The following is a 144,179-nucleotide window of genomic DNA, read 5'->3' as shown; positions in this document are numbered from 1 at the left end:
ACGAAACTAAACTATTGTTATTCTACCAGGTGAGGCCCACTGAGATGTGTAGTTATTTTATCAGAAGCGACCTGGCCACAAGTGATAGCTCAACGAAGTAGATGATCGTCATCATCATCATCATCACCACGTGGAAATATCTAGCAGCCAAAAACTCTAAGCGCGTGATGTTGATTATACATGTGGAGGGAAAAACCGGAGGACCCAGAGTAAAACCCACGAGACCACGGGGAAAACACACAAACTCCAAATATACAACAGGCATCATGGTTGGGATCGAAACCAAGACCTCCTGTATACCAGGCGAGGTAGTTAACATCTCCTCACCACCGTGGTGCCCCTAATGCGACCGTCATCAGCGTAACGTTCTTACCCCGTGGCCCTACTGGATCATCTGTGAAATTTTGCGTCATAACTCATCGGATTCCTCCAGTATCAATACATACATATCTGATTCTGAGATTCTGATTTATCCGCAGGAACGGTGGTCGCTGACAGTGCGGGGGTTGAGAATGGCTCGGAGTCCGGAGCTCGGCGCCAAAAAAGAACACGACGTGGTGAGTTCAATAGCAGGTCGTGGTCAACCCGAATTCATCGCCACCACCATCGCCATCATGACCATAACCACCATCATCACAACCATCACCACCATCACCACCAACATCATCATCATCATCACCACCATTTTTATCATTGTCACCACCACTATCATCACCACCACCACCATCACCACCACGACCATCATCACCACTATCATCACCACCACCACCATCATGACCATCATAACCACCATCGTCATCATCACTTTCATGACCACCATCATCATTACCACCGTCATGATCACCACCATCATCACCACAATCATCATTACCACCATCATCATCACCACCACCACCATCATCTTACTCTTCGGTTCTTTCGGTAAAGTCACGTAGGTAGAAAAATAAAATAATGTATCACGACGTTTCGATCGCAACACAAGCGATCGTCCTCAGTCAAAAATAAATCCAGCAGTAGAACTGCTGAACCAGGAAGAACACAGCGAGAGAGCTGCTACCACAAGGGGGTTATATTTGTTTGAGGGGGGTGTAGCCCAAGGGCAAGCAAACGGGGTCCGAGCTGGAACGGATTCCCATCCCCGCACGCAAGCACAAATGTAGTGCCGTGAATGGGCCACACTTATCGGCAGCGGTGGACAGGGCCCATCTGCAGGTACCTCGGACCCCCAGGGGAGGGGCCTCTGTGCCAGCCCAAGAAGGGGGGTGGGGCTGCTGGGGGCTCTAGGATCCTAGACAGCTAAGCCCTCGGCGCCAGGCCTCAGGATCACAGACAAGCCAGACAGCTGAGCCCCTTGGTGCCACCAATGGGGTGCTGCGGGGGATCTAGGATCCCACGCAACGCCACCCCTCGATGGGCAAGAGGGATAAAAGGGCAGCTCCCTGGCCGATTGAGTCGAGTCGCAGCTCAAGACCCAAGACCAGCCAGCTTAGGACCCTGGACCCCCTCGTCCCGCTTGTCCTTGTAAGGGCCGGGACGCTGTGCGGGCCAGTGGTGGGACTCTGGAACTCCCGGCTCTACACCCTTGTAAGGGCGAGTTCCGAGGAAGCCAGAGTCGAGACCCGCACCTTGGCTGGGTCGGGTCAGGTAGCCTCCCCTAGGATAATTGTAGCCGGAGGACCCCAGAGCGTAGCCAGTGTCAGGCACGCTAGGAGTAGGCTATGTCCCTAGGCTGTAACTTTGTATAAGGACTGTTGGAGTGTTGTATTGTAATAAAGAAGTTACCTCTACAAGTGTCTCCGGAACCCATTACATTTGGTGTCAGAAGTGGCTATTGGCTATGGAGACACGAAGCAAGCCACGTACCTGCAGTCCTGACGGCGACCTCGGCGAGCAAGCACCATGATGGTGGTGCCCACCTCCCTGCGGGGGCGGCTTGTGTGGGATACCCACAGTCGCCTCTTGCACTTGGGTGTTCAGAAAACACGAGCTAAAATCCAATTGGAATTTTTCTGGGCTGGGCATGGCAAACGATGTGGCTGACCTTGTGCAAGGTTGCACAGAATGTGCACGGCGGAAACCACCTGCTAGGCCGTCCTGCCCGCCGCTCCAATCCATGAAGGTTTCCCGGGTCAATGAGATCGTCGCATTGGATATTTTGGGTCCGTTTCCCGCTACTCCTCGGGGTAAGAAGTACCTTTTGGTTGGGGTGGAATATTTTACCCGATGGGCCATGGCCTGGCCACTCCCCAACCAGTCTGCAGCAGCCATTACAGAGGCCTTTTTCCAGGGCTACGTCCTGGATAAGGGTGCTTCCGAACGCCTGCTGACCGACCAAGAGAAAAATTCCTCTTCCACCCTGTTGCGGGATGTGTGCAACCTGCTAGGGACACACAAAATTCGCACCTCGCCATATCACCCCCAGACTGACAGTATGGTTGAGCGATTACATAGGACACTTACCTCCATGCTAAGCCACCAGGTGTCTGAGTCACAGACTGATTGGGATCTCCACATACCTGGTGTCTTGGCCGCCTATAGAATTACGCCCCATGCTGCCACGGGGTACTCGCCATTCTATCTTATGTATGATAGGGAGGTTTGCCCCCCAATCGACATGCAGTTGCGCATTAAACAGCTCGCACCTAAGGCTAAGATTGCCGACCACATCCGTGCTAATGTGCGTCGTCTGGTGCATGCCCGGAAGCTCGTCAGCTTGTTTGAAGTTCAACATACATACAACATGCTCGCCGTCAGTCACTGCATCGCGCGCTTTCAGATGCACTTCTGCGGCCGTCTGGAACGCTCTTCCTTCCGATATTAGGAAGCTACTGAGCTGTGCACTTTTAAATCATCTCAATTGACAGACTCATTTCTTTATAACTGCTTTCTTGTGTTTAGTTTGTTGTCGTTTCCTCGCACCTCCGATTAGCATGGTTGGCTACGTATGGTGTGAAAGAAGTTCAACACAAACACACACACACACATGGACCAGAGGTCACTTCATGAGATGTCAGAGGTAGTTGTGTGATATCTACTTCTGTGGGCAATACTCTTAACACGAAAGGTTACGCTGCACTTTGAGGGATCCAATGGAATCTGCATCTCATGACATGTTGCCACTATAAAGATACAAATATCTGGGTTTAACTCCTGGCTGTAGGCCAATCAGTTTAAAAGACAATGCATATAACACGATAATTACATTATTATTAAATGGCAATGCCATTTAATATTATCAGAGCCACGTCTGTTTGTATGTTCACTACAATAACTGTGTGTGGTCAATGCAACACTTAATTTGTTGAAAAAGGTTTCTATTTGATGTTTGAACATCTAAACACACCAGAAAGGGTTAAACCTATTCTCATTTTCCATACGAGATGTACTAAAGTGGGCGCTGTTTGTTGTTGTTTCCTTAGAATTTATGGTCGTCACCCCAGAGAGATTGAACGCCGTAGCAGGCAGCAAGATTTTCCTGCCCTGCTCCTACACCTGTACAATCAGCGGCGTTACCCACACGCTGGTGGAGTGGTTCAGGGTCAGAGATGGACTTGAAGAAAAGGTGAGTTACAAATCTCTTTCATAGTGTAGATAGGCGCACACACTTCTTGGGAGGCAACACTGTTTATTAACAACAACCTCGTTACACTAACATAGGGTGGTAACCACCGTCCTGCTCTGACTAACACACACACCGTCGCTCTCTATCTCAGACTCTCGGATACACTAGCTTGACCCAGCCAGGTGGGCTACTGGCGGGTCCGCTAACTGGAGCCTTGCCTCTTCTTCTTAGGAGGCGTCTTCACGATCCCTCTTCCTTCTTCACACGGGCAGCCTCGAGCCCCGTGAGGAGGCTGCTTATATCAGCGTCGGCGTGTCCGGGCCCCACCCCGGTCACGCCCCTCTTCTAGAACCCTCTCAAAGCTCGCCGGCTGTCCACCTGGCCACCCCAGGTCCCCCCGGGGCCCCCGGCCTCCACCTTGATAGGTCACGTGTCCAGCCGGGTTCACTCAGAGTGCCACGACCTCACCCAACCGCCAAATCCCTGAACCGGCCTTGACGTCATTCCTGCCTCCAGCCGGGATGACGTCCTCCCCAGCCATTGACCTCACCGCACGTCACTGCGAGCCAACCGTGCTAACTCTACATCTGACCATCTCCTGTAGAGTGATTCCCGTAAAAGGCGTCCAACACATGATAAAGACATTCTTATTCATTCTAGGCGCGAACTCCGGTTATCCTCGCAGTGGCTTTTGGGCTGGCCATCGAACAAAGATGGTCACCACATCGCGCAGTGTCACATGCGCTGCTGCGGCCATCTTGAATGCTCTGCCTTCCGATATTAGGAAGCCACTGGAGCTACGCACTTCTAAATCATCATCTAGATTGAAAACTCGTTTCTTAAAACTGATGTTTGTGTTTAGTTTGCTGTCTTTCCCCCGTACCGCCGATTAGCACGGTTGGCTATGTACTGTGCCAAAGAAGTTCAACATACATACAACATACATACATCTTTGATCTGTGCATGCTCTCGCTTTTGTTGACCACAGCTTAATCAATTCCCCAATGGAGATAGACAATGGCCTTTACACGCCACCTGGATGGGTGATGTGTCCAAGTGCGACGCCTCCATCACCGTCAGTGACATCAAGACCCACGACTCTGGGCAATATCGCTGTGAGGTCACGGTGTTTCCACAAAACATGCAAGACATTGGGTATCTACAGCTGAATGTCAAGAGTCCATCAGGTTTGTGTTATTATCTTCAAACGTCGTCTATATTACCACCCACAACTCTATCATCTATCCTATAGACCTGATATAGAACTCAACATGTAAGCTTTAGAGGCATGGGCCCAGTGCCATGGTGAACTGGGTTCAACCCCTAGCTACGATCGCATCACCACCAATGAACATCAGAACCTTTGACTGCTCCTCACCGACATTTACGCAGTCTTAAAACAACGTTGCATAGGTCACTCGGAGGTCAGAGTTCTGAGCTAGCGCCACTCAGAAGTATGGGTTCAAGTCCAGACATTTGCCTACGAGTTAACCGAGTCCTCAAGTCGAGTGAGTTGATGGACTAAGCCCCTCCTTCTGCAATTCTGCACTTAATTGACGAAATTTTAACTCTGATAATTCCAACGTATCTGGTTGATTGTCACGCGATAAGCGCTGTTCTATGTGGAAGAGCAATTTGGGAAAGTCCTGCTCCTAACTGCGTGGATCAGCAGAGGTCGCTTGAAGGAATCTCAAGAGTCAGCTCTGAGATATCCGCTCTGTGATATCCGCTCTGCGGACTGTTCTCTAGCAAGACATGTTGCACTACTCTGTGAGCAATTCCAATTAATGTGTATATTAGTGGCGGGATTTAACATGTGGTAACGAAAAATTATAGAGAGGAGACCGTTGCCCAACACAGATTCATCTAAGGTGTGTTATGGATCTAGACGGTTGTGGCTGATGGGGTTTGTTTTCCACAACACGGGTGATATTTCAGTGATACGCAGTTTGACGCTGCTAACATTTTCGTATCTGCATAAAAAAGGTAGTGCCATGAGAGTGCTGCGTCCGTTGGAATGTGTGAATCGACTGTGAGAACGATGTATTTACCGTGTATTTCTGTGTACGTGTGGGTATGTAATGAACTGAAAACGCACAGCAGCAGCACAAAGTAAAATATTCACACATTACCGCATGCATCTAGTTATTGAGAATCTTATTCATACGGACGTCTAGATGTTGTTAGTGGTGAGCATAGGGTGTGAGTGCCGTGGTGCGGGAAGAAAGGAGATGGGGTTTGTGTGTTTCGTTGAAATGGACAAAGAGTGTACACACACACACACAGGACGTGAGAACGACTCAACATCCGTTAGTACAATAACGAGGGCGAGCATCTTGTAGTATTAGTTAAACAAAGAGGGAGCGGGTGATCATTTGGAAGGCTACCCGAGTTTTCCCAAGAGGTCTGTTTTGTGTCTAACAAAGTTGTGCCCAACATGGCATTTTCCAGGAACGTAACCCCCCCGCGTTTGACGAGGTCTGTCTGTTCTGTACTTTTAAAACGCATTGTTACTGACAAATGTTTAGCGTTCATACATTTACATTAGATAAGAAAATATACATTAATGTGGGCGTTGTGTGTGGTTTCCCTAGAACTCGTTGTTGTGACCCCAGATAAAATGAACGCCATGGCAGGCACTACATTTCTGCCCTGCTCATACACCTGCACAATCAGCGGCGTTACCTACACGCTGGTGGAGTGGTTCAGGATCATCGACGGGCGTGAAGAGAGGGTGAGTTACTTCTTTGTCCGTTCTGTGCGCCATTTGCCGTTAAATTGCAGCAAATACAGGCGTGGAATTGATCAGTCTTGTTAGTAAACCTGGTCACATGACCCTTGAGCATTTACAATATGCAACGCAGATGAACAGGTTTGGTATTTTATATCCAGATGGAGGCCCCTGGTCACGTGACTGGGCGGAGGCATGGGCCAGGCATTTGAAAACAGTCTCCACGTGAAGCTCCTTTGTCAACAGTTAATCCTGCCCAGTAGCAGCCCTGGAGACAGAATCATTGTCAGGTTTTATTTTAACGAATTTTATGCTGAAATAATATAACGTATTTGATCTTTGTGTTGCTTTCACCTTTATTGACCACAGATTTATCAATACCCCGATGGAGAGAACAGACAATGGCCTTTACAGGCCACCTGGGTGGGTGATGTGTCCAAGTGCGACGCCTCCATCACCGTCAGCGACATCCAGACCCACGACTCTGGGCGATATCAGTGTGAGGTCACGGTTTATTCCCAAACTAGGCAATACCACATTGGGTATCTACAGCTGACTGTCCACCCACAAACAGGTTTGTATCACGTCCATCATAGGTCTGTCCTACCACCCACTACTCCCATCATCTGTCATGTAGCCCAGACCTACCACTCAATGTCCAACCGACAAATTCACGTTTTGACTTTCGTGTTTGGTTTGTTGTCCTTTCCCCCGCACCTCCGTGCCTGCTACGTACGGTGTGAAAACAGTTCAACATGAATACGTACATGTGACAGAACCGTGCACATAGATCCATGGTCATCTGGGTTCAATTCCTGTCTGTGACTCTTCGATGTTGGTGTCCAATTGGCATACAATCCTGGCTTGGGCCTCCTTTTCATTGACTCAACCTTAAAACAACTTTGCTCATGAGGTCGCCGGATGGCTCAGAGGTCAGAGTTCTGAACTAACTCTGCTAAGAGAGCTTGGGTTCAAGACAAAGCGACCTGTTTGTAAATCCGATGTCAAATCTCATGAGTTTGTCATTCTTTGCCTGGTTACCTGGGTACACTTGCAAAACAGATGTTCATTCTCAACGGATTATCAGTACTAGGCAAACATCATAACATTATATTTCGTTATCTGACGTTGCACTTAATTTGGCTAATTCCAAGCTCTTGGCAGTTAAACAAACCAGCCAGAGCTCATATAACGCGGGGGTTACGTTCCTGGAAAAGGGCGCGTTGGGCTAAACTGCGTTCGGCAAATAATAGACCAAACGGGAAAACTATGGTTGCATTCCTGGGTCCAAAATTGCACTGCTCTGCTAGAGACCTAGAGATGCTTCGTCTATTGGAAAGTATTTACCGCTTTCTCTGTCCTAATTGTCACCACTGCGTTGTGAGACCAGCAGCACCTCCTCCTCCTCTAGAGGTTCATTCCCACTGCTCATGTGACCATCGTGGGTTTGTTCACAGAGCTGGCCATTGTCACCCCGGAAGCAAAGGACGCCACAGTAGGCAGCACGGCTCTCCTGTCCTGCTCTTACACCTGCACCATCACGGGTATTAATCACACGCTGGTGGAGTGGTTCAGGACCATAGACGGACACGATGAGAAGGTGTGTCACTGTCACACTTGCACACTATTACTTACACCCCCCTGCTCACAATGATGATTAAATGTTCTTTATTAACGCCCATTTCATGCTAATTTATTTCAATAGAGGTCACCCCCTCTCCTTTTCTGGTCCCATTGTCAACTTTCAAGTTTTTCAGACAGCAGTATAGTGTTGTATCTCCAACTATAATAATCTCAAATTCTTTCCGTTCTCTCTACTCTGAAGAAGAGTAATTTCCTAGGTGTATTATATATTTTTTGTTATAATTCAATGTTATTTACATATTATGTCAATTTTCGGAATATGAGCATGTGTATTATGTGGACACACAGTCATGCCCTGGTGTGTTCTCACGTTTGCCATCAAGGTGTATAAGATCATACACAGAAAGAGGAGCCTCAGGCCATTGCAGGTGACTTGGGTGGGAGATAAGTCGACGTGTGACGCCTCCATCACCATCAGCAACATCCAGACCCACGACGCTGGACGATATCGCTGTGAGGTCACGATTTATCGATATGACAAGCCATCCATGCAAGACATCGGTTATCTGCAGCTGAACGTTCACAATGAATCAGGTTTGCATGATGTCATCCCTTGATCTATTTAACACCCACCGCTTTATAATTCTCTCTAAGCGAGAATGCAAATTCTGTCTATTATCCAGATTTACCACTAAAATTAACTCTGTGGCACAGCCATAAATGGTATTTGTTATTCCTCACAGATATCACATCCTGTAGTTTAAGAAACTCAACTCTTTGTTGAGTTGTCTACATGAGCCAATGACAGCTTGACTCCCTGTCTTTGTCTGTGTCCCATGAGATTGTTGTCCACTTGTGGGACGTGGAATGCTTCGATGTCGGAAAAAAAGCTTTTTAGCTCAAGGGGCTCTACTCAGGAAATAAGTTTATGATTCGGATTCACTTCAAGTGCCGATTAGGGAGCTGCAAGGCGATTTACAGCGTCAACTTGGAAACCGGCACAGCGATGACCTCTCCTGCTGCTGTCCATGACTCCGTTGGCGTCATTGCCTGCTGACGAAGTTGGCCAAAAGTCATCAAATTATGTTCTTCCGTTCACCTAATGAACACAATGCTGGAGAACCATGCATTGATGGTGAACACCTCGCCGGTGAACACAGCCGCAGGAGAATCATGAACAATGGCCTCCCTCTAGGCTGGGTTATTATAGCACCGTCACTATTTAACATTCACAGGCAGGCCTCGCCGGATGCTGGGGGTTACGTTCCTAGAAAATGAAGTGTTAGGCAGAACCGCGTTTGATAGATAATTATAATTATAGACATTGTGGGCCCGAAATGATCACCCCTCCCTCTGTGTTACTAATTCTACAATATTTCTGCGCTTGTATTTGTACTAAAGGATGCTAAGTCACTCTCCATGTCTTGCGTGTGTACACTCCTTAACATGAACCCCCGTCTCATCCCCGCATCGCAAAACTCGCGTCCAATGCTTTCCCCTGACAATGATTTCCCAGCCCGACGCTCGCCCCTGACTGTCGCCGATTCGCCATCCAGGCGGCTATTTTAAGTCCTCAAAGACAGGGCGCCGAGATGCTTGCGGCACTGTGAACATTCTCATTGCATTGCTGAGCATGTCAAGTGTGTTACTTTGTCACACACAAGACTCTCAAAAACACACAAACTAAAAGAATAATGATCAATGGCCTCCCTCTAGGCTGGGTTATGACAGCACCATCACTATTTAACATTTACAGGCAGGCCTCGCCGGACGCTGGGGGCTAGAAAATGACGTGTTAGGCAGAACTGCGTTCGACATTGTGGGAAAACTTGAGTTGCCATCCTGGGCCCGAAATGCTCTCCAATGCTCTCCCCTAACAATGATTTCCCAGCCCGATGCTCGCCCCCGACTCTGTCGCCGATTCGACATCTAGGCGGCCATCTAAAGTCCTCAATGACTGGATGGCGAGATGCTTGCGGCACTGTGTGAACATTCCCATTACATCACTATGCATATCGAGTGTGTTACCTTTTCACACGAAAAACACTCTCAAAAACACACGCACACATACTAAAACATGCGTGGTAATTAAATGGTTCTTACAGTGGATTAATTCACACCTTGCAATGGATGCAGCAGTCTGACGGCACTTCTTCGACAAGGAGATGAGAGTCTTAGCAGCGTCCAGCCGATACATCACCTCCCGTGTTCCGGAAAACAGTCCTCAGTAGGTCTTCCCCCGGTTAGAGCCATAACGCACGTTCGATAAAGCGGCGGATTCGAGGGACTGGGGAGTAGACGCGGAGGTGGCCCAAGGCAGCAACGAGCAGAGCAGGAGGAGCTGCAGGGCAGAGACCGCACGAGAGGAGGGGGACATGGCAGGAAGAGGAAGAAGACGTTGACTGCGTGCATCTCTTCGGTGTTCACATGTTTCTGTGTCGTCTGTGTTTCTGTTTAATAGAACCGACAGATGCAAGACCCACTTCAAGTCCAGCCCCAGCTCCATCAACTGTAGCTGGTATCGTCCTTGCTGCTCTTCTGGTCGTTGCTGCTGTAGTTGGTTTTTACTGCTGGAAGAAGAGACAAAGTCGACTAAGAGAAGTAGAAGCCCCGTGAGTATCGACCGCACTTGCACCAGAACCTCACAGTGAGTGATAGAACACGGCTCACTATGGCCACGCCAGAGACCCTGAGCCGGCCCTCTCCAAGGGCCTGAGTTTGACTCCAGCTCCCTGCCTGCCCGTGACTCAGAGCTGTGCTCAGTGGAGCCTGTGGGAGCTCCTGGCAGCTGGGATCACTGAGTTAGACTCCCAGCCGTGGCTGCTGTCAGTGACAGGGGCTCCATATGAGTGGGGTGGTGATGTGAGACTGCGTCAGTCATAGGAGATGGTGAACTCAATGGGCTCTCATGTGGTTAAATAAAACACATAAATCACACGAGACAATAATCTCAATGGACTCTCACCTGGTTTAACAAAGGATGTCTTTCAAATTAGGGTCAGTGATTGCTGTGGTCAGTGGTTCCATGCGGGTGCCAGAGCAGGTGTGAGTCGTGGGTTAGACTCCCAGCCGTGCCAGTGACACAGGCTGCATGTGGGCGAGGGTGGTGATGTGTGAACAACGCGTGTCCACTTCTCTCTCAACAGGGTTGAAGATACGTTAAAAATTAAACCCAAATGGAGAAGATGGAGGAGCAAGATGAGGTGAGAGACGAGAGAGGCATTAAGCAGGAGCCACTCTCGTCAGGGTCATTCTTCCTGTGTGTGTGTTTGTGTGCGCGCACTGCACTAAGAACCAGCGACCTGGGTTCAATTCCCTAACCTCGCTGCGTTGTGTAATCGCCAGCACTGCTGAGACAAAGGCGGCCGGGCGTGGTGCTGGCCACATCACCCTCTCGAGGTGTTACTCGCTAGCAGCACTTGCCTCGACTGACTGGTCAAGGCTACATCATGGGGGACCGTTGTTTGTCACGCATGTTTTTCATGGCACGGGAAGTGACTTTGATTTACGAGCCGTGTGCTTGAGGCTGGAATGAAGCCCCCCCCCCTGTTACGACGCATGCAGGGGCACGTGCAGGACGCTAGGAATCGCGTGGCCAGGATAGGGTAGACAACTTGGAGGCAGTGCTGGATGAGGCTAGTGTGGGGCCTGTAGCATATGATGTGAGAAGGGGCCCTACAATTTTCGTAAAAAAACACGTAAATATTCAAACATACATTTTTTACTTGCACAGTAAAGTAATTGTATTTTTTCAATTGCTATACAGCCAGATAATACGACAAATCGCTAACCTTAAACACCCAGTCGTTAATAAACGTTGAAGGCAGTATAGTACTATAGTAATAGAGCACGTGCAGAATCACTGAACCGGAATTGATAGCTTGAAAGCATTTAGCGTGGGGCCCTTGAAAGTGCGGGGCCCGTAGCATTTGGTACTTTTGCTACTACAATAATAAGACACTGAAAAGTAGCATGTGCTACTTTTGCTACTAGGATAATCTGGCACTGCTTGGAGGTTGGGAATGCTTGAAGGGTGCTCCAGACTGTCTGGGAAGAGGAGAGTGCTCAACAAGTTGCTTAATTTCGGGCTTGCAGTTCGAGTCAATAATACTTTTTTATGTGTTGGTGAATGATCAATGTTTCTGTTATGATGTTTTAAAGCAATACCATTGCAAGCAGTACATAGGCTTGGTTTGGTCTTCATAGAACTTAATTTTTTTTTGAAAAGTACAACTGGGGAAACGCACCACAGAATTAGCGCGGTATTTCAGTGGCACACTGTGCGCGTGTGTGTGCTGAGTGGACTTGCCAATGAACGGAACCAGCGGTGTCAAGATCGGCCTCTGCGCATTAGGTTTGTGAAGGACGTTGCTGAGCAGCTGGAGGCAGTCGCCCTCCAACAACAACGGAGGGCAGAGGAGGCGGCTAAAGCACAGAAAGTTGTCACAGTAGGGGGCACTGGTGGCGCATCTGCCAGCCATCTCAGTTATCCCACGAGACCTGGGTCTGTTCCGTGAACCTCCTGCCAGCGAACCTTTGCCAAATCACGGAACCTCAAAGTGCACAGATCATGGCACAAGCGCGGTTGTGACGTCACTGCCTTGTTGTGAACGGCTGTTATTGTTATACACGTACCTGCATTCGTTATCTATGCAAGTGTTGCACAATCCAACACTGCTCACTTCGCCTCATCAGGCACTCATCGCTTACCTCTCTTTATTAAACAGGTCAAGTTGCACCGGCAGAGCAAGGAGAGGAGCCAAACGATGAAGAAGGAGAATGTGAGACCTCAACTTCGAGAACCCAGAAGTCCAGCCAACCAGTCCCAAGCCACCTTAACTTATACAGCAAGTTGTACTAATCAACTCACCACTGCTAGAAACTAACCCTCATCGAGTCAACGATCAAGACGCCAGCAACGTAGCGATGTGAAGTTGAACCGCAATGCCTCATTAGTTTAATGTAAAGCTACCAAAGTCCTGGTTTGGTCTGGACCGTCTGAAAATGTTGATGTAGAACGCGAGACCTCAACTGTGTGGGCGTGGCTATAGAAATGTGGGCGTTGCTGGTGGTGGGGGGAGGGACAACCAGCTACCACGTGTCACGGTTGAGCCTCCCAAACACGTGGTAGCTTTACGTTCATTTTGCAACGTGCACTGTCGTGCTGCCTCACAAATGACTGGCATAGAGACCCCGGATGTTTACACATAGACCCATAGACACATAGACACATAGAGAACTATAGATTCACATAGAGATAATATATTAACAGAGACCCAAAAGATCACATAAAGACCCACTAATGGACACAGAGACACATAAATTCACACAAAGACCCAACCACTCACACAGAAAGCCAATGGCTAATAGTGACCCATTCATGAAAATATAGACCAGTACACTTTATAGAAACCCGTAGACTTAGATAGACACATGGTTGTGATTAAACTGGGCTCTCAAATGCGGTGAGTTTGATGGTCTCAACCCAGTCACCAATGGACTGCACAAAACAAAACCCATCACGTAAATTTGTCCCATCGTACCTCATTTGTCCGATAATGTAAACGTCTGCTTGGCTGCTTTGCGACGTCTCAAGGTGAGTCGTGTGAGGCATTGCGAGCCCAGCTGTGTGGAGGGTATGAAGGGAACGAAGTATTCTTGTGACAAGTCGGGTCCAGTCCCATTCACAGCCATTTGTTTCACACACCGGGGTCGCACCACTCTGCAACATTTACAAGTGGATTCCTACTGCCGTGATATGACGCTGAAAGGTGAATTATATACTGTAAAAAAAGTGTTATTACATTCGAGTTCAGCAAACTCTTCGCTCTCGCGGGTTTAGCTATCGCGGTTTTGCAGTTTCGTGCCAAGTCTATTGAGGTGCAGAGTTCGCCGATCGCGCCCCTGTGACTGGACCATTCGCGGTTGATCACGAGATTTCTATACGCGTCGTAACTGCACTGCTCGCGATGATGCTGCTACTGCCGCGGAAGAACACACGCAGTGCCATCTTACCTCCATCTTATCTCCATTTTGTCTCCATCTTGTCTCCATCTTGTCTCCCGTCTCTTCTCTCAAGTGGCCCATTGGGGGTCCCGGGTCACGTGGTGTTTCCAGCCTCGAGTGAGGAGGCAGTGAGGCTCAGCCGCCCGCGATTTTTCTTTCTATCGTGCGTTAGGAACCGTGAACCAAACCCCATTTTTCCCATTTACCCACATGCTTTATCTGTACTGTTTTCTTACCAGTTTTACCGCGTTAAACTCAATAAATGACGTTTGGAGTCGGACGTTCATCCTGGCTCTGAGGGTTTATTGGACGCGAGGTTAACTACTCAGCTAGCGGTGCAACGCAGCGCACAGCGAGGCCGAGACAACGACTGACCTCTATTGGCAGGAAATACAGGCACACCACTTATAGCAACTGTTTACCAAGAACGCATCTTGAGCGCTATACGAGGTATGCCTGTGCAGGGGATGTCCGAGCCATCCTCACACCGCACGGACACACAATCTCCGCACTCAACATAGCACACACCAATCACGCGCACGTGAATACACTAGACGGGGGTCAAGGGATTAAAGGGCACTGACATCACACGCACGCGGCGCGCGAGACAGAGATGTGGATTATGAAGGAGGGTGGAGATGGAGGGTTTAAAAGGGGCTGTGAAATGCGTGTTTGTGGTTGCTTTTGAGGAACGAGCGTGGCTCTTGTTTGAAGAATAAAAAGGTGCTTAACCAGTCTCCGACTTCTCTTCATCTGGTGGCAGCGGTGGGATGTCTCGCCTCAGCCGACGCAAGATCCCAAGGGGGGTGACTCAGCCGGAAGACGCTCTAGGATGAAGAGCGGCGAACCTTGGACGAATAGCAGCAGCTCACAAATGGTGATATTTTTAAGAGCAGAATGAAGTTTGGAAGGAGTGCTGGTGAAGTAATGGGACAAAGATAGGGTTTAAAAGGATACAATGGAGTGTAGAAGTGTCTATAAGCTGTTTCATTAGCAGGTGTAGTGGCAAATTGAGCAACAAGTATGGACGCGAAGTAACGAGGGTAGCCATTTGTAGAGTTGAGCAGAGGTCGCAAACGGGTTTTGATTCCTTACCCGTACCCGTACCCGGCCGCACCAGGGTCGCAAATGGGTACCCGTACCTGGCCGGGTAAGGGTACCCGTTCCCTACCCGTACCCTACCCGAAATGAGTGACAAACGGTTACTCACCAGTGACTCAAGGCCTACCCGTACCCGGCCGCACCAGGGTCGCAAACAAGGTAGCCGGGTATCGAGTAGGGTACGGGTATCGGGTACCCGGTTGCGACCTCTGGCTCATATCCTCGAGCTTGGAGGACAGCGAGCGGAGCGTGGTCTGCAGTTCCCTCTTTGTCGGCCTGTGCGCCTGATTTCTCATCGCCCGAGTCATGTTGTAGTGGGTTCTCAGCGAGACAGAGACGACGTAGTCAAGGCACAAGGGGCAGTAACACAACACTTGAAGGGGTAACGGCCCCTTCACCCGTACTCAACAGGAATACACCCCTAGCACTATCCCCGACTGATCTACTCCCAGTCCTCCTCTAAGAGTGCTAGGGGAGGCTATCTGATCCGGCCCTATAACCACAACACAAGCTTTGCAAACATGATGCCTTGTATAAAGGTGTCAGTTTTTGTACCAGTTGAAAGGGTAAAAACCTACGAAGTTTCGATCGCAACACAAGCGATCGAAACTTCGTATTTTTAGTTTATTTTCTTTGAACCTATCTACGTGACTTTACCGAAAGACCCAAACAATATAGTTAACATCTGTGACGTTGTTGGTGCTGTACCCCAAACACCCCTTGGACTAGAGAACCCCAAAGTCATCTCGCTTCCTTCTGTGAGTCACAGCCGTCTAACACGGAGAGGGGGTGGGGGTGGTGAAGCACCCATGGGCTGTCAGAGTGTGACGGGGCAGGTAGCACCACCCACTGTGCATTGATATACACGCAGTGATAGCCACTCACACACGCACACTCTACACACACACACGCGGTGCCACTCAACGCGTGCATCAAATAATCGTTCACCCCACGGAGCTGTGACTGGGCTAACAACGGTGAGGATTTAACTCTGTGTGAGTGTGTAAGTTTGTGTGTGTAAGCGAGTGTGTAAGTGTGTGAGTGTGTAAGTGCGTGAGTGTGTAAGTGTGAGTGTGTGCGTTTGTAATTGTGTGTGTGTAATTTAATGTGCGTGAGTGTGTGTGTAAGTCTGTAAGTGTGTGAGTGTGTGAGTGTGTAAGTGTGTGAGAGTGTAAGTGTGTAATTGTGTGTGTAAGTGCGTGAGTGTGTAAGTGTGCAAGTGTGAGTGTGTGAGTTTGTAATTGTGTGTGTAATTGTGTGTGCGTGAGTGTGTGTGTAAGTGTGTGTAAGTCTGTAAGTGTGTGAGTGTGTAAGTGTGTGAGAGTGTAAGTGTGTAATTGTGTGTGTGAGTGTGCGAGTGTGTAAGTGTGCAAGTGTGCAAGTGTGAGTGTGTGAGTGTGTAAGTGTGCGAGTGTGTGAGTGCACCTAGCCTGGCACTGGCGCCGTGGTGACGTCACAGTCACTTAGTGGCGAATGGCGGGTATTGGTGTGGATGTTGGACTTCTTTCACACCGTACGTAGCCAACCGTGGCTAATCGGAGTTGCGGGTGAAGGACAACAATCTAAGCACAACAACAACAGCACTCAGTTCTAAATAAATAAGTGTTCAATGGAGATTATTTAAAATTGGCTTCTCAATATCGCATGGAAGAGCGTTCCAGACAGCCGCAGAAGCGCATCTGAAAGCGTGCGAGGCAGTGTTTGTGTGTAAGTCGACTCGGCCTCAAATGTTGTAAACATCGCCACTGGGGAGACAAAGGCGGCCGGGCGTGGTGCTGGCCACCCACTTCCTCGTGTGCCACAGTGCAGGTCGGAGTAGACTCCACAGGCCAACAGCACTTGCCCCCACAGTCTGTTAGGAGAAGTTATACTGGGATAGTTATTTTGGTATTTCACGCGCATACCTCTAAGGTGAGTGGGGAACAGCGCCATGTAGGTGAGAGGTATGCGTGCAATGCTGTCGTGGCCTTCAGCAGTTGAGGGACCGGTTGGACCGCGCTCTGCGGTTACCGGTCTAACCGGGATATTTCATCACAATTTAATCAACTCACTCCGAGATTCAGACGCCATTCAAAATCATTGTCCCTTGTGATTGACAACCTTTATTTAACCACCAGCTGAGAGAGAGCTCCTATTGAGATTCATTGTCTCGTGTTGATGAGTCTTGCCGCATGGTGAAGTGGGGAGATGTGACCCTCATGCCAAACGATGAATTAATTAGTAAATTGTTTGTAACTTGTTCATTTTACAGAATTCCTGTCCTCCATTCGTAAAGGAATGGCCCTGACTTCTCCACTCGGAACAATGAAAGCAACAACAATATTCATACTCTTATTAATTGGTAAGTAGCATCACCACCACAACCACTATGTGTAGCCTGTAACAGGCTGTTGGGGCAAGCGTTGAGCGAGGCTGAGGGTGGGGGTACGTGGGGGGCACGTGGGGGGCACAACTGCCCCATCACCAATTGGTGATGGGGTGGGTTGCCCGATGGTACAAAATACCCAGGCAGGTGCTTAGTTTTGGTGGGGCTGATGGTAAGGCCCCACCTCTTAGTGGCACGCTCCAGTCTCAGCAGCAGCGTCTCCAACTCCTCTTCTGAATGAGCAGCTATTACCAAATCATCGGCATACATAACGTGGTTGACCAATAGGGAGCCATCCCTTGATGCACCCGGGCTTTGATCAGCCTCCCATTGTGTCTCTACCAGATGGAAATTCCTCCGGTACAGCCATCAAAGGCTTCACGGACTACGTGGTCGAAAAAGATGTTAAATAATGTGGGAGCCAGAGGACATCCCTGTCACACCCCAAAGTGAACAGGGAATGGCTCCAACACCCGGCCACGAAGTTTTACCCAGGCTTGCTCACCATCATGAAGGTCCTTAATGATCGTGAGCAGAGGGTCAGGGACTCTGAAAGCATGAAGAACAACCCAGAGCCCAGGCCTACTGATGGTAGCATAGCCCTTGACCAGGTCAATAAAGCAGAGATGTAGGTCTTGTTGGAATTCCCTACACCTCTGCTGTAGCAAACGGACAGAAAATATGGCATCTGTGCAGGACCGCCCTTTCCTGAAACCACACTGGGGCTCCAAAAGCCTCTCCTCAGCGTGCCTGGCAAGGCGATGTTGAATAATCCTTGCCAGGACCTTTCCCGGCACACGGAGGAGTGAGATGCCCCTGTAGTTGTTACAGTCTGTACGGCCCCTTCTTAAAGAAGGGGACCACCAGGTCATCCTTCCAGTACTGCGGAACCCGTCCAGTGGTCCAGACTGTTGTTATGTCATGTAGGGCAGCCTGTGCACAAACGCCACCCTCCCTCAGCATTCCGCTTGGGAGATAATCTCTGCCCGGTGCCTTTCCTGGTCTCAGACTCTGGATCGCCTTATGTACTTCCTCAACAGATGGCACCTCAACCAGGGGGTGACTTCTTCTTCCAATATTTGAGGCACTGCAGCCTCAGCAGGGTCATCCCTACTTTGTGCCATGTTATTTTCCTGGCTGAGGGATTTCCCCTCCCCCAGGACCTCACAGAAATGCTCAGAAAATCTGCAATCCTGTTCCTGGGGGTTGGAGCTTAGGATCACCGTCTTTTCTCCTAATGATGGTAATAGGTGTGGCGTTGCAGGTTACTTTTTTGATGGAATTAAATAGGGATTTGTGATCGCGGGCCACTGAGGCAGACAGTCCTAAACCTCGCCCATTTTCCCTCGACATCAGGAGGAGTGGGAGACGATGCCAACCCCAGCCGCAAGCGATGATGAAATTATCGCGAGCAACTTCCATCAGTTAGCTGAGACCAGGCCACCTTAGGTTGGAATGGGGTTCTGGGTGTATACCCACCAACGGAGGGGAAGAATGGCAGGCATATCTTAAAAATGACTAGTCGATGGTCACAGGGCAGATCAGCTCCACGGTAGGTCTTGGTGTCAAGGACATGGGCTCGCATCCGCTGGTCCGTCACTATGTAGTCCAGCAGATGTTCTTGCTTGGACCCGGCATGCATCCAAGATGTTGTGGATGCGCCGATGCCGGAACAGCGTGTTGGTAATTACAAGTTCATGGGCTGCACACAAATCTAGCAGCCTCCTACTGTTGTTATTGAGCTGATCTGGCCCATGCCTTCCAATCACTCCAGACCAGGTGCCAGCATCATGATCATGACCAACTCGGGCATTGAAGATGATTCTATCCCGAGGGGCCACTTTAGCCAGCACCTGTAACAGGAGGCCATGGAAGGCATCTGACTCATCGGCCGTGCCTGCATCCCTCCATGGCTGTTCGTCTTCGGTGGGGGCATAAGTAACCACGACCACCACTCCTTGCCTCCGGTTGATGGGAAGGCAAGCCCAAAGTAGCTTGGGGCTTACAGCTTCCCACACTTCACCGCCATGCTCCCACGTCCCCTTCATTATTTTATTCAGAAGAAGAGCCACACCCTGTTGTTTGGCAGTCTCCTGCCCCGACTAGAGGACTGTCCACCCCTCATGGTGGCAGGAGCCAGAGCCGGTCCACTGGACCTCCTGAATGCCAGAGAGATCCAGGTCCAGCTCCCGACAGAGAAGTGGCAGCCTCTCCTCCACAATGAGCATTTGACCATTCCACGTGGCCACGCGTAGTGGCTTTTTGTTGTTTCTGGAGGAGCCCCGAGGGTAAAGATTCAATCTCCTGGCTCCGCCAGATGGGGTTTGGCCAGGAGACGTCATAGACGCCTGTCCCCCAGGAGCCTCCAGCACAAGCTTATTAATTAGATATTTTTCAAGTGGTTTAGTGGTAATTTATTGAAGGTGGAGGGGTTACCAGCCCCTCGCACCCATCCAGAGCCTCTATGTAGCCGCTGTGATGGTCACAAACGCCCTTAGGGGAAAGGCTAATCAGAATTGGCCCTACCCCCCGACAGCATTGTCTACGACAACATTGCCCGTCCGGCACCACGGGGAGGTAGGGGGTTGTTTATACCTACACACACACACGTACACTATTCAGAGGCGCGTCATTCATAAAGCTTCTGGGGTCAGATCGCTGACGCAGCAACCGCGGAGTTCCTGGAATTCCATTCCAGATGTGAGCCCTGTAAGAGGTTGGGTGTCAGCCTGGAGCCCGTGATTGACACAGACCCATAGACGCACACAGAGACCCATAGACACACACAGACCCATAGACATACATATAGACCCTTAGACACACACACAGAGACCCGTAGACATACATAGACCCATAGACACACACAGAGACCCATAGACACACATGTAGACCCATAGACACACACAGATACCCATAATTAACACACAGAGACCTATAGATAACGCACAGATACCCATAGACACACACGTAGACACATAGACATACACAAAGACCCTTAGACACACACACAGAGACCCATAGACACACAGAGACCGGTGGCACAGGAGGGTGAGGGCTGGTGGTAGGTGGCCGGCGCCACCACCACGCCCGCCCGGCCTCCTTTGTCTCTCTCTTGCACACGCATTGCACTTGCCCTGTTGTTGTTTTGACTCGAGTGAGTTTGGTTTACCACCGTCTAAACGCCACCTCCATTGGTTATCTGTGCAGTGATCGCTAAAGGACCCCTCACTGCACTTGATCTCCACGGTGACCACGTCGGCCTTTGTTTTTATTGCTGCTGCTGAAGTGATCCACCCAGCACTCACGGATCTCCCGTGGACAATAGCCAGGAAACTGGGCTGCACTTTATTGTTTAACTATTACTACTCCTAAATTTTGATTTAAATCTTTCGTGACTGCAGGGAAGCATATTCTTGGTTCTTTCGGTAAAGTCACGTAGAAGGGAAATAATAAAGTAATACAAATATAAAATAATAAAAATTTTCACGACGTTTCGACTGCAACACAAGCAATCATCATCAGGTGTGAAATCCACAGCTAAATTTTTTTTTAAAAGTAGCGTTTTTTCCTAACGTCAGCCCCACAGACAGCGATTTAGCACTTGGCCAGATGGACGAGTCCATCTATGTTCGGAAAAGAGGGGGGAGCAGAAAATGGAATGCGGCCTGAAAGTCACCGTAAGCGTGAACACAATCAATTAAGGTTCGTTCATGAGGCTATTCACATATACAAACACAGAGACAATTTCAACCAAGAAGATGGATTCTGGCTTAGCAATCATTGGAAGGATTTGATAAACCATGTCGGGTCTTAATTGTGTTCACGCTTACGGTGACTTTCAGACCACATTCCATTTTCTGCTCCCCCCTCCTCTTTTCCGAACATAGATGGACTCGTCCATCTGGCCAACTGCCAAATCGCTGTCTGTGGTGCTGAGGTTTGGAAAAACCGCCACTTATTTCAAATTTTCTTTCTGTAGATTTCACACCTGATGATGATTGCTTGTGTTGCAGTCGAAACGTGAGAATTTTTATTGTTTAATATTTGTATTATTTTATTATTTCCCTTCTACGTGGTAACATGGGTCTCGATGAGTATGGGTCTCTATGGGTTTCTGTGGGTGTCTGTGGATCTCTATGGTTCTATGAGTCTCCCTATGCATAGCTCTATGTACGATACCGGAGTAAACATCGATACTGGGGAGACAAAGGCGGCCGGGCGTGCTGATGGCCACCCACCCCCTCGTGTGCCACAGTGCCGGTAGCCTTCATAGGCGCTGTTACTCGCTACTACTAACAGCACTTGCCCCAACAGTCTGTTGAGGCTACACGGGGGATCTTTGTCTCTGTGTAGAAGATCTGTGCGCAATCTGCGAGTCTACCTCTGTGGTTCGGTGCAACACTTCGTCGTGGTAGGAGGAGGAGGCTGTCGCGACCAACATTATCCACAGTGGAGGTTTGTGTTGGCTTAGATCGCGTAAATATCAATGTTGTGTCGTCGGCACACCCGCCACTAACAACCGACACAGCCAACCGGTAAGGCTTGTCACGTCAACACAACGTGCCAATTCGTTACTAGTTCAACTGGCGTGTTGTGTAGTGTGTAGTAGTGTATATTGTATTATACTAGTTCAGCTATCACTGGTTGTTGTGTGTTGGATAGTAAGCCCACTGCAACATTTACACTTACAGTGTAGTGTATAGTAGTGTGTAGTGTAGTAGTGTAGTGTATAGTAGTGTAGTGTGTAGTACTGTAGTGTATAATAGTGTAGTGTGTAGTACTGTAGTGTATAATAGTGTAGTGTAGTGTGTAGTAGTGTAGTGTATAGTAGTGTAGTGTATAGTAGTGTAGTGTATAGTAGTGTAGTTTAGTAGTGTAGTGTATAGTAGTGTAGTGTGTAGTAGTGTATAGTAGTGTAGTGTGTAGTAGTGTAGTGTATAGTAGTGTATAGTAGTGTAGTGTGTAGTAGTGTAGTGTATAGTAGTGTAGTGTATAGTAGTGTAGTGTGTAGTAGTGTAGTGTATAGTAGTGTGTAGTAGTGTGTAGTAGTGTGTAGTAGTGTGTAGTAGTGTGTAGTAGTGTATAGTAGTGTAGTGTGTAGTAGTGTAGTGTATAGTGTATTATACACTACAACATTTACAATCCGAGTACCGTGACGTATCGCCGGTAATTACAACAACGACGAGCATCATCAGGCGACTCTGCGGTTTTCATTCCACACACCCCACATACCCCGCATACCGTCAATACCGGTGGCACAATGCAATGAGGAACTCGTCCGGTCTGTGCAGATTGGCAGGGCTGGTGAGTCTGGGCAGTTCAGCACCGATCACGCTTGACAGGTTGTCACGGGGCATCTGCGGGCCTCTGTGTAGCCAGCAACAAGGTCGTTTGTTGTCGTTCCCCCGCACCTCCGCTTAGCACGGTTAGCTACATACGGTGCAAAAGAAGTTCAACATACATAGTCAGTACGGTTGGCTGCATATGGTGCGAAACAAGTTCAACATGCATACATTATCAGGGTTGGCTACGCACAGTGCGAAAGAAGTTCAACATGCATACTCAGTACGGTTGGCTGCATATGGTGCGAAACAAGTTCAACATACGTACATAGATACGGCATAGAGCAGGGCAATGCAAGGCATTGCTGTGCGCCAGCTATGATGCTTGCCACAAATGATAGCTCAACAAGTGGCTGATCATCATCACGTGGAAATGTCTAGCAGCCAAATACTCTAAGCGCGTGATGTTGATTCTAAATGTGGAGGGAAAAACCGGATGACCCGGAGTCAAATCCACGAGACCACGGGGAAAGCACACAAACTCCAAATATACAACAGGCGTCAGGGTTGGGATCGAAACCACGACCTCCTGTATACCAGGCGAGGTAGTTAACATCTCCTAGCCACCGTGGTGCAAGGGCTGGGATCGGAACCACGACCTCCTGTATACCAGGCGAGGTAGTTAACATCTTCTCGCCACCGTGGCGCCCCTAATGGGACCATCATCAATGTAACGTTCTTACCCCGTGGCCCCACTGGATCATCTGTGAAAAAGAGCTTCATAACTCATCGGTTTCCTCCATTATAAGTAAAATAAATTCTGATTCTGAGATTCTAATTAATCTGCAGGAACGGCGGTCGCTGACAGCGCGGGGGTTGGGAATGGCTCGGAGTGTGGAGCTCAGCGCCAACGAAGAACACCACGAGGTGAGTTCTATAGCAGGTCGTGGTCAACTCGAATTCATCACCATCGCCATCATGACCATAACCACCATCATTGCTACCATCACCACCATCATCATTATCACCACCACCATCTTCATCATTGTCACCACCACTATCATCACCACAACCACCATCATCACAACCATCACCACCATCATCATCACCACCAACATCATCATCACCATCTTCATCATTGTCACCACCACTATCATCACCACAACCATCACCACCATCACCACCACCGCCATCACCGCCACCATCACCACCATCACCACCACCAACAACACCAACAACATCACCACCATCATCATCACCACCATCATCATCACAACTACCATCATCATCACCATCATCACCACCATTACCACCATCATTGTCACCACCAACATTATCACCACCAACATTATCATCACCGTCATCGTCATCACCACCCCCACCTCCACCACCACTAGTTAACTATTAACTGGGCAGTGACAAGAGTTAGAGAGCACCTGGAAACGAATGATGAATAAATAACAATCAATAGAAGCTAATTTAGTGATCTTCTAACACAAGTAATGCTCAAGCAAGAATCGTAGTAGCATTAAATAACCGTTTCATTTTTCATAAAAGTAATCCATTATTTAACTACAAAACGAGACATTTAACGAATGTAACCGACCCGCCCCATCCCTCTCCTCCCGTGATCGTTACGAGGGGGACAAGCTGGTTAATAAGTAATATTAAAAAAAACTTTTTAAACCACGCTTTTATGAAATGCACTAGTAATGGAACAACTCCACGACTCCAGGAAGTGGCCCTGAAGCTTGCCATAACTTAAGGGACTGTAGCCAATTACAGCCAACGTCAGTTGATCGTGGATAATTAGATCCAAGCCGAAACATAACATGGGTACTGCAAGATGGGGCCGTGTCCATCGAGTGCTCGCCGAGCTGCATTGGCTTCTGGTTGCCAAACTCACACATTATAAGGTCGCACTTATTACAGACAAAGTTCTTGCCACAAATAAACCACAGTACCACCTTTCGAGATCGTCAAGGAGCGTAAACCATCATCACGCGATCTCTGGTTATCCTCCCCGCGGCTTTTGGCTCGGCATCGGTCACTGCACCGCGCGCTTTCGGATGCGCTTCTGCGACCGTCTGGAACGCTCTTCTTTCCGATATCAGGAGACTACTGAGCTGTGCACTTTTACATCATCTGAATTGACAAACTAATTTCTTTGTAACTGCTTTCTTGTGTTTAGTTTGTTTGCTCGCACCTCCGATTAGCATGGTTGGCTACGTATGATGCGAAAGAAGTTCAACACACACACATACACATGGACCAGAGGTCACTTCATGGGACGTCAGAGGTAGTTGTGTGACATCTACTTCTGTGGGCAATACTCTTAACACGAAAGGTTGCGCTGCACTTTGAGGGATTCAATGGATTCTGCATCTGATGACATGTTGCCACTATAAGGATTATAAATATCTGGGTTCAACTCTTGACTATAAATCTCATCAACACCGATGTCCAATTGCCATCAGAACGTGATACAGCTGCTCACTCCAAGCTATAAACGCTCTGATACGTGCATTGTCTTTGTACTGTTCGCCTTTAGGCATTCTCTGGTCTGACACAGCTGGTGAGACTAGGCCATAAAGAAGGCTGTCCTCTGCTGTAGGCCAATCAGTTTCAAAGGCAATGTTTATATAATACTATAATTACACTATTATTAATGGCAACGCATACATAAGTAATAATATATTATACTGGTTTACTGACACTGCTAGTGAGACTAGGACATAAAGAAGTATGTGGTGTAAGCCAATCAGTTTCAAAGACAATGCCATGTAACATTATAGTTACATTATTATTAAAGACAATTTATATATTATCAGAGCCATGTCTGTTTGCATGTTCACTACAAGTACTGTGCGTGGTTAATGCAGTACTTCATTTATTGAAAAAGGTTTCTATTCGGCGTTTAAACATCTTAACACACCTAATGTTTTTTTGCCAGAAGGGGTAAAACCTATTCTCATTTTCCATACGAGATGTACTAAAGTGGGCGCTGTGTGTTGTTGTTTCCCTAGAATTTATGGTCGTCACCCCAGAGAAAATTAACGCCGTAGCAGGCAACACGATTTTCCTGCCCTGCTCCTATACCTGTACAATCAGCGGCGTTACCCACACGCTGGTGGAGTGGTACAGGAGGGATGGACGTGAAGAAGAGAGGGTGAGTTACAAATCTCTCTATCTTAGCAAGACATCTGAATGCAGAAAAACCTTGCCTAATGCGGCTTTTTAGAACGCGTCTTTGGCTCTACGTGGTTTGTCGGAACACGGGCGGGTGGGGGGTGATCCATAATACAGGTTGCTTTGGGTTAGATCGTTTGTATGTCCATTTGTCCGTCCACAAAACTATAAAAAAAAGTTTATCTAAATGGTTTCCAAAAATTGTTGACCCTCCCTCCCCAATTTAGTTTTACCCCTTCCACCACCCAATTTTATTAATGTATTTAGTAGGCATATATACTTGCACACCCTACACACAATAGCATGAGTAGTATCAAGTGATGTTAATTATAGGACTTTACATACGTAGCCAGTGGTGAAGGGTTGGTGGATACATCTTCTTGGTTATTTCGGTAAAGTCACGTAGAAGGGAAGTAATAAAATAATACAAATAAAACATAATAAAATAATTCTCACGACGTTTCGGCTACAACGCAAGCAGCCATCTTCAGGTGAAGAATGAGACACTACCAAGCTAGGAGCTTATATATAAGCTGGGTTGGAGGTGGAAGAGCGCCTTAACAAAAAGAATGTGCATATGAAGAGGAATTTAGCATATTCATGGCAAATGCGTAGGAGGTGGGCGGGGGGGTTTCAAAGTCATATTATGCCCATGCATTATGCAGGATCAGCAGCACCAAGGGGGGGGGGGTGCAGGGAGTAGCTTTAACAAAGGAAAGGAATGTTAATGATATGTAGCTGCAGTTACTAAACAACCACGTAGAAAACTAAAGTATAAACTACATAAAAAACTAAAGTATAAACTGCATAACACCATCAGTATACTTACTATACTCTACAATAAGCTGAGTTACTAATAGCAAGTAATACATTACAATTCTACGTCGTAAAAATTATATAATATGCTTCCATCTAAACTTTATTCTCTTACATCACACGAGCATATACCGTACTATATACTGCCATAGATAAACCCAACATTAAATTATATACTGTATTGCTATAAACCACCCTATACCTTATACATTTCAACATAACACGATGTATTATTTTACCCACCCTAATGTGTATCGAAATGGTGTATTACGTCCTTCCAATGATTGCTAAGCCAGAATCCATCTTCTCGGTTAAAATTGTCTCTGTGTTTGTATATGTGGATCGCCTCATGAACGAATCTCTGTCATGATAGCCAGATGGCTTGCAGAGAACCTCCGTCTTGGAGAAGTCAATGTCATGTGAGCCCACTGAGTTGTAACAGTGATCTGCCACGGCTGAGGTGTTTGTCCTACCGTGTTTCAGGTCAGCTTTATGTTCACGGATGCGGTCCGAGACATGTCGTTTGGTTTCCCCAATGTAACTGCTACCACAGAGGCAACTTAGTTTGTTGGTGGATAATCCCAAACCCCGTCTCAAAATACTCTCTCCCAGGGTTATATTGATATACATTTTGGTAGACAATGCAATTATCATGCATGTGCTGCTAGACTGTTTGATATGTACAAAAACTAAACGTCACATGACATTGTGATGTGATAACGTCCGTACATACAGTGAGGGAAAAAAGTATTTTATCCCCTGCTGATTTTGTACGTTTGCCCACTGACAAAGAAATGATCAGTCTATAATTGTAATGGTGTCACATGCGCTGCTGCGGCCATCTTGAATGCTCTGCCTTCCGATATTAAGAAGCCACTGGAGCTACTCACTTTTAAATCATCTAGATTGAAAGACTCGTTTATTTAAAACTGATGTTTGTGTTTAGTTGTTGTCCTTCCCCCGCACCTCCGATTAGCACGGTTGGCTATGCACTGTGCCAAAGAAGTTCAACATACATACAACACACATACAACATAATACAACATACATACATCTTTGATCTGTGCATGCTCTCGCTTTTGTTGAACACAGCTTTATAAATTCCCCAATGGAGATGGACAATGGCCTTTACACGCCACCTGGATGGGTGATGAGTCCAAGTGTGACGCCTCCATTACCGTCAGTGACATCAAGACCCACGACTCTGGGCAATATCGCTGTGAGGTCACGGTGTTTCCACAAAACATCCAAGACATTGGGTATCTACAGCTGAATGTCAACAGTCCATCAGGTTTGTGTTATTTCCTTCAAACGTCGTCTATATTACGACACACAACTCTATCATCTATCCTACAGACCTGATATAGAACTCAACATCTACACTTTAGAGGCGTGGGCCCAGTGCCATGGTCAACTGGGTTCAACCCCTAGCTACGATCTCATCACCACCAATGTACATCAGAACCTTTGACTGCTCATCGACATTTACGCAGTCTTAAAACAACTTCGCATCGGAGGTGACTCAGAGCTCAGAGTGCTGAGCTAGCGCCACTCAGAAGCATGGGTTCAAGTCCAGACATTTGTCTGTGAGCTAACCGAGACCTAATGTCAAGTGAGTTGATGGACTAAGCCCCCCCTTTCTGCAATTCTGTACTTAATTTGACGAAATTAAAACGCATCTGGTTGATTGTCACGCGATAAGCGCTCTTCCATGTGGAAGAGCAATTTGGGAAAGTCCTGCTCCCAACTGCGTGGACCAGCAGAGGTCGCTTGAAGGAATCTCAGAGTCAGCTCTGTGATATCCGCTCTGCGGACTGTTCTCTGTGAGCAATCCCAATTAATGTGTATATTAGTGGCGGGACACAGGGATAACATTTGGTAACGAAAAAATATAGAGAGGAAACCCTTGCCCAACGCAGCTGTTTTCCACAACAACGCAGTTCGACGATGCTAACATTTTCGTATCTGCATAAAAAAGGTAGCGCTGTGAGAGTGCTGCGTCCGTTGGAGTGTGTGAATCGACTGTGAGAACGCTGTATTTACCATGTATGTCTGTGTACGTGTGGGTGTGGTTTTTTTCGTACGATAATGTAATGCACTTAAAACGCACAGCAGCAGCACAACATAAATGTTCACACATTACCGCATGATTCTAGTTATTGAGAACGTTAGTCATACGGACGACTAGATGGTGAATCATTCATGTTCAAGTGACAGTGTTAGTGGCGAGCGTAGGGTGTGAGTGCTGTGGTGAATGAAGAATGGAGACGGGGGTTTTGTGTTGAAATGGACAAAGAAAACGACTCAACATCCGTTAGTACAATGATGAGGGTGGACATCTTGTAGTATTAGTTAAAGAAAGAGGGAGCGGGTGATCATTTGGAAGGCAGGAAGGCAACCCGAGTCTTCCCATGAGGTCTGTTTTTTGTCAAACAAAGTTGTGCCCAACATGGCATTCCAGGAACGTAACCCCCTGCGTTCGACGAGGTCTGCCTGTTCTGTACTTTGAAAACACATTCTTATTGACAAATGTTTAGCGTTTATACATTTATATTACGTAGGAAAATATACATTAATGTGGGCGTTGTGTGTGGTTTCTCTAGAACTCGTGGTTGTGACCCCAGATAAAATGGACGCCATGGCAGGCAGTACATTAATCCTGCCCTGCTCCTACACCTGCACAATCAGCGGCGTTACCACCAAGCTGGTGGAGTGGTTCAGGATCATCGACGGGCGTGAAGAGAGGGTGAGTTACTTCTCTGTCTGTTCTGTGCGCCATTTGCCGATCAATTGCAGCAAGCACAAGCGTGAAATTGATCAGTCTTGTTAGTAAACCTGGTCACATGACCCTTGAGCATTTACAATATCCAACGCAGATGAACAGGTTTGGTATTTTCTATCCAGATCGAGGGCCCCAGGTCACGTGACTGGGTGGAGACATGGGCCAGCCATTTGAAAACAGTCTCCACGTGAAGCTCCTTTGTCAACAGTTAATCCAGCTCAGTCGCAGCCCTGGAGACAGAACAATTCTCGGGTTTTATCTGAACGAATTTTATACTGAAATATAACGCATTTGATCTCTGTGTTGCTTTCACCTTTATTGACCACAGATGTATCTATTCCCCAATGGAAATAGCAGCCGCGGGCCTTTACAGGCCACCTGGGTGGGTGATCTGTCTAAGTGTGACGCCTCCATCACCGTCAGCGACATCCAGACCCACGACTCTGGGCGATATCGATGTGAGGTCTCGGTTTATTCCCCAACTCTGCAATTCCACATTGGGTATCTACAGCTGACTGTCCACCCACGAACAGGTTTGTATCACGTCCTTCATAGGTCTGTCCTACCGCCCACTACTCCCATCATCTGTCATGTAGCCCAGACCTAGCACTCAATACTCACTCGACAAATCCACGCTTTGCTTTTCGTGTTTGGTTTCTTGTCCTTCCCCTGCACCTCTGTGCTTGGCTACGTACGGTGTGAAAACAGTTCAACATGAATACGTACATGTGACAGAACCGTGGTCCTAGATCCATGGTCATCTGGGTTCAACTCCTGCCTGTGACTCTTCACTTTCAGTGTTCAATTAGCAAACAATCCGGATGTCGAGTCTCATGAGTTTGTCATCTTAGCCTGGTCACCTGGGCACCCTTGTAAACAGATGTTCCTTCTCAACGGATTATCCAGGTGAAATTAAATAAATAAAAACAGTACTAACATTATATTTGGTTATCTGACAATGCACTTAATTTGGCTAATTCCAAGCTCTTAACAGTTAGACCAGGCAGAGCTCGTCTAATGTGGGGGTTACGTTCCTGGAAAATGGCGCGTTGGGCTAAACCGCGTTCGGCAAATAATAGACCTAACAAGAAAACTATGGTTGCTTTCCTGGGTCCGAAATCATCACCCCCTCCCTCTTTGTTTTACAAATTCTAAATAATGTTGGTGCTTGTTTTTGTACTGAAGGATGCTGAGTTGCTCTCCATTTCTTGTGTGTGTGCACTCTTTAGTTTTCACTATCGCCTCAACACACTTCTCTTCCCGTACCACGGCACTCACGCTTAACACTCGTACTTAACACTTTCAATTGAACGTTAAATGATTCGCCATCTTGGCATTCGTATGTCATTGTCATCAGTGAATGGATGGCTATATGCATGTGGCAATATGTAAATCTTTGCGTTGTACGTGTTGAGTGTGTTACATTATCACGCAAAAAACACAAACAACATTCGTGGTAAATAAATCGTTCTCACAGTAGATTCATTCACACCTTCCAACGGATGCAGCACCCTTTGACAGGAAGTTGATAATCTTAGCGTTAAACCGCGCAGAGCTGAACCACCACCCCCATGTTCTGGAAACCGACCCAAATCAGGTAACCAGTGTAGAGCCGAAACACGCATTCAACAAAGCTGCATTGGGCAGGTTTATCTGTACATCTGGTTTGAGTGTCATGCATCAAACATTACAAACATTTCTCGATAACTAGTTACGCGGTCTCACCCCCAAAAACCTGTATTATGGATGACATGTTAAACATTACTCGATTTTGCAATGCATTATCGTAAAATAATCCTCCCTGCTGTGTGGATCCAATGTCACTTAAACTAAACTATTTTTTTATTTTACCTCGTAAAGCCCACTGAGCTATGCGGCTTTTTTCAGACGTGACAAATGATAGCTCAGCTCAAGGAAGTGGCTAATCATACGGACATTTATTGCAGCCACATACTCTTACCAGATCTTTCTACATATGGAAGGGAAATCTGGAGGACCCAGAGAAAAATCCACGCGACCACGGGGACAGTAAACACGCAAACTCCAAACATACACCATAAGGTGTCGGGGTCGGGCTCGAACCCACGACCCCTGTATACCAGGCGAGGTAGTTAACATCTCACCACCTCGGCTCCACTTGAAGGGACCTTAGAGGTAGCTCTAAGACATCCGCTTCTGTGGACCGTTCTCTAACATGCAGCATTGCACTGCTCTGCTAGAGACCTAAAGAGATGCTTTGTCTAACGGAAAGTATTTGCCCCCTTTCTCTGTCCTACTTGTCACCACTGCGTTGTGAGACCAGCTCCTCCTCCTCCAGAGGATTTTTCCCACTGCTCATGTGACCATCGTGAGTTTGTCCACAGAGCTGGCCGTTGTCACCCCGGATGCAAATGACGCCACAGTGGGCAGCACGGCTCTCCTGTCCTGCTCTTACACCTGCAACATCACGGACATTAGACACACGCTGGTGGAGTGGTTCAGGACCATAGACGGACACGATGAGAAGGTGCGTCACTGTCACACTTGCACACGATTACTTACACCCCCCTGCTCACAATGATGATTAAATGTTCTATATTAACGCCGTTCATGCTAATTTATTTCAATGGAGGTCACCCCCTCTCCATTTTCTGGTCCCATTGTCAGACAGCAGTGTAGTGTTGTATCTTCAACTAGAATAATCTCAAATTATCTCCGTTCTCTCTACTCTGAAGAAGTCATTTCCTAGGTGTATTATATGTTTATCTATTAAAATTCAATGTTATTTACATCTTATGGCAGTTTTCGGAATATGAGCACGTGTATTATGTGGACACATAGTCATGCTCTGGTGTGTTCTCACGTTTGTCGTCAAGGTTTATAAGATCATATACAGAAAGAGAAGCCTCCGGCCGATGCAGGTGACTTGGGTAGGTGATGAGTCCACGTGTAACGCCTCCATCACCATCAGCAACATCCAGACCCACGACGCTGGACGACATCGCTGTGAGGTCACGATTGATCGATACGACAAGCCAAGCATGAAAGACATCGGGTATCTGCAGCTGAACGTTCACAATGAACCAGGTTTGCATTATGTCCTCCCTGGATCTATTTAACACCCACCGCTTTATCATTCTCGCTAAGCGAGATTGCAAATTATCTTTATTGTCCAGATTTACAACTAAAATTCACTCTGTGGCACAGGTGTTGAGGAGTAGTTGATGACGTCATGTCACCCTGGGGTGTATGAGGGATGACGTCTTGTCACCCTGAGATATAAGCGTGGACCCGTGATATGAAAGAGGTCGTCGTCAGGGGACGGGAACGAGAGCAGTTGGAAGTCGGGACCCAGGGTAGGGGGGAATTAGCACCAGGCTAGGGCAGCTACTTCACCCGGCCGACTGAGTTGGCTGATCTCTCGGTCGGTGCTGAGGGAAGAGCCTGAATAGCCTGGCTGGGTAATAGGGACCTCCCCGTACCCTTCCCTCGGGGAGATATAGGATAGCCCATAATAACTGTTGGGCTTAAGCCCCTATTAACTCCTAGGCGTAAACTTGTTACGTTCCTAGGCGTAAGCCCTGTTAAGTTCCTAGGCGTAAGCCCCTAATAAACATTGGCATCAGCCCTTACAGAGATCGTCGTCACTTACACCCCATCACAGGTATAAAGGGTCTTTGTTATTCCTCACAGATATCACATCCTGTAGTATAAGAAACTCGACTCTTTGTTGAGTTGTCTAAATGAGCCAATGGCAGCTTAAGTTCCTGTCTCTCTCTGTCTGTGTCCCATGAGATTGTTGTCCACTTGTGGGATGTGGAATGTTTTGATGTTGAAAAAGAGCTTCTTAGCTCAAGGGGCTCTACTCAGGAAATAAGTTTCTGATTCGGATTCACTTCAAGTGCTGATGTGGGAGCTGCAAGGCGATTTACGGCGTCAACAGGAAACCGGCACAGCGATGACCTCTCCTGCTGGATGTCCATGACTCCATTTGGCATTATTGCCTGCTGCCGACATTGGCCCAAAAAGTCATCAAAAGCTGTTCTACCGTTCACCTAATGAACACGATGCTGGGCAAACCGTGCCTTGAGGGTGAACACCTCGCTGGTGAACACAGCCGCAGGAGAATCATGAACAATGGCCTCCCTCTAGGCTCGGTTATAATAGCACCGTCACTATTTAACATTCATAGGCAGGCCTCGCCGTACGCGGGGGTAAACGTTCCTAGTAAATGATGTGTTAGGCAGAACCGCGTTCGACAAATAATAGATTCCCATTGCATCGCTGTGCATGTCGAGTGTGTTACTTTTTCATACGAAAGATTCTCAAAAACACGCACACTAAAAGATGCGTAGTAATTAAATGGTTCTTACAGTGGATTAATTCGCACATTCCAATGGATGCAGCACCCTCACGGCACTACTTTTCGACATTGAGATGAGTCTTAGCGTCCAGCCGAAACATCACCTCCCATGTTACGGAAAACAGGCCTCATTAGGTCTTGCACCACGTAGAGCCAGAACGTGCATTCGATAAAGCCAGAGCACGTCTGCTCCTTCTGACAACCAGGAGGAGCAGAGACGCTGTGTAGCACAGAAACGAGGATGGTGCGATGGATCTCAGCGATCACAGGACTGGATCAGTCAGAACTGAAGAGCTGGAGAAGGAGGCGGGAGTGGCGGTGCTCATCTCACTCGAGCGGAGAGACCGAGTCGGCTCACACGGCTGGGACTGCCTTAGTAGAGGAGGGGGCAACCGCGAGGGCGATGAACGTGGAAGCACCAGGGCAGAGACAGAGGGGCAGGCCGAGAGCGAGGGGAGTAGAAGTGGCGAACGCGGCGGATTCGAGGCACTGGGGAGTAGACGCGGAGGTGGCCCAAGGCAGCAACGAGCAGAGCAGGAGGAGCTGCAGGGCAGAGACCGCACGAGAGGAGGGGGACATGGCAGGAAGAGGAAGAAGACGTTGACTGCGTGCATCTCTTAGGTGTTCATGTGTTTCTGTGTCGTCTGTGTTTGTGTTTAATAGAACCGACAGATGCAAGACCCACTTCAAGTCCAGCTTCAACTCTAGCTCCATCAACTGTAGCTGGCATCGCCCTTGGAGTCATTGTTGCTTCTCTGGTTGTTGCTGTTGGAGTTGTTTTGTACTGCTGGAGAATGAGGAGGATGAGACCAAGTCAGCCAATAGAACCAGAAGCTTCGTGAGTATCGACCGCACTTGCACCAGAACCTCACAGTGAGTGATAGAACACGGCTCACAATGGCCACGCCAGAGACCCTGAGCCAGCCCTCTGCAAGGGCCTGAGTTTGACTCCTAGCTCCCTGCCTGCCCGTGACTCAGAGCTGTGCTCAGTGGAGCCTGCGTGAGTTCCTGGCAGCTGGGACCCCTGAGTTAGACTCCCAGCCGTGGCTGCTGTCAGTGACAGGGGCTCCATATAAGTGGGGGTGGTCATGTGAGACTGCGTCAGTTATAGAAGATGGTGAACTCAATGGGCTCTCACGTAGTTAAATAAAGGATGTCTGTCAAATCAGCGTCAGTGTTTGCTGTGGTCAATGGTTCCATGCGGGTGCCAGGCAGGTGTTAGGCGTGGGTTAGACTCCCAACCGTGCCAGGGACACAGGCTGCAGGTGGGCGAGGATGGGGATGTGTGATCGACGCGTGTCCACTTCTCTCTCAACAGGCCTCAAGAAATGCAGCCAATGAACCCAGTTGGAGAAGATGAGGTGAGAGCGAGAGAGGCATGAAGCAGGAGCCACTCTCGTCAGGGTCATTCTTCCTGTGTGTGTTTGTGTGCGTGCACTGCGCTAAGAACCAGCTACCCTCTCGAGGTGTTACTCGCTAGCAGCACTTGCCTCGACTGACTGGTCAAGGCTACATCATGGGGGACCGTTGTGTTCGTCACCGCAAGTTTGTCATGGCACGGGAAGTGACTTTACGTCACGAGTCGGGTGCTTGAGGCTGGAATGAAGCCCCCCCCCCCCCCCCCCCCCCCTGTTACGATGCATGCAGGGGCACGTGCAAGACTCTACGAATCACGTGGCCAGGATAGGGTAAACAACTTGGAGGTAGTGCCGGATGAAGCTTGTGCGGGGCCTATAGCATATGTTATAAAGGGGCCCTACAATTTTTTGTAAAAAAACACGTCAATATTATAACATACATTTTTAACTTGAACATTTAATTAATTGTATTTTTTCATCTGCTATACAGCCAGATAATACAACAAATCGCTAACCTTAAACACCCAGTCGTTCATAAAAGTTGAAGGTGGTATAGTACTATAGTAATAGAGCAAGTGCAGAATCACTGAACCGGAATTGATAGCTTGAAAGCATTTAGTGTGGGGCCCTTGAAAGTGCGGGGCCCGTAGCATATGCTACTTTTGCTACTAGGATAATAAGACACTGAAAAGTAGCATGTGCTACTTTTGTTACGTTACGAGGATAAGAAGACTCTGATAAGTAGCATGTGCTACATTTGCTACTACAATATTAAGACACTGATAATTAGCATGTGCTACTTTTGCCACTAGGATAATCCGGCACTGCTTGGAGGTTGTGAATGCGAGAAGGATGGTCCAGACTGTCTGGGAAGAGAAGGGAGTGCTGAACAAGTTGCTTAAATTCGGGCTCGCAGCTCGAGTCAATAATACTCTTTTATGTTTTGCTGAATGATCGATTCTTCTGTTATGATGTTTTAAAGCAATATAATTACAAGCAGTAATTAGGCTTGGTTTGGTCTTCATAGAACTTACTTTGTTTTAGAAAATGTATAATGACTTGGGGAAGCCCACCCCAGAATTAGCGCGGTATTTCAGTGGCACACTGTGCACGTGTGTGTGTGCTGAGTGGACTTGCCGATGAACGTAACCAGTGGTGTCAAGATCGGCCTCTTTGACGGAGGTTCGTGAAGGATGTTGCTGAGCAGCTGGAGGCAGTCGCCCTTCAACAACAATGGAGGGCAGAGCAGGCGGATATGTGGTGCCACAGCAACGGAGCAACTCTACCAGCGCCGCTATCCCCTCGCACCCCTCCACATGAACGCACGCACACCCCCACTAAACACACAACACGCACCCACGTAGGGTCTCGTGGGGGGGTCACCTGGTACCATGGGTTTTTACCCGAGGGGCCCCTAGCGGGGATGCCCCACGGTTTCCCGGTGCCAGGAGATTGGCCGACCCCTTCCAGGCCAAATTGCATTGTGGCTCCATTGAATTGGCTTAAAATTGTATGGGCGCGAAGAAGCTCACCGGGCTAACCACAATGAGACACTCACAACACGGGGGAGGGGCCAGGGGAGGAAATATTACGCGGGCAGCGCAGACGAGGAGGTGGGAGGGAAATTCCTGGACCTGCTGCAGATTGTGTATTCCGCGGGACGGTCACTCCGACCAAACCGGTTGCGGCCGGGGTGGGGAGGACAGGTGCGTAGGCAATGGGTTAAGGTGCACCGGAGAGTAACGCTCCAGGTAATGGCGGGGCATCGGTTTTAAATCGAAAGGTAGGCACCCGATTGGCCGTGCAGGATAACACCACGTGACCCTGGATCTTAGGATTCCGAGGGTATAAAAGGAGGGAGCGGAAAAACGTTAGGAAGTTCTCCTCCAGCCATTCGCCGCCCGGCCCGACTCCCAGCCGCTCGCAGCGTCCGAGAGATGCTAGCGAGCTCCGATACGACTCGACCCCAGGCAGAGACCTCTCGGATCATCGTGCCTCCGACTCCCACAGCGTCCGTGCGACACCGTGAGTGCATCTGCGAGGTGAAAAGTAGAGTGGGAGTACACCCAGGGATTGAAAAGGGATAGGCTAGGCGCTGCTCGCAGAATATTTACTCCGGGCCGCACAGGGTTTTCTTAAGACGCGCCATTAATAAACTTCAGTTCAGAAGATCGGTGTAGTGTGATTTCTGTGTGTGTGGGTGAACTTCGGCGTGGTGTCTGTGATTTTTGAGTGGAGCGACTGTGCGGGGCGGGGTGTGTGAGAAAGCGAGCGCGGGGCTGCAGGTTGTCGGCGCGGGGTTGGTGTGTGAGGTGCGCATAGATTACCATCTATATGACCGTCATTGTTTACGTAGGTTTTCGTGCGGTGTGTAGAAAATGCACACCTGCTATGCCAAAGACGGCGGCGATGGTGAGACGACAGCACGGCGATGGGAACCGCTTCCAGCAACAGCCCCAAACTCTTGCTGGGGGCCCCCTCTTATCCTCCCGGCGTAGCCTCGCTCCGCCCTAGCCACGCCCCCCTTCTGGAACCTACCAGCAGGTTATCGGGACTTCCAGATGGACACCTTTCTGAGCTTTACCCTTAGTTATCTTTCCCCCCGTGTGTACTGTCACCTGCTGACGTGTGTACCGCCGTACACTGCAGTTACCACTTTCCATCAGCAGCCAGCGCTATTACTCTACACATGTGTAATGACAGTAGAGTCAACCTATGGTGCGAGTGGACTATTGGCCACGGGAGGTAATAACAGGGGAGTCAGCCTGCAGTGTGAATGGACTAGTGTCCACGGGAGGTGATGACAGTGGAGCCTACCTGCAGTGTGAATGGACAAGTGGCCACGGGAGGTGATGACAGTGGAGCCTACCTGCAGTATGAATGGACTAGTGGCCACGGGAGGTGATGACAGGGGAGTCAGCCTGCAGTGTGAATGGACTAGTGGCCACGGGAGGTGATGATAGGGGAGTCAGCCTGCAGTGTGAATGGACGAGTGGCTACATGGGAGGTGATGACAGGGGAGTCAGCCTGCAGTGTGAATGGACTAGTGGCCACATGGGAGGTAATGACAGGGGAGTCAGCCTGCAGTGCGAGTGGACTAGTGGCCACATGGGAGGTGATGACAGGGGAGTCAGCCTGCAGTGCGAGTGGACTAGTGGCCACGGGAGGTGATGACAGGGGAGTCAGCCTGCAGTGTGAATGGACGAGTGGCTAAATGGGAGGTGATGACAGGGGAGCCAGCCTGCAGTGCGAGTGGACAAGTGGCCACGGGATCGATCGAGAATAGGGGTGTGGCCAGGTGACGTAAGAGGACTGGAGTCAGCTTGTCTTGGGCGTGGCCACGGGACAGGGGCGTGGCCACGCGCCGTATATAAGGGGAATGCGTGGGAGACTCACGCTGTTGCAGTGGGGTCTCCACCTGTCCGAGTGAGCACGTGACTGCTTAAATAAAGAAAGCATCTCAAGACAAGTGCATCCGAGTCGTCTTTACACATGCAAACATACCTGCTCTGACAATGTATGTGGAGTGGCGTAAAGTGCACAGGGTTTGCAAACAGCAGTTGCATTCATGTACGGGGTTGCAAACAGTGAGGACGAGCAGGTGCAAGCGTGTGGCCTGGGAGACAGCAGAGAGACGCCAGCAATTAGGGAAAGAGGCAGTGATTGGCTGGCTGCAAATGCAAACATGGAGTAGGCGCCAAGAAGGCGAGAGATCCAGGCAATAAGGGGGGGAGCATGTACAGGAGACGCCGGAAGGACGCCGGCTTAACGAGGACCACCTGAGGACACTGAATGAGGAGGGGGATATAAGGGGAACGTGTGAAGCAACGGGGTTGAGTTGGTTGGAGATGAAGAAGTGAAGAATCAATACAAGAGAAGTTCGGGACTTCGCCCTCTACACCTCGTCCTCCTCAGCGGTGTTGGCTGAACCCCCGCTGGGGGCACGGGCGAGGTTGTAGGTGTGGGTGTAGTAACAGGCTAACGGGGGAGAGGCTAGCGGAACCCTGAGTGAGTGTGTTAGGCAAGCGGAGAATAGGCGAGCAGAGATTCAGTGAGAGGTTAGTGGAGTGAGAAGCTAGCGGAGAATACAGTAAGAAGCTAGTCGATAACAGGCTAGTGGAGCCAGAGAGAGAGAGAGCTCGGAGTAGCAGAATAGCGGAGCAAGCGAAAGAGAGAGCTTGGAGTAGCAGAATAGCGGAGCAAGAGAGGGAGAGAAGAGTGGTGGAATGTGAGGAGCCTCCGTGTGGGATGCTTCGAATAAAGTGACACAGGAGAATAAGTATCACCCGTAAAAACTAAGTTTTTCACTATAAATCCTTTATATGCGTGGCGGCTAGAGTCCTCTCGTCCTCTGGCTTGAGATGGCTGCCACCTATGGGTCAGATGATTGTCTGTCAGTATTAAGCAATTGGTAATTAAATATTTAATTAGTTTTCCCTAAACAGTGTAAAATTTTGGAAAATGTTTTTCACGAACATTAATTGTCTCGCACAACGAGTCTGTGTGCAAATTGTCAGCTCGATTGGATCACGGGAAGTGGGTTAAAAAACGACCGAAAGATTTGCACGGTCGTAAGCAAGCAAGCAAGCACGCAAGTAAGCAAGCGAACTTAATATAAAGGATTTAAAAAGAAGTTGTCCGCGTGAATAAACACCACTACATGTGCACCGTGGTCGCTTCTGAAAAATAAGCTAATAGCTGAGTGGACCCTACCTGGTAAGATAAACAACTATAAAGTTTACTTTTATTTGGATATTTTTCAATTGATTGGTTTACCTTTCCTCTGCTTTGCACTCCGATCTTCAGTTTGTTGTTGACACATTTTGACCCAGTGCCGTGACTGGACATCTGTGCACAAAAGGGCTTCATAGCTCATCGGATTCTTCTGGTCTCAGATAAAGATTCTGAGGCTTCTCGTGATGAGTTTAAGTTTTTACTAAAATACTTAAACTATATATTCTTGGTTCTTTCGGTAAAGTCACGTAGAAGGGAAATAATACAATAATATAAATATAAAAAATACAAATTCTCACGACGTTTCGACTGCAACACAAGCAATCATCATCAGGTGTGAATATTTGTAATGTTTTATATTTATATTATTTTATTATTTCTCTTCTACGTGACTTTACTGAAAGAACCAAGAATATGAATCCCTGCAGTCACGAAAGCTTAACATCAATACTTAAACGATGTTTAGATGACCAGGTAAGACCACACTGAGCTGCTGTGCAGCTTTAATCAGAAGTGATATCAGCTGAGCCAAGAGGCTGATCTCATCATCATCATCACCACGTGGACATTGATAGCAGCAGCCAGATACTCTAGAAAGCACAGAAATACATAGAGGCCCATAGACACCCACACTCAGAGACCCATAGAGACCCACAGAGACCCATACTCATAGAGACCCATAGACACCCAATGAGAGCCATAGACACCCACAACCCATACTCAGAGACCCATAGACACAGACACCCATAGAGACCCATAGACACCCACAGAGACCCATACTCATAGACACCCACAGAGACCCACAGAGACCCATACTCATAGAGACCCATAGACACCCACAGAGACCCATACTCATAGAGACCCATAGACACCCACAGAGACCCATACTCAGAGACCCATAGAGACCCACAGAGACCCATACTCATAGAGACCCACAGAGACCCATAGACACCCATAGACACTCATAGAGACCCATACTCAGAGACCCATAGAGACCCACAAAGACACATACTCATAGAGACCCACAGACCCATAGACACTCATAGAGACCCATACTCAGAGACCCATAGAGACCCACAGAGACCCATACTCAGAGACCCATAGACACCCACAGAGAGCCATAGACACTAACAGAGACCCATACTCAAAGACCCATAGACACAGACACCCATAGAGACCCATAGACACCCACAGAGACCCATACTCATAGACACCCACAGAGACCCACAGAGGCCCATACTCACAGAGACCCACAGACACCCACAGAGACCCACACTACAACTAAACTAAGTTTATGTCACCAGGTGTAAGACCCCGCTGAGCTGCTGTGTAGATATTGTATCAGAAGCGAGCTGGTACATCACTGATGACAGCAGCTCAGCCACGTGGCTGATATCATCATCATCACGCGGACATTTATACGCCAGCCAAATACTCTAAACACATAGAGACCCATAGAAACCCATAGACACCCAGAGACCCATAGACCCACAGAGACCCACACTACAACTAAACTATGTTCATCTTCTTGGTTCTTTCGGTCACGTAGAATGGAAATAATAAAATAATAAAAATTAAACATAATAAAATAATTCTCACGACGTTTCGGCCACAACACAAGCAGCCGTCCTCAGGTGAAGAACAGGTCTGTCGAGAAGACAGAGTCTGAATGACACACCCCAGGCTTGGAGCGTCTATTTAAGCTGGGATGTTACCCCTATCCCCTCCCTTGGATGCTGCTAATCCTGCATAAACCTCCTACGCATTTCACAAGTAGTACTAATCGCATATCTGCATTTCCCATAAATATGCTAAATTCCTCTTGATATGCAAATTATTTTGTCAAGGCGCTCTTCCCCCCTCCATCCCAGCTTAAATAGACGCTCCAAGCCTGGGGTGTGTCATTCAGACTCTATCTTCTCGACAGACCTGTTCTCCACCTGAGGACGGCTGCTTGCGTTGTGGCTGAAACGTCGTGAGAATTATTGTATTATGTTGTATTATTATTTTATTATTTCCATTCTACGTGACTTTACCGAAAGAACCAAGAAGACGAATCCCTGCAGTCACGAAAGCTTTAAATCGAAATTTTAACTATGTGCATTGTTACCAGGTGTTAGACCCCACTGAGCTGTGCAGCTCTTTAATCAGAAGCGAGATGGGCCATCACTAATTAAAGCAGCTCAACCACGTGGCTGATGTCATCACCACCACGTGTACATTGATAGCAGCAGCCAAACTCGTGGCGACGTCGATTCTGAATGTGGAGGGGAATCCCGGAGGACATGGAGACAATCCACGCGACCACGGGGAGAGTAACTCGCAAACTCCAAATATACAGCAGCAGGCGTCAGGGTCGGGATTGAAGCCACGACCTCCTGTACAGCAGGCGAGGTGGTCAACATCTCAGCATCGAACCCACGACCTCCTGTACACCAGGCGAGGTGGTCAACATCTCAGCATCGAACCCACGACCTCCTGTACACCAGGCGAGGTGGTTAACATCTCTTGACTTAAAGCTTTTGTTGACTGCAGGAATTCACATTCTTCGGGTCTTTCGGTAAAGTCGCGTAGATAGGTTCAAGGAAAATAAGAAAAACTACGACGTTTCGATCGCAACACAAGCGATCGAAACCTATTTTTAGTTTCTTGTTATTTTCTTTAAAGCTATCTACGTGACTTTACCGAAAGACCCAAACAATACAGTTAACATCTGTGACGTTGTTTGTGCAGCACCTCACCCACCCCTTGGGCCAGAGAACCCCAAAGTCATCTCACTTCCTTCTGTGAGTCACAGCCGTCTAACACGGAGAGGGGGTGGGGGTGGTGAAGCACCCATGGGCTGTCAGAGTGTGACGGGGCAGGTAGCACCACCCACTGTGCATTGATATACACGCAGTGATAGCCACTCACACACGCACACTCTACACACACACGCGGTGCCACTCAACGCGTGCATCGAATCATCATCGTTCACCCCACGGAGCTGTGACTGGGCTAACAACGGTGAGGATTTAACTCTTTGTGAGTGTGTAAGTGTGTGAGTTTGTAGGTGTGTGAGTGTGAGTAAGTGTGTGTGAGTATGTAAGTGTGTGCAAGTGTGTGAGTTTGCAAGTGTGTGAGTGTGTAAGTGTGTGAGTGTGTAAGTGTGTGAGTGTGAATAAGTGTGTGTGAGTGTTAGTAAGTGTGTGTGAGTATGTAAGTGTGTGCAAGTGTGTGAGTTTGCGAGTGAGTGTGTGAGTGTGTAAGTGTGTGAGTGTGAATAAGTGTGTGTGAGTGTAAGTGTGTGTGAGTGTGAGTAAGTGTGTAAATGTGTAAGTGTGTGAGTGTGTAAGTGTGTGTGTGTGAGTGCACCTAGCCTGGCACGGGCGACGTGGTGACGTCACAGTCACTTAGTGGCGCAAGCAAGAGCGTTCCAGACGGCCGCAGAAGCGCATCCCAAAGCGTGCGAGGCGATATGTGTGTGTAGGTCGACTCAGCCTCAAATGTCGTAAACATCGCCACTAGGGAGACAAAGGCGGCCGGGCGTGGTGCCGGCCACCCACCCACCCCCTCGTGTGCCACAGTGCCGGTAGCCTTCACAGGCGCTGCTACTCGCTAACAGCACTTGCCCCTGCAGTCTGTTAGAGGCTACGTGGGTGATCTTTGTCTTTGTGCAGTCGAGCGAGTCGAGAACTTTGATCTTTGCACTTTGTGTGTGCGGAGCGGCAGTGGCAGCGAGTAGCGGAACGAACCCGGCGACACGAGTTCGATTCCCGCTCGGGGCTGTTATTTTGGTGATTTTTTAAAAGTTTTTCGGTTTGGCCATGTTTGTTTGTTGTAGTACAGAGAGTACAGAGTTAGACTGATGGCCTTAATCTAAGTTGTCTTGTGGTTGTTGTTGTTTGACTTGCATCCCACTGGGATTTTTGCACACAGCGTTGGTGTACGGTGCTTTTTTCTGCAATATTTTGCTGTCTTTTCTTGGATTTTCTGTTTGCACTCAGTCACATAGTCACTTTAAGATGTTTTCCTGTTCGTGTTTTAGTTTTCTGTTTGTTGCGGTTGCACCCGATTCAAGAGCCGAATGGCTCACAGGGATATACCTAATACATGAAACTTGAAACTTGGCTCAACACCCGCGGGTGACGATGATCTGTGCCGGTCCCGGGACTGCCCTAAGGTCGACTCAGCCTCAAATGAGTACCGACAGTCTGTTAGTAGAAGTTAGACTGGGATCGTTTGTTTGGTATTTCACGCGCGTACCTCTAAGGTGAGAGAAGTTCAAGTTCATGTATTAGGTGTAGCCCTGTGAGCCATGCGGCTCTTGAATCGGGTGCAACCACAACAAACAGAAAACTAAAACACGAACAGGAAAATATCTTAAAGTGACTATGTGACTGAGTGCAAGGAGAAAATCCAAGAAAAGACAGCAACATATTGCAGAAAAAGCACCGTACACCAACTCTGTGTGCAAAAATCCCAGTGGGATGCAAGTCAAGAACAACACGGACAGGGAGGTGAGAGGCGTGCAATGCTGTCGTGGCCTTCACCAGCTGGGGAACCGATTGGACTGCGCTGTGATTCAGACCCCATTGAGATGAATTGTCCCTTATGATTGACGTCCTTTATTTAACCACCAGCTGAGAGAGAGCTCCCGTTGAGATTCCCTGTCTCGTGTTGACGAGTCTTGCCGCGCGGTGAAGTGGGGAGATGTGACCCTCATGCCAAACGATGAATTACTTTGTAAATTGTTTGTAACTTGTTCATTTTGCAGAATTCCTGTCCTCCATTCGTAAAGGAATGGACGCGAATTCTAAACCTGGAACAACAACAACAACATCACCAATAGTACCAATAGTACTACTATTTTTCATTGGTAAGTAGCATCACCACCACCACCACCACCACCACGTGTAGCCTGTAACAGGCTGATGGGGCAAGCGCTGAGCGAGGCTGAGGGTGGAGTGTCTGGAGCAGGGGTCACGTGGGGGGCACGTGGGGGTCACGTCGGGGTCACGAGAGGGACGGAGTGGAGTGTTGAGACGGGAGAAGAGGAGTGGGATGGGCGATGGAGAAGAGGGGAGGAGGCTCTCAGAGAGGAATGGAGGCTAAAGAGGGGTACTGCTTCATGTACAGGGGCACTGCTGAGTCTATGGGTAGCAGTACTGAGTCTATGGGTAGCAGTATTGAGTCTATGGGTAGCAGTGTAGAGTCTATGGGTAGCAGTGTTGAGTCTATGGGTAGCAGTGTTGAGTCTATGGGGTAACAGTGCTGAGCCTATGTAGCAGTGTTGAGTCTATTGGTAGCAGTGTTGAGTCTATGGGTAGCAGTGTTGAGTCTATTGGTAGCAGTGTTGAGTCTATGGGGTAACAGTGCTCAGTCTATGGGCAGCAGTGTTGAGTATATGGGGTAACAGTGTTGAGTCTGTGGGTAGCAGTGTTGAGTCTATGGGTAGCAGTGTTGAGTCTATGGGTAGCAGTGTTGAGTCTATGGGGTAACAGTGCTGAGCCTATGTAGCAGTGTTGAGTCTATTGGTAGCAGTGTTGAGTCTATGGGTAGCAGTGTTGAGTCTATGGGTAGCAGTGTTGAGTCTATGGGTAGCAGTGTTGAGTCTATGGGTAGCAGTGTTGAGTCTATAGGTAGCAGTGTTGAGTCTATGGGTGGCAGTGCTGAGTCTATGGGTAGCAGTGTTGAGTCTATGGGGTAACAGTGTTGAGTCTGTGGGTAGCAGTGTTGAGTCTATGGGTAGCAGTGTTGAGTCTATGGGTAGCAGTGCTGAGTCTATGGGTAGCAGTGCTGAGTCTATGGGTAGCAGTATTGAGTCTATGGGTAGCAGTGTAGAGTCTATGGGTAGCAGTGTTGAGTCTGTGGGCAGCAGTGTAGAGTCTATGGGTAGCAGTGTTGAGTCTATGGGTAGCAGTGTTGAGTCTATGGGCAGCAGTGTAGAGTCTATGGGTAGCAGTGCTGAGTCTATGGGTAGCAGTGTTGAGTCTATGGGTAGCAGTGCTGAGTCTATGGGTAGCAGTGTTGAGTCTATGGGTAGCAGTGTTGAGTCTATGGGTAGCAGTGTTGAGTCTATGGGTAGCAGTGTTGAGTCTATGGGTAGCAGTGTTGAGTCTATGGGTAGCAGTGTTGAGTCTATGGCTCGCAGTGCTGAGTCTATGGGTAGCAGTGCTGAGTCTATGGGTAGCAGTGCTGAGTCTATAGGTAGCAGTGTTGAGTCTATGGGTAGCAGTGCTGAGTCTGTGGGCACTGCTGAGTCTCAGGGTGTCGTTAATTACGGCACGAGCACAGTCCACATGCAAGTCGTTACATCGCCCTTCACTCAACTATAAAACAATCCATAAAACTATAAACTCCGATAAACCGTCTGCGTTAGTTGGAGAGGCACCACCCACACACGCGCGCAAGAGATAACACGCAAACAAGACAAAGATCCCCCTTATAGCCTCAACATGATGTTGGGGCAAGTGCTGTTAGCGAGTAGCAGCAGCAGCGCCTATGAAGGCCTGGCGTGGTGCTGGCCACCCACCGACTCACACAGAGACCCACCGACTCACACAGAGACCCACCGACTCACACAGAGACCTACCGACTCACACAGAGATCTACCAACTCACACAGAGACCCACCGACTCACACAGAGACCTACCGACTCACACAGAGACCTACCAACTCACACAGAGACCCACAGACTCACACAGAAACCCACAGACTCGCACAGAAACCACCGACTCACATAGAGGCCCACTGACTCACACAGAGACCACTGGACTCACACAGAGACCCACAGACTCACACAGAAACCCACCGACTCACACAGAGACCCACCGACTCACAGAGACCCACCGACTCACACAGAGACCCACACACAGACTTACACAGAGACCCACTGACTTACACAGAAACCCATGGACTCACACAGAAACTCATGGACTCACACAGAGACCCACTGACTCACACAGAGACCCATAGACTCACACACAGAATGCAACCTTCACCTTGGCACATGGCCACCAACAGCACAGTCTGGAGATGTTTTGTCACTCATGAATATAATTACGAGTTCCAAGTCCTAGGTCAGGGTCTCTCTCTCCCTTTTATAACCGCAGAGAAGTGAGGTTCACGATGGCCGTGTTTGCACAACTCTCAATGCGCCGTGGTGTGTGTGAGTGTGTGTGAGTGTGGTGTGTGAGAGTGTGTGAGTGTGGTGTGTGTATGTGTGTGTGAGTGTGTGAGCGTGAGTGTGGTGTGTGTGAGTGTGAGTGTGGTGTGTGTGAGTGTGGTGTGTGTGAGTGTGTGTGAGTGTGGTGTGTGAGTGTGTGTGAGTGTGGTGTGTGAGAGTGTGCGTGTGTGTGTGTGTGAGTGTGGTGTGTGTGAGTATGTGTGAGTGTGTGAGCGTGAGTGTGGTGTTTGTGAGTGTGTGTGTGTGTATGAGTGTGTGAGGGTGGTGTGTGTGAGTGTGTGAGTGTGGTGTGTGTGAGCGTGTGTGAGTATGGTGTGTGTGAGTGTGTATGAGTGTGTGTGAGCGCGGTGTATGTGAGTGTGGTGTGTATGAGTGTATGAGTGTGTGAGCGTGTGAGTGTGTGTGTGTGGTGAGCGTGAGTGTGGTGTGCGTAGAGCGGTGGTGCAGCGGTTAGCGCTGCGCTCCGAGCCCGGGAGAAACCCGAGTTCGATTCCAGCTCATGGACAACACCACCAACAGCAGTGACGATTGTCTGACCCCGGTCTTGGAGAATCCCCTAGGTCAACTTAGCCTCAAATAGAGACCCAGACACAGAGAGACGTATAGACTCACACAGAGACCTGTAAATGTCGCCGCTGGGGAGACAAATGCGGCCGGGCAGGCGTGATGCTGGCCACCCACCCCCTCGTGTGCCGTGCCGGCCTTAGTAGGTGCTGCCATTCAGTCCAGAGGTGTGGACTCGAGTCATGTGACTTGGACTCGAGTCAGACTCGAGTCATGAATTTGATGACTTGCGACTCGACTTGGACTTGCATAACAATGACTTTGTCCCACCTATGAGATGTGGACTCGAGTCATGTGACTTGGACTCGAGTCAGACTCGAGTCATGAATTTGATGACTTGCGACTCGACTTGGACTTGCATAACAATGACTTTGTCCCACCTCTGCCATTCACTGTGAGGGATGTTTGTATTTGTGTGTGACAAAGAGGAGGTGTGATTGGGCATGTACGGCCCTGTAAGTCGAACAAACAGGAACATCGATTCCTTTGGGGTATTCAAGGAATCTGTTTGCAATTTGCAAACGTTTTTTACAAATCAGCTGATCGTGACATTTCCTATTCTCTGTGCCCGTCAAGGCGCCTGAGAACGTGCGCGTGTTTTGTCATGCCCGCTCCACAGTACGTCACACGGTACGTCACACGGAGTGACTATTCACAAACTCCATAGACTCAGCACTGCCCATAGATTTCGATTTAAAGCTTTCGTGACTGCAGGGATTCATCTTCTTGGTTTTTTCGGTAAAGTCACGTAGAAGGGAAATAATAAAATAAAACATAATAAAATAAAATTCTCACGACGTTTCGGCCACAACGCAAGCAGCCGTCCTCAGGTGAAGAACAGGGCTGTCGTCCTTCGGACGCTGGCTTTCCGACGGCCCTGTTCTTCACCTGAGGACGGCTGCTTGCGTTGTGGCCGAAACGTCGTGAGAATTTATTTTATTGTGTTTTATTTTTATTTTATTACGTCCCTTCTACGTGACTTTACCAAAAGAACCAAGAAGATGACTGCCCATAGACTCAACACTGCCCATAGACTCAACACTGCCCATAGACTCAACACTGCACCATAGACTCAACACTGCCCATAGACTCAACACTGCACCATAGACTCAACACTGCCCATAGACTCAACACTGCACCATAGACTCAACACTGCCCATAGACTGAACACTGCACCATAAACTCAACACTGCACCATAGACTCAACACTGCACCATAGACTCAACACTGCCCATAGACTCAACACTGCCCATAGACTCAACACTGCCCATAGACTCAACACTGCCCATAGACTCAACACTGCACCATAGACTCAACACTGCCCATAGACTCAACACTGCACCATAGACTCAACACTGCCCATAGACTCAACACTGCACCATAGACTCAACACTGCCCATAGACTGAACACTGCACCATAAACTCAACACTGCACCATAGACTCAACACTGCACCATAGACTCAACACTGCCCATAGACTCAACACTGCCCATAGACTCAACACTGCCCATAGACTGAACACTGCACCATAAACTCAACACTGCACCATAGACTCAACACTACCTGTAGACTCAACATTGCCCATAAACTGAACACCATTCCTTGGGTCTTTCGGTAAAGTCACGTAGATAGGTTGAAAGAAAATAGCAAACCTTTCTACGTGACTTTACCAATAGACCCAAAGAATATGAATTCCTGCAGTCACGAAAGCTTTAAGTCAAGATTTAAACTCTACATTGCCCATAGACTCAGCACGGTCCATAGATTTAAAATCAGTTCAAAGACAAAGATCCCGCCTGTATAGCCTCAAAGGACTTTTGGGGCATGTGCAGTTAGCGAGTAGCACCTATGAAGGCCGGCACGCACCTTTGAAAAAAGAAGAAACGCGAAACAATGTTTTGTATTGTACCAGTTAAAGCTCCCTGAGCTACTTAGCTCCTTTTTAGAAGCGAGGCTGGGCCATCACTAATCATAGCAGCCTCATGGAACCTCCTTTGCCAGTAGCAAAATATGATTTAAACATTTTTTTACCCTTTTATCTGGCAACAAAACTGACACTTTTTTTTCTGGTCCAACACCATGTGAGACTAGGCTCTAAGAAAAGCTGTCTCGGGTGTGGGCCAATCAACTTCAAGGACAGTGCATATCATTATCAGAGTTATGTTTTTTGTTTGCATTACGACTGCAGGTATTGTGGTCTATGCAAACATAACTCCTTGTAAAAAAGGTGTCAGTTTTGTTGCCAGATAAAAGGGTTAAAAAACAATTATCATAATCATAGCAGCTCAACCACGTGACTGATATCATCATCATCATCATTACGGGGACATTGATAGCAGCAGATAAAGACTCTGGATGCATAGACACGCATAGAGACCCATACTCAGACCCATACAGACCCACAGAGACCTATACTCATAATAGAGACCCATAGAGACCCATAGAGTCCCATAGAGCCCCACACTACAACTAAACTAAGTTTGTGTCACCAGCTGTAAGACCCACTCAGCTGCTGTGTAGATATTGTATCAGAAGCGAGCTGGTACATCACTGATGACAGCAGCTCAGACACGTGGCTGATATCATCATAATCATCATCACGTGGACATTGATAGCAGCAGACAAAGACACTGAACTCGTGGTGACGTTGATTCTAAATGAAGGGAAAAACCAGAGGACTCGGAGTGATAAAATCCACGCAGCGACCACCACGGGGAGAGAGACGCAGACTCCAAATACACAGCAGCAGCGTCGCCAGGGTCTGTATTGCCTATTTGTGTCTCGTGACTTGCGCAAGCGAGACTCGACATCGCTATATTGGTTTTGGGGTTCCCCCCCCACTTCCTCATATTTACTGACAAATAAACGCGTCACTACTATAGCGTGCTTGGCTACCTGGCTTCATGGCTGTCTGGCTGTGCTGGAATGTAAAATGTCATCTCTGCATCTTAGAACAACAACAAACAACAATCAGACGTCGTGCGTTGACGGTCTTTCCCAGTGGGTGCGGTGTGCGAGACCTTCACAATGGCTATGTCATGAACACGCTGAGTCAACTCAGATCCTCGGTTCACGATCTGCGTCTGAGCGTCTCTCACCTTTGGAGGTTCACAATGGCCTTGAACGAAGTTCATAAAAGACAAAGACCCCCGCGTAGCCTCAACAGACTTAATTCTAGATTTGAAGCTTTCGTGACTGCAAGGATTCATACTCTTAGTTCTTTCGGTAAAGTCACCAAGTAGGTAAAAAATTTTAAATTAAAATAAATTAAAAAAAAAAATTTTTACCTACGTGACTTTACCGAAAGAACTAAGAGTATGAATCCTCAACAGACTGTTGGGGCAAGTGCTGTTAGCGAGCAGCACTGATTAAGGCCGGAACGGCACACGAGGGTTTGAGTGGCCAGCACCACGCCCGGCCGCCTTTCTCTCCCCAGTGGTGATGTTTACACATCGGACCAGGTACTCATTTGAGGCCTGAGTCGACCTAGAGGAGGTCCAGGACCGGTTCAGATAATCGTCACCGGTGTTGGCTGTGAGTGGGAATCGAACCCAGGTCACCAGGTGCGTAGCGCAGCATAGAGCTAATCACTGCACTACTGCTCCCAACATTCCCACACACGTAAACACACACATACACGGTCAATACAACAGGCGTCAGGGTTGGGATCGAAACCACGACCTCCTGTACACCAGGCGAGGTAGTTAACATCTCATCATGGTCGGGATCGAACCCACGACCTCCTGTATACCAGGCGAAGTAGTTAACATCTCATCAGGGTCGGGATCGAACCCACAACCTCCTGTACACCAGGCGAGGTAGTTAACATCTTCTCGCCACCGTGGCGCCCCTAATGGGACCATCATCAATGTAACGTTCTTACCCCGTAGCCCTACTGGATCATCTGTGGAATAGAGCTTCATAACTCATCGGTTTCCTCCATTATAAGTAAAATAAATTCTGATTCTGAGATTCTAATTAATCTGCAGGAACGGCGGTCGCTGGCAGCACGGAGGTTGAGAATGGCTCGGAGTCCGGAGCTCAGCGCCAAGGAAGAACACCACGAGGTGAGTTCAATAGCAGGTCGTGCTCAACCCGAATTCATCACCATCGCCATCTTGACCATAACCACCATCATCACAACCATAACCACCATCATCGTCACCACCAACATCATCATCACCACCATCTTCATCATTGTCACTACCACGATCGTCACCACAACCACCATCATCATCACCACCACCATCACAATCACCGCCATCATCATCACAACCACCATCATCACCATCATCACCACCATCATGGTCACCACCAATATTATCATCACCGTCGTCATCATCACCGTCATCATCATCATCACCATCGTCATCATCACCACCAGCATCACTAGTTAACTATTAACTGGGCAGTGACAAGCGCTAGAGAGCACCTGGAAACGAATGATGAATAAATAACAATCAATAGAAGCTAATTTAGTGATCTTCTAACACAAGTAATGCTCAAGCAAGAATCGTAGTAGCATCCAATAACCGTTTCATTTTTCATAAAGTAATCCATTATTTAACTACGAAACGAGACATTTAACGAATCGTTACGAGGGGACAAGCTTGTTAATAAGTAATATTAAAAACAACTTTTTAAACCACGCTTTTATGAAATGTACTAGTAATGGAAGAACTCCACGACTCCAGGAAGTGGCCCCGAAGCTTGCCACAACGTAAGGGACTGTGGCCAATTACAGCCAACGTCAGTTGATCGTGGACAATTAGATCCAAACCGAAACATAACATGGGTACTGCAAGATAAGGTCGCACTTATTACAGAAAAAGTTCTTGCCACAAATAACCCACAGTACCACCTTTCTGAGATCGTCAAGGAGTATAAACCATCATCACGCGATCTTTGGTTATCCTCCCCGCGGCTTTTGGCTCGGCATCGGTCACTGCACCGCGCGCTTTCGGATGCGCTTCTGCGACCGTCTGGAACGCCCTTCTTTCCGATATCAGGAAGCTACTGAGCTGTGCACTTTTACATCATCTGAATTGACAAACTAATTTCTTTATAAATGCTTTCTTGTGTTTATTTTGTTGTTTGCTCGCACCTCCGATTAGCATGGTTGGCTACGTATGATGCTAAAGAAGTTCAACACACACACATACACATGGACCAGAGGTCACTTCATGGGATGTCAGAGGTAGTTGTGTGACATCTACTTCTGTGGGCCATACTCTTAACACGAAAGGTTGCGCTGCACTTTGAGGGATTCAATGGATTCTGCATCTGATGACATGTTGCCACTATAAGGATACAAATATCTGGCTTCAACTCTTGGCTATAAATCTCATCAACACCGATGTCCAATTGCCATCAGAACGTGATACAGCTGCTCACTCCAAGCTATAAACGCTCTGATACGTGCATTGTCTTTGTACTGTTGCCTTGAGGCGTTCTCTGGTCTGACAAAGCTGGTGAGACTAGGCCATAAAGAAGTCTGTCCTATGGTGTAGAACAATCAGTTTCAAAGACAATTCATATCTTATTAGAGCCACGTCTGTTTGCATGTTCACCACGAGTACTGTGCATGGTCAATGCGACACTTAATGTCTTGAAAAAGGTTTATATTCGGCGTTTCAACATCTTAACACACCTCCTGTTTTATTGGCAGAAGGGGTAAAACCTATTCTCTTTTTTCATACGAGATGTACTAAAGTGGGCGCTGTGTGTTGTTGTTTCCCTAGAATTTATGGTCGTCACCCCAGAGAAAGTGAACGCCGTAGCAGGCAGCAAGATTCTCCTGCCCTGCTACTACACCTGTACAATCAGCGGCGTTACCCTCACGCAGGTGGAGTGGTTCAGGAGGGATGGACGTGAAGAAGAGAGGGTGAGTTACAAATCTCTCTATCTTAGCAAGACATCTGAATGCAGAAAAACCTTGCCTAATGCGGCTTTTTAGAACGCGTCTTTGGCTCTACGTGGTTTGTCGGAACACGGGCGGGTGGGGGGTGATCCATAATACAGGTTGCTTTGGGTTAGATCGTTTGTATGTCCATTTGTCCGTCCACAAAACTATAAAAAAGTTTATCTAAATGGTTTCCAAAAATTGTTGACCCTCCCTCCCCAATTTAGTTTTACCCCTTCCACCACCCAATTTTATTAATGTATTTAGTAGGCATATATACTTGCACACCCTACACACAATAGCATGAGTAGTATCAAGTGATGTTAATTATAGGACTTTACATACGTAGCCAGTGGTGAAGGGTTGGTGGATACATCTTCTTGGTTCTTTCGGTAAAGTCACGTAGAAGGGAAGTAATAAAATAATACAAATAAAACATAATAAAATAATTCTCACGACGTTTCGGCTACAACGCAAGCAGCCATCTTCAGGTGAAGAATGAGACACTACCAAGCTAGGAGCTTATATATAAGCTGGGTTGGAGGTGGAAGAGCGCCTTAACAAAAATAATGTGCATATGAAGAGGAATTTAGCATATTCATGGGAAATGCGTAGGAGGTGGGCGGGGGGGTTTCAAAGTCATATTATGCCCATGCATTATGCAGGATCAGCAGCACCAAGGGGGGGGGGGTGCAGGGAGTAGCATTAACAAAGGAAAGGAATGTTAATGATATGTAGCTGCAGTTACTAAACAACCACGTAGAAAACTAAAGTATAAACTACATAAAAAACTAAAGTATAAACTGCATAACACCATCAGTATACTTACTATACTCTACAATAAGCTGAGTTACTAATAGCAAGTAATACATTACAATTCTACGTCGTAAAAATTATATAATATGCTTCCATCTAAACTTTATTCTCTTACATCACACGAGCATATACCGTACTATATACTGCCATAGATAAATCCAACATTAAATTATATACTGTATTGCTATAAACCACCCTATACCTTATACATTTTAATAAAACACTATGTATTATTTTACCCACCCTAATGTGTATCGAAATGGTTTATTACGTCCTTCCAATGATTGCTAAGCCAGAATCCATCTTCTCGGTTAAAATTGTCTCTGTGTTTGTATATGTGGATCGCCTCATGAACGAATCTCTGTCATGTGAGCCCACTGAGTTGTAACAGTGATCTGCCACGGCTGAGGTGTTTGTCCTACCGTGTTTCAGGTCAGCTTTATGTTCACGGATGCGGTCCGAGACATGTCGTTTGGTTTCCCCAATGTAACTGCTACCACAGAGGCAACTTAGTTTGTTGGTGGATAATCCCAAACCCCGTCTCAAAATACTCTCTCCCAGGGTTATATTGATATACATTTTGGTAGACAATGCAATTATCATGCATGTGCTGCTAGACTGTTTGATATGTACAAAAACTAAACGTCACATGACATTGTGATGTGATAACGTCCGTACATACAGTGAGGGAAAAAAGTATTTTATCCCCTGCTGATTTTGTACGTTTGCCCACTGACAAAGAAATGATCAGTCTATAATTGTAATGGTGTCACATGCGCTGCTGCGGCCATCTTGAATGCTCTGCCTTCCGATATTAAGAAGCCACTGGAGCTACTCACTTTTAAATCATCTAGATTGAAAGACTCGTTTCTTTAAAACTGATGTTTGTGTTTAGTTGTTGTCCTTCCCCCGCACCTCCGATTAGCATGGTTGGCTATGCACTGTGCCAAAGAAGTTCAACATACATACAACACACATACAACATAATACAACATACATACATCTTTGATCAGTGCATGCTCTCGCTTTTGTTGAACACAGCTTTATAAATTCCCCAATGGAGATGGACAATGGCCTTTACACGCCACCTGGATGGGTGATGAGTCCAAGTGTGACGCCTCCATTACCGTCAGTGACATCAAAACCAACGACTCTGGGAAATATCGCTGTGAGGTCACGGTGTTTCCACAAAACATGCAAGACATTGGGTATCTACAGCTGAATGTCAACAGTCCATCAGGTTTGTGTTATTTCCTTCAAACGTCGTCTATATTACGACACACAACTCTATCATCTATCCTACAGACCTGATATAGAACTCAACATCTACACTTTAGTGCCATGGGCCCAGTGGCATGGTCAACTGGGTTCAACCCCTGGCTACAATCTCATCACCACCAATGTACATCAGAACCTTTGACTGCTCATCGACATTTGCGCAGTCTTAAAACAACTTCGCATCGGAGGTGACTCAGAGCTCAGAGTGCTGAGCTAGCGCCACTCAGAAGCATGGGTTCAAGTCCAGACATTTGTCTGTGAGCTAACCGAGACCTAATGTCGAGTGAGTTGATAGACTAAGCCCCCCATTCTGCAATTCTGTATTTAATTGACGAATTTAAAACTCTGAGAATGCAAACGTATCTGGTTGACTGTCATGAGATAAACGCTGTTCCATGTGGAAGAGCAATTTGGGAAAGTCTCGCTCCCAACTGCGTGGACCAGCAGAGGTCACTTGAAGGAATCTCAGACTCAGTTCTGTGATATCCGCTCTGCGGACTGTTCTCTAGCAAGACACGTTGCCCTACTCTGTGAGTAATCCCAATTAATGTGTATATTAGTGACGGGACACGAGGATAACATTTGGCTTCATCTAACGCGTGTGTTTTGGCTCTAGACTGTTGTGGCTGATGAATGTTGTTTTCCACAACAAGGGTGATATTTCGGTGATACGCAGTTTGACGCAGCTAACATTTTGGTATCTAAACAAAAAAGTTAGTGCCGTGAGAGTGCTACGTCTGTTGGAGTGTGTGAATCGACTGTGAGAACGATGTTTTTACCGTGTATGTCTGTGTACGTGTGGGTATGTTTTTTGTGTGATAATGTAATGCACTCAAAACGCGCAGCAGCAGCACAACGCAAATGTTCACACATTACCGCATGAATCTGGTTATTGAGAACGTTAGTCATACGGACGACTAGATGGTGAATCATTCATGTTCAAGTGACATTGTTAGTGGCGAGCGTAGGGTGCGAGTGCCGTGGTGTGGGAAGAATGGAGACGGGGGTTTTGTGTTGCATTGAAATGGACAAAGAGTGCACACACACACACAAGAAATGAGAACGACTCAACATCCGTTAGTACAATAACGAGGGCGGGCATCTTGTAGTATGAATTAAACAAAGAGGGAGGGGCGACTATTTCGAAGGTACGAAGGCAACCCGAGTTTTCCCACGAGGTTTGTTTTGTTGTTTAACAAAGTTGTGCCCAACATGGCATTTCCAAGAACGTAACCCCCTGCGTTCGACGAGGTCTGCCTGTTCTGTACTTTTAAAATTAATTGTTACTGACAAATGTTTCGCGTTTATACATTTACATTAGATAATTAAATATATTAATGTGGGTGGTGTGTGTGGTTTCTCTAGAACTCGTGGTTGTAACCCCGAATAAAATGGACGTCATAGTAGGCACTACATTTCTGCTGCCCTGCGCCTACACCTGCACAATCAGCGGCGTTACCCACACGCTGGTGGAGTGGTTAAGGATCATCGACGGGCGAGAAGAGAGGGTGAGTTACTCCTCTGTCCGTTCTGTGCGCCATTTGCCGCTAAATTGCAGCAAGCGCAATCGTGGAATTGATCCGTCTTCTTAGTAAACCTGGTCACATGACCCTTGATCATTTAAAATAACTAAAGCAGATGAACAGGTTTGCTATTCATATTCTTAGTTTTTTCAGTAGTCACGTAAATAGAATACAAAATATACTCTAAATAATAAAATAAAACAACCACGACGTTTCGATCGCAACACAAGCGTCTTCATCAGGCGGTTGAAGACGGCTTGTGTTGCGATCGAAACGTCCAGAGGCGGAGCCAGGATTTTCAGGTAGGGGGGGCACCCCCTCCAGCAATGAAAAATGATAGATGAGTTGTTAGTAAGTAAGGAGTTGTTAGTAAGGACTTATCCCCGGGCGCTTCTGCAGCCATCGATCGAGGGTCGAATTCGAACCGTGTGTGATCGGCATCGCGCTCGCTGAAGGTGTTTGCCTTCAGGGAAGTCGTGTACCGTATACGCAACTGCGCACAATTCTGTGAGTCACTTATAACCGCTTTGCCGTTACTTATTGCCAATTATGGAATCAGACTATTGTCCTATCATCTCATAGAGTCCCTGGCACGTAATAATATGCTACACAGTGGCAGTGGGGGTCGCAAAATGCCGATTTATTACTAATAACCAGAGGTGGGACAAAGTCATTGTTATGCAAGTCCAAGTCGAGTCGCAAGTCATCAAATTCATGACTCGAGTCTGACTCGAGTCCAAGTCACATGACTCGAGTCCACACCTCTGCTAATAACCCCCAATGATCCGATCGAAATTAAGGATTTCGAAATATTCTCGGGTTTTATCTGAACGAATATTATACTGAAATAATATAACCCATTTAATCTGTGTTGCTTTCACCTTTATTGACCACAGATTTATCAATACCCTGATGGAGAGAGCAGCCACTGGCCTTTACAGGCCACCTTGGTGGGTAATGTGTCTACGTGCGATGCCTCCATCACCGTCAGCGGCATCCAGACACACGACTCTGGGCAATATCGATGTGAGGTCATGGTTTATTCCCCAAATGTGCAATACCACATTGGGTATCTACAGCTGACTGTCCACCCACGAACAGGTTTGTATCACGCCCATCATAGGTCTGTCCTACCACCCACTACTCCCATCATCTGTCATGTAGCCCAGACCTAGCACTCAATACTCACTCGACAAATCCACGCTTTGCTTTTCGTGTTTGGTTTCTTGTCCTTCCCCTGCACCTCTGTGCTTGGCTACGTATGGTGTGAAAACAGTTCAACATGAATACGCACATGTGACAGAACCGTGCATCTAGAAACATGGTCATCTCCTGCCCGTGACTCTTAATTTTCAGTGTTCAATTAGCAAACAATCCGGATGTAGTCTCATGAGTTTGTCATCTTAGCCTGGTCCCATGGGTACCCTTGCAAACAGATGTTCCTTCTCAACGGATTATCCAGGTGAAATTATTCAATCAATAAAAACAATACTACACAAACATCGTAACATTATATTTGGTTATCTGACATTGCACTCAATTTGGCTAATTCCAAGCTCTTAACAGCTAAACCAGGCAGAGCTCGTCTAGCGCAGGGGTTACTTTCCTGGAAAAGGGCACGTTGGGCTAAACCGCGTTCGGCAAATTATAGATCTCACGTGACAACTTTGGTTGCTTTCTTGGGTCCAATATTATCACCCCCTTCGTCTTTGTTTTACAAATTCTAAGTAATTGTTGTGCTTGTTGGTGTCCTAAAGGATGCCGAGTCGCTCTCCATTTCCTGTGTGTGTGTGTGCACTCTTTATGTTTACAATATCGCCTCAACACAAAACCCCCGTTTCCACTCCCCTTCCCTTACCACGGCACTCACACCTAATATTTGCCCTAACACTGTCATTTGAACGTTAAACGATCCGCCATCTAGGCATTCGTATGAAATTGGACGGCTAGATGCATGCGGCAATATGTAAACATTTGCGTTGTACGTGTTGGGCGCGAAAGCCAACGTGTTACACATTACTCGATTTTGCAATGCATTATCGGAAAATAATCTTCCCTGCTCTGTTACTTAAACTAAACTATTTTTTTAATTTTACCTGGTAAGGCCCACTGAGCTCTATGGCTCTTTTTCAGACGCGACAAATGATAGCTCAACGAAGTGGCTAATCATACGGACATTTAACGCAGCCAAATAATCTAAACAGATCTGTCTATTTATGGAAGGGAAATCCGGAGGACCCGGAGAAAAAGTCCACGCGACCACGGGGAGAGTAAACACGCAAACACACAGCATCAGGTGTCAGGGTCGGGCTTGAACCCACGACCCCTGTCTACCAGGCGAGGTAGTTAACATCTCACTACCTCGGCTCCACTTTAAGGGAACTCAGAGGCAGCTCTAAGATATCCCCTTCTGTGGACCATTCTCAAACATGCAGCATTGCACTGCTCTGCTAGAGATCTAAAGAGATGCTTCGTCTATTGGAAAGTATTTGCCCGCTTTCTCTGTCCTAATTGTCACCACTGCGTTGTGAGACCAGCAGCACCTCCTCCTCTAGAGGTTCATTCCCACTGCTCATGTGACCATCGTGGGTTTGTCCACAGACCTGGCTGTTGTCACCTTGGATGCAAAGGACACCACAGTAGGCAGCACGGCTCTCCTGTCCTGCTCTTACACCTGCAACATCACGGGTATTAGACACACGCTGGTGGAGTGGTTCAGGACCATAGGCGGACACGATGAGAAGGTGTGTCACTGTCACACTTGCACACGATTACTTACACCCCCCTGCTCACAATGATGATTAAATATTATTTATTACCGCCCGTTCATGCTAATTTATTTCAATGGAGGTCACCCCCTCTCCATTTCTGGTCCCATTGTCAACTTACAAGTTTTTCAGACAGCAGTATAGTGTTGTATCTCCAACTATAATAATCTCAAATTCTTTCCGTTCTCTCTACTCTGAAGAAGAGTAATTTCCTAGGTGTATTATATATTTATCTGTTATAACTCAATTTTATTTACATATTTTGTCAGTTTTCAGAATATGAGCACGTGTATTATGTGGACACACAGTCATGCTCTGGTGTGTTCTCCCGTTTGCCGTCAAGGTGTATAAGATCATATACAGAAAGAGGAGCCTCAGGCCGTTGCAGGTGACGTGGGTGGGAAATGATTCCACGTGTGACGCCTCCATCACCATCAGCAACATCCAGACCCACGACGCTGGACGATATCGCTGTGAGGTCACGATGTATCGATATGACAAGCCAAGCATGCAAGACATCGGTTATCTGCAGCTGAACGTTCACAATGAATCAGGTTTGCATTATGTCCTCCGTGGATCTATTTAACACCCACCACTGTATAATTTTCGCTAAGCAAGAATGCAAATTCTCTCTATTGTCCAGATTTACCACTAAAATTCACTCTGTGGCACAGCCATAAAGGGTCTTTGTTATTCCTCACAGATATCATATCCTGCATTATAAGAAACTCGACTCTTTGTTGAGTTGTCTACATGAGCCAATGACCGCTTGACTTCCTGTCTCTGTCTGTGTCCCATGAGATTGTTGTCCACTTGTGGGATGTGGAATGCTTTTATGTCAGAAAAAAGAGCTTATTAGCTCAAAGGGCTTTACTCAGGGATTAAGTTTATGATTCGGATTCACTTCAAGTGCCGATGCGGGAGCTGCAAGGCGATTTACGGCGTCAACAGGAAACCGGCACAGCGATGACCTCTCCTGCTGGCTGTCCATGACTCCGTTTGGCGTCATTGCCTGCTGCCGACATTGGCCCAAAAAGTCATCAAAAGCTGTTCTACCGTTCACCTAATGAACATGATGCTGGGCAAACCGTGCGTTGAGGATGAACACCTCGCCGGTGAACACAGCCGCAAGAGAATCATGAATAATGGCCTCCCTCTAGGCTCGGTTATAATAGCACCGTCACTATTTAACATTCACAGGCAGGCCTCGCCGGACGCGGGGGGGTTACGTTCCTAGAAAATGATGTGTTAGGCAGAACCGCGTTCGACAAATAATAGATTCCCACTGCATCGCTGTGCATGTCGAGTGTGTTACTTTTTCATACGAAAGATTTTCAAAAACACGCACACTAAAAGATGCGTGGTAATTAAATGGTTCTTACAGTGGATTAATTCGCACATTCCAATGGATGCAGCACCCTCACGGCACTACTTTTCGACATTGAGATGAGAGTCTTAGCGTCCAGCCGAAACATCACCTCCCATGTTACGGAAAACAGGCCTCATTAGGTCTTGCACCACGTAGAGCCAGAACGTGCATTCGATAAAGCCAGAGCACGTCTGCTCCTCCTGACAACCAGGAGGAGCAGAGACGCTGTGTAGCACAGAAACGAGGATGGCGCGATGGATCTCAGCGATCACAGGACTGGATCGGTCAGAACTGAAGAGCTGGGGAAGGAGGCGGGAGTGGCGGTGCTCATCTCACTCGAGCGGAGAGAGGGAGTCGGCTCACACGGCTGGGGCTGCCTTAGTAGAGGAGGGGGCAACCGCGAGGGTGATGAACGTGGAGGCACCAGGGTGGAGACAGAGGGGCAGGCCGAGAGCGAGGGGAGTAGAAGTGGCGAACGCGGCGGATTCGAGGGACTGGGGAGTAGACGCGGAGGTGGCCCAAGGCAGCAACGAGCAGAGCAGGAGGAGCTGAGGGCAGAGACCGCACGAGAGGAGGGGGACATGGCAGGAAGAGGAAGATGACGTTGACTTTGTGTTCACGTGTTTCTGTGTCGTCCGTGTTTGTGTTTAATAGAACCGACAGACGCAACACCCACACCAACCGCAAACCCAACCCCAGCTCCAGCTTCATCACCTGCAGCTGGCATCGTCCTTGGAGTCATTGCTGCTCTGGTTGGTGTTGCTGGAGTTGTTTTTTACTGCAGGAGGAGGATGAGACTACGTCAGACACGAGAACCAGAAGTCCCGTGAGTATCGACCGCACTTGCACCAGAACCTCACAGTGAGTGATAGAACACGGCTCACAATGGCCACGCCAGAGACCCTGAGCCAGACCTCTCCAAGGGAGTTTGACTCCAGCTCCCTGCCTGCCCGTGACTCAGAGCTGTGCTCAGTGGAGCCTGCGTGAGTTCCTGGCAGCTGGGACCCCTGAGTTAGACTCCCAGCCGTGGCTGCTGTCAGTGACAGGGGCTCCATATGAGTGGGGGTGGTGATGTGAGACTGCGTCAGTCATAGCAGATGGTGAACTCAATGGGCTCCCACGTGGTTAAACAAAGGATGTCTGTCAAATCAGGGTCAGTGATTGCTGTGGTCAGTGGTTCCATGCGGGTGCCAGGCAGGTGTGAGTCGTGGGTTAGACTCCCAGCCGTGCCAGTGACACAGGCTGCAGGTAGGCAAGGATGGGGATGTGTGAACAACGCGTGTCCACTTCTCTCTCAACAGGCCTCGAGAAATGCAGCCAATGAACCCAGTTGGATAAGATGGAGGAGCAAGATCAGGTGAGAGCGATAGAAGCAGGAGGCAGGAGCCACTCCCGTCAGGGTCATTCTTCCTGTGTGCGTGCACTGCGCTAGGAACCAGCGACCTGGCTTTAATTCCCTAACCTCGCTGCGTTGTGTAAACGCCAGCACTGCTGAGACAAAGGCGGCCAGGCGCGGTGCTGGCCACATCACCCTCTCGAGGTGTTACTCGCTAGCAGCGATCACAGGACTGGATCGATCAGAACTGAAGAGCTGGGGACGGAGGCGGGAGTGGCGGTACTCATCTCACTCGAGCGGAGAGAGGGAGTCGGCTCACACGGCTGGGGCTGCCTTAGTAGAGGAGGGGGCAACCGCGAGGGCGATGAACGTGGAGGCACCAGGCAGAGGTCGCAAACGGGTTTTGATTCCTTACCCGTACCCGGCCGCACCAGGGTCGCAAACGGGTATTGGGTACCTGATTGCGACCTCTGGGATGAAGCCATGTTGCAGGCGCGGGTGGGTTGACTCTAGGAACTTGAATTGTGAGAAGAGACAAGACGTTGGGAAATGAGTTACAGTTACTCACCAGTGACTCACGGCCTACCCGTACCCGGCCGCACCAGGGTCGCAAACGGGTACCTGTACCCGGCCGGGTACGGGTAGCCGGGTATCGGGTAGGGTACGGGTATCGGGTACCCGGTTGCGACGTCTGGCACCAGGGCGGAGACAGAGGGGCAGGCCGAGAGCGAGGGAAGTAGAAATGGCGAACGCGGTGGATTCTAGTGACTGGGGAGTAGACGCGGAGGTGGCCCAAGGCGACAACGAGCAGAGCAGGAGGAGCTGCAGGGCAGAGACCGCACGAGAGGAGGGGGACATGGCAGGAAGAGGAAGAAGACGTTGATTGCGTGCATCTCTTGGGTGTTCACGTGTTTCTGTGTCGTCTGTGTTTGTGTTTAATAGAACCGACAGACGCAACGCCCACGCCAAGTCCAGCTCACCTGTAGTTTGGATCGTCCTTGGAGTCATTGCTGCTCTGGGTGCTGTTGCTGGAGTTCTTTTTTTTTACTGCTGGAAGAATATTTTTAAGTTGATTTCTCATACTGTGATTTAACGCCGATAGGCGAATTCTATTCTGTGAAAAAAAGTGTATTTTTATATTCGAGTACAGCAAACTCTTCGCTCTCGCGGGTTTAGCTATCGCGGTTTTGCCGTTTTGTGCCAAGGCTATTGAGGTGCAGAGTTCGCCGATCTTACTGCTGTGGCTGGACCATTCGCGGTTGATCACGAGATTTCTGTACGCGTAGTAACTATACTGCTCGCGATGATGCTGCTGCTGCTGCCGTGGAAGAACACACGCGGTGCCATCTTGTCTCCGTTTTATCTCCATCTTTTCTCTGTATTGTCTCCATCTTTTCTCCGTCTTGTTTCCATCTTGTCTCTGTCATATCTTACTCTTAGTTCTTTCGGTAAAGTCACGTAGGTAAAAAATGAAATTAAAATTAATAAAAATAAAACAATAAAAATCACGACGTTTCGGAGGCAACACAAGCCTCCGTCTTCAGGTGAAACCGTCACAGCAAAATATCTGTACCTTATAATGTGGTTAAGGGGGGAGGAGTTGTGAAGTGGTCAATTACTGCTTTTGTTATACTGCTGGGTGGGTAAATGAATTAGATACGATTAAGCCGCTCACTCTTTCATATCTCCCATCGTTCTGTCTTGTCTCCGCCTTGTTTCCATCTTCTCTCCGTCTTGTCTCCATCTTGTCTCCCGTCTCTTCTCTCAAGCGGCCCATTGGGGGTCCCGGGTCACGTGGTGTTTCCAGCCTCGAGTGAGGAGGCAGTGACGTTCAGCCGCCCGCCATTTTGTCGTCTATCGCCCGCCATTTTGTCTTCTATCGCCCGCCATTTTGTCTTCTATCGCCCGCCATTTTGTCTTCTATCGCCCGCCATTTTGTCTTCTATCGCCCGCCATTTTGTCTTCTATCGCCCGCCATTTTGTCTTCTATCGCCCGCCATTTTGTCTTCTATCGCGCGTTCGGAACCGTGAACCAAACCCCATTATCACCATTTGCCTTCGAGTTTGGGGAAGGCAAATTTTCCGATTGCGGCTTTTTACCAAGAACGTAACCCCGGCGATGGGCAAGAGTTTGCTGTATATACCACATGCTAAATCAATGCACTTGTATTCTATTTTTGTAAGGCATAATGCACTTTATATACATTTTGTATGCACTAATTTAGTATATATTGAATTTGATTCGAAGATTATATGTATTGCTCGCCGAATTTATCTCTTCTATGAATATTGCAATTAGAGGCCATGTACGAGTATATTCAAAATAATAACGATTGAGTGTTACACTGGAAAAAATCTTGATAATCCACATACGTCAGTAGATGTTTTTCCGCAAAACCCAACAACGTAGATTCCAAAGCCAACACAACGATGCTGAGTTGTTTTGGGGTTAATGAAAAGAATGTTCACATAGAGCCCATAAACAAGCACGGGCCATTATGATGGCAACAATTACAACTGACCTCTATTGCCAGGAAATGCAGGCATACCACTTAGAGCAACTTTGTTTACCAAGAACGCATCTTGAGCGCTATACGAGGTATGCCTATATACAGCAGTCCCTCGGTTAACGTTTTGCCTTCCATAGGACTCCATGGTTTCGACTAATGTTAACATTGTGACAAACGGTACGTTTGTGTTACGCTTGCAAGGCGCCAATTTCGACCAATCCGAGCGCTCTTAAGTGGGCAGAGCCATGTCCTCAGCCAATCAGCGACGTGCATTTTTGAGCGTTTAGACCTCGACTGGCTTTGTTTACATTCTCACGTTTGCTGTTGTGGCAGTGGAAACAACTCTTTTGCAGACGAAGTGATTTTAACATTTCAACTGATGAGTGAATTCGATTAACAGTTATTTTAGGAAACAGAAGATTTTGTTGATCGGGACAAAATGTTAACCAAAGGACTACTTTATATATATACCAGCTGTGGGGGGGGGGGGGGGGCATTACACGGACCCAAGGGATGAGGTTGTCCATGCGTGGATATGTAAGCGGTGGGTGTTGTTGACCTGTGTGTAACAGTGTGCAGAAATTATTTCATGAAACGTAATCATTTGAAAACTGGAACGAAATGTATTATCACTACCTAAAGACCTGTCTGTGCACAATATTTTTCATATACACTCCATCCTCTTCTGCACAAAATGGGTATTAACTTTTAACTGCCACGTATGATTGTCCATGAGCGAAAAATTGGTTGTGGGAAATACAATCCCCAAATGATCAACCGACTGTCCTTGTGCTTTGTTGATGATCGTTGCAAGTGCAACTTGAACAGGGTACTAACTAGATTCGTCGGAGTTGAGACGGAGGAGTGGATTCGTTACCTGATCATTGTAATGCGAGGAATTAAAACTCTTTTACCATCATCGCATCGATGCAATTTCTTGTCAATGGGCAGATTTGAAAATCTTGTTCCATTGCAGAGACCTTGTTCTCCATCGATATTTCTAATAAAGATTATTGGCACTCCAACTTTCAAACGTAGCTTGTGAGGGGGCATTAGAGTGAGTGTGAACGTGTTTACAAACTCTTGAGGGTAAAGCCACTGCTGGACAGCATGCACTACACATGCACTAAACTACCAACTTGTATATGTAGACGCGTCTGGGTGATTTGTTTACCTTCCTTGTATTTGCACTGTTGTATATTTTATGCTATACATTTTTATGCTAAATGAATTTTTTTGTATACAGTTATGCAAATTTGTAAAATTATGGTATTCCTTTCAAATATGAAAATGTGGCAAACTTTATAAAATAATTCCACGTGTAATTAATGTGAATTGGTGTTCATTGAGTGTAATGTGATCAATCGTATGTCTGATTAAACGTGCGTAAAATATTAATTGAAAATGTACGTGTATGATGTGTATCATCTATGCGTGTGTGTGAGTATAGGAGTATTATTAATGTATATGTGTTTGTATTATGATCAGTTAGTATTGGCATTTTCGTTGTCTAGGGGATGTATTATATGTGTGTGGGTATTTGTGATTGTGTGTGATGTGGATGCTTAGCTTCGTTGTCTAGGGGTGTATTACCAATCGTGATAATACAATGATTCTCGCTTAAACATTTACTGATTATGATTTTAGTATAATTATGTTCAGTCGCAGAATTCAGATCTCACCGCAGGATACAGTTCTTATGATTCAGATAATTATGCAGGAACGTAGGAAGGAACCACTCAGACTCTTCTGTGTTGAGCAACTTTAATATCTAATTTAATATTACTTAGCATACACGCTGCTGAGCATATACATGGTGTGTGTGCTGGCAGGGCGGAGGAAATGGGGCAAGGGTCACGGAATACCTCATCGGGAAGACCCTGGAACCCGCTAGTGGGTTCGAGAAGGGAGGCAGGGCCAGGGCGGAGTCAGTCCATGCCGAGTAGAATAAAATCAGCGGTGGTTGAGAAATTGGTTCAGTGCTGGCAGGCCATTTGGCCAGATGACAAACGTGTCATCCACATATCTCTTCCACACGGAAGGATGTAGGGTGGATGTCTAAATGAAAACATTCGCTACCACTGGCGATAAGGTAAGGGTAGCACAAAGCACGTAGAGGAACAATGACAGAACCACAGGTAGCAAGGGGCCTGCACTGGACAACGAGAGCCACACAAGGGGCGGCTAATCATTAGCGGAGGTTCATCATCCCTTGCCCCGCTGTCCTTGTAAGGGCTGGGGCTCTGTGGGCCAGTGATGAGACCCTGGCACTCCCGGCCTGATGTCCTTGTAAGGGCTGGGTCCGAGGAAGCCAGTGGTCGGGACCCGTACCTTGGCTGGGTCGGGTCAGATAGACTCCCCTAGGTCACTCGTAGCTAGAGGACCTGAGGGCATAGCCGGTGTTAGGCACGTTAGTCCAGAGGCTGTGTTCCTAGGCTGTATTTGGGGAGGGCTGTTGCCTGAGTGAAGGCAGGAACTGTTGCCTGAGTGAAGGCTGCTGTTGTGCGTTATAAATAAACGGGTTGCCTCTACAAGTGGTCTCCAAGAACTCACTACACTAGCAGAGTCATAACAAACATGACTCCTTGTAAAAAGGTGTCAGTTTTGTTGCCAGATAGAAGGGTAAAAAACCAATTATCATATTTTTACTGGCAAATGAGGTTCCCATAGTGTATTGCTGTGGTGCTTCCATTTTGCACTGCTGTTTGGCTGTTAATTCCGATTCTCTGAGTTGCATTGCCCTCTTAGGTGCCTCTGCATTAACAGGCTGGGGTCTCACTAACAATGCCACCTCTGCCCCCTTAGCCTCGATGTATGTGTAATACGAGAGTTCACCGCCGATCGCCGATCAGTGGGATAGGCTCCGCCGCTTGGACCATCACCCAATCAGAGGGACGAGCCGGAGTTATGGGCAGAGCTTAAAGGCTCTGGGGAAGTAACCATCTAGAAGGTTCGTGAGGCGGTGTGGCGGTAGGCGGGGCTTGATGACGTAGCCCAGGGGATATAAGAGGAAGTGGAAGAAAGCTCGGGAGCCGTGTGCGGAGTCCGAGAGCGGCACCACGTCGCGCGCCTCCGGGAACGCCAGCGGCCACGTGGCGGGCCGGAGGCTTCCTCCCAGCGAGCCGCCTGTCAGCGGCACGCGGGAGAGGCTGTGAGAGAGCCGGCGCGAGCGAACACTGAACCACGCGGGAACGAGAGTGCAGCCGTGCAGCCGTGTTGTGATGGGCTGTGTGTCTCACTGGCGCAACCACCGTTGCAGTGGTTCTCTTGCGTGTACGCGCTTGCCTCTCACAGCGCAGTTGGCAGCGCCGCAGCTTGTGTTACACATAGACATGACATTAACTTACTAATCCCCCTAGTCTCCCTGCCTAATCTCTCCCAACAACATAGTGATAATCTCCCATTAACACTGCTGTTGTGCGCATATGCGGGGATGATACTCTTATGCGGCGACGGAAACTCATTTCATGCTAATCTCTCTCTAATCTCTCTCTCCCTAATCTCCCCCATTAACACAACTGACGTGCTTGCGTCCGGGGACGGAATTCCTTTCCAGCTCAGACCCCGCTTGCTTGAACATCGCGACGAAAATAGCCTCTTGTTGTAACAGTTCTCTCGCTGGTTCAGCAGTTCCACTGCTGGATTGTTTTTTCCGCCTGAGGACGACCGCTTGTGTTGCGATCAAAAAGTCGTGAAATATTATTTTTTGTTTTATTTTATTTTTCTACCTACGTGACTTTACCAAAAGAACCAAAGAGTATGGATTCCTGCAGTCATGAACGCTTCAAATAAAGATCATACACATACATTTTCACTTAATATTTTACGCACGTTTAATCACACATACGATTGATCACATTACACTGACACTCAATGAACATCAATTAACATTAATTACACGTGCCATTACACATTTGCATAATTGAATGAATTATCATAATTTCTCAAATTTGCATTATTGTTTACAAAAAAAAGCATTTCACATTAAAACAAATTCACAGCACAAAATATATAACAGTGCAAATACAAGGAAGGTAAACAAATCACCCAGACATCTACATATACAAGTTAGTAGTTTAGTGCATGATGTGTAGTGCATGATGTCCAGCAGTGGTTTACCCTCACGAGTTTGTGAACACGTTTACACTCACTCTAATGCCCCCTCACAAGCTACGTTTGAAAGTTGGAGTGCCAATCATTTTTATTCGAAATATCGATGGAGAACAAGGTCTCTGCAATGGAACAAGATTTTCAAATCTGCCCATTGACAAGAAATTGCATCGATGCGATGATGATGACCGGCTCTCTTCATGGTAAAAGAGTTTCCTCGCATTACAATGATCAGGTAACGAATCCACTCCTCCGTCCCAACTTCGACGAATCTAGTTACTTCCCTGTTCAAGTTGCACTTGCAACGATCATCAACAAAGCACAAGGACAGTCGGTTGATCATTTGGGGATTGTACTTGCCGCAACCAGTTTTTTCGCTCATGGACAATCATACGTGGCAGTCAAGCATTACGTTAAGATTAAAATGCCACCGTGTTCACTGAAGACCCATTTTGTTCAGAAGAGGACGGAGTGTATATGAAAAATATTGTGTACAGACAGGTCTTTAGGTAGTGATTATACATTTCGTTTCAGTTTTCGAATGATTACGTTCATAATCTAATTTCTGCACACTGTTACACACAGGTCCAGAACACCCACCGCTTACATATCCACGCATGCACAACCTCATCCCTTTGGTTCGTGTGATGGTCCCCCCAGCTGATATATAAAGTAGTCCTTTGGTTAACATTTTGTCACGATCCACAAAAACTATTGTTTACTAAAATAACTGTTAATAAAATTCACGTATGAGTTGAAATATAAGTCAAAATCACTTAGTCTGCAAAATAGCTGTTTCAATTGGCAAAACAGCAAACGTGATCATGTAAACAAAGCCAGTCGAGGTCTAAACGCTCACAAATGCACGTCGCTGATTGGCTGAGGCCATGGCTCTGCCCACTTAAAGAGCACTCAGATTGACCGAAATTGGCGCCTTGCATGTACAACGTAAACGTACCGTTTGTCACAATGTTAACATTAGTCGAAACCATGGGGTCCCATGAGAGGCAAAACGCCAACCGAACAACCGTTTGCCGATGTCATTGTTAACCGAGGGACTGCTGTATACAGGCATACCTCGTATAGCGCTCAAGATGCGTTCTTGGTCAACAGAGTTGCTCTAAGTGGTATGCATTTCCTGCTAATAGAGGTCAGTCGTCACTGTCGCCATCACAATGACCCGTGTTTGTTTATGGGCTCTATGTCAACATTCTTTCCATTAACCCCAAAACAACTCAGCATCGTTGTGTTGGCTTTGGAATCTACGTTGTTGGGCCTTGCAGAAATACATCTACTGAGGTATGTGGATTATCAAGATTTTTTCCAGTGTAACACTCAATCGTTATGATTTTGAATATATACTCGTGCATGGCCTCTAATTGCAATATTAATAGAAGAGATAAATAATTCGGCGAGTAATACATATCTTCGAATCAAATTCAATATATACTGTATAAGTGCATTGTCTTGCAAAAATAGAATACAGGTGCATTGATTTAGCATGTAGTATATACAGCAAACCCTTGTCCATCGCCGGTGTTACGTTCTTGGTATAAAGCTGCAATCGGAAAATTCGCCTTCCCCAAACTCGAAGACAAATGGGGATAATGGGGTTTGGTTCACGGTTCCTAACGCGCGATAGAAGACAAAATGGCGGGCGGCTGAACCTCACTGCCTCCTCACTCGAGTCTGGAAAGATCGCGGGACCCCCAATGGGCCGCTTGAGAGAAGAGACGGGAGGTAGAGGCAAGATGGAGAGAAGATGGAGACAGGACGTAGATAAGATGGAGACAAGCCAGATCAAATATGGAGATAAGACGGAGTTAAGATGGCACCGCGTGTGTTCTTCCCCAGCAGCAGCATCATCGCGAGCAGTCCAGTTACGGCGCGTACATACATCTCGTGATCAACCGCGAATAGTCCCGCCACAACGGCACGATCGGCGAACTCTGTACCTCAATAGACTTGGCACGAAACGGCAACACCGCGATAGCTAAACCCACGAGAGGGAAGAGTTTGCTGTACTCGAATGTAAAAATCAACTTTTTTAACAGGAAAAAATTCAAGGAATCCGCTTGTCAATTTTGCAGAGCAGTGAGACCCCGGTGTGTGAAACAAATGGTTGTGCAAGGGACTGGCCTGTCGTGAGAATCGTTCGCATTCCCTTGAAAGCCTCCGCACATCTGGGCTCGCAACGCCTCGCACGACTCACCTTGAGACGTTGTCGCACGACAGCCAAGCAGACGTTTTAATTATCGGACAAATTAAGTATGATGGGACAAATTAACATGATGAGTACTCTTTGGTTTTTTCGGTAAAGTCACGTAGGTATATAATAAATTAAATCAGGTTTTGTCGTGTTGCACCCGAAACGTCGTGATTTAATTTATTTTATTTTATACCTATGTAACTTTACCGAAAGAACCAAAGAGTATGGATCCCTGCAGTCACGAAAACTTCAAATCATGATTTTACATGATGGGTTTTGTTTTGTGCAGTCATTGGTGACCGGGCTGAGACCATCAAACTCACTGCATTTGAAATCCCAGTTTAATCACAACCATGTGTCTATCTAAGTCTATGGGTTTCTATAAAGTATACTGGTCTATATTTTAATGTATGGGTCACTATATTAGCCATTGGCTTTCTGTGTCAGTGGTTGGGTCTCTGTGTGAATGTGTGTCTCTGTGTCCATTAGTAGATCTTAATGTGAGCCTTTGGGTCTTTTTGGTAATATATCTCTACGTGAATCTATAGTTTCTATGTTAATCTATGGTGTCCATGTGAATATATGGGTCTCTTTGTGAATCTGTGGGTATCTGTGTGACTGCACGTCGCTACGTTGCCGGCGTCTTGATCATTGGCTCTATGAGGGTTAGTTTCTAGCGGTGATGAGTTGATTGGTTGCTGAATTTGTTAAGGTTGCTTGGGACTGGTTGGCTTGACTTCTGACTTCTCTAAGTTGAGGTCCCATTTTCTCCTTCTTCATCGTTTGCCTGATCTCCTTGCTCTGCCAGTGCAACTTGACCTGTTTAATAAAGAGAGGTAAGTGATGAGTGCATGATGAGGCGAAGTGAACAGTGTAGGATTGTGCAACACTTGCATAAATAACGAATGCAGGTACGTGCATAACAATAACAGCCGTTCACAACGTGGCAGTGACGTCACAACCGTGCTTGTGCCATGCTAGGTGCACTTTGAGGTTCCGTGATTTGTCAAAGGTTCGCTGGTAGGAGGTCACGGAACAGACCCAGGTCTCATTGGATGACTGAGATGGCTGGCACTGTCTCCAAGTTGTCTACCCTATCCTGGACACGCGATTCCTAGCGTCCTGCACGTGCCCCTGGATGCATCGTAACGGGAGGGGGGGGGGGCTTCATTCCAGCCTCAAGCACCCGACTCGTGAATCAAAGTCACTTCCCTTGCTATGACAAACATGCGTGACGAACACAACTGTCCCCCATGATGTAGCCTTGACCAGTCAGTCAAGGCAAGTGCTGCTAGCGAGTAACACCTCGAGAGGGTGATGTGGCCAGCACCACGCCCGGTCGCCTTTGTTCCTAGCGCAGTGCGCGCACACAAACACACACACAGGAAGAATGACCCTGACGAGTGGCTCCTGCCTCCAGCCTCTGTCGCTCTCACCTGATCTTCCTTCTGTATCATCTTCAACTCGGTTCATTGGCTGCAATTCTGTAGCCCTGTTGAGAGAGAAGTGGACACGCGTCGATCACACATCCCCACCCTCGCCCACCTGCAGCCTGTGTCACTGGCACGGCTGGGAGTCTAACCCACGCATCACACCTGCCTGGCACCCGCATGGAACCACTGACCATAGCAATCACTGACCCGGATTTGACAGACATAATTTGTTTAACCAGGTGAGAGCCCACTGAGATAATTTCCTCTTGTGATTGATGTGTTTAATTTAACCACATGAGAGTCCATTCAGTTCACCATCTCCTATGACTGACGCCATCTCACATCACCACCCCCCCTCATATGGAGCCCCTGTCACTGACAGCAGCCACGGCTGGGAGTCTAACTCAGGTGTCCCAGCTGCCAGGAGCTCACGCAGGCTCCACTGAGCACAGCTCTGAGTCACGGGCAGGCAGGGAGCTGGAGTCAAACTCAGGCCCTTGGAGAGGGCCGGCTCAGGGTCTCTGGCATGGCCATTGTGAGCCGTGTTCTATCACTCACTGTGAGGTTCTGGTGCAAGTGCGGTCGATACTCACTGGGCTTCTGGTTCTCTTTGCTGACTTTGTCTCTTCTTCCAGCAGTAAAACCCAACTCCAGCAACAGCAACCAGAGCAGCAATGACTCCAAGGGCGATCCAAACTACAGGTAACGGAGCTGGAGCTGAGGTTGGGGTTGGGGTTGGGGTTGGTGTGGGCGTTGTGTCTGTCGGTTCTATTAAACACAAACACAGACGACACAGAAACACGTGAACACCCAAGAGATGCACGCAGTCAACGTCCACCGCGTTCGTCACTTCTACACCCCTCGCTCTCGGCCTGCCCCTCTGTCTCTGCCCTGGTGCCTCCACGTTCATCGCCCTCGCGGTTGCCCCCTCTTCTACTAAGGCAGCCCCAGCCGTGTGAGCCGACTCCCTCTCTCCGCTCGAGTGAGATGAGCACCGCTACTCCCGACTCCTTCTCCAGCTCTTCAGTTCTGACCGATCCAGTCCTGTGATCGCTGAGATCCATCGCACCATCCTTGTTTCTGTGCTGCACAGCGTCTACTCCTCCTGCTTTTCAGGAAGAGCAGATGCGCTGTGGCTTTATTGAATGCGCATTCTGGTTCTACACGATACACCTAATGAGGACTGTTTTCCACAACACGGGGGTGATATTTCGGCTTGACGCTGCTAAGACCCTCATCTCCGTGTCGATAAGTAGTGCCGTGAGGGTGCTGCATCCATTGCAAGGTGTGAATGAATCGATTGTAAGAACGATTTAATTACCACGCATGTTTTACTGTGCGTGTGCGTGTTTTTTTGGAGTGTTTTTCACGTCCGGCGAGGCCTACCTGTAAATGTTAAATAGTGATGGTGCTATAATAACTGATTCTAGATGAAAGCCATTGTTCATGATTCTCCTGCAGCTGTGTTCACCGGTGAGGAGTTCGCCCTCAACGCACGGTTTGCCAAGCATCGTGTTCATTAGGTGAACGGTAGAACAACTTTCGATGACTTTTCAGGCCAATATCGTCAGCAGGCAATGACGCCAAACGGAGCCATGGACAGCCAGCAGGAGAGGTCATCGTTGTGCCGGTTTCCTGTTGACGCCGTAAATCGCCTTGCAGCTCCCACATCGGCACTTGAAGTGAATCCGAATCAGAAACTTATTTCCTGAGTAAAGCCCTTTGAGCTAAAAAGATATTTTTTTCAACATCAAAACATTCCACATCCCACAAGTGGACAACAGTCTCATGGGACACAGACAGAGACAGGAACTTAAGCTGTCATTGGTTCATGTAGACAACTCAACAAAGAGTCGAGTTTCTTAAACTACAGGATGTGATCTGTGATGAATAACAAATACCCTTTATGGCTGTGCCACAGAGTGAATTTTTGTGGTAAATCTGGACAATGAAGAGAATTTGCATTCTCGCTTAGCGAGTGATAAAGCGTTGGGTATTAAATAGATCCAGGGAGGACATAATGCAAACCTGGTTCATTGTGAACGTTCAGCTGCAGATACCCGATGTCTTGCATGCTTGGCTTGTCGTGTCGATAAATCGTGACCTCACAGCGATATGGTCCAGCGTCGTGGGTCTGGATGTCGCTGATGGTGATGGAGGCGTCACACGTGGACTCATCTCCCACCCAAGTCACCTGCATCGGCCTGAGGCTTCTCTTTCTGTATATGATCTTATACACCTTGACGGCAAACGTGAGAATACACCAGGGCATGACTGTGTGTCCACATAATACACGTGCTCATATTCCGAAAACTGACATAATATGTAAATAACATTGATTTATAACAGATAAATATATAATACATCTAGGAAATGACTCTTCTTCAGAGTAGAGAGATCGGAGAGAATTTTAAACTATTCTAGTTGAAGATACAATACTATACTGCTGGCTGAAAAACTTAAAAGTTGACAATGGGACTAGAAAAGAAGAGGGGGTGACCTCCATTGAAATAAATTAGCATGAACGGGCGTTAATAAATAATATTTAATCATTATTGTGAGCAGGGGGGTGTAAGTAATCGTGTGCAAGTGTGACAGTGACGCACCTTCTCATCGTGTCCGTCTATGGTCCTGAACCACTCCACCAGCGTGTGTCTAATACCCGTGATGGTGCAGGTGTAAGAGCAGGACAGGAGAGCCGTGCTGCTTACTGTGGCGTCCTTTGCATCCGGGGTGACAACGGCCAGGTCTGTGGACAAACCCACGATGGTCACATGAGCAGTGGGAATGAACCTCTGGAGGAGGAGGAGGTGCTGCTGGTCTCACAACGCAGTGGTGACAATTAGGACAGAGAAAGCGGGCAAATACTTTCCGTTAGACGAAGCATCTCTTTAGGTCTCTAGCAGAGCAGTGCAATGCTGCATGTTAGAGAACGGTCCACAGAAGGGGATATCTTAGAGCTACCTCTGAGGTCCCTTCAAGTGGAGCCGAGGTGGTGAGATGTTAACTACCTCGCCTGGTAGACAGGGGTCATGGGTTCGAGCCCGACTCTGACACCTGCTGCTGTGTGTTTGTAGTTTGCGTGTTTACTCTCCCCGTGGTCGCGTGAAATTTTCTCCGGGTCCTCCAGATTTCCCTTCCATATATAAAAAGATCTGTTTAGAGTATTTGACTGTGTTAAATGTCCATATGATAAGCCACTTCGTTGAGCTATCATTTGTCGCGTCTGAAAAAAAGCCGCATAGCTCAGTGGGCCTTACCATCCTCGGCCCCCTCTTGTTCTCTCTTCATGTCAATGACTTGGGCACTGACCTGAAACATTCCAGGGTAAATCTATTTGCAGATGACACGATACTGTTTACCGCTGGCCGCTCTCCGGATGACGTGATTGCTAAGCTCCAGGGTGATTTCAACTAACTACAACATCAGCTAGTTGCTCTTAAACTGGCCCTGAATACCTCTAAAACCAAGGTGCTATGCTTCTCACCAGGACTAAAGCAGGAAGTTATTTTCCCACAATTAAATTCCTTAAATAATCATCAAATAGATCTATAAGTATCTTGGGGTCATCTTTGATTCAAAACTGAATTTTCAAGATCACATAACCAAATATAATGTTACGATGTTTGCGTAGTACTGTTTTTATTGATTGAATAATTTCACCTGGATAGTCCGTTGAGAGAGAACATCTGTTTACAAGGGTGCCCAGGGGACCAGGCTAAGATGACAAACTCATGAGACTTGACATCCGGATTGTTTGCTAATTGAACACTGAAAGTGAAGAGTCACAGGCGGGAGATGACCATGGTTCTAGGTGCACGGATCTGTCACATGTACGTATTCGTGTTGAACTGTTTTCACACCGTACGTATCCAAGCACGGAGGTGCGGGGGAAGGACAACAAACCAAACACGAAAAGCAAAACGTGGATTTGTCGGGTGGACATTGAGTGGTAGGTCTGGGCTACATGACAGATGATGGGAGTAGTGGGTGGTAGGACAGACCTATGAAGGATGTGATACAAACCTGTTCGTGGGAGGACAGTCAGCTGTAGATACCCAATGTGGAATTGCAGAGTTGGGGAATAAACCGAGACCTCACATCGATATTGACCAGAGTCGTGGGTCTGGATGTTGCTGACGGTGATGGAGGCGTCGCACTTGGACACATTACCCACCCAGGTGGCCTTTAAAGGCCCGCGGCTGCTATTTCCATTGGGGAATAGATAAATCTGTGGTCAATAAAGGTGAAAGCAACACAGATCAAATGCGTTATATTATTTCAGCATAAAATTCATTCAGATAAAACCCGAGAATGATTGTCTCCAGGGCTGCGACTGAGCTGGATTAACTGTTGACAAAGGATATTCACGTGCAGACTGTTTTCAAATGACGAGCCCATGTCTCCACCCAGTCACATGACCAGGGGCCCTCGATCTGGATAGAAAATACCAAACCTGTTCATCTGCGTTGGATATTGTAAATGCTCAAGGGTCATGTGACCAGGTTTACTAACAAGACTGATCAATTGTACGCTTGTGCTTGCTGCAATTGATCGGCAAATGGCGCACAGAACAGACAAAGAAGTAACTCACCCTCTTTTCACGCCCGTCGATGATCCTTAACCACTCCACCAGCTTGGTGGTAACGCCACTGATTGTGCAGGTGTAGGAGCAGGGCAGCAGAAATGTACTGCCTGCCATGGCGTTCATTTTATCAGGGGTCACAACCACGAGTTCTAGAGAAACCACACACACCGCCCACATTAATGTATATTTTCCTACGTAATATAAATGTATAAACGCTAAACATTTGTCAGTAAGAATGTGTTTTCAAAGTACAGAACAGGCAGACCTCGTCGAACGCAGGGGGTTACATTCCTGGAATGCTATGTTGGGCACAACTTTGTTCGACAAAAAACAGACCTCATGGGAAGACTCGGGTTGCCTTCCTGCCTTCCAAATGATCACCCGCTCCCTCTTTCTTTAACTAATACTACAAGATGTCCGCCCTCATCATTGTACTAACGGATGTTGAGTCGTTCTCTTTGTCCATTTCAACGCAACACAAAACCCCCGTCTCCATTCTTCATTCACCACAGCACTCACACCCTACGCTCGCCACTAACACTGTCACTTGAACATGTAATGATTCGCCATCTAGTCGTCCGTATGACTAACGTTCTCAATAACTAGATGCATGCGGTTATGTGTGAATATTTTACGTTGTGCTGCTGCTGTGTGTTTTCAGTGCATTACATTATCACACAAAAACCATAGCCACACGTTCACACAGAAATACACGGTAAATACATCGTTCTCACAGTCGATTCACACTTTCCAACGGACGCAGCACTCTCATGGCACTACCTTTTTTCTTATGCAGATACGAAAATTTTAGCAGCGTCAAACTGCGTATCACTGAAATACCACCCCTGTGTTGTGGAAAACAAACCCCATCAGCCACAACCGTCTAGAGCCAAAACACACGTTAGATGAAGCTGTGTTGGGCAAGGATTTCCTCTGTATATTTTTTATTACCAAATGTTATCCCTGTGTCCCGCCACTAATATACACATTAATTGGGATATCTCACAGAGAACAGTCCGCAGAGCGGATATCACAGAGCTAACTCTGAGATTCCTTCAAGCGACCTCTGCTGGTCCACGCAGTTGGGAGCAGGACTTTCCCAAATTGCTCTTCCACATGGAACAGCGCTTATCGCGTGACAATCAACCAGATACTTTTAATTCTCAGAGATTTAATTTCGTCAATTAAGTGCAGAATTGCAGAAAGGGAAGCTTAGTCCATCAACTCACTCGACTTGAGGACTCGGGTTAACTCGAAGGCAATGTCTGGGCTTGAACCCAATCTTCTGAGTCGCGCTAGCTCAGCACTTTGACCTGAGTCACCTCCTATGCGACGTTGTTTTAAGACTGCGTCAATGTCGGTGAGGAGCAGTAAAGGTTCTGATGTACATTGGTGGTGATGAGATCGTAGCTAGGGGTTGAACTCAGTTCACCATGGCACTGGGCCCATGGTTTTAAAGTTTACATATTGAGTTCTATATCAGGTCTATAGGATAGATGATAGAGTTATGAGTGGTAATAAAGACATTTGAAGGAAATAACACAAACCTGATGGACTGGTGACATTCAGCTGTAGATACCCAATGTCGTGCTTGTTTTGTGGAAACACTGTGACCTCACAGCGATATCGCCCAGAGTCGTGGGTCTGGATGTCACTGACGGTGATGGAGGCGTCGCACTTGGAAAAATCACCCATCCAGGACGCCTTTAAAGGCCCGTGGCTGCTATTTCCATTGGGGAATAGATAAATCTGTGGTCAACAAAAGCAAGAGCATGCACAGATCAAAGATGTATGTATGTTGTATGTATGTTGTATGTATGTTGTATGTATGTTGAACTTCTTTGGCACAGTACATAGGCAACCATGCTAATGGGAGGTGTGGGAGAAGGACAACAAACTAAACACAAACAGCAGTTTTAAAAAAACGTTTTCAATCTAGATGATGATTTAAAAGTGTGTAGCTCCAGTGGATTCCTAATATCGGAAGGCAGAGCATTCCAGATGGCCGCAGCAGCGCATGTGAGACCGCGCGATGCGGTGACCATCTTTGTTCGATGGCCAGCCAAAAGCCTCTGAGGATAACTGGAGTATGCACCTAGAATGAATAAGAATGTCTTTATCACGTGTTGGACGCCTTTTACCAGAATCGAAATACAGGAGGTTGTAAGATGTAGAGTTAACACGGTTGGCTATGTATCATGCGAAAGAAGTTCAACGTACATACATACGCAAGACCTGGATACGAGCTTTACATTCGTGGTCATATTATGGACGTTATGACATCACAATGCCATGTGACGTCATAGCTTTTGTGCATATCAAACAGTCGAGCAGCACATGCATGCTAATTGCATTGTCTACCAAAATGTATATCAATATAACCCATAAGAGAGAGTATTTTGAGACAGGGTTTTAGATCATCCACCCTTCACCACTGGCTACATATGCATAGAGTCCTAGAATGAACGTGAGCAGATACAGCAGTAGCTGTAGCGCACTATCGGGCAGTCCTCGAATTACGAATATAAATAGTTCCTGTGACACATTCGTAAGTTGAATGTTCGTAAGTCGATGACTGCAAGTACATGGTTCCAGTGATGTAATGTTTTTTTTTTAACTTGTATTGTTTTTGTATATATTCTAATGATCAAGATAAATTACCATTATGTACTATTAAAATGGAAAAACAATTATTAATTTTAATAATAGGTTAAATCTATGGGACCTTTTTGCCAGTATCAAAGTATAGGAGTGATTGTCAATCACCATTCAACAGTCCTGCAGTTCCACTTACTGTCAATAGGGTGCAGAGGCGTTACCTCGCCAGGGCAAATGCCATGGGCCACAGAGAGGCCAACGGTGGATCCTGGTAAACGGATCCTAGGACACATTCCCTGGCCCCCCGGGTGGGGGGGAACCGGGGGAATGATGTCACCTTCCAGAATGGCCCAGAAGGTTCCAGAAGGAAGGCGTGGCCAGAGCGGAGCCGGCCACGAACGGGTATATAAGCCAGAGCTCTGGCTCAGTTATCTACACGCCAAAGACAGAAGACCGGGCTGGAGAATCGGACCCTGGACCCCAAGCTCTACAGCCCTCCTAAGGGCTGGAGCTCAGTGAGACCAGTGGTCAGGATCCACAGACTAGGAGGTCAGGGTCAGCTAGCCTCCCCTAGGTCCCAGCCGGAGGACGATAGGGAGCGTGTGACCAGAGTTAGGTCCCGTATAGTTCGGAGGCCATAACGCCTAGGTATCGGGTGAAGGGACCGATATATCCCTCATGCTAGGGACCCTGTAGTGAAAGACAATAAACAACGTGTGCCTCATAAAGAAGTTTATTCGTCAATATTTACAACACTACAAAAGTATGAAAAATAAGAAGATGTTTTACCCTTTCTGGCAATAAAACAGGAGGTGTTAAGATGTTCAAACACCAAATAGATACCTTATGCAAGGAATCAAGTCTGCATTATCCACACGTATATGTGGCAAAACATGCAAACAAAACATCTCACCTATAAAATTATTTTTTCGTCTGTCTGTGTACGCCTATCTTTGTAACGTTTTTAACTGACTAACTATGTTGTTTATGTTCTAACAAAGTACACAAATACAAACACTTGCTATTAGTACTCTTTGGTTCTTTCGGTAAAGTCACGTACTTTGCTGAAAGAACCAAAGAGTATGGATCCCTGCAGTCACGAAAACTTCAAATCTAACTTGCTATTAGTTTTTGCCCTTGGTCCAATCGAAACTAAGAAAATCACACTTTTTAACAAAGTACGCTGATCATATTGATAACTTTGAGTGCATTCCAAAGAATGCATCTGCGCATGCGCGGAACGCGACTCGCAGTTGCCCCTAGCAATACAAACACACTTTGCTGAGCGATGATGGGAGGGAGGTTCTTAGCGTAAAAAATGCCAAAAAGAAAAAAATCAAGCCGCTCCAAGACAAACACAAAGCGAGAGGCGCTGTGGTGTGAAAAACAAACAATAGAAGATCAACGGCTGTCCCAACAGAAAACCAATAACGAAGGCACCTCAGCGGCACGAGCTGAGAAAACTACAGAGCAGCGTGCATCAAGACAAGCCAGAGACTGCACAGTTACTGCAGTAGCACAGGCTGAGGAAAATCCTGAACAGCGTGATGTCCTCATCTACCCCGCCCACCCCAATGTGTGCAGTTACTTCTATAGAGTCAGTAGATACTACCGTAGAGTCAGTAAATGCTACTATAGAGTCAGTAGATACTATTGTAATGCGGGCGAAAGCGACCTTCCGGATGTGACGTCACGAGGAGGCGGAGCCAGGTGACGTGGGTGAAAGGTAGGGGGGCCTTAAGCGGGTAAACCGGAAAGAGAAGGCAGTCGGGGTGTGAATGGAAAGGTGTGGGGCCACGCGGGCGTACGAGCCGAGGGAGCCAACCCTGGGAACAGTAGGGAGCTACTGGGAGGTGTAAGCTGCAGATAGAGATAGGCAGTAAGGCTGTGTGTGAGGAGCAGCGGGGTGGCTGCCAGGAGTCGCAGGAGCGACGAGAAGGCGAGACAGCACGAGGCCGTCAGAGCTGCAGCAGGAACAGCCAAGGGAGCTGTGTGAGAGTACAGCAGCGGAGCTGCTGTGGGGCTGCAAGAGCGACAAGAACAGCAGCGGGGCTGCTGATGTGGACTGGAGTGACATCGGAACCAGCACAGAGAGAATAAGAGAGACAGCCGTGTGGGGACGCAGTACGGACCGAATAAAAGGACACTGAGCCAGATATCGTGGTCAAGTCATTTATTACACTGGGGTCAGAAGTGAAACGGCATGTCTAAGCAAGTAAGGAAGAAAATTCCCCCGGCGCCAGCATCGGCTTCTTCGTCCGACGACGACGAATTCCCTCCGACCACGGATTTTGCTGGGGTGGTGGAGGAGAGCCCTGCTGAGGCGAGCACGGGGACGGGCGTGGAAGATGTCGGCGCGATGGCGGGTCCGTCAACAACATCGGACGCTGAGCAAAGATGGCAACAGGTGGCAGAACAACTGGAGACACTCAAGGACGTCCTGGCGCATCTGTGTCACCTCGTTACGCCAAGGACGACGATGGAACGAGAAGGTGCTCCACGGGCCGCCACGTTGCCTGCCCTGCCGCCGCCATTGGCCACGCGGCAAGAAGACGCCATCTTGCGCGCTCCGCGGCGCCAAACCGCCATCTTGGCCACGCCGCGGGCCGACGCCATTTTGAATTTACCTCCACAACAACCATCATTGGAAGACGGCGTGAAGAGGAGTCGGAGTCGCCACCTTACTACAGTTAAGGAATTCTCTATCGGGGGCGATTGGAGCGCTTTCGCCTGCCGATTTTTGGCGGCGGTTCGTTCAGCAAGATGGACCGATGCGGAGGCCTTGGAAGTGTTGCCGACTCTACTGGACGACGAATCTGTGCGATTTTTCCGTTCCATAACGGCCGATAAGAAGAAGACTTTATGTGGAGTTTTTGAGGAAATGGCCGACGCCTATGAGCCACCTGACGACGCGCATCGGCGATTCGCTCAACGACAACGAGCACCCGAAGAATCGCCCGTGGCGTTCAGGGGTGCGGTGTTGGAGCTGGCCATGGCAGCATATCCTGACACGCCACAGGATCTGCTCGAGCCCCTCATATTGGGAAAAATGCTGGAGCTGTCTCGGGATCTGGGGATCCCCATGCCTGTGTGTGGGCATGAGAAGCTCACGTCCCGGGCGGCAGCAAAGTGTCTGGACGCGCAGTTTAATCTCCGTCGCTGGAAGCAAGTGGCGGCATGGACGGGTGGGCCCGTCAAGGAAGGAGGCGCGATGGGGTGGGACCCCACAAGGGCGATCTATGTGCCGGATGAGCGGGGTCCACAGGAGCTGACGGCTGCCTCCTCTCCATGGCCGGGACGCGGAAGGCCGGGGCCGCGCGCTACGCCATCGGGACGGGGCCGCCGGGATGCAGGACCTGCGCTTCGGCGCAACGAGGCCGATTGCTTCCGCTGCGGCCGTAGGGGCCATTACGCCAAAGATTGCTGGGCCCGCTTCCCGGGTCCGCCGCAGCAGGAGCCCACAACACCGGACAAGCCGACCAAGGAACCTCCGAAACAGGCATGTCGGCACGCACCAGACACTCGGCAAGGCTTTACACCTCACCCACCACCTGTGTTGCGCGATCCTATTGTTGTTGTTAAAGAAAGGCCATCGACGGGGCCTTGTCATTCAGTTACGCAGTGGCGCAAATTGGCACGGAGAGTTGTCGCGGCCGCTACGGGTTCGTCCACTGTACCGGGGTCCATACAAGGTGTGGACGTGCGCATTTTGGTCGACTCGGGAGCGTCTGCGACTATTATATCGGATGTCATTTTCCATCTGTTGGGCATTCCGCCGGGGGCTGTGCGTCCGGTTTATGGGTCTTGCGTCGCTGCAAACGGGGGTAGTATGGGGATTGTGGGCCAGGTGGATGCTAAGATATCTATAGGGGATGTGTCGGCTTCGGGCGTTGTGTTAATATCGAGATCTTTGGCGGTTCCTTGCTTACTAGGCACGGATTTTTTGGCTAAGATGCCCATTTTGATTAAAATCAATGAGAATTGTATTGAATTGCCGGGGGGCCGTCGAATCTCGTTTCTGCCGTCGCCCTGGGGGCGACCTGCTTCGGCCGTACAGGTGCAGGCGCTGTCCGTCGCATCTGTGGACATCCCACCTGGTTCACAGATGCTTATACCCTTGCGGTATCGGAAGCCCCTGCCCAATCGGCTAGGAGCATTAGGGGTCTTGTTGTCACCATCCGCCACGATAACAACGGGATTGGCGTTAGTTGGGGCACAGACCATCGTCCGGCCGGATCAATTACCGGTTTTACAGGTGCTTAATGCGGGGGTGGAAAACATCCGTGTTCCGGCCGGTACGGTTGTGGCACATGCCACTACGGCGTTTGCGACGCACGATTGTCCGCATCGCCGAGGAGTGGTCGCTGGTGTTTCCGAGCCAAGGGGTTCGGATAATCGTTGGATCGCTACCTTATGTGACGAAAATTCTTCCCTGTCCGTGGGGCAACGTGATGCGCTGCGTAAATTGTTGCTGACGTATTCGGATGTATTCAGCTCCGACGATTTGGATTTGGGACGCACATCGTTGCTTTCCCATCACATTGAGACGGGCGACGCTGCCCCTATTCGGTTAAATTCGCATCGGATGAGTCCAGCGGAGCGAGAACACGTTCGGGGGGCGGTGGAAGACATGTTGGCTGCGGACATTATATCGCCATCTAACAGCCCATGGGGCGCTCCTGTGGTCTTGGTTAAGAAAAAGGATGGCAACTTGAGATTTTGTGTCGATTTCCGGAAATTGAATAAGATATCGGTGGCAGATGCGTACCCCCTGCCGCGTATGGACGACTCCCTTGACGCATTGTCGGGGGCTAAGTTCTTTTCCACACTGGACCTCTCTTCGGGATTTTGGCAGCTTCCCCTTGACGAGTCCTCACGGGAGAAAACCGCATTCCGTACGCCGCAGGGGTTATTTCAATTCAACTGCCTCCCGATGGGATTGAATGCGGCCCCTGCTACGTTTCAAAGATTGATGGAGCTCGTTTTGACGGGGTTGCAGTGGGAGACGTGTCTTATATATTTGGACGATATTATTGTGTTCAGCCGCACATTTGAGGAACATTTAACGCGGCTGGAGACAGTGTTCACGAGGATGCGCTCTGCCAATTTGAAATTCAAACCAAAGAAATGCCACCTACTGCAACGGTCCGTCCGTTATTTGGGGCACATTGTGAGTGCCGAGGGGGTGTCCACGGATCCGGAAAAGACGGCGTGTGTCCGGGATTGGCCGACTCCGGCCTCTGTGGGGGATGTTCGACGGTTTTTGGGATTTGCCTCGTATTACCGAAGATTTGTGCCGGGGTTTGCGACGATTGCGAGGCCCTTGCATCTCCTTACGGGTAAAGGACGGAAATTTGGTTGGGGAGAGCCGGAAGAGGCGGCCTTTCGGAGTCTGCGTGATCTATTGGCTACGGCCCCGACATTGGATTATCCCGATTTTGATCGCCCTTTCATTCTCGATACGGACGCGAGTGACACAGGTATTGGGGCGGTATTATCACAGTCTAAAGGGGGCGTAGAGCGCGTCGTGGCGTATGGTAGCCGAGTCTTGTCGCCTGCGGAAACACGCTACTGTGTCACTCGTAGAGAACTTTTGGCGGTTGTTTTTTTCCTACGGCAATTTCGACCGTACCTTTACGGTCGTTCTTTTATTGTGCGTACGGATCATGCGGCCTTGCAATATGCACTTAAAATGGACCAGCCATCGGGACAGTGGGCACGTTGGTTGGACACGCTGCAGGAGTTTTCCTTCCAAATTCAACATCGGAAGGGAGTGCGCCATGCGAACGCTGACGCACTTTCCAGATTACCAGGGCGCGCCCCTTGTAAATGTGCGTCGGGGACGCATAGGTGTTCGCCGATTCTCAACCCCCCTCAGCCGCTCACGTTGGCCGTCGGGAAGTCGGATACTCCGATGGAACCGGGACCGACTGATGGGGTTTTGAATCTGCCGCGGTCTGTCTGGATTCGGGAACAGATGATGGACGAGTCGTTGTTGTCCATGCGGAAGCGGTCTATGAGGGACAAGGGGAGTCCGAGTTCGGCTGTGGGGCCGCGAACCGCTCTCCGAGATGGTCTGCTTATGTGGCAAGAAAGGTTCCAGGAAAGCTGGCGTGTGGTGGTACCAACGTCCTTGCGATTTGAGTTGATTAGAACCCTCCATTGTGACACACTATTGCATTTAGGGGTGCAGAAGACCTTGTTGACGTTACAACGTCATTATTTTTGGCACGGCATGGCGACAGATGTCGTAGGGCACGTGCGCGCGTGCCCTGAATGCGCCCGGCGTAAGCCGCCTAAACATCCTTACGTGCCGCCTCTCCAGTCGATTCAGGTGTCTCGAGTCAATGAATTGGTGGCACTGGACATATTGGGACCCTTCCCACCATCGGCGAGGGGAAATAAATATTTGCTGGTAGGGGTCGAGTATCTCTCCCGTTGGCCGATGGCCTGGCCGTTGCCCGATCAGTCGGCCGCGGCCATCACTGACGCCTTTTTGTTTGGGTACATTATGGACAAGGGGGCGCCGGAGAGACTCCTCACGGACCAGGGCCGAAATTTCTCTTCTAAATTATTGGCTGAAGTGTGCGCAGGCCTTGGGACCAAGAAGATACGGACATCTCCATACCATCCGCAGACGGATGGTATGGTTGAGCGGCTGAACAGGACATTGTCTGCCATGCTTTGCCATACTGTGAGTGAACAGCAATCGGATTGGGATCTGCACATCCCCGGAGTGCTTTCGGCGTACAGGATGACGCCCCATGCGGCTACAGGGTATTCGCCGTTTTACCTTATGTATGGTCGGGAAAACGTGCCTCCGGTGGATGTGCAATTGGGTACTGGGGTGAAGGGACCTCGTAAACCACTCCCTGAATACATTCAGGACACGGTTCGCCGGGTTACGGAGGCGCGGGAAAACGCCCGCGTGGCTACGGCCAAAGCCCAGGCCCGGAACGAGCGGTATGCTCGGCGGTCTGAGGGGGAGTGCCCCTGGAAGGTGGGAGACCTGGCCTGGCTCCATTGCCCGCAGGTGCGGCCGGGGACCTCTCCTAAATTTCACAAACCTTGGCATGGTCCTGTGCGCCTCATTGAGGTTCCCAATCCACAGTCGGCGCGCGTTCAGTTTGGTTCTCGCCGTTGGTTTGTCCATACGTCGCGGTTGAAACCGTATGTTGCTCCCCTACGTGATGCGTCATCTCCCAATGTTGCCTTGCCGGGGTCTGTTGCTGCTGACTCTGACTCTTCCCCGCCTGCGTCCATTGATCTTGCTAGAGCGCCTGTCGTACCTGTTCCAGACAGGCCGACCGTGACACCGCGGGGGAGGAGTGGGCCTGCTCGGAGGGCGCCTGCCAAGGCTGCGGGACCTTCAAGCCCGGCGACCCTTCCGACCCCGCTGCAGGCGCATTCGCCGAATATGACCAAGACTGATTCGTCAGGGACACGAGATGTCGGTGGACTTCCAATCGCAGCAGGGGAATTACCCCCTGTCATTTCTCGTGTTCCATCGCGTCCCCGTTCTACAAGTGGGCCGCCGACCGTCCGGGACGGGCCGGCGACCCGCACTCGTTCCAAATCGCTTACGTTTCGTTGATTGTATGTTGTTATTGTTCTTGTTCTTGCCGTCGTATTTATCGCATGCTTTCGTACGTTCGTCGATGTTACTTGTGTGTTGTTCTTGTTGTTATATTGCATGCTTAGTGTCCTTTAAGGGGGAAGGTCGGTTCACCGCATTACGCTTTGGTGTTGTTCAGCCGAGGTCGGCTGGGTTTTTTCTATGGGGGAGGGTGGTGTAATGCGGGCGAAAGCGACCTTCCGGATGTGACGTCACGAGGAGGCGGAGCCAGGTGACGTGGGTGAAAGGTAGGGGGGCCTTAAGCGGGTAAACCGGAAAGAGAAGGCAGTCGGGGTGTGAATGGAAAGGTGTGGGGCCACGCGGGCGTACGAGCCGAGGGGGCACCGTCAGAAGCGGGAGCCAACCCTGGGAACAGTAGGGAGCTACTGGGAGGTGTAAGCTGCAGATAGAGATAGGCAGTAAGGCTGTGTGTGAGGAGCAGCGGGGTGGCTGCCAGGAGTCGCAGGAGCGACGAGAAGGCGAGACAGCACGAGGCCGTCAGAGCTGCAGCAGGAACAGCCAAGGGAGCTGTGTGAGAGTACAGCAGCGGAGCTGCTGTGGGGCTGCAAGAGCGACAAGAACAGCAGCGGGGCTGCTGATGTGGACTGGAGTGACATCGGAACCAGCACAGAGAGAATAAGAGAGACAGCCGTGTGGGGACGCAGTACGGACCGAATAAAAGGACACTGAGCCAGATATCGTGGTCAAGTCATTTATTACACTATTATAGAATCAATAGATACAACTATAGAATCAATAGATACTGCTATAGGCACTAGATACTACTGTAGAGTCACTAGATACTACTGATGCTATGGTATGTAGGGTGTGTAAGCATATATGCCTACAAAATAAATAAAAAATTGTGGGGGGAGGGGTAAAACTTTTTGATTCAGGACTTCTGAAAGGCTCTTATCGTTTCGTTGATGGACAAATGGCTTTTATGATAGTTTAGTGTTTGTGTATTATATATTATGTTTTTAAAGAAAAGATACGTTTTGAAATATATTTTTTCCCCTTGGCCAAAGCCGGGTACTTCCTGCTAGTGCTCTGATAAATATTTGCAGTTTTTGAAACTGATTGGCCTACACGAGAGACAGCCATCTTCATGGCCTTGTCTTACCACCGGTTTTAGACCAGAGAACAACGCTAAAAGGTAAACAGTACAAAGACGATGCAAGTATCAGAGCATGTGTAGTGCAATAGCGCCGGCTGGTGGACAGCAGCGGCAACTGTGGTGGACAGACAGTACACACGCCGGTGAGGGTGTGCACGGTGTGTTTGCAGAAAGGCGGAACTAAGGCAAGGGTCACGGGGGACCCCATCTGGAAGCCCCTGTAACCTGCTAGCGGGTTCGAGAAGAGAGGCGCGGTCAGGGCGGAGCCAGGCCGCGCTGGTAGCATAACAGGAGCCGAGAGCGGGGAGCTCAGGGCTGCCGGTTCTGAGAGTGAACTCGACTCGTTGTTGCTGTCGTCTCGTCGCCGTCGTAGCTCATTTCTCCACTACAAAGGATAGTAGTTGTCTATCTCGGTCGGCGCCGTCAGTGTTAGATGGCAAGTGTTGTGTACAGGCTAGGCGGAGCTACTGCGGAGAGTGTGTGGATGAGACTGTGGAAGTTGTTAATAAAGAAGGTGCCTCCTATAAACTCTGTCTCTGAATCTTTGACACTACACCTGTGTAGCTCGGGTTTGAGCTGTTATATCTACGGGACCTTTTTTGCCATTATCAAAGTGTAAAGAAGCTCCGACGAGACGCTCTTGGAGATGAAGGTATGATCTTTGTTATCGTATGTGCGGGAGGTTCACATCTCTCCTACGAGTACTGCCAGTGTGGAGCCACCAACTCGTCTTCGCGCCAGGCAAGCACCCCAACTGTTCGTGATCCTCCCCTTTCATGTCTCCTCTCTCCCTGCCCTTAACTAGACAGTGCTTTACTCTTCGCATGTTTAGCCATCCGGCCACCTGCTCTTAATTATCACAACCCATTCTATTTCTTGAATCCTTAACGTTTCTCTAAATAAATCCCCTACAAAAGTATGCAAAATAAGAATAGGTTTTACCCTTTCTGGCAATGAAATAGGTGTTCACTAATATTACACTGGGGCACCGCACCCCTTAGCTCAGTGCACGCAATCTTCGCCAAACATTCCTGGGAAATGCCGGGTTTGGCAAAACTGCATTCTAAAAAGTAACAGACCTCGTGAGAAAACTCGGATTTCCTTCCTGGGTCCTAAATGATCACTCCCTCCCACTTTTCCATAACTAATTCGGCACAATTTCTGCCCTTGGCATTGTACTAACGGATGCTAAGTCGCTCTCCATGTATTGTGTGCCATCATCATCATCATCGCAATCTATGGGCAGATGGCCCGTAAGGTGTCCACTGCACATTTCGTCATTCATTTTCACTTCCCCTCTGTCTTGTCATGCCAATCTGCTTAAGTAGTGGCCACGTCTTTCTGGCACCAATCTCTTCTTATGTCATCATCAAGCCATTCTCTGTTAGGTCATCCTCTCATTCTGGTTCCTTCCATTTTTCTTAATGACATCACTTTGAATTTTCCTGTTGTTTTCCATCCTGCAGATGTGTCCAAATAGTGCCAGTTTCCTTATCATCAATGCCTGCATCATCAGGTTGTCTTCTTCTTGCTGTGTGTACACTCTTTGTTCTTCAATATAGCCTCAACACAAAACCCCGGTCTCCATTACTAATCCCATACCACGGCACTCACGATGATGTTGGTCGCGAAAGCCTGCGTGTTAAACTGACTAACTTCCATGGGGAGGATACTTTTCTTCAAACCATAAAATTGGAGATATTTCGAATTAAGAGGATGAAGCTGTTGTCTTCACTGGCGTTCCTCAAAGGATGCAGAGATTACGTTGATTGCCACATAAATAACCCAACCGGCAGTGGATACCCATTCTCATTTATATGCATTCATTAATCCCCCTGCCACACATTGCACAAGAAGTGCTCACAAGTGATGCCATCACATCTACAATTCTGGTTGTCGCCTGATGAAGCTAGTTGTTATTACTGGTGAAACGTTGTTCTCAGATTGTAAATGTTGTGGTTTTGCTTTCCAACACACTGGTGAGCTGTACTAGTAACGAATTGGCATGTTCTGTTTACGTGACAAACCTTACTTTTGTATGTGTCGGGTGGTGGCGGGTTTAACACATTTATATATTTACGCGAACTAACCCAAAACACCCTGTATTATGGATCACCCCCCGTGTTCCGACAGACGCATTCGAAAAAGCCGTGTTGGGCAAGGTTTCCCGCATTTAGATGTCTTACTATGATAGAGAGATTTGAAACTCACCCTCTCTTCTTCACGTCCATCCCTCCTGAGCCACTCCGCCAGCGTGTGGTTAACGCCGCTGATTGTACAGGTGTAGTAGCAGGGCAGGAAAATCGTGCTGTTTGCTACAGCGTTCATTTTCTCTGGGGTGACGACCATAAATTCTAGGGGAACAACAACAAACAGCGCCCACTTTAGTACATCTCGTATGGAAAATGAGAATAGGTTTTACCCTTTCTGGCAATAAACATGAGGTGTGTTAAGATGTTCAAACGCCGAATAAAAACCTTTTTTCAAGAAATTAAGTACTGCAATAATCACGCACAGTACTTGTGGTGAACATGCAAACAAACACGGTTCTGATAATTAATGTGGCATTGTCTTTGAAACTGATTGTTCTACACCATAGGCCAGACTTCTTCATGACCTAGTCTCACCAATGTCAGACCAGCGAATGCCTCAAGGCAACAGTACAATGACAATGCAAGTATCACAGCGGTTATAGCTCGGGGTGAGCAGCTGTATCACGTTCTGATGGCAATTGGACATCGCTGTTGATGAGATTCATAGCCAGGAGTTGAACTCAGATGTTGTTATCGTTATCGTGTCAACATGTCATGAGATCAGTTTAACACGTAAGCTTTCGCGACCAATATTCATATTTAAGGTTTTTTTGGGTTAGATCGCGTTATTTTTAAATAAAGGTGAAAGTTTAGTGAGAGAGATTAAACATGTTAAAGAAGCACTAAGACAGAATGGCTACAATAATGCTCAAATTAACAGAGCACTGAATGCCAAATCACGAACGCAGTGCAGCACTGCTGAAAGCGATCAGATTGTTAAAACAATGAAAAATACCATACATCTCAGGAGTAACTGACAAATTAGCCCGTGTTTTGCAAAAGCGAAACATCATAAGATTTGGTACAGTACACAACATTCTAAAACTAGTATCTTGCACTAAAGACGAATTACCTAAATTATCAATAGAAGGTGTATATCGGATTAATTGTTTATGTGGCAGATGCTATTTTGGTCAGACGGGACGTAACATCAGCGTAAGACTAAAAGAACACCAAAGAAGTATTAAATTATCTCAAACACAACTGTCGGCAGTGGCAGAACATACTTGCCCACAAGGACAATCAATTGATTTTGATTACGTTGAAGTGTTGTGCAAAACTAATTATTACTGGCCAAGACTAATTAGAGAATCCATTGAAATTGAGAGAAATACAAATAACTTTAATCGCTATGACAGCTACAGGCTTAGTGCAGCCTGGAAGCGTAGTCCCCGAACAACCACAGTGTGCGGCGGCCACCAACAACCACATCCTGCAGCGTCCCCCAACAACCACATCCTGTAGCGTCCCCCAACAACCACAGCCTGCAGCGCCCCCCAACAACCACAGCCTGCAGCGCCCCCCAACAACCACATCCTGCAGCGTCCCCCAACAACCACAGCCTGCAGCGCCCCCCAACAACCACATCCTGTAGCGTCCCCCAACAACCACATCCTGCAGCGTCCCCCAACAACCACATCCTGTAGCGTCCCCCAACAACCACATCCTGCAGCGTCCCCCAACAACCACAGCCTGCAGCGCCCCCCAACAACCACATCCTGTAGCGTCCCCCAACAACCACATCCTGCAGCGTCCCCCAACAACCACATCCTGTAGCGTCCCCCAACAACCACATCCTGCAGCGCCCCCCAACAACCACATCCTGTAGCGTCCCCCAACAACCACATCCTGCAGCGTCCCCCAACAACCACATCCTGTAGCGTCCCCCAACAACCACATCCTGCAGCGTCCCCCAACAACCACAGCCTGCAGAGTCCCCCAACAACCACATCCTGCAGCGCCCCCCAACAACCACATCCTGTAGCGTCCCCCAACAACCACATCCTGCAGCATCCCCCAACAACCACAGCCTGCAGCACCCCCCAACAACCACAGCCTGCAGCGCCCCCCAACAACCACAGCCTGCAGCACCCCCCAACAACCACATCCTGCAGCGTCCCTCAACAACCACATCCTGCAGCGCCCCCCAACAACCACATCCTGCAGCGTCCCTCAACAACCACAGCCTGCAGCGCCCCCCAACAACCACATCCTGCAGCGTCCCTCAACAACCACAGCCTGCAGCGCCCCCCAACAACCACATCCTGCAGCGTCCCTCAACAACCACATCCTGCAGCACCCCCCAACAACCACAGCCTGCAGCATAACCACAGCCTGTAGCGTCCCCCAACAACCACATCCTGCAGCGTCCCTCAACAACCACATCCTGCAGCACCCCCCAACAACCACATCCTGCAGCACCCCCCAACAACCACATCCTGCAGCGTCCCCCAACAACCACAGCCTGTAGCGTCCCCCAACAACCACATCCTGCAGCGTCCCCCAACAACCACAGCCTGCAGCATCCCCCAACAACCACATCCTGCAGCGTCCCCCAACAACCACATCCTGCAGCGTCCCCCAACAACCACAGCCTGCAGCGTCCCCCAACAACCACAGCCTGCAGCATCCCCCAACAACCACAGCCTGTAGCGTCCCCCAACAACCACATCCTGCAGCATCCCCCAACAACCACATCCTGCAGCACCCCCCAACAACCACATCCTGCAGCATCCCCCAACAACCACATCCTGCAGCGTCCCCCAACAACCACATCCTGCAGCATCCCCCAACAACCACAGCCTGTAGCGTCCCCCAACAACCACATCCTGCAGCGTCCCCCAACAACCACATCCTGCAGCGTCCCCCAACAACCACAGCCTGCAGCATCCCCCAACAACCACATCCTGCAGCGTCCCCCAACAACCACATCCTGCAGCATCCCCCAACAACCACAGCCTGTAGCGTCCCCCAACAACCACATCCTGCAGCGTCCCCCAACAACCACAGCCTGCAGCATCCCCCAACAACCACATCCTGCAGCGTCCCCCAACAACCACATCCTGCAGCGTCCCCCAACAACCACAGCCTGCAGCGTCCCCCAACAACCACAGCCTGCAGCATCCCCCAACAACCACATCCTGCAGCGTCCCCCAACAACCACATCCTGCAGCGTCCCCCAACAACCACAGCCTGCAGCGTCCCCCAACAACCACAGCCTGCAGCATCCCCCAACAACCACAGCCTGTAGCGTCCCCCAACAACCACATCCTGCAGCGTCCCCCAACAACCACAGCCTGCAGCATCCCCCAACAACCACATCCTGCAGCGTCCCCCAACAACCACATCCTGCAGCGTCCCCCAACAACCACAGCCTGCAGCGTCCCCCAACAACCACAGCCTGCAGCATCCCCCAACAACCACAGCCTGTAGCGTCCCCCAACAACCACATCCTGCAGCATCCCCCAACAACCACATCCTGCAGCACCCCCCAACAACCACATCCTGCAGCGTCCCCCAATAACCACATCCTGCAGCACCCCCCAACAACCACAGCCTGCGGCGGCCCCCAATAGATTGGTCGAGTAAATCCTTACGAACAACTCGCACAGCGTGCGATGGGCCTTCATCCAGCAGTGGATTTAAGCACCAAAAAAACTCGAGTACTAATGTAATGGACAGAGCACGGCTCTCCCTCAGGGCAGCAGTGGACAGAGCATGGCTCTCCCTCAGGGCAGCAGCGGAGCAAGCACGGCTCTCCCTCAGGGCAGCAGTGGACAGAGCGCGTCTGGCTCCCTCAAGCCAGCAGTGGAGAGCACGGGGGTCCCTCAGGGCAGCAGTGGACAGAGCACGGCTTTGCCTCACTCTCACTCACCCGTCTCCTCTGAGGTGCATGCGATTGTGTGTGAGTGTGTGTGAGTGAGCTGTGTGTGGGAGTGAGCCGTGTGTATGAGTGAGCTGTGTGAGTGGATCGACCGTCAGCTTTCCGTGGCTGCGTCTCTGGCGCTGTGGCCGTCATGTTGCTGCTTCTCTGGCCTCCGAGGTGCGGGGTGCACTACAACACGAAGTGGGCAGCTCGCGGTCACGTGACGCACTTCAACCAATCCGGGGGCGCGCGGTCACGTGACGCACTTCAACCAATCCGTGGCGCGTTAATCACAGTCACATAATGACAGCGGGACAGATCCGGGCTATTATATATATTGATAAAATATATATTACAATTACAATTCCTTATAGGGGAAACAAATACTAATTAACAACAATTGAATGATTATCAATCTATTATATAATTACGATAGCCTCTCCACCTCAAATCACTGCACCAGAATTAGGTTGAATGATGATGTGATGGCTGCCTCCCCTGGTGCTTTTTCATTGCAGTTTCATCACGAGACCAGCGAGCCTCAGTTGGGTTGGTAGAATAATACATATTGTAATATTACACTATGTATTATTCTAAGACATAGGGTCGTGTATAGTAATACAGTATACAATTTAATACTATGTAGTTTATACTTTAGCGTTTTACGTTGTTGTTTAGTTACTGCAGCTACATACTATTAACATTCCTTCCCTTTATTAATGCTACCCCTATCCCCCTCCCTTTGATGCTGCTAATCCTGCATAATGCATGGGCATTATGCAGGATTAGCATTTCACAAATAGCACTAATCGCATTCCTGTATTTCCCATGCTAAATTCCTCTTGCTATGCAGATTATTTTGTCAATGCGCATTCCCCCCCCCCCATTCCAACCCAGCTTAAATAGACGCTCCAAGCGTGGTGGTGTTTTTTCTTTTTGTTTTCTTTTAGACGCTGTCGCCTCGACAGACCTGTCTTCACCTGAGGACGGCTACTTGTGTTGTGGCCGAAACGTCGTGAGAATTATTTTATTATGTTTTATTTTTATTATTTTATTACTTCCCTTCTACGTGACTTTACCGAAAGAACCAAGAAGATGAATCCCTGTAGTCACGAAAGCTTTAAATCGAAATGGTAATAACTTGTTTAGTTTGATAAGTCCAAGATCATTTGTTACATATGGTATTGAGAAGGTGATTTGATAGTTGCAAAAATGTAGTGTTTTATTTATTGATATTGTTGGAAAAAGAAACACAAAATGGCCATCCTGTAGCTTTTAATTTAACATTGAGCTGATGGAGCGAGCATAATTCTATTTTTGGTAGAGATTGTTTTGATTCACATATAACAAACAATAGTTGCTTCATATATTTATGGTAATTAAAATGATTTGCCAAATGTATGCTTTATGAATATAATTGGATTAGACACATAACGTATTATTTTATTTGTGCAGGATTATACAGTATTTAGAAAATACTCTAGATGTTTCTAGAATATAGTTTTTTTTTTAACATTGAGCTGGTGGAGCTCAATGTTAAGAAGTTTTTGTTAAATGTTAAATCTTTCAAATGTTATACGTTGAATGTGTTTTGTGTATGACAACCAGGCGTTATCATTATTGAGATTCGGGTGGACAGCAGAGGTCGCAACCGGGTACCCGATACCCGTACCCTACCCGATACCCGGCTACCCGTACCCGGCTGGGTACGGGTACCCGTTTTCGACTCTGGTACGGCCGGGTAGGGTAAGGAATCAAAACCCGTTTGCGACCTCTGGTGGACAGTACAGGGGTTGAGCAGTGAGGTGGTGCTAATTGGGGTTGATTGGTGTGCATCTGGTCATAATTACAGATGCACGAATGCGCCTCAAAGGAACACTTTGAGATTAAGAGTTGCAGTCACACAACCCTCTGGTTGTGCCTTGGTGGTGGAGTCATTCGATTCTCAGAAGGAATGCAGAACAACGCAAAGTATCCACTCATCTCCTAGGAACTGTCATCTACTATTGTTGTTTTTACTTATTAACCGGCTTGTCCCCTCGTAAAGGTCACAGGAGGAGAGGGATAGGGTGGGCTGGTTACATTAGTTAGATGTCACGTTTTGTAGTTAAATAATGGATTACTTTTATGAAAAATGAAACGGTTATTTAATGCTACTACGGTTCTTGGTTGTGCATTACTTTTGTTAGATCACTAAATTAGCTTGCCCAGGCGGTCCATAGGTATTGTCACTGCCCAGATAATATACGCTCCAAGCGTGGTGTTGTTTCATTCAGACGCTGTCTCCCCGACAGACCTGGTCTTCACCTGAGGACGGCTGCCTGCGTTGTGGCCGAAACATCGTGATAATTATTTTATAATGTTTTATTTTTATTATTGTATTATTTCCATTCTACGTGACTTTACCGAAAGAACCAAGAAGATGAATCCCTGCAGTCACGAAAGCTTTAAATCGAACTTTGCCCAGATAATAGTGAAGTACCGTTGATGACTCTTGGACACCGTTGGTGAGGCACACGTATTTATTCCGTACAAGTAGTCACAACTGTGGACATACAATACTAGAGGGGGTATCGGCCCCCTCACCCGGCTAGCTGGGAATACACTGCTAGCTATCTCTGACCTACCTCCTAGTCCTCCACTAACAGGCTAGGGGAGGCTGTCTGGCCCGACACTGGTAAGTCGGGCTACGGTACCCGGAGTCCCAGAGCACTAGCTCTGGTTCTCGGGACCACGCCGCTGGCTCGGTCCTGCGCGGCCCTGACAAGGGCGGCGTCCCAGGGGAGTCCAGGGCTCTCGCTAGACGATCTTCGGTCTTCACTGGTTTAGCTTTAACATTCTGCCCCGAGCCCTCTGACACATCCCCCTTTATACTCCACCCCCGCTGAGGGGTGGGGCCCCGGGCTGCCTGGTGCGGACGTCGTTGAGAGCACCCCCCCCGTGCACTCACGTAGCCCCGCCCACTGTGTTTGTTTCCCATAAGCTGCCATGCATAACGGCTCTCTCTCTAACACCCCTACATCACCCCCCCCCCCGCATAGCTTGCAGCCGTCCCGGCTGCCAACATACAAAAAAAAACGACAATAAAAGCGCATTTACCCCCTGACCGCGCGTGTGCCTCACTATTTTTGAACATAACGCGAAGAGAACAACAACAAGAACCAGAAAACCCCGAAGGGAAAACAACCCGACGCACCCCCCCGAATAAATACGAATTCCGTAAAAGCAACGTATATACAAATCGCAAGGAACCCCCAACACACACACAACACAATGTGCCAGGAGCACACCACCGACGCAGCGCACAGTAACCATACACGTGAAAATAAAAAATTAAAAAAATGTCTTCTTTTGTGCATCACAAGAGTCTGCGCATTCTTGCGCGCGTCCTTGCCGCAGGCCCGTCACACGGGGCAACCCCGGATGGCGGACCATCCAGTGGCAGCTGTCCATTTCGAAGTGAGTCTGCGCTTGATGTCGCGAGACCCTCGGCATCCCCCGTAGGGGTTGTTGGGCGGGAGCCCGTCATTCCTGGTGCACCTGGGGGCGGGACAGCCGGTAACACGTCAGGCGAGAGCAGCAGAGACGTACCCTTTGAGTCGGCCGACCCCCCACATGTTTGGCCACGCGTGTGTGGAGTGGGGCCTCGCACCGCAACGAAGGGTTTCAGCCTAGAGGGGTGCACAAACCACCGGCGCTTCCCCCATTTGATGCGAACGCACTGAGGCCGCAAAACCTCGACCACCTCGACGGCGCCCCGCCACGGCCGCACCAGTTTTGAGGAGGTCGCGAGTGGTACCTGGGGACAGTGCAGCAATGCCCTGTCCCCCGGCTTCCACTGTAGCACGTGCGCGCGACCCAGTCTGAGGCGCTCATTCGCTTTCTGACGCCTGTCGGAATTTAGCATGGCAGCATCCCGTGCCTCAGTCAATTTTGCAAGGTTAAATTTAACATGGTCGGCCAATTTAGTTTTTCCCAGCGGCGCGGGGATCTGCAGCTGTGCCCGAACAGGTGGGTCAGGTTCGCGGCCATACATGAGGAAGAAGGGTGAAAATCCCGTCGCAGCATGGGGGGCCAATCTGTATGCTGTCAGGACCCCTTGAATTTGCAAGTCCCAATCGGTCTGTGAGTCCGAAACCTGCTGCGACAACATAGACGTGATGGTTCGATGCAGACGCTCGACCATCCCGTCAGTTTGCGGGTGATAGGGAGAGGTACGAATTTTTTTCGTTCCCAGGAGCTCACAGACCTGTTGGAGGAGTTTGCCGGAAAATTTTTTTCCCTGGTCGGTCAGCAGCCGCTCCGGAGCACCTTTGTCCATGACGTAACCTTGGACAAAGGCCTCCACGATGGCTGCTGCCGACTGGTTGGCCAGGGGCCAGGCCATAGGCCAGCGCGTAAAGTATTCCACCCCGGTCAACAAATATCTATTGCCCCTAGGGGTGGCGGGAAATGGCCCCAGAATATCCAGCGCGACAAGTTCGTTCACTCTGGAGACTCTGATAGACTGCAAAGGCGGGTTTGACTCCCGTGCTGGTGGTTTTCGCTGCGCACACCGAGGGCATGATGCCAACAGATCTGCGACATCCCTCGTCATGCCTGGCCAAAAAAAATCAAGCTGGAGCAAGGCGAGGGTCTTTTGGGTACCCAGGTGGAGGAGGCGCTCATGAGCAGCCCACACCACCCTACCCCGTAACCCAGAAGGGACCACCAGCCGGTGTCGATGGGATTTCCCGTCCCAATGCATCAGCAACCCCGCGTGCATTTCCCATGCGTCGGCATCACCCGTCCCCCGCCCCGCCTCCCCGGCGCGACAACGCGACGCGAGGAGGGAGGTATCCTCCATCTGGAGGCGCCCCCATTCATTAACAGGCAAACCCAGCAGGGAATCTTTTCCCTGTTGTGCGATAGAATTTGGAAGCAATGTTTCGTCGTCGGCGGCGGCCGCCAGGACCGGAACCGGCATGTCCCCTGCTGGCTTGAAACGTCCCGACCCCAGGAGGCATGCACATTCGGAGGTAGTTGGCATGCGCGACAGAGCGTCCGCGTTGGTGTGGCGAACGCCCTTACGGTAGGTGGTTTCGAAATCAAAATCCTGGAGGATCTCCAACCATCGGGACAATTGTCCCGATGGCTGTTGAACTCGCAGGGCGTACTGCAGTGCTGCATGATCTGTGCGGACGGTGAAATGCCGACCGTACAGATATGGGCGATACTGTTGGATGAAATAGACAATTGCCAACAGTTCCCTACGGGTGACACAATATCTTTGCTCCGCTGGAGACAACACCCGACTGCCGTACGCAACCACCCGTTCCACGCCGTCAACCACCTGGGAAAGCACGCCCCCAATACCCGTGTTGCTCGCATCGGTGTCGAGCAAAAATGGTTCCGAAAAATCAGGGTAAATCAAGGGAGGAGCTTTTACCAGGGCGTCCCGAAGGGAGCAGAAAGCAGCCTCCTCCTCCTGACCCCAGTGGAACCGAACCCCTTTTGATGTTAAAGCGTGTAGGGGTTTGGCAATCGTCGCAAAATCAGCGACGAACCGTCGGTAATACGACGCGAAGCCAATGAAACTCCTGACCTCTCCCACCGAGGTGGGAGTCGGCCAGGAGCTGACACACTGCGTTTTGGCGGGATCGGTAGCAATACCTGAGCGCCCCACGATGTGCCCCAAATAACGCACCGAATCGCGTAACAAATGACATTTTTGGGGTTTGAATTTCAAATTAGCAGCCCGCATCTTTAGGAAAACCGCCCGCAACCTCTGGAGATGTTCGTCAAAAGTTTTACTAAAGACAATAACGTCATCCAAATAAATCAGGCACGACTCCCATTGCAATCCAGCCAAAACCAATTCCATCAAACGCTGGAAAGTTGCCGGCGCTGAGTGTAAGCCCATCGGCAACCGGTTGAATTGAAACAGGCCGTGCGGTGTACGGAAAGCAGTTTTAGGCTTTGAATCATCGTCCAGAGGAAGCTGCCAGAATCCCGAAAGTAAATCCAGTGTGGAGAAGAATCGCACTCCCGCCAAGGCGTCCAGCGATTCGTCCATCCGTGGGAGCGGGTATACGTCGGCAACCGAAATTTTGTTAAGGCGCCGAAAATCAACGCAAAACCGCAACGAGCCGTCCTGCTTTTTAACCAGGACGATCGGCGCTCCCCAAGGGCTGGTGGAAGGAGAAATGATGTCGGCGGCTAACATGTCATCAATAGCCGATTTGACATGGTCCTTTTAGGCGGGACTTAACCGAAACGGATTCTGGCGTATTGGCGCGCTGTCACCCGTGTCAATATGGTGACGCAGCAGATGAGTGCAACCCAAATCGTATTTGTCCCGACTGAAAACGTCGGAAAATTCCCGCAGTAGCGTTCTAAGCTGTTGGCGCTCTGAATTTGACAGGTCCGTCGATCCCGCACAAAGCGCATCGAGCCACCCTCTATCGCTGTCCGAATGTGGGTGCGGCCGGGGAGCAGTGCCGACGTGATTCGCAACAGGTTCCTCGCAGGGCACCGGCGTCGCGTGAGCAAGCACCGTCCCTTGAGGAACTACCACTGTCTGCGACCCCACATTGAGGACCGCGATGAAAGGGTCCCCGTCCCCTCTTACGACGGTCTGGGCCGGAATCAAATGAGGTCCACTAACCCCGGCCCTAGATGGTCCCAGCAGAATTCCCTGGTCCCCAATGCCCTCAACGAAGGGCCGACGAAATTTTAGAGGCACCAACATTTGAGCTCCCGGCGGCACACGAACTGTTTTAACGACGAACGCTGGTACTGTTACGAACGCCGTCCGAGCCGCAGTAGGGGAAGGCAGGAACGCCATGCGTCGTCCCGACGGGAGCTCAATGCATCCCTGGTCTATTAAAATACGAATTGGCATTTTGCCCAAGAAGTCCGTCCCCAGCAGGCACGGAACCGCCAGCGAGGAGGAAACAAAAATCGGGCCCGACAATTTGATATCCCCGATACAAATTTGCGCTCGAATCTGTCCAATGATGCCAAGAGAGCCCCCGTTAGCAGCATAGAATGGGACGTTAACCGGCAGTAAAGGACGGCTCTGGACAGGTAGAATATTGTAAATGAGTTCGGAAATGATGGTCGCCGATGCCCCCGTATCGACCAGGATGCGTACCTCCACCCCGTCAATGTGTCCCACCACGGCCGACGACCCCGACGACGCGGCCACAACGCGATGGGCCAACATGGACCACTGCCTGGGTTCGATTTGAGTCCCCATAGTGGTGCGTGTTGGCTCGTCGCAGCGCAATGTTGGCCCCCCGTTCGTTGCGGTGTGCGAGTGTGTGACGAGTGTGTGCTTGGGCCAAACATGAGGGGTGCCGCGACTCGCCGGATTATGTTGATGGAGCTTGGGAGGAGGAGGGCCGGCGTCCTGTTGAGGCAACGTCCCGCGCTGCCGAGGAGAGCGGCACCCCGAGGCGACATGGCCCCGGACGCCGCAGTTGAAGCAACGCGGGAGCGCCGGCGGCGTTGACGGACGGTCGAAGCGGCTCGACCCATCCCGGCCCGACCGTGCTCCCGTCCCCTGCTGCCGTCGACGGTCGACGGCGTAAACCTCCTCCGCCGGGAGGGTGGCTGCAGCCACCGCACGCCCGGCCGCTGCCCTGCTGGCTTTCCGACGCTGTGACAGCAGGTTGGCGTGGAGGAGCCGCGCAGCCTGGAGGGAACTCATCTCCGTGTCCTCCTGTGCAACGACGGCGATGTCCAGGTCGTCTGCCAGCAGGAGGATTGTTTCTGTGACCATGGCGTCCATGCCTTCGTCGTCCATTCGAGGGAAGGCCGTCTTGGCCAGTGCCAGGAGACTCGTCCTGTACGCCAGGGGCGACTCCTTTGCACCCCGCTGGCGATCGTAAAACTGCTGCCTGCATTCCGCTGAAGGTCCGTAGACCCCGGCCAGCAACTGCAGCGCCATCTGTAGCGTGGAGCGCTTCTCCCTCGGCGCCGATGTAAGGGCGGCGAGTGCGTCGCTGTCGAGGAGCGCCGGCAGCGCGCAGAGAGCCTCAGCATCCGACCACCGTGCCATTTCTTGGTGGGCGAGGAAGCGTCGCTGGAAGCCGCCCCAGTCGCCCTCCGCGCCAACAAACTCTTTGAGCGGAGGCAGCCGTTGGTGCAGCGCAGCGGTCGCCATGGAAGCTCGCAGGCTGCTGTCCCCGTAACTCGGCTGCGCTTCGGCGCGAACGGCAGATGGTATCGCCTGTCGCAGCCGTGATGACGCTCCCTCCGCTGGCGGTGACGCGGCAGCCCCAGCGAGAGCGATGTTGGACCTGAGGTTCAGGCCGGCCACGCCCTCAGCAGCTGCTGCGGCGATGGCGGGAGATTCAAAGTTTGAATCCGTTGAGATGGCGGGAAGGCGCATCGGACGTCGGTTCTCCTCGCCCCGTGGTGGTCCACCAGCCCCCAGCCGCGTGATGTGTTCGAGTGTGGCGGCAGCGGCGTAAAGCAGCTCCGCCAGCCTCGCGTGAGCCAGCCTCAGCCCTTCTGATGGCGGCTCCTCTTCATCCTGATGCCCCGGTAAGAATGCGTCCGGCCCCGGCTGCACGATGTCTTGTTGAGCCGTCTCGGGCTCGACAATTTCAGCGGTGTCCTCCACCTGCGGTACTCCGGCTCGAGCTGTCCGGCGCGTGTCCATGTTCGTAGTTGTTCTGACACCAGATGAAGTACCGTTGATGACTCTTGGACACCGTTGGTGAGGCACACGTATTTATTCCGTACAAGTTGTCACAACTGTGGACATACAATACTAGAGGGGGTATCGACCCCCTCACCCGGCTAGCTGGGAATACACTGCTAGCTATCTCTGACCTACCTCCTAGTCCTCCACTAACAGGCTAGGGGAGGCTGTCTGGCCCGACACTGGTAAGTCGGGCTACGGTACCCGGAGTCCCAGAGCACTAGCTCTGGTTCTCGGGACCACGCCGCTGGCTCGGTCCTGCGCGGCCCTGACAAGGGCGGCGTCCCAGGGGAGTCCAGGGCTCTCGCTAGACGATCTTCGGTCTTCACTGGTTTAGCTTTAACATTCTGCCCCGAGCCCTCTGACACATCCCCCTTTATACTCCACCCCCGCTGAGGGGTGGGGCCCCGGGCTGCCTGGTGCGGACGTCGTTGAGAGCACCCCCCCCGTGCACTCACGTAGCCCCGCCCACTGTGTTTGTTTCCCATAAGCTGCCATGCATAACGGCTCTCTCTATAACACCCCTACAATAGTTAACTAGTGATGATGAAAGTGGTGATGGTGGTGGTCGAGGTGGTTATAATGATTGTGGTGATGGTGACGATGATGATGTTCATGATGATTGTGGTGATGGTGACGATGATGATGGTCATGATGATGGTGGTTGTGGTGATGATAGTGGTGGTGACTGATGAAGATGGTGATGTTGGTGGTGGTGGTGACGATGATGGTGGTTATGGTCATGATGGCGATGGTGGTGGTGATGAATTCGGGTTGACCACGGCCTGCTATTGAACTCACCTCGTGGTGTTCTTCCTTGGCGCTGAGCTCCGGACTCCGAGCCATTCTCAACCTCCGCGCTGTCAACGACCACCGTTACTGCGGATAAATCAGAATTTCAGAATCAATGTATTTATTGATACTGGAGGAATCCGATGAGCTATGAAGCTCTTTTTCACAGCTGATCCAGTAGGGCCACGGGGTAAGAACGTTACGCTGATGACGGTCGCATTAGGGGCACCACGGTGGGGAGGAGATGTTAACTACCTCGCCTGGTTTACAGGAGGTTTTGGTTTCGATCCCAACCCTGACGCCTGTTGTATATTTGGAGTTTGCGTGTTTTCCCCGTGGTCTCGTGGATTTGACTCTGGATCCTCCGGTTTTCCCCTTCACATTTAGAATCAACATCACACGTTTAGAGTATTTGGCTGCTAGACATTTCCACGTGATGATGATGACGATCAGCCACTTCGTTGCGCTATCATTTGTGGCAAGCATCATAGCCGGCGCACAGCAATGCCTTGCATTGCCCTGCTCTTTGCTGTATCTATGTACGTATGTTGAACTTGTTTCGCACCGTACATAGCCAAACGTGCTAAGTATGTGTTGAACTTCTTTCGCACCGTACGTAGCCAACCGTGCTAAGTGTGTATATTAAACTTATTTCGCACCACACGTAGCCAACCGTGCTACGTATGTTGAACTTCTTTCGCACCGTACGTAGACAACCGTGCTAAGCGGAGGTGCGGGGGAACGACAACAAACGACCTTGTTGCTGGCTACACAGAGGCCCGCAGATGCCCCGTGACAACCTGTCAAGCGTGATCGGTGCTGAACTGCCCAGACTCAACAGCCCTGCCAATCTGCACAGACCGGACGAGTTCCTGATTGCATTGTGCCACCGGTATTGACGGTATGTGTGGTATGTGGGGTGTGTGGAATGAAAACCGCAGAGTCGCCTGATGATGCTCGTCGTTGTTGTAATTACCGGCGATACGTCACGGTACTCGGATTGTAAATGTTGTAGTGTATAATACACTATACACTACACTACTACACACTACACTACTATACACTACTACACACTACTACACACTACACTACTATACACTACACTACTACACACTACACTATACACTACACTACTATACACTACACTACTATACACTACTATACACTACACTGTAAGTGTAAATGTTGTAGTGCGCTTATTATCCAACACACAACAACCAGTGATAGCTGTACTAGTATAATACACTACACACTACATTACGCGCTACACTACTATACACTACACTATAAGTGTAAATGTTGTAGTGGGCTTACTATTCAACACAACAACCAGTGATAGCTGAACTAGTATAATACAATATACACTACTACACACTACACAACACGCCAGTTGAACTAGTAACGAATTGGCACGTTGTGTTGACGTGACAAGCCTTACCGGTTGGCTGTGTCGGTTGTTAGTGGCGGGTGTGACGACGACACAACATTGATATTTACGCGATCTAAGCCAACACAAACCTCCACTATGGATAATGTTGGTCGCGACAGCCTCCTCCTCCTACCACGACGAAGTGTTGCACCGAACCACAGAGGTAAACTCGCAGATCGCGCACAGATCTTCTACACAGAGACAAAGATCCCCCGTGTAGCCTCAACAGAATGGCGGGGGCAAGTGCTGTTAGTAGTAGCGAGTAACAGCGCCTATGGGGCCGTCCATAAATGACGTCACGCGCTTTTGGACGATTTTAGACCCCCCCCCCCACCCCCCATCGTCACACGGCGTCACAAAAAGTCAGACTCCCCCCTCACAAAGCTCTGCCCTGCCCCCCGCCCCTCCCCCCCAAAATGCTTCAAATCGCTTTAAACTCTTGTCATTGTAGTGCGTATTTAATGTGGCGCTGCACTCTGATGTTATAGGACAAAATATTTAGTAAAAAGTATATTTAATTAAGTAGAATGTGTTGTCTATATTTATTTAAAGTTGCGCATTTTGATGTGACGTCACATTTCTCAACCCCCCCCCCCTAGGTGCGTGACGTCATTTATGGACGGCCCCTATGAAGGCTACCGGCACTGTGGCACACGAGGGGGTGGGTGGCCATCACCACGCCCGGCCGCCTTTGTCTCCCTAGTGTCGATGTTTATTCCACACCACCGCTCCAGGTATCGTATGTTGAGTTATGCATAGGGAGACTCATAGACCAGACTCATATAGAACCACAGACATCCACAGACACCCACGGAAACCCATAGAGACCCATACTCATCGAGACCCATATTTAAAATAAACTATTTTGATGTTACCAGTTCAGGTCCACCGAGCTGTATAGCTCTCTTTCAGAAGCGACCTGACCATCACAAATAACAGCGCAACGAACTGGCTTATCATCATGTTTAGAGAATTAGTGATGGCCCAGCTCGCTTCTGATAAAAGAGCTACAAAGCAGCTCAGTGGAGTCCTTAAGCCTGGTGACAATAAACAGGAGCAGTGAACAGGAGTAGTGAACATGAGTAGTAAGAGTTAAACAATAAAGTGTAGCCCAGTTGCCCGGCTATTGTACACGGGAGATCCGTGAGTGCTGGGTGGATCACTTCAGCAGCAGCAATAAAGACAAAGGCCAACGTGGTCACCGTGGAGATCAAGTGCAGTGAGGGGTCCTGTAGCGATCACTGCACAGATAACAAATGTAAGTGGCGTTTAAACGGTGGTAAATCAAACTCACTCGAGTCAAAACAACAACAGTGCAAGTGCAATGCGAGTGCAAGAGAGAGACAAAGGAGGCCGGGCGGGCGTGGTGGTGCTGGCCACCTACCACCAGCCCGCACCCTCCTGGTGCGGCCGGGTACGGGTAAGGAATCAAAACCCGTTTGCGACCTCTGAGACACGCCCATTACGAGTGCGGGCTGGGAGGCGGGAGAGAGTTGCGAAACAATGGGACGTAGCGCAGTTTACCGTGAGGAATCGTCGATGTGTGTGGGAAGGGATGACAAGGATGGGTGATAAAAGCGAGGAAAGTCGGAGAGGGGTACGATATTTAAAATAGATCAGTCTCAAGGGGGGAACAAAAAATGGTTCATGAAGCTGCTTGTATATATATAAAAAAGGGAAATTTGTGAATGTGTGTCTGTTCGAAATGTTTAGCATACTTCCCGACATGCAACAAACTTGAAATTTGGCACGTGGGTTGCTTTCAGACTGTACACATTGCAAAAAGTATGAAAATAGACTTTTGTATTTGGGGGGGGGGGGGGGGGCGCATTAATGGATATATTTTGTACGGCAAGTGAATACCCATTTGCGACCCTGGTGCGGCCGGGTACGGGTACGGAATCAAAACCCGTTTGCGACCTCTGCCCCTGAAGCATCCAACCACCTGAGCGGTTTGAATGACGCGCCTCTGAATAGTGTGCGTACGTGTGTGTGTACGTGTGTGTATGTGTGTACGTGTGTGTGTGTACGTGTGTGTGTGTACGTGTGTGTGTGTACGTGTGTGTATGTGTGTACGTGTGTGTGTGTGTACGTGTGTGTAGGTGTGTGTGTGTACGTGTGTGTGGGAATGTGGGGTTCGGTAGTGCAGTGATTAGCGCTACGCTACGCACCTGGTGACCTGGGTTCGATTCCAACTCACGGCCGACACTGGTGACGATTATTTGAACCGGTCCTGGACCTCCTCTAGGTCCACTCAGGCCTCAAATGAGTACCTTGTGCTATGTGTAAACATCGCCACTGGGGAGACAAAGGCGGCCAGGCGTGGTCCTGGCCACTCAAACCCTCGTGTGCCGTTCCGGCCTTCATCGGTGCTGCTCGCTAACATCACTTGCCCCAACAGTCTGTTGAGGCTACGCGGGGGGTCTTTGTCTTTGTTGAACTTGGTTCAAGGCCATTGTGAACCTCCAAAGGTGAGAGACGCTCAGACGCAGGTCGTGAACCGAGGATCTGAGCCGTGCTGACTCAGCGTGTTCGTAACGCAGCCATTGTGAAGGTCTCGCACACCGCGCTCACTGGGAAAACCCGTCAACGCACGACGTCTGTTGTTGTTTGTTGTTGTTCTAAGATGCAGAGATGACGTTTAACATTCCAGCACAGTCAGGCAGCCAGGAAGCCAGGCAGCCCAGCACGCTATAGTAGTGACGCGTGTATTTGTCAGTAAATATCATGGGGACGTGTGGGGGGGGAAAACCCCAAAACCAATATAGCAATGTCGAGTCTCGCTTGCGCAAGTCACGAGACACAAACAGACAGCGGCCACACGCAGGTGGCGAGGAGAAGTCGTCTCCCTCGCCTGGTCTGCAGGAGGTCGTGGGTTCGATCCCAGACCCTGGCGACGCTGCTACTGCTGCTGTGTATTTGGAGTCTGCGTCTCTCTCCCCGTGGTGGTCGCTGCGTGGATTTTTCACTCCGGGTCCTCCGGGTTTTCCCCTCTCACATTTAGAATCAACGTCACCACGAGTTCAGTGTCTTTGTCTGCTGCTATCAATGTCCACGTGGTGATGATGATGATATCAACAACTCGGCTGAGTTGCTATCATTAGTGATGGCCACGTCGCTTCTGATGAAATATCTACACAGCAGCTCAGTGGGGTCTTATACCTGGTGACATAAACTTCGTTTAGTTTTAGTGTGGGTCTCAGTGGTACGCTTTGGGTCTCTATGGGTCTCAATGGGACGCTTTGGGTCTGTATGGGTCTCTATTATGAGTATAGGTCTCTGTGGGTCTGTATGGGTCTGAGTATGGGTCTCTATGCGTGTCTATGCGTCCAGAGTCTGTGTCTGCTACTATCAATGTCCCCGTGATGATGATATCAGCTACGTGGTTGAGCTACTATGATTAGTGATGGTCGCGTCTGAAAAGTAGCTAAGTAGCTCGGGGAGCTTTAACTGGTACAATACAAAAATTGTTTCGCGTTTCTTCTTTTTTCAACGGTGCGTGCCGGCCTTCATAGGTGCTACTCGATAACTGCACATGCCCCAAAAGTCCTTTGAGGCTATACTGGCGGGATCTTTGTCTTTGAACTGATTTTAAATCTATTGACCGTGCTGAGTCTATGGGCAGTGTAGAGTTTAAATCTTGACTTAAAGCTTTCGTGACTGCAGGAATTCATATTCTTTGGGTCTTTCAGTAAAGTCACGTAGAAAGGTTTGTTATTTTCTTTCAACCTATCTACGTGACTTTACCCAAAGACCCAAAGAATGGTGTTCAGTTCATGGGCAATGTTGAGTCTACGGGTAGTGTTGAGTCTATGGGCAGTGTTGAATCTATGGTGCAGTGTTGAGTCTATGGGCAGTGCTGAGTCTATGGTGCAGTGTTCAGTCTATGAGCAGTGTTGAGTCTATGGGCAGTGTTGAGTCTATGGTGCAGTGTTGAGTCTATACACAGTGCTGAGTCTATGGGCAGTGTTGAGTCTATGGGCAGTCATCTTCTTGGTTGTTTCGGTAAAGTCACGTAGAAGGGAAATAATACAATTAAAATGAAACTTAATAAAATAAAATTCTCACGATGTTTCGGCCACAACGCAAGCAGCCGTCCTCAGGTGAAGAACAGGGCTGTCGGAAAGACAAGTCCACTCAGCTCCACGTCCTCCTGTACCACATCACTCCATCTCTTCTCTAGCCCGTGCTGCGCCCGTTTAGCCCCCTCGATCCGGCCAAACAAAAGCTGTTTAGGCATGCGGTGGCTGGGCATGCGGGCTACATGATCCAGCCAACGCAGCCTTGCTTACCGAAGGAGCTCACCGATGCGACTTTGCCCAGATCTTTCAAGGATTTGTGAGCTCACACAATCCAGCCTGGTTAAACCCAGGGTGGATCGTAGGCAGGCCAGTCTAAATGTTTCTAACCGGCGAAGATGCTCCATTAGGGGGGGCCACGTTTCGCAAGCGTAGAGGAGGGAGGGAATGGCCGTGGCCGAGAAGACCTGAAGCTTCGTGCGGAGCGACAGACCAGGTAGCTTCCACACAGCGTTACGCAACCGATGAAAAGATATTGCCGCTCGACTGATTCGAAGTGAGACCTCTGCTGTTAAACCAGAGCCGGTCATGAGCACACTGCCCAGGTATGGGAAACTCTCCATTCTCTCCACAACTGCCCCATCACCGATTGGTAGTTGTGGGGGTGGAGTGTCCGATGGTACAAAATACCCAGGCAGCTGCTTAGTTTTGGTGGGGCTGATGGTAAGGCCCCACCTCTTATTGGGATGCTCCAGTTGCAGCAGCAGCGCCTCCAACTCCTCTGAGTGAGCAGCAATTACCAGATCATCGGCATACATAACGTGGTTGAGCAATAGGGAGGCCATCCCTTAACCGCACCCGGGCATCGATCAGCCTCCAATTATATCTGTACACACACGCTCACACACTCACGCGCATTGAGAGTTGTGTAAACACGGCCATCGTGAACCTCACTCATCTGCGGTTATGAAAGGGAGAGAGAGACCCTGACCCAGGACTTGGAACTCGTAATTATATTCATGAGTGATAAAACATCTCCATACTGTGCTGTTGGTGGCCATCTATCAAGGTGAAGATTGCATTCTGTGTGTGAGTCCGTGGGTCTCTGTGCTAGTCTGTGGGTCTCTGTGTGAGTCCATGGGTCTCTGTGTGAGTCCATGGGTCTCTGTGTGAGTCCATGAGTCTCTATGTGAGTCAGTGGGCCTCTGTGTGTCGGTGGTCTCTGTGTGAGTCGGTGGGTCTCTGTGTGAGTCTGTGGGTCTCTGTGTGAGTCGGTGGGTCTCTGTGTGAGTCTGTGGGTCTCTGCGTGAGTCACTGGGTCTGTATGAGTCGGTGGGTCTCTGTGTGAGTCGGTGGGTCTCTGTGTGAGTCGGTGGGTCTCTGTGTGAGTCGGTGGGTCTCTGTGTGAGTCGGTGGGTCTCTGTGTGAGTCGGTGGGTCTCTGTGTGAGTCGGTGGGTCTCTGTGTGAGTTGGTGGGTGGCCAGCACCACGCCAGGCCTTCTTAGGCGCTGCTGCTGCCACTAACAGCACTTGCCCCAACATCATGTTGAGGCTATAAGGGGGATCTTTGTCTTGTTTGTGTGTGTTTTCTCTTGCGCGCGTGTGTGGGTGGTGCCTCTCCAACTAATGCAGACGGTTTATCGGAGTTTATAGTTTTATGGTTGAGTGAAGGGCGATGTAACGCCTTGCATGTGGACTGTGCTCGTGCCGTAATTAACGACACCCTGAGACTCAGCAGTGCCCACAGACTCAGCACTGCTACCCATAGACTCAACACTGCTACCTATAGTCTCGGCACTGCTACCTATAGACTCAACACTGCTACCTATAGACTCAACACTGCTACCCATAGACTCAGCACTGTTACCCATAGACTCAGCAGTGCTACCCACAGACTCAGCACTGCTACCCATAGACTCAACACTGCTACCCATAGACTCAGCACTGTTACCCATAGACTCAACACTGCTACCCATAGACTCAGCACTGTTACCCATAGACTCAACACTGCTGCCCATAGACTCAACACTGCTACCCATAGACTCAACACTGCTACCTATAGACTCAGCACTGCTACCCATAGACTCAACACTGCTACCCAAAGACTCAACACTGCTCCCCATAGACTCAACACTGCTACCTATAGACTCAGCACTGCTACCCATAGACTCAACACTGCTACCCATAGACTCAACACTGCTACCCATAGACTCAGCACTGCTACCTATAGACTCAGCACTGCTACCCATAGACTCAACACTGCTACCTATAGACTCAGCACTGCTACCCATAGACTCAATACTGCTACCCATAGACTCAACACTGCTACCCATAGACTCAACACTGCTACCCATAGACTCAGCACTGCTACCCATAGACTCAACACTGCTACCTATAGACTCAACACTGCTACCCATAGACTCAACACTGCTACCCATAGACTCAACACTGCTACCTATAGACTCAACACTGCTACCCATAGACTCAACACTGCTACCCATAGACTCAGCACTGCTACCTATAGACTCAACACTGCTACCTATAGACTCAACACTGCTACCCATAGACTCAACACTGCTACCCATAGACTCAGCACTGCTACCCATGGACTCAGCACTGCTACCTATGGACTCAGCAGTGCCCCTGCACATGAAGCAGTACCCCTCTTTAGCCTCCTTCCATCCCTGTCTGAGAGCCTCCTCCCCTCTTCCCCATCGCCCATCCCACTCCTCTTCTCCCGTCTCAACACTCCACTCCGTTCCCACGTGTCCCCGACGTGTCCCCGACGTGTCCCCGACGTGTCCCCGACGTGTCCCCGACGTGTCCCCGACGTGTCCCCGACGTGTCCCCGACGTGTCCCCGACGTGTCCCCGACGTGTCCCCGACGTGTCCCCGACGTGTCCCCGACGTGTCCCCGACGTGTCCCCGACGTGTCCCCGACGTGTCCCCGACGTGTCCCCGACGTGTCCCCGACGTGTCCCCGACGTGTCCCCGACGTGTCCCCGACGTGTCCCCGACGTGTCCCCGACGTGTCCCCGACGTGTCCCCGACGTGTCCCCGACGTGTCCCCGACGTGTCCCCGACGTGTCCCCGACGTGTCCCCGACGTGTCCCCGACGTGTCCCCGACGTGTCCCCGACGTGTCCCCGACGTGTCCCCGACGTGTCCCCGACGTGTCCCCGACGTGTCCCCGACGTGTCCCCGACGTGTCCCCGACGTGTCCCCGACGTGTCCCCGACGTGTCCCCGACGTGTCCCCGACGTGTCCCCGACGTGTCCCCGACGTGTCCCCGACGTGTCCCCGACGTGTCCCCGACGTGTCCCCGACGTGTCCCCGACGTGTCCCCCACGTGTCCCCCACGTGTCCCCCACGTGTCCCCCACGTGTCCCCCACGTGTCCCCCACGTGTCCCCCACGTGTCCCCCACGTGTCCCCCACGTGACCCCCACGTGACCCCCACGTGACCCCCACGTGACCCCCTGCTCCAGTCAGTCCACCCTCAGCCTAGCTCAGCGCTTGCCCCAACAGCCTGTTACAGGCTACACGTGGTGGTGGTGGTGGTGGTGATGATGCTACTTACCAATTAAGAATATTATTGTTCCGAGTAGAGAAGTCATGGCCATTCCTTTACGAATGGAGGATAGGAATTCTGCAAAATGAACACGTTACAAACGAATTACAAATTGATTCATCGTTTGGCATGAAGGTCACATCTCCCCACTTCACCGTGCGGCAATGCTCATCAACACGAGACAGGGAATCTCAACGGGAGCTCTCTCTCTCACTCAGCTGGTGGTTAAATAAAGGACCTCAAAAACAGGCGACAATCTCAATGGGGTCTGAATCTCGGAGTGAGTTAATGAAATTTGGGATTAAATCTCCCGGTTAGACCGGTAATCACAGAGCGTAGTCCAACCGGTTCCTCAACTGAAGGCCACGGCAGCATTGCTCGCATACCCGTCACGAACCTGTCTGTGTTGTTCACTCCCCTTAGAGGTACGCGCCTGAAATACCAAACAAACGATCCCAGTTTAATTCTAGATTTGAAGCTTTCGTGACTGCAAGGTTTCATACTCTTTTCGGTAAAGCCACGTAGGTAAAAATAAATCATAAATAATATTAAACATAATAATAGTTTCTTGCTGTGATTGTCCCACCTGATGACGGACGCTTGTGTTGCGCCCGAAACGTCGTGATTTATAATTTTATTTCTATTTTTATTATTTATTTTTCCCCTACGTGAATTTACCGAAAAAACCTAAGAGTACAATCCCAGTCTAACTTCTACTAACAGACTGTCGGTACTCATTTGAGGCTGAGTCTACCTTTGAGCAGTCCCGGGACCGGCTCAGATCATCGTCACCCGCGGGTGTTGTGCCGTGAGCGGGAATCGAACTCGTCTCGCCGGGTTCGTTCCGCTACTCGCTTCCACTGCCGCTCCGCACACACAAAGTGCAAAGATCAAAGTTCTCAACTCGCTCAACTGCACAAAGACAAAGATCTCCCGCGTAGCCTCTAACAGACTGCAGGGGCAAGTGCTGTTAGCGAGTAGCAGCGCCTGTGAAGGCGACCGGCACTGACACACGAGGGGGTGGGTGGGTGGCCGGCACCACGCCCGGCCGCCTTTGTCTCCCTAGAGGCGATGTTTACGAACATTTGAGGCTGAGTCGACCTACACACACACATCGCCTCGCACGCTTGGAGATGCGCTTCTGCGGCCGTCTGGAACGCTCTTGCTTGCGATATTGGGAAGCCACTTTAAAATCATCTCGATTGAGCACTAATTTGTTTAGAACTGAGTGCTGTTGTTGTTGTGCTTAGATTGTTGTCCTTTACACGCAACTCCGATTAGCCGCGGTTGGCTACGTACGGTGCGAAAGAAATCCAACATCCACACCAATACCTGCCATTCGCCACTAAGTGACTGACGTCGCCAGTGCCAGGCTAGGTGCACTTACACACTCACACACTCAAACACTCACACACTTACACACTCACACACACACTTACACATTTACACACTCACACACTTGCACACACTCAGCAACAACAACAACCGCCATTCGCCACTAAGTGGCGGTGACGTCACGACGACGCTTGTGCCAGGCCAAGTGCACCTTGAGGCCACGTGAAGTGTCGAACGCCCGCTGGCAGGAGGTCACGGGGCAGACCCAGCAGGTGCCACGGATCGACTGACCGAGATGACTGGCTGATGCACCACCTGTGCCCCCTACTGTACCAACTTGCTGTGCTTTAGCCACCCGGCGCTCCGCTCGTTGTTGTGAGCGTCGCTCCTCCGCCCTCCGTTGTTGTTGGAGGGCGAATGCCTCCAACTGCCCAGTAGCGTCCTTCACGAGCCTCCTCCACAGAGGCCGATCTTGACACCGCTGGTACCAGTCATCGGCCAGTCCACTCAGCTCCACGTCCTCCTGTACCACATCACTCCATCTCTTCTCTAGCCCGTGCCGCGCCCGTTTAGCCCCCTCGATCCGGCTGAACAAAAGCTGTTTAGGCATGCGGTGGCTGGGCATGCGGGCTACATGACCCAGCCAACGCAGCCTTGCCTGCCGGAGGAGCTCACCGATGGGACTTTGCCCAGATCTTTCAAGGATTTGTGAGCTCCTCACACAATCCAGCCTGACACACACACTTCCACACTTACACACTCACACACACTTCCACACTTCCACACTTACACACACTCACACACTCACACACTTACACACACACTTACACACTCACACACTCACACACACTCACACATAGAGTTAAATCCTCACCGTTGTTAGCCCATGTCACAGCTCCGTGGGGTGAACGATGTTTCGATGCACGCGTTGAGTGGCACCGCGTGTGTGTGTAGAGTGTGCGAGTGTGGCTGTCACTTCTAGATTTGAAGCTTTCGTGCCTGCAATGATTCCTATTCTTAGGTTTTTTCGGTAAAGTCACGTAGGTAAAAAAATAAAATTAAAGTAAAGTCACGTAGGTAAAAAATTAAAATTAATAAAATTTAAATTTTTTACCTACGTGACTTTACCGAAAAAACCTAAGAATATGTGGCTGTCACCTCTGCGTGAATGTGTGGCTATCACTGCGTGTTTGAGTGTGGCTGTCACCTCTGCGTGTGTGAGTGAGTGTGTGTGGCTGTCACCTTCTGCGTGTGTGTGTGAGTGGATATCACTGCGTGTGTTTCAAAGCTCAGTGGGTGCTGCTCCCTGCCCCGTCACACTCTGACAGCCCAATGGGTGCTTCACCCCCCACCCCCTCTCCGTGTTAGACGGCTGTGACTCACAGAAGGAAGTGAGATGACTTTGGGGTTCTCTGGTCCAAGGGGTGTTTGGGGTACAGCACAAACAAACGTCACAGATGTTAACTATATTGTTTGGGTCCTTCGGTAAAGTCACGTAGATAGCTTAAAAGAAAATAACAAAAAACTAAAAATAGGACGTTTCGATCGCTTGTGTTGCGATCGAAACTTGGTCGAAACTTGGTAGTTTTTGTTATTTTCCTTGAACCAATCTACGCGACTTTACCGAAAGACCCGAAGAATGTGAACTCCTGCAGTCACGAAAGCTTTAAGTCAAGAGATGTTAACCACCTCGCCTGGTGTACAGGAGGTCGTGGCTTCAATCCCGACCCTGACGCCTGCTGCTGTATATTTTTAGTTTGCTTGTTTACTCTCCCCGTGGTCGTGTGGATTGTCTCCGGGTCCTCCGGGTTTCCCCCTCCACATTCAGCATCGATGTCACCACGAGTTTGGAGTCTTTGTCTGCTGATATCAACGTCCACGTGGTGATGATAACATCAGGCACCTAGTTGAGCTCTTATCATTTGTGATGACTAGGTCGCTTCTGATTAAAGCTACACAGCTCAGTGGGGTCTTACCTGGTCATCTAAACATAGTTTAAGTATAGTAATAGGTTTTTACCCTTTCAACTGGTACAAAAACTGACACCTTTATACAAGGCATCATGTTTGCAATAACCACAACACAAGCAGTCAAAATGCAAACAAAAAGAAACAACTCTGATGATAATGATATGCACTGTCCTTGAAGTTGATTGGTCCACACCCGAGACAGCTTTTCTTAGAGCCTAGTCTCACATGGTGTTGGACCAGATGACGCCAAAAGGCGTACAACTCAAAGACAGTGCACTATCAGAGTATTGAGAGCTCGGGGTAAAGCATTTATACTGAGACATCTCCTTTACTAGTGGCAAAATATAGTAATAGGTTTTTACCCTTTCAACTGGTACAAAAACTGACACCTTTATACAAGGCATCATGTTTGCAATGCTTGTGTTGTGGTTATTGCAAACATGATGCCTTGTATAAAGGTGTCAGTTTTTGTACCAGTTGAAAGGGTAAAAACCTATTACTATATTTTGCCACTGGTAAAAGAGGTCTCATAGTATAGTGTAAGTAGTTTAGTAAAACATTAAACTCATCACGAGACAGCCTCAGGCTGTCTCGCGTCTCCCGAAGTCACAGGGAGCAGCACCCAGGGCCCTGCGGACCGCCGTGGTCGTGGTGGCGAGGAGTGACGCGTCGCTCGTGTGAAGTGCACGGAGAGTCTATGGCGGAGTGGTTGAGCAGACCGAGAGAGCCACGGCAGAGGGACTACGACGCCATGGCGGAGGTGACGGTGGTGAAGGAGGGCTGGCTCTACAAGCATGCTGCAAGCATATTGTAGAGGTGGTTACGGGAAGGGAAGCGGATAAACACACAGGGGTGTCTACATCCACGTCCGCAACGGTTAACTCTGAGGGGCTATGGGTGGCGCTGTGATCCCCCATAGCCCCACCCCTCGGTGGCGATTGGTATAAAAGGCGGGGAGCCAGAGGGGTCGGGGTCCAGTGTGAAGCTTTAACCAGCGAAGACTGAAGACCGGCAGATAGGCCCTGGAACTCCCCTGGCTCGCTGTCCTTCTCAGGGCCGGGCAGGGCAAGCCAGTGGCGCAGCCCTTAGAGCCTCAGGACCGATGTTCTTGTAAGAGCCGGTCTGGTTGGCTGGGTGCTGGGATCCGTGCTTAACCAGGGCCGGATCAGACAGCCTCCCCTAGCACTCTTAGAGGAGGACTGGGAGTAGATCAGTCGGGGATAGTGTTAGGGGTGTACTCCTGTTGAGTAAGGGTGAAGGGGCCGTTACCCCTTCAAGTGTTATGTTACTGGCCTTTGGTTTAATAAACAAGTATGCCTCGACTACGTTGTCTCTGTCTCGCTGAGAACCCACTACAACATGACTCGGGCGATGAGAAATCAGGCGCACAGGCCGACAGAGAGGGAACTGAAGACCAAGCTCCGCTCGCTGTCCTCCAAGCTCCGCTCGCTGTCCTCCAAGCTCGAGGATATGAGCATATGCAACGACCTGATCGGCGAGCACGGAGCCGCCCTCCAGCACTCGCTCAACGACCTGCCGCCCGAGTGCAGCAAGAAGCTAAAGGCCATCAATGAGCGCGCCAACCTGTCAGATGCTGCTAAACAATGGCGACCAACCACCGATGGCACCGTGGAGACGATGAGCGGCAAATCCGACCGGGAAGTGACGAGCGGGGTGCGATATCGAAGCGGCACCAAGGCCTGCGCACCAGGCGGGATCGTGACCGTAGTCCCGACCAGCGCCTGAACTCGTGGAAGTTTTGGGCCGAGTTTCGGGCTCAATCTCGCTCCCACCCTGTGCCGTTGCCACTTGCCCCGGTCAGATGTTCTCCACATTCATGTCCCCCGGTTGCTGCTGCTGTCGGCAGATATCGGGAGGACAGGCCAGGGTTTTCTCCCGGGTCTCGTGCGAGATGCACGGTCGGCGGCATCGCTGGTGCTGCTCCATCCTCCGATAGCTGCTGTGGAGTGCCGGGTCTGGAAGGCTGACCGTGGCTCTCGTCCCCTCGCTGGGGAGGCGATGAGGCTGAAGTTCCCCCCACTCATTCGACCTCAGGGCTTCGCTGGCGAAGCAGCGCGGTTACTGCCTCCAGCAGCTGATCCCGAGAGGATGATCTGCAGCGGCGGCGGCGCTGGGTCTGCACCGCCGGGTTGGTGGAAGGTGCCCACACGGGACGAGGTTAATCATAAGGAAAATAACAGTCCCGAGATTTTATGAGGATAATTGTTGCTTCAAAATGAAAAAGACACTTATTTTGTTAAAAATATCCAGTGGCCAATCGACCACTCACCATTTTTAAAAGGGGGGACTGTTGTATATATGCCTCGCCCACACAAAGGACATCTCGAGGCTAATTACTCACAAGCTGGCTTGAGAAAGTCATAAAATGTAATAATAAAAACAGCGGCAAGCCCAATGGGGGCTAAAGAGATTCCTGGGGAAACCCCACACGGGGCGAGCAGCTGCCTTGGATCCCGCCGATGAGCCGGGGGACGAATTCTGACTCGTCGGTTCCGGTTCCGAGCAATTCTCACCCCGGGCCCCTAGAGCGTCTTCTGGCTGAGTCTCCCCCCTTGGGATCTTGCGTCAGCTGAAGCGAGATATCCCACCGCTGACACCAGATGAAGAGGAGTCGGAGATTGGTTAAGCACTTTTTTATTATTCAAACGAGCCACACTCGCTCCTCAAAACCAACCACGAACACGCATTTCACAGCTCCTTTTAAACCCTCCATCTCCACCCTCCTTCCGAATCCACATCTCTGTCTCGCGTGCCGTGTGCGTGTGACGTCAGTGCCCTTTAATCCCTTTACCCCCGTCTAGTGTATTCACGTGCGTGTGATTGGTGTGTGCTATGTTGAGTGCGGAGATTGTGTCTCTGTGGTGCGAGTGTGTGAGGATGGCTCGGACATCCCCTACACAGGCATACCTCGTATAGCGCTCAAGATGCGTTCTTGGTAAACAGTTGCTATAAGTGGTGTGCCTGTATTTCATTGTAGCCATCACAATAACCCGTAGTTGTTTCTGAGTTCTATGTCAAGATTCTGGCCATTAACCCCAAAACAACTCAGCATCGTTGTTTTGGCTTTGGAATCTACGTTGTCGGGTTTTGCTGAAAAACATGGACGGAGCCAGGTAGGTAAATGGGAACAAGTATAACCCGTAAAAACAAAGTTTTTCACTATAAATCCTTTATATGCGTGGCGGCTAGAGTCCTCTCGTCCTCTGGCTTGAGATGGCTGCCACCTATGGGTCAGATGATTGCATTGCACCATTAAGCAATTGGTAATTAAATATATTTTTGTCCTAAAAAGTGTAAAATTTTGCAAAACATTTTTCACGAACATTAATTGTCATGCACAACGAGTCTGTGGAAAATGTCAGCTCGATTGGATCACGGGAAGTGGGTTAAACGACCGAAAGATTTGCATGGTCGTAAGCAAGCAAGCGAACTTAATATAAAGGATTTAATAAAAAATTAACCCGTAAAAACAAAGTTTTTCACTCTAAATCCTTTATATGCGTGGCGGCTAGAGTCCTCTCGTCCTCTGGCTTGAGATGGCTGCCACCTATGGGTCAGATGATTGCATTGCACCATTAAGCAATTGGTAATTACATATTTCAATTTTTTCCCTAAACAGTGTAACATTTTGGAAAAAAATTAATTGTCACGCACAACGAGTCTGTGTGGCAAATGTCAGCTCGATTGGATCACGGGAAGTGGGTTAAAAAACGACCGAAAGATTTTCACGGTCGTAAGCAAGCAAGCGAACTTAATATAAAGGATTTAAAAATGGGGTTTGGTTCACGGTTCCGAACGTACGATAGAAAAATGGCGGGCGGCTGAACGTCACTGCCTCCTCACTCGAGGCTGGAAACACCACGTGACCGGCACCCGCAATGGGCCGCTTGAGAGAAGAGACGGGAGACAAGATGGAGACAAGACGGAGACAAGATGGAGATAAGATGGCACCGCGTGTGTTCTTCCGCGGCAGTAGCGGCATCATCGCGAGCAGTGCAGTTACGACGCGTACAGAAATCTCGTGATCAACCACGAATGGTCCAGTCACAGGGGCGCGATCGGCCAACTCTGTACCTCAATAGACTTGGGACACAACTGCACATCCGCGATAGCTAAACCCACGAGAGGAAAGAGTTTGCCGCACTCGAATATAAAAATTTTTTTTTTTTCACAGAATATAATTCACCTTTCAGCGTCATATCACGGCACTATGAATCCACTTGTAAATGTTGCAGAGCGGTGCGACCCCAGTGTGTGAAACAAATGGCTGTGAATGGGACTGGACCCGACTTGTCACAAGAATCCTTCGTTCCCTCAATACCTCCACACAGCTGGGCTCGCAACGCCTCACACGATTCACCTTGAGACGTTTTCGCACGGCAGCCAAGCAGACGTTTTAATTAACGGACAAATGAGGTATGATGGGACAAATTTACGCGATGGGTTTTGTTTTGTGCAGTCCATTGGTGATCGGGCTGAGACCATCAAACTCACTGCATTTGAGAGCCCAGTTTAATCACAACCATGTCTATAAGTCTATGGGTTTCTATAAAGTGTACTGGTCTATATTTTCATGAATGGGTCACTATTAGCCATTGGCTGTCTGTGTGAGTGGTTGGGTCTCTGTGTGAATTTATGTGTCCATTAGTGGGTCTTTATGCGCGCCTTTGGGTCTCTATGTGAATATATGATCTATATGTGATATGGCGTCCATGTGGATATATGGGTCTCTTTGTGAATCTGTGGGTATCTGTGTGAATCTATGGTGTCCATGTGAATCTATGGGTCTCTTTGTGAATCTGTGGGTCTCTGTGTAAATTGTTACGGGGTCTCTATGCCAGTCATTTGTGAGGCAGCACGACAGTGCACGTTGCAAAATGAACGTAAAGCTACCACGTGTCTGGGAGGCTCAACCGTGACACGTGGTCAGCTGGTTGCCCCTCCCTCCACCACCAGCAACGCCCACATTTCTATAGCCACGCCCACACAGTTGAGGTCTCGCGTTCTACATCAACATTGGCTCTATGAGGGTTAGTTTATAGCGGTGGTGAGTTGATTGGTTGCTGAATTTGTTAAGGTAGCTTGGGACTGGTCGGCTTGACTTCTGGCTTCTCTAAGTTGAGGTCTCACTTTCTCATTCTTCATCGTTTGCCTCATCTCCTTGCTCTGCCGGTGCAACTTGACCTGTTTAATAAAGAGAGGTAAGCGATGAGTGCGTGATGAGGCGAAGTGAGCAGTGTAGAATTGTGCAACACTTGCATAGATAACGAATGCAGGTACGTGCATAACAATAACAGCCGTTCACAACGTGGCAGTGACGTCACAACCGCGCTTGTGCCATACTAGGTGCACTTTGAGGTTCCGTGATTTGATAATTGGTTTTTTACCCTTCTGGCAACAAAAATGACACTTTTTTTTACAAGGAGTCATGTTTGCATAGACAATATTACCTGCAGCCATAAAGCAAACAAAAAACATAACTCTGATAATGTATGCACTGTCCTTGAAGTTGATTGGTCCACACCCGAGACAGCTTTCCTTAGAGCCTCGTCTCACATGGGTTGGACCAGATGACGCCAAAATGCGCACAACTCAAAGACAATGCACCATCAGAGTATGAGAGCTCGGGGTAAACATTTACACCATTGGAACCTCATTTGCCAGTAAAAAATATGATAATTGGTTTTTGACCCTTCTATCTATAAAAAAAAAGGTGTCAGTTTTGTTTGCAGATAGAAGGGTAAAAAAACAATTATCATATTTTTTACTGGCAAATGAGGTTCCAATGGTGTTCCGTGATTTGTCAAAGGTTCGCTGGCAGGAGGTTCACGGAACAGACCCAGGTCTCGTGGGATAACTGAGATGGCTGGCAGATGCGCCACCAGTGCCCCCTACTGTGACAACTTTCTGCGCTTTAGCCGCCTCCTCTGTCGTCCGTTGTTGTTGGAGGGCGACTGCCTCCAGCTGCTCAGCAGCGTCCTTCACGAGCCTCCTGCACAGAGGCCGATCTTGACACCGCTGGTACCGTTCATCGGCAAGTCCACTCAGCACACACACACGCGCCCAGTGTGCCACTGAAATATCGCACTAATTCTGGGGTGGGTTTCCCCAGTCGTTGTATATTTTCTAAAACAAAGTAAGTTCTATGAAGACCAAACCAAGCCTATGTACTGCTTGAAATGATATTGCTTTAAAACATCATAACAGAAGAATCGATCATTCACCAAAACATAAAAAAACTATTGACTCGAGCTGCGTGTCCGAATATAAGCAACTTGTTGAGCACTCCCTTCTCTTCCCAGACAGTCTGGACCATCCTTCTCGCATTCACAACCTCCAAGCAGTGCCGGATTATCCTAGTGGCAAAAGTAGCACATGCTAATTATCAGTGTCTTAATATTGTAGTAGCAAATGTAGCGCACGCTACTTATCAGAGTCTTATTATCCTAGTAGCAAATGTAGCACATGCTACGGGCCCCGCACTTTCAAGGGCCCCACGCTAAATGCTTTCAAGCTATCAATTCTGGTTCAGTGATTCTGCACTTGCTCTATTACTATAGTACTATACCACCTTCTACTTTTATGAACGACTGGGTGTATAAGGTTAGCGATTTGTCATTATCTGGTTGTATAGGAAATGAAAAATACAATTACTTTACTGTGCAAGTAAAACATTTATGTTTTAATATTTACGTGTTTTTTTACAAAAAATGTAGGGCCCCTTTATAACAATTTGCTACAGGCCCCGCACGAGCTTTATTCGGCACTGTCTCCAAGTTGTCTACCCTATCCTGGCCACGTGATTCCTAGCGTCCTGCATGTGCCCCTGGATGCATCAAAACAGGGGGGGGGGGGGCTTCATTCCAGCCTCAAGCACCCGACTCATGAATCAAAGTCACTTCCCGTGCCATGACAAACTTGTGTGACGAACACAACTGTCCCCCATGATGTAGCCTTGACCAGTCAGTCGAGGCAAGTGCTGCTAGCGGGTAACACCTCGAGAGGGTGATGTGGCCAGCACCACGCCCGGCCGCCTTCGTCTCAGCAGTGCTGGCGATTACAAAACGCAGCGAGGTTAGGGAATTGAACCCAGGTCGCTGGTTCTTAGTGCAGTGCGCGCACACAAACACACACACAGGAAGAATGACCCTGACGAGTGGCTCCTGCCTCCAGCCTCTGTCGCTCTCACCTGATTTCCTCCTGCATCTTCTCCAACTGGGATCATTGGCTGCATATCGCGAGGCCTGTTGAGAGAGAAGTGGACACGCGTCGATCACACATCCCCATCCTCGCCCACCTGCAGCCTGTGTCACTGGCACGGCTGGGAGTCTAACCCACGACTCACACCTGCCTGGCACCTGCATGGAACCTAATTTGACAGACATCCTTTGTTTAACCACGTGAGAGCCCACTGAGATAATTTCCTCTTGTGAATGATGTGTTTTATTTAACCACATGAGAGTCCATTGAGTTCACCATCTCCTATGACTGACGCAGTCTCACATCACCATCCCCACTCATATGGAGCCCCTGTCACTGACAGCAGCCACGGCTGGGAGTCTAACTCAGGGGTCCCAGCTGCCATGAGCTCCCGCAGGCTCCACTGAGCACAGCTCTGAGTCACAGGCAGGCAGGGAGCTGGAGTCAAACTCAGGCCCTTGGAGAGGGCCGGCTCAGGGTCTCTGGCGTGGCCATTGTGAGCCGTGTTCTATCACTCACTGTGAGGTTCTGGTGCAAGTGCGGTCGATACTCACCGGTCTGCTGGTTCTCTTGTCTGACTTGGTCTCGTCCTCCTCCTCTTGCAGCACCAAACAACTCCAGCAACAATAATCAGAAAATCAATAACCAGAATGACTCCAAGGACGATGCCAGTTACAGGTGATGGAGCTGGAGCTGGAGCTGAGGTTGGGTTTGTGGTTGATGTGAGTGTTGCCTCTGTCTTCGGTTCTATTTAGCACAAACAGACGACACAGCAACACGTGAACACCCAAGAGATTCACACAGTCAACGTCTTCTGCCTCTTCCTGCCATGTCCCCCTCCTCTCGTGCGGTCTTTGCCCTGCAGCTCCTCCTGCTCTGCTCGTTGCTGCCTTGGGCCACCTCCGCGTCGACTCCCCAGCCCTCGAATCCGCCGCGTTCGCCACTTCTGCCCTCGCTCTCGGCCTGCACCTCTGTCTCCACCCTGGTGCCGCCACGTTCATCGCCCTCGCGGTTGCCCCCTCCTCTACTAAGGCAGCCCCAGCCGTGTGAGCCGACTCCCTCTCTCCGCTCGAGTGAGATGAGCACCGCCACTCCCGCCTCCTTCCCCAGCTCTTCAGTTCTGACCGATCCAGTCCTGTGATCGCCGAGATCCATCGCACCATCCTCGTTTCTGTGCTACACAGCGTCTCTGCTCCTCCTGGTTGTCAGGAGGAGCAGACGCGCTGTGAATTTATCGAATGCGCGTTCTGGATCTACGCGGTGCAAGACCGAATGAGGCCTCTTTTCCGGAACACCGGGGTGATGTATCGGCTGGACGCTGCTAAGAATCTCATCTCCGTGTCGAAAAGTAGTGCCGTGAGGGTGCTGCATCCATTGAAAGGTGTGAATTAATCTACTGTAATAACCATTTAATTAGTACGCATGTTTTAGTGTGTGAGTTTTTGAGAGTCTTGTGTGTGACAAAGTAACACACTCGACATGCACAGCGATGCAATGGGAATGTTCACAGTGCCGCAAGCATCTCGCCGCCCGGTCTTTGAGAACTTTAGATGGCCGCCTAGATGGCGAATCGGCGACAGTCAGGGGCGAGCGTCGAGCTGGGAAATCATTGTCAGGGGAAAGCATTGGATGCGAGTTTTGCGATGCGGGGATGAGACGGGGGTTCATGTTAAGGAGTGTACACACGCAAGACATGGAGAGTGACTTAGCATCCTTTAGTACAAATACAAGAGCAGAGATATTGTAGAATTAGTAACACAGAGGGAGGGGTGATCATTTCGGGCCCACAATGTCTATAATTATAATTATCTGTCGAACGCGGTTCTGCCTAACAAGTCATTTTCTAGGAACGTAACCCCCAGCGTCCGGCGAGGCCTGCCTGTGAATGTTAAATAGTGACGGTGCTATAATAACCCAGCCTAGAGGGAGGCCATTGTTCATGATTCTCTTGCGGCTGTGTTCACCGGCGAGGTGTTCACCCTCAACGCACGGTTCGCCGAGCATCATGTTCATTAGCTGAACGGTAGAACAGCTTGCGATGAGTTTTGGGGCCAATTTCGGCAGCAGACAATGACGCCAACGGAGTCATGGACGGCAGCAGGAGAGGTCATCGCTGTGCCGGTTTCCTGTTGACGCTGTAAATCGCCTTGCGGCTCCCACATCGACACTTGAAGTGAATCCGAATCAGAAACTTATTTCCTGAGTAGAGCCCCTTGAGCTAAGAAGCTATTTCTTCTGACATCAAACCATTCCACATTCCACAAGTGGACAACACCACTCTCATGGGACACAGACAGAGACTGGAACTTAAGCTGTCATTGGCTTATGTAGACAACTCAACAAAGAGTCGAGTTTCTTATACTACAGGATGTGATATCTGTGAGGAATAACAAAGACCCTTTATGGCTGTGCCACAGAGTGAATTTTCGTGGTAAATCTGGATAATAGACAGAATTTGCATTCTCGCTTAGTGAGAATGATAAAGCGGTGGGTGTTAAATAGATCAAGGGATGACATAATGCAAACCTGGTTCCTTGGGAACGTTCAGCTGCAGATACCCGATGTCTTCTATGCTTGGCTTGTCGTATCGATAAACCGTGACCGCACAGCGATATCGCCCAGTGTCGTGGGGCTGGATGTTGCTGATGGTGATGGAGGCGTCACACGTGGAATCATTTCCCACCCACGTCACCTGCAATGGCCTGAGGCTTCTCTTTCTGTGTGTGATCTTATACACCTTGATGGCAAACGTGAGAACACACCAGGGCATGACTGTGTGTCCACATAATACATGTGCTCATATTCCAAAAACTGACATAATATGTAAATAACATTGATTTATAACAGATACATATATAACACATTTAGGAAATTACTCTTCTTCAGAGTAGAGAAAACAGAGAGAATTTGAGATTATTCTAGTTGGAGATACAACACTATACTGTTGTCTGAAAAACTTTAAAGTCGACAATGGGACCAGAAAAGGAGAGGGGGTGAACCTCCGTTGAAATAAATTAGCATGAACGGGCATTAATAAAGAACATTTAATCATCATTGCGAGCAGGAGGGTGTAAGTAATAGTGTGCAAGTGTGACAGTGACACACCTTCTCATCGTGTCCGCCTATGGTCCTGAACCACTCCACCAGCGTGTGATTAATACCCGTGATGTTGCAGTTGTAAGAGCAGGACAGGAGAGCCGTGCTGCCTACTGTGGCTTCCTTTGCTTCCGGGGTGACAATGGCCAGCTCTGTGAACAAACCCACGATGGTCACATGAGCAGTGGGAATGAACCTCTAGAGGAGGAGGAGGTGCTGCTGGTCTCACAACGCAGTGGTGACAATTAGGACAGAGAAAGCGGGCAAATACTTTCCAATAGACGAAGCATCTCTTTCGGTCTCTAGCAGAGCAGTGCAATTTTGGACCCAGGAACGCAACCATAGTCTTCCCGTTTGGTCTATTATTTGCCGAACGCGGTTTAGCCCAACGCGCCCTTTTCCAGGAACGTAACCCCCGCGTTAGATGCACTCTGCCTGGTTTGTTTAACTGCAAAGAGCTTGGAATTAGCCAAATTAAGTGCAAAGTCAGATAACCAAATATGTTATGATGTTTGCCTTAGTACTGTTTTGTTTATTTAATTATTTCACCTGTTTAATCCGTTGAGCGGGAACATCTTTTTAGCAAGTGTACCCAGGTGACCAGGCTAAGGTGACAAACTCATGCGACTTGACATCCGGATTTACAAACAGGTCGCTTTGTCTTGAACCTAAGCTTTCTTAGCAGAGCTAGTTTAGAACTCTGACCTCTGAGCCATCCAGCGACCTCATGAGCAAAGTTGTTTTAAGGTTGAGTCAATGAAAAGGAGGCCCAAGCCAGGATTGTATGTCAATTGGACAACAAAATCGAAGAGTCACAGACAGGAATTGAACCCAGATGACCATGGATCTACGTGCACGGTTCTGTCACATGTACGTATTCATGTTGAACTATTTTCACACCATACGTAGCAGGCACGGAGGTGCGGGGGAAGGACAACAAACCAAACACGAAAGTCAAAACGTGGATTCGTAGGGTGGATAGAGTGCTAGGTCTGGGCTACATGACAGATGATGGGAGTACATATTCTTGGTTCTTTCGGTAAAGTCACGCAGATAGAAAATAAAAATACCATTAAAATAAAAAAATTAATTAAGATCAAAGATTTAAGCAAAAAACCACGACGTTTCGATCGCAACACAAGCGGTCTTCAACCGCCCGACGTTTCGATCGCAACACAAGCGGTCTTCAACCGCCCGACGTTTCGATCGCAACACAAGCGGTCTTCAACCGCCCGACGTTTCGATCGCAACACAAGCGGTCTTCAACCGCCCGACGTTTCGATCGCAACACAAGCGGTCTTCAACCGCCCGACGTTTCGATCGCAACACAAGCGGTCTTCAACCGCCCGACGTTTCGATCGCAACACAAGCGGTCTTCAACCGCCCACGTTTCGATCGCAACACAAGCGGTCTTCAACCGCCCGACGTTTCGATCGCAACACAAGCGGTCTTCAACCGCCCGACGTTTCGATCGCAACACAAGCGGTCTTCAACCGCCCGACGTTTCGATCGCAACACAAGCGGTCTTCAACCGCCCGACGTTTCGATCGCAACACAAGCGATCTTCAACCGCCCGACGTTTCGATCGCAACACAAGCGGTCTTCAACCGCCCGACGTTTCGATCGCAACACAAGCGGTCTTCAACCGCCCGACGTTTCGATCGCAACACAAGCGATCTTCAACCGCCCGACGTTTCGATCGCAACACAAGCGGTCTTCAACCGCCCGACGTTTCGATCGCAACACAAGCGGTCTTCAACCGCCCGACGTTTCGATCGCAACACAAGCGGTCTTCAACCGCCCGACGTTTCGATCGCAACACAAGCGGTCTTCAACCGCCCGACGTTTCGATCGCAACACAAGCGGTCTTCAACCGCCCGACGTTTCGATCGCAACACAAGCGGTCTTCAACCGCCCGACGTTTCGATCGCAACACAAGCGGTCTTCAACCGCCCGACGTTTCGATCGCAACACAAGCGGTCTTCAACCGCCCGACGTTTCGATCGCAACACAAGCGATCTTCAACCGCCCGACGTTTCGATCGCAACACAAGCGGTCTTCAACCGCCCGACGTTTCGATCGCAACACAAGCGGTCTTCAACCGCCCGACGTTTCGATCGCAACACAAGCGATCTTCAACCGCCCGACGTTTCGATCGCAACACAAGCGGTCTTCAACCGCCCGACGTTTCGATCGCAACACAAGCGGTCTTCAACCGCCTGATGAAGACCGCTTGTGTTGCGATCGAAACGTCGTGGGTTTTTTGCTTTTATTTTGAATTGTAATTAATTTTTTTATTTAATTTTTTATTTTCTATCTGTGTAACTTTACTAAAAGAACAAAGAATATGAATTCCTGCAGTCACGAAAGTTTTAAGTCAAGATGATGGGAGTAGTGAGTGGCAGGACAGACCTATGAAGGATGTGATACAAACCTGTTCGTGGCTGGACATTCAGCTGTAGATACCCAATGTGGTATTGCCTAGTTTGGGAATAAACTGTGACCTCACAGCGATATCGCCCAGAGTCGTGGGTCTCGATGTCGCTGACGGTGATGGAGGCGTTGCACTTGGACACATTACCCACCCAGGTGGCCTGTAAAGACCAGTATTGGCTATTTCCATTGGGGTATAGAAAAATCTGTGGTCAATAAAGGTGAAAGCAACACAGAGATCAGATGCGTTATATTATTTCAGCATATAAAAGGGAAATTTGTGATTGTGTGTCTATTAAAAATGTTTAGTGTACTTTCCGACATGCAAAAAACTTGAAATTTGGCATGTGGGTAGCTTCCAGTCTGTACACATTGCAAAAAGTATAAAAATAGACTTTTGTATTTGGGGGGGGGGGGGGGCGCAATAATGCATATATTTTGCATGGCAAGCGAGTGGTGACGACACATCTGTGATGTCACCCGCATGCAGAAACGTTACGCAGTGTGCCTGATGACGTCACACAGTGTGCCTGGTGACGTCACAGTGTGCCTGCTGACGTCACACAGTGTGACTGCTGACGTCACACAGTGTGCCTGCTGACGTCACGCATCCCCCCCACCTTCCGTGTAGGCCGTATATTAACCCAAGAAAAGAATCCAAGTCTCGGGCGAAGCCGGAAAGTAAAGCTCGTTTCAGTATCAAATTCATTCAAATAAAACCCGAGAATTGTTCTGTCTCCAGGGCTGCAACTGAGTTGGATGAGGGTAGTGTGTGGCCTGTAGCATATGTTTTAACGGGGCCCTAAATAACAACAAAAAACAGATATTAAAACACGAATTTTTAACACCATTGGAACCTCATTTGCCAGTAAAAAATATGATAATTGTTTTTTTACCCTTCTATCTGGCAACAAAACTGACAACTTTTTTACAAGGAGTCATGTTTGCATAGACCACAATACCTGCAGTCATAATGCAAACAAAAAACATAACTCTGATAATGTATGCACTGTAATTATCAGAGTGTGTGCGCCTATCTACACTATGATAGAGAGATTTGTAACTCACTGTTTTGTAATATCCATCCATAATCTTGGACCACTCCACCAGCGTGTGGGCAACGCCGCTGATTGTACAGGTGTAGGAGCAGGGCAGGAGAATCTTGCTGCCTGCTACGGCGTTCACTTTCTCGGGGGTGACGACCATAAATTCTAGGGAAACAACAACAAACAGCGCCCACTTTAGTACATCTCGTATGGAAAATGAGAATAGGTTTTACCCCTTTCTGACAATAAAACAGGAGGTGTGTTAAGATGTTGAAACACCGAATAGAAACTTTTTCAAGACATTAAGTGTCGCATTGACCGCGCACAGTTCTTGTGGTGAACATGCAAATAGACATGACTCTGATAATATATAAATTGTCTTTCAAACTGATTGGCCTGCACCAAAGGACAGACTTCTTTATGGCCTAGTCTCACCAGCTGTGTCAGACCAGCGAATGCCTAAAGGCGAACAGTACAAAGACAATGCACGTATCAGAGCGTTTATAGCTGGGAGTGAGCAGCTGTATCACGTTCTGATGGCAATTGGACATCGCTGTTGATGAGATTCATAGTCAAGAGTTGAAGCCAGATGTGTGTAATCCTTAAAGTGGCAACATGTCATGAGATACAGAATCCATTGGATCCCTCAAAGTGCAGCGCAACCTTTGTGTTAAGAGTATGGCCCACAGAAGTAGATATCACACAACTACCTCTGACATCCCATGAAGTGACCTCTGGTCCATGTGTATGTGTGTGTTTGTGTTGAACTTCTTTCGCATCATACGTAGCCAACCGTGTAATCGGAGGTGCGAGCAAACAACAAACTAAACACAAGAAAGCATCTTCTTGGTTCTTTCGGTAAAGTCACGTAGAAGGGAAGTAATAAAATAATAAAAATAAAACATAATAAAATTATTCTCACGACGTTTCGGCCACAACGCAAGCAGCCGTCCTCAGGTGAAAACCAGGTCCGTCGAGGCGACAGAGTCTGAATGAAACAGCACACGAGCTTGGAGCATCTATATAAGCTGGGCGCCTTGACAAAGGCATTTGCATATCAAGAGGAATTTAGCATATTTATGGGAAATGCAGGAATGTGATTAGTACTACATATGCATGTGCATTATGCAGGATTAACAGCATCAAAGGGAGCTGCAGTTGCTGCTGCTGCAGTTGCTGCTGCTGCAGTTGCTGCTGCTGCAGTTGCTGCTGCTGCAGTTGCTGCTGCTGCAGTTGCTGCTGCTGCAGTTGCTGCTGCTGCAGTTGCTGCTGCTGCAGTTGCTGCTGCTGCAGTTGCTGCTGCTGCAGTTGCTGCTGCTGCAGTTGCTGCTGCTGCAGTTGCTGCTGCTGCAGTTGCTGCTGCTGCAGTTGCTGCTGCTGCAGTTGCTGCTGCTGCAGTTGCTGCTGCTGCAGTTGCTGCTGCTGCTGCAGTTTCTGCACCCCCTTGTGGTAGCAGCTCTCTCGCTGTGTTCTTCCTGGTTCAGCAGTTCTACTGCTGGGTTTTGTTTTGCCTGAGGACGATCGCTTGTGTTGCGATCGAAACGTCGTGATACATTATTTAATTTTTCTACCTACGTGACTTTACCGAAAGAACCAAAGAGTAAAATGATGGTAGTTTTGGTGGTGGTGATGATGATGGTGGTAATGATGATTGTGGTGATGATGCTGATGGTAGTGGTAGTGATGATGACGGTGGTGATGATGGTCATGATGATGGTGGTGGTGGTGATGAAAGTGGTGATGGTGACAATTATGATGATGGTAATGATTGTGGTGGTGGTGATGATGATGAAAGTGGTGATGGTGATGATGATAGTGGTGATGATGGTCGTGGTGGTGATGATTGTGGTGATTGTGATGGTGGTGATGATGATGGTGGTTGTGGTGAGGATAGTTGTGGTGACAATGATGGTGGTGATGATGGTGATGATGATGGTGGTTGTGATGGTGATGGCAGTGATTGTGATGGTGGTGGTGATGAATTCGAGTTGACCACGACCTGCTAATGAACTCACCTCGTTGTGTTCTTCCGTGGTGCTGACCTCCAAACTCTGAGCCATTCCCAACCTCCGCGCTGTCAATGACCACCGTTACTGCGGATAAATCAGAATCTCAGAATCATCATTGATTTTATTGATACTGGAGGAATCCGATGAGCTATGAAGCTCTATTTCACTGATGATCCAGTAGGGGCACGGGGTAAGAACGTTACACTGATGACGGTCACATTAAGGGCACCATGGTGGCTATGATTTGCATTGAACTGCCCATATAGGACTCACCACTGTGATCTCTACATTGGGTCAAACTTAACATCTATTAATGTTCGACGGCTTGTGCACCAGATCTTATTTATTCACGATGTACTTACGAAAAGATCTGCAGACTACCTGCTGGATCTCCTCTCTGTTTCAAAGAACAAATTTTACCTAAGGTCTACACTCATTTACCAGCTTCATATTCTCTATTGCCGTACAAATACTGGAGGAAGGGCCTTTGCTATTGATGCCCCCAGGGTCTGGAATGCTGTTGCCAATAAACTGAAACTTGAGTCACTACCTGTGAGATCTTCACTCAAAACTGCTCTAGAGGAGTTGTACACCCCTAGCTGCCACTGCAATTCAGTGGCCTAAAATACAAAGTTTCGCTCCGGATGATCGCTGCAAAGTATGATCTGTGTTTTGATTTAGTGCGCTGATCTTAAAGGTGCATTGAAAAATGTTGATACTCCGACTGATGCTCCTGCTGTTGTGGAGTGACTCATGCAGCCAGCTATGGCTGCAGAGTTTGGTGGTGGTACATGTTGTTTACGTCGTTTATTGTGAAAATTCGGTCACAGTTCCTATGACCTGCACTGTTTCATTGCTTTTATGGCTTTATTTTGGTGATTTTCGAAAAGTTGTTGGGTTTGGCCATGTTTGTTTGTTGTAGTACAGAGTTAGACTGATGGCCTTAATCTAAGTTGTCTTGTGGTTGTTGTTGTTTGACTTGCATCCCACTGGAATTTTTGCACATAGCGTTCGGTGTACGGTGCTTTTTCTGGAATATTTTGCTGTTTTTTCCTGGATTTTCTGTTTGCACTCAGTCACGTAGTCACTTTAAGATGTTTTTTGTTAATGTTTTTTGTTCGTTGCGGTTGCACCTAATTCAAGAGCTGAATGGCTCACAGGGCTATACCTAATAAATGAAATGAAATAAGTATAACCAGTAAAAACAAAGTTTTTCACTATAAATCCTTTATATGCGTGGCGGCTAGAGTCTTCTCGTCCTCTGGCTTGAGATGGCTGCCACCTATGGGTCAGATTATTGCATTGCACCATTAAGCAATTGGTAATTAAATATAATATTTTTGTCCTAAAAAGTGTAAAATTTAGGAAAAATTTTTTCACAAACATTAATTGTCACGTACAACGAGTCTGTGTGGAAAATGTCAGCTCGATTGGATCACGGGAAGTGGGTTAAAAAACGACCGAAAGATTTGCACGGTCCAAAGCAAGCAAGCGAACTTAATACAAAGGATTTAAAAAACTCTCTGAGAGCCTCCTCCCCTCTTCTCCATCGCCCATCCTCCTCTTCTCCCGTCTCAACACTCCACTCCGTTCCCCACGTGACCCCCACGTGTCCCCCACGTGACCCCACGTGACCCCTGCTCCAGTCACTCCACCCTCACTTCGCTCAGCGCTTGGCCCAACAGCCTGTTACAGACATACTCTCAGGTTTTTTCGGTAAAGTCACGTAGGTAAAAATTAAAATTTAAAGTTAATAATGGAAATAAAATAAAATAATAATAATTTATTATTTTATTTTTTCGGTAAAGTCACGTAGGTAAAAAATAAAATTTAAAGTTAATAATGGAAATAAAATAAAATAATAATAATTTATTATTTAATTTTTTCGGTAAAGTCACGTAGGTAAAAAATAAAATTTTAAGTTAATAATGGAAATTAAATTAAATAATAATTTATTCTTTTATTTTCATTATTAACTTTACATTTTATTTTTTACCTACGTGACTTTACCGAAAAAAACTAAGAGTATGAATCCTTGCAGTCACGAAAGCTTCAAATCTAGCCTGTTACAGGCTACACATAGTGGTGGTGGTCGTGGTGGTGATGCTACTTACCAATTAATAATAGTATTACTATTGTTGTTGTTGTTCCAAGTGAAGAAGTCGGGGCCATTCCTTTACGAATGGAGGACAGGAATCCTGTAAAATGAACAAGTTACAAACATCTTCTTGGTTTTTTCGGTAAAGTCACGTAGAAGGGAAATAATAAAATAATAAAAATAAAACATAATAAAATACAATTCTCACGACGTTTCGGCCACAATGCAAGCAGCCGTCTTCACCTACAACGCAAGCAGCCGTCTTCACCTGAAGACGGCTGATTGCGTTGTAGCCGAAACGTCGTGAGAATTATTTTATTGTTTTATTTGTATTATTTTATTACTTCCCTTCTACGTGACTTTACCGAAAAAACCAAGAAGATGAATCCCTGCAGTCACGAAAGCTTTAAATCGAAATTTAAGTTACAAACAATTTACTAATTAATTCATCGTTTGGCATGAGGATCACATCTCCCCATTTCACCGCGCGGCAAGACTCATCATCACGAGACAGGGAATCTCAACGGGGCTGTCTCAGCTAGTGGTTAAATAAAGGACCTCAATAACAGGAAGCACTGAATCACAATGGGGTCTGAATCTCGAAGTAAATAAAATTGGGATGAAATCTCCCGGTTCGATTGGTGATCACAGAGCGCAGTCCAACCTGTTCCTCAGCTGGTGAAGGTCACGTCAGCCCTGCACGCCTCTCTCACCTGTCCGTGTGGTTCTCTCACCTGAGAAGCGCCTCTCTCACCTGCCCGTGTGGTTCTCTCACCTGAGAAGCGCCTCTCTCACCTGCCCGTGTGGTTCTCTCACCTGAGAAGCGCCTCTCTCACCTGCCCGTGTGGTTCTCTCACCTGAGAAGCGCCTCTCTCACCTGCCCGTGTGGTTCTCTCACCTGAGAAGCGCCTCTCTCACCTGCCCGTGTGGTTCTCTCACCTGAGAAGCGCCTCTCTCACCTGCCCGTGTGGTTCTCTCACCTGAGAAGCGCCTCTCTCACCTGCCCGTGTGGTTCTCTCATCTGAGAAGCACCTCTCTCACCTGCCCGTGTGGTTCTCTCACCTTACAGGTACGCGCCGCGTGAAATACCAAACTCACGACCCCCCTGTCTCACTCCTACTCACAGACCGTGTGTGGCAGGCGCTGTTGGCCTGTAGCGCCTGCCAGGACTGCACCGTGACACGAGGAAGTGGCTGGTCAAGCACCACGCCCGACCCGCCTTTGTGACTCGCCCAGCGGTGTTCGCTACGTACCACGGGAGGTGCTCATTTGAGGTTGAGTCGACCTTGGGGCAGGCTCGGGACCGACTCAGATCATCGTCACCCGGAGGAGTTGAGCCGCGAAAAGAAGGAACTCAACTCCGATTTCGTAGCTGCAGGTGAAATGAAACTCGCTGTCACTTCTCCTTCGCCCACACAAAGTTCAAAGGCTCCGCAAAGGGGCCGTCCATAAATGACGTCACGCACCTAGGGGGGGGGGAGAGGGGTCAGACATTTGTGAGGATGTTTTTGCGACAGACCTGGTCTTCACCTGAGGACGGCTGCTTGCGTTGTGGCCGAAACGTCGTGAGAATTGTATTTTATTATGTTTTATTTATATTATTTTATTACTTCCCTTCTACGTGGTGACTTTACTGAAAGAACCAAGAAGATGAATCCCTGCAGTCACGAAAGCTTTACATCGAAAAAAAAGATGATGTTGATGATGATGATGTTGATGATGATGTTGATGATGATGATAATGATGTTGATGATGATGATGTTGATGATGATTCTGATGATGATGTTGATGATGATGCTGATGATGATGTTGATGATGATGTGAATGACGCTGTCTTTGCGACAGACCTGTTCTTCACCTGAGGACGGCTGCTTGCGTTGTGGCCGAAACGTCGTGAGAATTATTTTATTGTTTTATTTATATTATTTTATTATTTCCCTTCTACGTGGTGACTTTACCGAAAGAACGAAGAAGATGAATCCCTGCAGTCACGAAAGCTTTGAATCGAAATTTGAGGGGGGGAGGGTTTGAGAAATGTGACTTCATATCAAAATGCGCAACTTTAAATAAATGTTAATTAAATATAATTGTTATAACACTAATTTGGATTAATTTTCGTGATTAACTATTTGATTATTTAAATTGACTAAGGTCACCTTTTAGTTATTCCATGAAAGAGCATTTTGCTTTTCCATGGGAGAATGAAGAAGCATACATTTTGTACATTTTTTGAATGATTGTTATTAAAAAAATTTTGTTTAATGATTCTACCAGGGCTTTTCATTCTGTGAAATGAATATATGATTGTTATAATTGTACTTTCAATTTTGCTTCGTTCTACTACAAAGTTTGAAGTATTTTTTTAATAGTTAGAATGAATGTTATTAATTTATAATTGAAATAGAATTTCAGTATAATATTTCAGTTTAACGGGTAGGGTACGGGTATCGGGTACCCGATTGCGACCTCTGGGATGAAGCCACGTTGCAGGCGCGGGTGGGTTGATTCTAGGAACTTGAATTGTGAGAAGAGACTTTACCGAAAGAACCAAGAAGATGAATCCCTGCAGTCACGAAAGCTTTAAATCAAAATTTAAGAGACAAGACGTTGGGAAATGAGTGACAAACGGTGACTCACCAGTGACTCACGGCCTACCCGTACCCGGCCGCACCAGGGTCGCAAACGGCTACCCGTACCCGGCCGGGTACGGGTAGCCGGGTATCGGGTAGGGTACGGGTATCGGGTACCTGATTGGGAGTGAGTGAGCGTTGCGTGTTGAAGGCTGTGATTCCTAGAGATGAGAGGGGGAGCAAAACGACAACACGATTGCTGCCAAGGTAGATGAAAAAACAAAATAGTCACACTGCTGAACGCTGATGATTACAATTAACTCGGTAAAATAAAAGCGTGTAAAAAGTTTGGATTTTTTATGATAGAATATCGTGTTGTCATCAGAACGACACACCTATACGAAGTTTGCAGTCGATAGCACATTGGGAAGTGAGTAAAAATTGAGTTACAAGATTTATTTTTGAGTTAAAAGCGTGTAAATAGACTGCCACTCAATTAATTGTAACCTCAACCAATCAGCGCCCCTATCTCCCCTCCAGCCCCTCCCAGAAATTCAACCAATCAGCGCCCCTCTCTCCCATCCAGCCCCTCCCAGAAATTCAACCAATCAGCGCCCCTCTCTCCCCTCCAGCTCCTCCCAGAAATTCAACCAATCAGCGCCCCTCTCTCCCCTGCAGCTCCTCCCCGAAATTCAACCAATCAGCGCCCCTCTCTCCCCCTCCAGCTCCTCCCAGAAATTCAACCAATCAGCGCCCCTCTGTCCCCCTCCAGCTCCTCACAGAAATTCAACCAATCAGCTCCCCTCTCTCCCCCTCCAGCTCCTCCCAGAAATTCAACCAATCAGCGCCCCTCTCTCCCCCTCCAGCTCCTCCCAGAAATTCAACCAATCAGCTCCCCTCTCTCCCCCTCCAGTTCCTCCCCGAATTCAACCAATCAGCTCCCCTCTCTCCCCGTCCAGCTCCTCCCCGAAATTCAACCAATCAGCTCCCCTCTCTCCCCCTCCAGCTCCTCCCAGAAATTCAACCAATCAGCGCCTCTCTCTCCCATCCAGCCCCTCCCAGAAATTCAACCAATCAGCGCCCCTCTCTCCCCTCCAGCTCCTCCCAGAAATTCAATCAATCAGCGCCCCTCTCTCCCCTGCAGCTCCTCCCCGAAATTCAACCAATCAGCGCCCCTCTCTCCCCCTCCAGCTCCTCCCAGAAATTCAACCAATCAGCGCCCCTCTCTCCCCCTCCAGCTCCTCCCAGAAATTCAACCAATCAGCGCCCCTCTCTCCCCCTCCAGCTCCTCCCCGAAATTCAACCAATCAGCTCCCCTCTCTCCCCCTCCAGCTCCTCCCCGAAATTCAACCAATCAGCTCCCCTCTCTCCCCGTCCAGCTCCTCCCCGAAATTCAACCAATCAGCTCCCCTCTCTCCCCCTCCAGCTCCTCCCAGAAATTCAACCAATCAGCGCCCCTCTCTCCCCCTCCAGCTCCTCCCAGAAATTCAACCAATCAGCTCCCCTCTCTCCCCTCCAGCTCCTCCCCGAAATTCAACCAATCAGCGCCCCTATCTCCCCTCCAGCTCCTCCCAGAAATTCAACCAATCAGCGCCTCTCTCTCCCATCCAGCCCCTCCCAGAAATTCAACCAATCAGCGCCCCTCTCTCCCCTCCAGCTCCTCCCAGAAATTCAACCAATCAGCGCCCCTCTCTCCACTGCAGCTCCTCCCCGAAATTCAACCAATCAGCGCCCCTCTCTCCCCCTCCAGCTCCTCCCAGAAATTCAACCAATCAGCGCCCCTCTCTCCTCCTCCAGCTCCTCCCAGAAATTCAACCAATCAGCGCCCCTCTCTCCCCCTCCAGCTCCTCCCCGAAATTCAACCAATCAGCTCCCCTCTCTCCCCCTCCAGCTCCTCCCCGAAATTCAACCAATCAGCTCCCCTCTCTCCCCGTCCAGCTCCTCCCCGAAATTCAACCAATCAGCTCCCCTCTCTCCCCCTCCAGCTCCTCCCAGAAATTCAACCAATCAGCGCCCCTCTCTCCCCCTCCAGCTCCTCCCAGAAATTCAACCAATCAGCTCCCCTCTCTCCCCCTCCAGCTCCTCCCAGAAATTCAACCAATCAGCTCCCCTCTCTCCCCCTCCAGCTCCTCCCAGAAATTCAACCAATCAGCTCCCCTCTCTCCCCCTCCAGCTCCTCCCAGAAATTCAACCAATCAGCTCCCCTCTCTCCCCCTCCAGCTCCTCCCAGAAATTCAACCAATCAGCTCCCCTCTGTCCCTCTCTAGCTCCTCCCAGAAATTCAACCAATCAGCTCCCCTCTCTCCCCCTCTAGCTCCTCCCCGAAATTCAACCAATCAGCTCCCCTCTGTCCCTCTCTAGCTCCTCCCAGAAATTCAACCAATCAGCGCCCCTCTCTCCCCCTCCAGCTCATCTCAGAAATTCAACCAATCAGCTCCCCTCTCTCCCCCTCCAGCTCCTCCCAGAAATTCAACCAATCAGCTCCCCTCCCCCTCCAGCTCATCTCAGAAATGCAACCAATCAGCTCCCCTCTGTCCCTTTCTAGCTCCTCCCAGAAATTCAACCAATCAGCTCCCCTCTCTCCCCCTCCAGCTCTTCCCAGAAATTCAACCAATCAGCTCCCCTCTGTCCCTCTCTAGCTCCTCCCAGAAATTCAACCAATCAGCTCCCCTTTCTCCCCCTCCAGCTCCTCCCAGAAATTCAACCAATCAGCTCCGCTCTCTCCCCTCCAGCTCCTCCCAGAAATTCAATCAATCAGCTCCCCTCTCTCCCCGTCCAGCTCCTCCCCGAAATTCAACCAATCAGCTCCCCTCTCTCCCCCTCCAGCTCCTCCCAGAAATTCAACCAATCAGCGCCCCTCTCTCCCCCTCCAGCTCCTCCCAGAAATTCAACCAATCAGCGCCCCTCTCTCCCTCCAGCTCCTCTCCGAAATTCAACCAATCAGCTCCACTCTCTCCCCCTCCAGCTCCTCCCAGAAATTCAACCAATCAGCGCCCCTCTCTCCCCCTCCAGCTCCTCCCAGAAATTCAACCAATCAGCTCCCCTCTCTCCCCTCCAGCTCCTCCCCGAAATTCAACCAATCAGCGCCCCTATCTCCCCTCCAGCTCCTCCCAGAAATTCAACCAATCAGCGCCTCTCTCTCCCATCCAGCCCCTCCCAGAAATTCAACCAATCAGCGCCCCTCTCTCCCCTCCAGCTCCTCCCAGAAATTCAACCAATCAGCGCCCCTCTCTCCACTGCAGCTCCTCCCCGAAATTCAACCAATCAGCGCCCCTCTCTCCCCCTCCAGCTCCTCCCAGAAATTCAACCAATCAGCGCCCCTCTCTCCTCCTCCAGCTCCTCCCAGAAATTCAACCAATCAGCGCCCCTCTCTCCCCCTCCAGCTCCTCCCCGAAATTCAACCAATCAGCTCCCCTCTCTCCCCCTCCAGCTCCTCCCCGAAATTCAACCAATCAGCTCCCCTCTCTCCCCGTCCAGCTCCTCCCCGAAATTCAACCAATCAGCTCCCCTCTCTCCCCCTCCAGCTCCTCCCAGAAATTCAACCAATCAGCGCCCCTCTCTCCCCCTCCAGCTCCTCCCAGAAATTCAACCAATCAGCTCCCCTCTCTCCCCCTCCAGCTCCTCCCAGAAATTCAACCAATCAGCTCCCCTCTCTCCCCCTCCAGCTCCTCCCAGAAATTCAACCAATCAGCTCCCCTCTCTCCCCCTCCAGCTCCTCCCAGAAATTCAACCAATCAGCTCCCCTCTCTCCCCCTCCAGCTCCTCCCAGAAATTCAACCAATCAGCTCCCCTCTGTCCCTCTCTAGCTCCTCCCAGAAATTCAACCAATCAGCTCCCCTCTGTCCCCCTCTAGCTCCTCCCCGAAATTCAATCAATCAGCTCCCCTCTGTCCCTCTCTAGCTCCACCCAGAAATTCAACCAATCAGCGCCCCTCTCTCCCCCTCCAGCTCATCTCAGAAATTCAACCAATCAGCTCCCCTCTCTCCCCCTCCAGCTCCTCCCAGAAATTCAACCAATCAGCTCCCCTCCCCCTCCAGCTCATCTCAGAAATGCAACCAATCAGCTCCCCTCTGTCCCTTTCTAGCTCCTCCCAGAAATTCAACCAATCAGCTCCCCTCTCTCCCCCTCCAGCTCCTCCCAGAAATTCAACCAATCAGCTCCCCTCTGTCCCTCTCTAGCTCCTCCCAGAAATTCAACCAATCAGCTCCCCTCTCTCCCCCTCCAGCTCCTCCCAGAAATTCAACCAATCAGCTCCGCTCTCTCCCCTCCAGCTCCTCCCAGAAATTCAATCAATCAGCTCCCCTCTCTCCCCGTCCAGCTCCTCCCCGAAATTCAACCAATCAGCTCCCCTCTCTCCCCCTCCAGCTCCTCCCAGAAATTCAACGAATCAGCGCCCCTCTCTCCCCCTCCAGCTCCTCCCAGAAATTCAACCAATCAGCTCCGCTCTCTCCCCTCCAGCTCCTCCCAGAAATTCAATCAATCAGCTCCCCTCTCTCCCCGTCCAGCTCCTCCCCGAAATTCAACCAATCAGCTCCCCTCTCTCCCCCTCCAGCTCCTCCCCGAAATTCAATCAATCAGCTCCCCTCTCTCCCCCTCCAGCTCCTCCCAGAAATTCAACCAATCAGCTCCCCTTTCTCCCCCTCCAGCTCCTCCCAGAAATTCAACCAATCAGCTCCGCTCTCTCCCCTCCAGCTCCTCCCCGAAATTCAACCAATCAGCTCCCCTCTCTCCCCCTCCAGCTCCTCCCCGAAATTCAACCAATCAGCTCCCCTCTCTCCCCGTCCAGCTCCTCCCAGAAATTCAACCAATCAGCGCCCCTCTCTCCCCCTCCAGCTCCTCCCAGAAATTCAACCAATCAGCTCCGCTCTCTCCCCTCCAGCTCCTCCCCGAAATTCAACCAATCAGCTCCCCTCTCTCCCCCTCCAGCTCCTCCCCGAAATTCAACCAATCAGCTCCCCTCTCTCCCCGTCCAGCTCCTCCCAGAAATTCAACCAATCAGCTCCCCTCTCTCCCCCTCCAGCTCATCTCAGAAATTCAACCAATCAGCTCCCCTCTCTCCCCCTCCAGCTCCTCCCCGAAATTCAACCAATCAGCTCCCCTCTCTCCCCGTCCAGCTCCTCCGAGAAATTCAACCAATCAGCTCCCCTCTCTCCCCCTCCAGCTCATCTCAGAAATTCAACCAATCAGCTCCCCTCTCTCCCCCTCCAGCTCCTCCCCGAAATTCAACCAATCAGCTCCCCTCTCTCCCCGTCCAGCTCCTCCCAGAAATTCGACCAATCAGCTCCCCTCTCTCCCCCTCCAGCTCCTCCCAGAAATGCAACCAATCAGCTCCCCTCTCTCCCCGTCCAGCTCCTCCCCGAAATTCAACCAATCAGCTCCCCTCTCTCCCCCTCCAGCTCCTCCCAGAAATGCAACCAATCAGCTCCCCTCTCTCCCCCTCCAGCTCCTCCCAGAAATTCAACCAATCAGCTCCCCTCTCTCCCCTCCAGCTCCTCCCCGAAATTCAACCAATCAGCTCCCCTCTCTCCCCCTCCAGCTCCTCCTCGAAATTCAACCAATCAGCGCCCCTCTCTCCCCCTCTAGCTCCTCCCCGAAATTCGACCAATCAGCTCCCCCTCTCCCCGTCCAGCTCCTCCCCGAAATTCAACCAATCAGCTCCCCTTTCTCCCCCTCTAGCTCCTCCCCGAAATTCGACCAATCAGCTCCCCCTCTCCCCGTCCAGCTCCTCCCTGAAATTCAACCAATCAGCTCCCCTCTCTCCCCTCCAGCTCCTCCCCGAAATTCAACCAATCAGCTCCCCTCTCTCCCCCTCTAGCTCCTCCCCGAAATTCAACCAATCAGCTCCCCTCTCTCCCCCTCCAGCTCCTCCTCGAAATTCAACCAATCAGCTCCCTTCTCTCCCCTCCAGCTCCTCCCCGAAATTCAACCAATCAGCTCCCCTCTCTCCCCGTCCAGCTCCTCCCCGAAATTCAACCAATCAGCTCCCCTCTCTCCCTCTCTAGCTCCTCCCAGAAGTTCAACCAATCAGCTCCCTTCTCTCCCCCTCCAGCTCCTCCCAGAAATTCAACCAATCAGCGCCACTATCTCCCCTCCAGCTCCTCCTCGAAATTCAACCAATCAGCTCCCCTCTCTTCCCCTCCAGCTCCTCCCAGAAATTCAACCAATCAGCTCCCGTCTCTCCCCCTCCAGCTCCTCCCTGAAATTCGACCAATCAGCTCCCCTCTCTCCCCCTCCAGCTCCTCCCAGAAATTCAACCAATCAGCTCCCCTCTCTCCCCTCCAGCTCCTCCCCGAAATTCAACCAATCAGCTCCCGTCTCTCCCCCTCCAGCTCCTCCCAGAAATTCAACCAATCAGCTCCCCTCTCTCCCCTCCAGCTCCTCCCAGAAATTCAACCAATCAGCTCCCTGTTCTCCCCCTCCAGCTCCTCCCAGAAATTCGACCAATCAGCTCCCCTCTCTCCCCTGCAGCTCCTCCCCGAAATTCAACCAATCAGCTCCCCTCTCTCCCCTCCAGCTCCTCCCCGAAATTCAACCAATCAGCGCCCCTCTTTCCCCTCCAGCTCCTCCCAGAAATCCAACCAATCAGCGCCCCTCTCTACCCCTCCAGCACCTCCCCGAAATTCAACCAATCAGCTCCCCTCTCTCCCCTGGAGCTCCTCCCCGAAATTCAACCAATCAGCCCCCCTATCTCCCCTGGAGCTCCTCCCCGAAATTCAACCAATCAGCTCCCCTCTCTCCCTTCCAGCTCCTCCTCGAAATTCAACCAATCAGCTCCCCTCTGTCCCCCTCCAGCTCCTCCCCGAAATTCAACCAATCAGTGCCCTCTATCCCCTCCAGCTCCTCCCAGAAATTCAACCAATCAGCGCCCCTCTCTCCCCCTCCAGCTCCTCCCAGAAATTCAACCAATCAGCGCCCCTCTCTCCCCTCCAGCTCCTCCTCGAAATTCAACCAATCAGCTCCCCTCTCTCCCCTCCAGCTCCTCCCCGAAATTCGACCAATCTGCTCCCGTCTCTCCCCCTCCAGCTCCTCCCCGAAATTCAACCAATCAGCTCCCCTCTCTCCCCTGCAGCTCCTCCCAGAAATTCAACCAATCAGCTCCCGTCTCTCCCCCTCAAGCTCCTCCCTGAAATTCGACCAATCAGCTCCCTTCTCTCCCCCTCTAGCTCCTCCCAGAAATTCAACCAAT

The 144,179-nt window shown here is 49.2% G+C and overlaps 1 long non-coding RNA gene across 1 annotated transcript; it reads left to right on the top strand.

The window, feature by feature from the left end:
* The first annotated feature begins 484 nt into the window (after nucleotides 1-484).
* LOC144953881 (uncharacterized) lies at nucleotides 485-4,743 on the top strand. Its single transcript, XR_013640927.1, has 3 exons — nucleotides 485-557; nucleotides 3,420-3,562; nucleotides 4,551-4,743. It is a non-coding gene; the product is annotated as an uncharacterized LOC144953881 (long non-coding RNA).
* Nucleotides 4,744-144,179: the final 139,436 nt, after the last annotated feature.

Source organism: Lampetra fluviatilis, assembly GCF_964198595.1.
Source record: "Lampetra fluviatilis chromosome 77 unlocalized genomic scaffold, kcLamFluv1.1 SUPER_77_unloc_1, whole genome shotgun sequence".
In the NCBI taxonomy this organism is placed as follows: domain Eukaryota; kingdom Metazoa; phylum Chordata; class Hyperoartia; order Petromyzontiformes; family Petromyzontidae; genus Lampetra; species Lampetra fluviatilis.
The sequence above is the reverse complement of the archived record's forward strand: the minus strand, read 5'-3'. Positions and strand labels throughout refer to the sequence as shown.